Here is a 127,845-nt window from a genome sequence, read left to right on the forward strand (position 1 = left end):
GTAAGTGGTTGTGGTGAGCAGTAAAAAAGGTGAAAGATCCTGATTTTAAGGTAGGTCGGCTGTAATTGGGGTGCGCAGTACCCCATTGTACAGAAAATTAGGAAGCGAATTTTATAGCAATGTTTTAACGGCCACGATCAAGACTTTTCTAATTAAGTGCTTACCATCCGTGTCGTTAATAGCTTATTTTGTCGCTAAGAGGATTATTAGGAAATTTTTAAGAGGTTTAAGGTTGTCGTTTTAAAGTGCTAAAGACTGCGTCAAAGACTTCGTTCCATTGCACGAATGAAAGCGATAACAATTTCCTTTCATTCGACGTGTATTTATATTTAAAAATATTCAATAACATTGTTTGCAATATACACGTACGAAAAATCGTTTACAAAAATTGTCAAAACACAATACGTTAAACGATACGATCGTGAATACGATAAGATAAAAATAATAATTTCACGCGACACGATGTCAATTCGAAATTTCAGATTTCGCTGCTACAAAAGTTCGACCGAGTGTATGCTGGGATCGCGTCGAGCACGAACGAAGGGATAAAACCGTGTGCGTCCGTTATTAGCTCGTCATACACGAAGCTCGGATTAATCATGCACTTTCTAGTGAAAGTTTCGCATATTATTCTGCGTTATATCATGGACTAGATAACAGAATACCAAGAAGAGAATGGCTTATCACGCTCGTGGCTTGCAACTTTCTCGTCCGATTAATCATATTTTGAACCACTTGTATTCTCAAACGTGAAATAGAAAATGGATCATCTACATTTCGTCTACAAATTCTAACTAATCTTATTGATTTTATCCATACCATGGAAATGGTTCTCTAACATAAAATTCTATCTTTGTACATATATTATATATATAATTATATATATCATTATTATGCATATATTATTATATAGATTAGAATTTGTTCGTAGAAATATTTCTCAAATGAAAATAATATAGGTATATTTTTATATACCAATGTAACATCAAGATATCTATAATTTTCTCCTTCGTTTGCACGACCATCAGACAAACACTCGTGCACGCATTCGAAACGCTTTTACCGTTTATTTACCGGAATCGAGCGTTGAGGACGATGGCGACGGCAGCCGCGAGAAAAAAAAAATATTCGAGGAAGCGAGTTTCAAGAAATTTCGCTGAAGGTGTCCTCCCTTAAGACGGTCTTAAGATGGCACGTAAGAGCAGCGCACCGAAGGCTCGGGCTGCAGATCATTTATTTAGAAATCCGTCTCGGCTCTGACGACACCGGCACCGCTTCTAGCTGTCTCACCAGCGAGCATCGACCCTCGCGACCCCTGTTAAAGAGACACTCGCGAGGAACGTCAAGTGGAACAGGCACAGGATAAACAGAACGTTTTCCAGGGCTCTGGCACTGTGTACCAGGTGCACGTTCGGACGTTGCTCTGTGTTGGCCTTTCTGAATCTATGTGCACAAACGCTCGAAGAAAAGAACGTAGAAATCTAAGCGAAATCGTGACGGCCACGGCAAATTTTCCGCACAGCGGAGTAAAAGTACGACGAGCCGGAGAAGCTTCGTAACAAGGAACTGCAATATTGTTGCTATTGTGAAAACTCGCTGACTACACATCCGAGGAAAACAACGAGACTAATCTCCCACGGTTGAAACGTGTACACGTGGGTGTGTAAGCACGGAGCAAACGTAATTATTTGATACTTGAAATCGTAGAAACGTAATAAATAACAGTTCATTAAAGGAATAGTTCTTTCAATCGCAGAAAATCTGTTATTCCCAAAGGTACTACACGCTTCGTAAATGGTCCCGTTGTATTTATTTCAAAGACCCTGAAGAAACAGAGAAAACGAAGAGCTCTATACAAATATAAATTCCAGACTGCTCTTAGCTTCTCAGATGTTTGAGGTACATTTGTACGATACTAATTCTACTTCTCGATTAACAAGTAAATCGTACAGTTGGAGGAAAGCGAAAACTTTTTCTCTATTTCCTCGAGTCATCATTCGCAGAACGACAACGAACATCTCGAACAGCTTTCAGTTCTCAAACAAATGAAACAAGATTGCCACGTTCGTTCTCTCTGATTCGTCCTTTTTAATGTCATGTTCCCGTTTCAGAATATCATTAGAATCCTTCAACGTTGCTCGACTGAAAACATCCCCATTTTGACCATTGTTGCAGATAATCACCTACGATCCGACCAGAGGCGGTGTGTCCGTGGTCACGGAAAAGGGTGACATCACCAGGAGTTTCCTGTTGGTGCAGGAAGCAAAGCCATCGGACTCTGGCCGGTATACTTGTAATCCCAGCAATGCTCAATCAAAATCGATCACCGTTCACGTACTCAATGGTGAGTGATTTCGACTTAATTGCGAGCCGTCTTTCTGCCCGACTCATTATCAAACCTAAATGACGATATTGGTCGTCGACGAACGGTTTTTCGGTAGCGGATCATTAGCGTCGATTGGATGGATCCTTAAAGAGAACGTAAATTAATAAACGCCGCCGGTTTCCGCGAAGGCGCGGAATTTCTTTTACCGGACAAATTAATAACGAGGGAGACCGAAGAGAGAACGACGGTCCCGGAATATTAATTTAAAATTGATCAACGTCAAACGAAGAAAAGGAAAGAGGGAGAGGCGGAGTTTCAGAACAGAGAACAGAAGATCTGGCTTCGACACACGCGTTTAATTAATGAATCCCCCCCCCCTCCCTACTCACCTTCGTTGCATCGGTTAACGGAATTTCCGTGTAAAGCACCAACACGTTTACGGCCGACGTTTGCACACTTCGACGTATTTGTACGCGAAGCACAATCGTAACGACTGAACGTATAGGCTAAATGTAGACGGGCGCGTATGTGGCCGTGTATACATATGCATGAGAAACGTATTCGAACGTAGGGACGTTAAACACAATGGCTTTGCCTTAGCGACAAAGCCAGTTTGCCATCGTAATTAACTCGACTAGATGAAATTAAAGTATACAGCCTGGAACTTCTTTGACCTGCGTGCAGACTTTGTGTCGCGAACAAGAGGCACGAGTCCCCGTCGAGCTCATGCACTGAGCGAACAACGTGTTATTACTTTCACAAAACGCCACGCCGGCTTCTTCAGAAAATTTAAGTGTTGTCCCCTGTTTCAGGAGAGTATCCCGCGGCAATGCAGCACGGCGGCCAAGCCAAGCAACCAAGACTCTACTCCCTCCTTCTCTGTCTGTGTTTGCTGCTTTACTAACCGTTTCATCACGGAGACGATGCTCCCTCTCCTCTTTCGCGCGAACGAACGGTGAACGAAAGACTGCCACCGCGAGAACCGGCCGATCGGGCATCGACCGGCGCACCCTCGAGGAAAGTACGCGTGTTCGTGCAATCTCGGAGATCGCACGGTGGTGCCAGTGATCCAGCGAGTACCTAACCACGACGCCGGTACGTCGTTAGCGTGGACGAACGAGACACAGTGTACGCGAAACGCGAATGTTGCCCCCCGGAAATGCAACGTGCGGACAGTGCGCGATTTCGAAAGGAACCGCAACGTCGGGAGCGACGATGCGGCAACGTTTCGACGGGACGCGACAAAGTGACTGATCGTAATCGCGAATGAACACGCAACGCGCCAACGTAATGGATTTCGACGCCAGGGAAATAACGCTGCCGTGACAGCGGCTCGAGAAACGATTAAGCACGAAACAGCTGCGGAACAGAGTAGGAAATTGAGACGGCGAGAGGCAAAGAATCAGCGGAACAGAGGACCGAGAGGAAGAACAAGTGGAACGGAACAAGCATATCGGGACAAAGGCGAGAACCGGGAGTACAAGGGATCGTCTTTCCTCCGCAATTATTCAACCACGTTGACAGGATGTGTGACGAAAGGTGGAAGAGAGACGGCGAACGAGCGAGAACGAGAAAATACGAAAGGAGAAGGTTGCGCGGGGTATCGATCGGCAATCAGATTCGTCGGAAAGGGTGAATCGTTGCCGTGCATCGATCGTATCGCGACACTGATGTACTCTGATATCGATATCTACCGGGCAACAAGTCGAAATGCTCGAGCATTCGATCTGAGCGTCAAGTTCGCGCAGCATCACTCGCACAGCTTCCGGTACTGCGGACCTCGTCACGTCGACATTTATACACGATACGCTTTCGATGGAGACAATGAACTCGCGATCTCTCGACGATGAGTAAGGTTTTAAAAAAAGAAGGAAAAAATTAGAAAAAACAAGAAAAAAGAAAAAAAGAAAAAGATCTCCCTCGATAAGAATTCTAGCCATGTAAGAGCCAATCTCACACGTGTTTTTTCTAACGGATCCATCTGCTCTGCTTACCATTCGTTTCACCAACACGCCAAACGCTCTGCTCGATCGTTTTTCTACGCGTCGTCTATTTACGCGGTCTCTTTCTCGCTCGGTCGCTTTCAACGCCGTTCGGTCACAAGAGCTTTCTAATTTACGAGACACAGGCACGATTGCGATTCACGTGTTACGTAGAACGGAAGTCAGTATACGATTAAGCGTAACGAATGAATTTCACAGGCTGACGCACGCTGGCGAAACTCGACTGCGACCGAGCAATTAATTCGCCGCTATCACGACTCGATCATAATAAGTTTATTTAGTTCGGCGACCGATACACACGCGTACACACAGGCACATACCAACCTCGTTGCACGAGCAAAGTTCCATCGTATGGCGAAACTGACGTTTCACGCAAATCGATTAATGCGAACACATCGTACACACCGCGAAATTGTACGTCTATTAAAACGCTAAACGGAACGTACGTATTGTCTGCTTATTGCGCGAAACCGAACGTGACTGCTCCCTGGTTAAAAACAAATTAACAACACCACGAACTGATGAATTATTCGATGATTAAGAAGAATTTATTTTAACAGATTGTCGATCAATCCTGTTACATTCTTCCTTTTGCCATTCTGACATTTAACTCTCCAGTACGCATATTGAGTCCGTGATACTCACGAATATGTTGCTACTAGCGAAGAGTTAAATAAGAGTTGTACTTTATCATTGCGTAATACATCTTTGAAACGTTATCTCATTCGCTAATTGCACGGTCAATGCAATTATCTTTATAGCTAATCCCGGCTGAAGGTGTTTTATTTCGTAAATTAAACTGTTCGATATCTATGTTTTAATTTATATCGCATTGATTTCAGCGGAGGGAAATTGAAGCATCGCGCAGGATATCGAGTATAATGCGGAATATTCATGCAATTTTAACGAGAGTATAAATTCTATTTTCCTCGCGTACGTGAAACATAGATCGATATCGCGTCAATATTTTTTCCCTCCCCTTCCCATAATAAAGCCGAGCGTCGGCTGGCAAACAATTTATTTCAAACTCAATTGCAACGCGCATCTCGGTAATGTTCGAAGTTGCGAATCTGCATTTTCATCGTTGCCGGTTTACGTTGCCTCGAGAAGAGGGTAGAACGCCTCTTCGATTTCTACGATGCTCGAAACGAGAGTACGAGACGAGAGAGAAAGAGAGAGAAAAAAGAAAAGAGAAGCAGCGAATCGGACCAGGAGGCGAGAGAAATAAAAAGAAACAGAATGGATTGAACACTTCGATGGAAGGTACAAGACGTGAACGTATTTGTCTAATCGATTGGCAGAACGCGAACGAATGGGATGCACGCGGTGGGATTAACTTTCGTAATTTGCTCTTTTCACCATCGCTGGCTATTCATCATCGCCGAGCAAAAGTTCAACTTGAAAATCGAATTCAGTATAATAGCATCCGTCATAATCCGCGTCATTCATCGGGTAACAAACGTTGCGCTCCTCCTCGTAGCGAATAAAAATTTATTTCAATCCATTTACCTGAAATTTGCGGGAAAGGGGAGGCTCGAGCCGAACAAACCGTTCAATTGTTTAATTATTCGCGAATTATTGCGAAACTTTTGTCAACGCGAGTAATTTTCGAAACGACGACCGTTGGCCGGGAGCCTTTCAAGCATTCGTGCAATCAACGTTTTTTAATCGTCAATTTCGAACTCCTCTTGTCTCTCGAATTTTATCAACAAATGAATTTCGCACCGAAACCGCTGCCCGGTTAACAAAATAATTCTCTTCTTTTCTGAAATCGCCCGACGATTCGATAATGTTCCCTGTTATAAACGCGAGCGCAGGTAAAACGAATGATTTTGCGCGATTTTTTTTTTTTTTTTTTTATTCGACCCGATTCGATTCGATCTTTACAGCGCCGACAGAGCACTCGCATCCAGCGGAAAAATTCAATCGTTTCGCTGCCAACAACGACATTCAAAGAGAACACAATGCGAAATAATCGCGGTATAACCATCGCCGTAATCGTACATCGTCGTCGGTATCAGCATCTCCAGAATGATTGCAATACTCTGTCCACATATCAATCGTGCGAACAATACCAATGTCGCGAACATTCGAGAAACAATATTGCGAATGTTTGAGAAATTGAATTTTTTCTCCTTTCTCTTTTTTTCCTTTCTTTCTTTTTTTTTTCTTTTTTTTNTTTTTTTTTTTTTTTTTTTTTTTTTTTTTTTTTTTTTTTTTTTTGCCACGTCGAATCGATGATTTTAATCCATCATCTCTTCGTTCTTTGAACGAAAAAACGCGCACGCAGATTGAAATCTGACTTTCGAAACAATCGTCAATTGTATCGCAAATATGTGTACAACAATCACGTATGTAATCCGAGCCGATAATAAATCTCGAACGCTTTTATACGCGATTTTATATCGACCTTTTAGTACGATTTTTCTTGCCGCAATAACAGAAGCGAAACAGATCAGCCGTCGATTCGAAAGAAATGCAAAACAAATTGGAAATATCGTTTCTTAAGTACGTCCGTAACAGTACGTTCGTTTGTAACGCAGTTCGATGCAAAATATCTCCTTAACCGAATACATTAAATTTAATGGCAGTTTAATATGAAAACGATCGTTCCATCCTGTCGTTGAATCGTTGCTAATCGGTTTTCTATCAAAGCTTGTTCCACGGAAGCTCAAATTATCAGTTCCACGACTGTAATTATCTTATTATATTATTACACCACCGTGACATAAGTCCTCGATAATTTCAATATATTCGATTTATGAACACGTACGAGGAATAACGAAGTCTGAACAAATTTTAAAATTGAAAATACATCGATCAATTCCGCTCAAGCAATATTCTCTTTCTACTTGATCGCATATCGAATCTTTAAAAAATCTTCTTACGCACAACCTTACAGATTTAAACATCCTACTGGACATTTTTAAGGAACCCGTTACATTTGCAAGTCCAACGGTGGACTCGTCGTGTTTTTTCCGATTTACTCTTCGCGTAGAATCGAATTACGAGAGTAAGTAGAAAAACGAAGGAAAAACAGCGAGAGAGAAACGAGTGAACGACAAATGAAGAGGAACTATGGTGAACGCTTTAATCTAGGGATCTCGGAAACGAAGACCGGGGTAACATCTGCCAGTGAGCAAACGCGATTAAAAAACTTTGCTCGGGCCATAATGCAGCGGGTTGATTGCACGTAAGAACATTTCCCTGCTGGCTGCGTGAATATAATCGCGTCTCTCCACAACGTCCGCGAATATCACGAATACCTCCTCGCGAGAAATAATGATTGCTGGTTCGAGCTCGACTTTTTGGCCTCTTCCGTTGCACGCCGTGTTGTCGAGTTGCGCGCGATTGCGGTAAATTTCCTTCTTTTGTTTTGTTTTGTTTTTTCTTCCCTAAAAATCTGACTGGTTTTTTGGTACAAAAGGGAGGAAGGAACGGAGAAACACGTCAGGGAAAAAGAGAACGTGGAACAAGACGAGAGAGAAAAAGTTAAAAAGTGAGAGAGAGAGAGAGAGAGAGAGAGAGAGGAAGAGGTATAAAAAAAAAGGATGAATATAGGAAACAAGGGCAAAGACGATGGCGGCGGCTGCAACAACGTCGGCATTCGCCGCTGCCTCGCCGCCATTTATCAAGCTAAACGCGAGGTGCACCGCATAATGTTCACGCCGAGGTTCTCCACCCTCGGCCCTTGAGTGGAGGCGTCTGCATTGCATACTGCGCCCGTGTATCGCCACAGAAATTCGCGTACACCTGCACACACGCAGCCATGCCATCGCAGAAACGCTCGGATTACGGACGATTAAACGCCCGACCGCCGATCGGAATCGCCCAGCCTGACCGTTGCTCTCTTCCTCCGTGATCGCTCATCCGTTGTAACAGTTAAAAGGTTGTTGTTAATGATTCCACGCGTTCAACGTGAACATATAGTTTGGAATTATTCTTTTCCTTTCCTTTCTCGTTTCTCTCTCCTCTTAGGGACGAGATTGAAAGTGGATGATTTTTTAAATCTTTCTCTTTCGAATTGAAGTTGAATTATGTCAGTGGCGCGATGTATTGTGGACAATAAAATAGTATCTTGATTTTGAGTTTGAGTTAGTTTCTGCAAGTGAAGACGAGTTATTTGTGTAGTAATGTACGATTCTTGGTAAATCGTTTGGTTCATTTGATATTTAACCTCTTGCGCTGGAATGAGAATTTTTTGTTCCAAAATTGTAATATTTTCTCAGTTTTAAGTATATTTAAGTAAAACAAATTATAGACAAAACAAATAATAAATTTATTACTTCGCAATAATTTCTATCCAGTGATATATCACACCGACGAGTTCAAAAAGAAAGCGACGAATTATCGTATACGGTTTGGTCGCTCGTTATGGTCCGCAATCAGTTGCCAGCGCAAGTGGTTAAAGAGGCACACGTATTGAAGGAATTACGTTTCCATATATCTTTCTTTTGAAACGAAAAAAAAAAAATATAAATGCATTGAAATCAACTTAATTGGCAAAAGAATAAAAAAAAATAAAAACTTGAAAATACAGACATTGATGCGCGTCGAATACACATGTACATGTATGATGACTCTCTACGTTAGTATCGTGTGCTCTACGCACACGAATTTATTCCGGAATTAATTAACAACTAGCCGTGGACTAAGATTTATGAAATTACGAAATATTAAATGCTCGTAAATCATTAATACCACTATACCATTTCACTCGGTGCAATCGTACCTCACTTTCGGATAAACTCGTTAACTCTTGGCGCTTGTTAACCGCGTTCAGGGATAATTTATGACTATGGAAATTTATGTCCCACGAAATTATATCTTTGTTGCGATGGCTAAAAGGATGACGCGATAAAGTACACCGCGGTGCAATACAAAAGCTCGCGGTGTTATAAAATATTACGTTACGATAAGGCGCTATTATTCTGCTTTCATCGCGTCAGACGTAATTTCACATCAGCCGGCATCGTAAATTAACGAAAATCCATTACTCCTCATTCGGCAATATCTTATTCCGAATAATATCTTATTCTTGTAAAAATTCTCGAAAATAACTGATCAACGTCACTACTGTTTTACCATCGATATCAAACGATTAGTACGTTGAAGCGAAAGTTCGGTAAATTTCCCATAGAATTTTCATTACGCCGGAAAATTTTTCGTTCGCTCGTAGTTCCTCCGATATCGTTCAATGGCAAAGTTTTAATTGCAGCCTGTAATCGAATCCTGTTCATTATTGCGTTCCATGCTAATTCAATAGCGGGGATAGCTCATTTTTTTCCCCCCTGTCAGTGATGCAAGTGGAGCGCATCAAAAGAAAAGAAGCGAAATAGCGATGGTGAAGTAAAACGATTGCAACGGAAATTTATCGATATTTCCGTCCGCGTTGCCCTTTTTACGAATATCGCGAATAGTTCCCATGAATACTAAGCGAAACAATATCTGCCGTGGACGTCCAGCCCCCTCGTCCTTCCTCCAGCCGCTCCCTTTCATTGTCCGGAAAATCCGCTTTAATTGAGAACTAGATCTATTTTACTCCAAGTTTACAATGAAAATATTTGCTCTTTGATGTTGAACTCCCTAACGAACGTCGTTATTTCACCTGCTCGGAAAATATAAACACATATGCATGTGTGTACACGTCGTCGTAAAGCAAGGACACACACACACACACACACACATACATATATATATATGTATGTATATATATGTATACATATATGTAATTCATGTGCACGGAAAGAAAGAGAAACGTTGCAAAAAAGGAGAATCAGAACAACCGGACGACCATGAAAAGACGTGTCTGTCCAAAGGGGAGAATATATGTGTGTGTGTGTGTGTGTGTGTGTGTGTGTCTCGAGCTTCTTCATTTAACGACGCAGCAACGGTGACGGTCAGTTCTCGGCAGTATTCGCCTCGATTCACCAGCGTCGCAATAAAAATTCATAGGATTTCAGCCCCGGTTGTGAATTATGAATGCGAAACGTTTTAATCATTGCCGCGCCACTGGCGGAGAAATGGCCAGGCCGCAATTGTATAAACCACCGTGTATCATACAAATGCGTCTAAAGTTTGTTGCGCCCGTGTACATTTGCAGGTTGTACAGGGCAGGAAGCCGGGCGAACCGGGCGTAGATTATATTGAAAGGGCGTTCGCGGCTCGGTATTGTTATTTCCGTGGTCGGTGACACTAAAAATAACGTTTGCTTCTGTCGGCGATAAATATACCGGAGGAAAAGCTCGAGGATGAAAGAAAAAGGCGGGTAATGCGAAAGGACAGTTGCCTGGACAAACATAGATAATACCGAAGCCCGGAGTTATCGATCGTTTCTCGTTAACGCGACACTAACCGGTTACCGTTTGTTTTCGTAAACCGCCGTGAGAGCTTTCACCATCGTTCTGCGTGCATGGATTGACGAACGGATGGACGGACATTTCGAGAAGGGAAAATGGAAAATCGAAAATACGGATCTGAATGGGAGAGAGAAATTTTTGACACACGTGATTCACGCCCGTGTGTGACCTATTTCGCGTGACCCCGAGATTCGATAGATTGAAATATTCTGTCTTCCTTTCGGATACTTTTTTTTTCTTTTTTGTTTTTTTCTGTTTTTATTTCTCCTTTTCTCGTCTTTCCTATCTTTTTCTTCCCTCGTCCTCTCTTTAAGAAATTTGAAACGAAGGGTAAGCGACCCAGATTAAAAGTGAGATGAAGACGAAAAAGACTCGAAAAATGTGTTTTACAACGTACAAAGAGGGCGTAGATAAAGATGGTGAAAAGAAATGGTAGGGAAATGAGGAAACCTGTCTGTCCGTCTGTCTTGCTTTAACGACCGTTCCCGCTCGTCACGCTCAACGCGTCGTTTATTCTTCGAGAAACGAAGATATCGCTAAGGAAATGTGTGTACATATTTTGCCTTTTGTTACACTGGCTGGAAAATAATCACAAATAGTGTTGGCAAACCAACGGAAACCACGATCGCGGGAACAGATTTAATGATCGTTTGTCTGCGCTGAGAGAGTCCGTTTCTACAGATTTGCAACAGAAAATTAAGGATGATTTGTGATTAATTAAAGTTCCTCAAACGCAAACTCCAATTACTAATCCGATAATTAACGAATAATTAAGTAGAGCGCCAGACGTTTTATAGTTTTATATTTCATTACCCTAAAATTAAGGAATACTTAAACAGCTTAAATATTTGATTATTTAACGCTCTGTATATTCTTAAGGATATTCTTGTTTTCTAACTTGTAACTTTAAATGTCGCGTTTAATTCGCTGCCTAAGGAAAGCGGTGTATTATACATTCCAAATGCTAAATAATAAATAACAACGTAACACGCATACATCACGGTTGCAAAATATTTTAAATTTTCCATTTTGGCAAGCGAAAGCTTGTAGTAATTACGAGGTTTAATCTCTTATCACGTGTATCTGACACAAAGAACGGTATATCAGATGACGCGACGCATGAGATCGATAATGCATTAACTATACCCGGAGGACGTGTGCAATTTCATTCCGCGTTAATTGACGATTAATTTCAAATTTGCAATTTCGAACGTATATAACTAGAACTTCTGTTCCGTTATGGTGGAACAGAATCGATGAACTATTTTTCCCCGGCGAAAAATTCTTGCAATTTTCAACCATGAATTTTGGGAAATATCACTTTGAAACGACTGCCAAACAACGTTTATTTCTGTCGTAACATAAGCTAAATGAAATATTTCTCGTATAGTGTAATTCTTTCGTTTTGTTTCCCTCACGATCGGAAATGCGAAAAATTCGATCCGCAAGAGACGAATAGGTTTGAGAAACTGGTTCTCTTTGTATCAGTGTGTATTCGCGTTTTCATTGAAAGGAACATTACGGTGAAAAGTAATTAAAACCGTAAACAAACCGAGAACTAGAAATCGACGTATTCGACGTGAAAATTTCACGTAATGAAAGCGAACAGCAATTTAATCTTCATACTCTGTATTCGCTGTACGTACACGTTTCGCCCGGAATGCGTAGCTATTTATAAACGAACAAGATTTCAATTTACAACTTCGATAATCGTAACAAAAAGAGCTGAGCGCGGAGTAGAAGCGTAATTTACATCAACATACACCGTGTAATACGCGATAAATGTTCTCATCGACGTACGGGAAATGTGAATTACGGATTTCAGGTGAAAAGGCACTCATGAGTTGTGATTTTATCTTGTGCCACAAAAAAAAAAATTTACAAAATGCCTTCATTTACTTTTCAACAGTTAAGAGATTAAATTATCACTTAATTTCTAAGTATCTTCAGACGCTTTTCTTACAGAGAACCTGTTTCAATAATCAATACTCGTATTTGATATCTCGCGTTGTCACGATTTTTTAATAAATCGAAATATATTAGATCAATCGTTACATTAAACAAAGTACCGCAATTATCAATAAATACCCACGATCGCGTCATATATAAATAAATTCGACTCGTTCTGTAAGATAATCCTCGTAAGATAATCCTCCCAGGAAGCTTCGAACGTCTGACCACAAACGTCCGTAACCACTTATCGCGTACATACATCTACTGCAACTACTTATCCTAACCCAAAGCCTCAATTTCGAAAACTCTTCCATCCACGACGCGCATAATATCACGCGGCCGTTATTTATAAACATGAATAAAAGGGGGGAGGGGAAAAAAAAGAGAAAGAAAGATAAAGAGAGAGCGCAGCAGTGGTAAGAGAATCAGTCACGGCTGAGGAGAAACAAATTACACCGGGCTCAGAAACACATTTATCATCCCCGCCGATCTAGACCGAGAGGCGTGGATGTATTTTTCGTGGTACACTAGTTCGGCTTGCAATTCCGATAGGTAAATCAGCGGGAAGCGGCGTGCCAAACGTGTCGTTGCACGGCTGGATTAGTATTCACGGCGACACGCGACCGACCATGGGAAATCTACATGCCGTTTTATAAGGTTGGCGTATCGTGCATCGAATGAGAAACAACCGGAAGATTCGTCAAACATCAGTGTACACCTGGTATCCAGAGTAATTAGCCTATTTTATCGCGAATTTACAATTGCGCTCGGCGGGACTAATTTCGAATGTGTCGCCCATTGGAAATCCCCCATCGTATTCGCATTCTCCACGCGATTTCAAACGTCCAATCAGACCACTGTGTCGCACGCTGTGACCGTGTCCTGTGCGTTGTCACGGGATCGTTGCCAACAACATTTTCTACGAGACGTCCGTTCGATGGCGTGCGTGTAATCGATCGAGCAACGGGGATAACGTGATTAATTGCGTAAAGTGTCTGTAACGTCTCTGAGAAATAACGAGGATGAAAACGCGTTATCCGATCGCGCCGTGATCAGGTGCGTACCGAACCCGAGAGAATTGATGGTCGGTTGTGCCGCGGAATGACACCGAACGTGATACGAACAGTATTACGGTGTTCGCGTGCGTGTGAAACGCAAAGGATCAACGGCGGGCCGTGTAACCCTCTTCCTAATTTCGCAAATCGTCGTAGAAATTGTCGATGTGTTCTCGACCCTTTCGCGCAAGAGAAAGAGAATTTTGATAAATTCACCTGAACCGTTGCACTTTCAAAGGAAATATCGTAGCCGTTATCTGTAAGAGAAATTTATTAAACATAAGAGAAATTTTGTATATGTTCGATTAATTAAAAAAAAAAGGAACGAGAGAGAGGTGAAGATAAAGTAAAGAGTTTTATCCGTGAAAGGGTTGAAAAGACAACGGGATTGCCTTTTCATCACATCAGCCGATTCGTATCCGACGAGTTTTCAAACTCTCAGTCTGATTGATCGACGAATTTCTAAACTAGTCTGATTGATCGACGATGATCAACGATCAGTGTACCTTCCTCGGATGTAAATATGTATGAAAATACCGTTTAGTTGTTTAGTTGGCTTGGACAATATCTAACGACGACGACATGCTGCATGGCTGTTACACTACGATTCGTTTTTGTATGATACGCTGTATATGTATATTTTGACCAACCGACGACAGTTGTTATTGTAATTGTTGAACGAAAGAGAAGAAAAGAAAAACAAAGGTGAGAAAAGAAGAAGAAGAAGAAGAAGAAGAAGAAGAAAATGGAAAAGAAATTATACGAGGTATATATATAATCTCGCGTGAATGCGGAGAAACGAAAGCGACCGGCACAGCGCCTATCAACGTCGAATGGGTGATGAATGGCGCGTCGTCTCACATTATAATCACGATACCATGTAACATAAGAGCTCTGGTAGTTTGATAAATCGAGTGTAAAAGAATTACGTCTACACACATAATATATCGATATGCGTAAAAAATATACACCCGTAAACTAATTGTAACGGAACATTACTGTCGTTGTAAACGTTATCGCCTAGTCAGTGTAAAAAAAGATACAAAGGGCTGGAGAAAAGTAAGAAAAAAAAAGAAAAAAAAGAAAGAAGAAAGAGAAAGGACAAGAGAAAAATATACGAAGGACAAAGCGAGTGAATGAGTGCGTGGCGCTTAATTGGAACCGTACCCGAGAGAACTGTGAATATATATATTTACCTGGTGTATACCGATTTCGTTTCTTCTCGTATGCACGCGCGTGTGTGTATGTGTGCGTGTGTGTGAGCGCGTATACGTCACCGTGAAAGCATTTCCCCCAGGGGGAGGGGGGAGGGGGGAGGGGGGAAGGAAAGAAAAGTGAAACAGAAGAAAATAAGGAAAGAAGCAGAGAGGGAAAAAGAAAAGGAAAGAGACGCGTGTCTCTGTGATCGTGGCTTTCGTAAATCCTTCGCGAAAGCTGTATCAAACGACAGGTGGAGGCGGCCAAACAGTTTCTAGATGTGCGGTAAAGTCAAAAAATATTTGAATGTCGCGCTCGTAACGGGGGTACATCGTATGAATAAAAACATAACACTCTCGCGGTGATTCATTCGTTACGTAGCTGGGGCTACGAAAGGAAAATGTTGTACCACTTTCATACCAACTACTTTGCCTTGCTTTCGTTCCTCGACCACGTTTCTTTACCTGCGTACAATATTTCCTCGCGTATCGGTGCTGCTGAATTCGCATAAGTACGGGCACGAGAAACGAACTCTTTCGGCAATCGCTTACGACAACATCTTATACTCGAAAATCCAAACTACTCGTTACAATTTGCAATAAAACGAATTTCGGTTCAAGATTCTATCTCTTTCCCACGCGTGTTTGACGAAAATAGAAAGCGTGGAAATCGTGTTTCAAATGAGAGTGACAAGTGTCGTAACACCGAATGTAAATCTTAACTGTCGACGTCGTCAACGATTTTCACTCGATTTAAATGTAAATGATTACTGAAAAGAGAATTTCCGGATTCCTCCAATCTTTCTCTGAGTCAATTTGAAAGGAAACGAAGATTCACATTCCCGGTTGTTAGTTCTACGACGACGGAAAATTAAATTCTCCGTTCCCCATTAAATTTCATACCGGCATTACGATTTATGGCACAGCGATAGCTGTCGAGCTGCAGGCGACGAACAAACGACCGCCATCGTGCGAGAGAAAGAAGGCGAAACGACGACGTACGTATGTTCCGAGCGTGTGCGCTTCGAGCGGAGAACTAGCGCGTGTAAATAGTCGTTAGAGCTGACGTTTTGCGCGTCGAAACGAGCGGAAAGAAAGGGAGAGAGAGGAGGGAAGAAAAGATAGAAGTGGCGTATTGAATCCTTAGCCGGTGATCCAGGGAAAAACTTTCGCGAGTTTCGAGGGAATAATGGGTCATCGCGCGATGAAAAGGGATTTAAGTCGTGAAATTTCCAAGCCCAGAATCTCCCCTATCCGCGGCGCGAATAGACTTCTAATTGTGAATACGTAAGTAAGCGGGGGAGAGAGAGAGAGAGAGAGAGAGAGAGAGAGAGAGAGAGAGAGAGAGTGGGGCAGGTAAGAGAGAAGTTTATTCGAGAAATTAAGAAGCTTGATTGGAAAGATTATGAAAGGTAAGAAGGCGAGAGACGGGCTTAATTCGTTCAATGATGCCGTTCGTTTCGTCGCTGGGAAGGGAGGAGGAAGCTGAGAAGGAGAATGAAAGTGGATGAAGGGCGAATGAAACGCGGAGAAAATATGAATAAAAAGGCGAGTGAGCGGAGGGAAAAGCAAAGAAGGAGAAAGATATTGCGCTGGTGCTCATTGACGCGGCTTCTCGAACGCGACCCCGAGCGGGATTCTAAAAATCGAAAAAATTCTCCTCGTGTTCAATTCCTGTTCCCTTGAAGTTGACGAGGTTCCTCCGAGCGGAGGAAACGAAAATTTTTCGTCAAAATTCGCTCGATTGTCCTGTCGTTGCCGCTCGGTGCTGCAAATGCGTGTAAGTGAGACTAATAAGCCTCATCGATCCGTTCGAGTGTGACTGACTACGGAACGACTCCGTATTATTCAGTACCCGATTGATCAGCTGCGATATCGATAACAATCTGGCCGTATTTCACTCGTATTTCATTCGTAATTATTCATCCCGCGTCGACGTTGAAACGTTTCCAACCGTACATCAGTAAAACATTGTTCATCCTGAAATATCGGTCCGTTCGCGTTCTCTGGTCGCCCGTTGCTTTACATTTGCCCCACTTTTGTGCCGTTTATTACACCGAATTCGCTTCGCGTTATGTCCCGTGCATATCATTACACCGAATCCGCGTACGCTCTGTACTCACGTTTGTACACGCGTCTGCACCCTCTGGGCTCGTGCCCGTGTTTGTCCCCATTGAACCTTCGAATGATTTCGATTAGCAAAGCCGGGATTTACGGAGCGACACACTCGTTGCCCGTAGGACAACGAAACACGTGCTACCTCTGGAACGTGTATTCCAGTTTCCTGTCAGTGCTGTGACGACACTGACAGCTCGGCCCTGTCTCGTATACGTATCCTTGAATAGCCAATAAATCGAATGAAGAGCATTGTATGAATTTCGTCCGACTGCCAGTTCATTCCACGTGAGCCGCATTCGAGCGGGAGAATCGAACAGTGTAAAGAGAGAAGAAGGGAACCGATCGAGCGTGCGTGTGCGTGTGCGTGTCCGTATGCGTGTGCGTGTGCGTGCGAACGTGTAAATACTGTCGAATTACTTCAATTAATCGAGTACTCGATCGACACGAGCTCGTTCACAAGTTAAACGTAACGAAGGGAGACGAACGAACGTAAAAGAGGAAGCGTGGCGCGTATCGATGACAGAGTTTACGAAGACGGAGACTCGATTCACTTGTACATCTGTACTTTAGATTCTTAAGTTTAACACCAATCGACTGCCAAGCTAGGGCACGGCGATCAACACGGGACAAAGTGAAGAGAAAAGACAAACAAAAAAAGAAAAAAAAAAAAAAAGGAAAAAAAAAAACGAACAACTTTCACATCTGTTTTACATCTAACGAAAAAAAAAAAAAAGCTCCTTTTTGCGTTCTCAGAACACGCCGTACCACTCATAGATAGGCTAAAAATATACTTACTAAGTGTTTCGTCTAGCCTACGATGTATATTGTATCTATAATCAGAAATAAATTATCGACCGTAAAAAGTTAAACTGGCGTTCTCCGATGCATCTTTCCCGAGGATTAATATTTACTCGCGACAGCGCGTGCCATGCGATATTGAAATTTTCAGCGATCCAAGCGTGCTAGGAGAGGAAGTGTCATTATTCACGAAGCAACGTGAAATAAAGGTAAGACGAGATACCGTACCACGGTGAAGACTTGACACCGTTGACTTTAACGAAAATAGTGGTAAGTATGTTATACGTGGGATACAATGGTAGAAAGGAAGAAATCTTCCAGCTGGTCTGTAGGAAATATTTCAGAGAAATAAATTATTTCACATTCGTGAAAAGTACTCTGCTCAACAACGTTTTGACTTTCTTCTGTCTCCAATTTATTTTTACGTAGCGAAACAACTTGAAATAATTTAATGCACTTTGAAAATAATATTCTTCTATAATTGAATTTAATATCAAACACGTTTGAACACCCGTCGAAATGAAAAATTTTCCCATCGACTGAAACTTACACGCGAAAGTATACATGAAACTGTTTTAAAAAAAAATTGTCGCGTAGAAGATGTTGACAATTGAAAGTTAACGTGCCCTTAACGTTGATGTATGCTGCGCGCGTATCTTGAACATTTGTTATGTTCCTAGTCCCAATGTGTCACTAGAAACGTCTTAAATCGAGTCACGAGGCAATTAATTTTTCGTACGCACGATACACATAAATTACAGAAGAATCGTACCACCGAAGGCCTTGGTCCAATTAAAGTTGACAGAGTTACAAAGGTTGATAGGTGGACAAACGGTCAGAGCCCTTCTGGATCGAGCCGACTGAAGGATAAACGTTAAACACGCGACATACGAATTTGCATGGACGATGCATTATCTACACGTGTAATGTGACATTCCCACCCCTCGATTACCAAAGCCAAGCGTGCTTGCAATTAGACCACCTGCAGTTTAACCGCAACTGATCTTCGCGATCTATCTCTTCCTCCTTATCGAGTCTTTTAATTTCTCTTCGATATTCATTCTTAAGATAATCATTATCCAAGCAATTTTTCAAAATATCTAAAACTTTTAACGAGTCGATCGTGCGCAGCGGTGAAAAACTTTTTTCAACGTTTAATTACTACTGAATTTATCAGGAAGTTATTAAATTTACTGTCCATGTTTGAAAATATCTCAATTAACAATTTTTCACCGATTATTCACTCTTTGTTTCCACTTCAAAAACTACCATGCTCACGATAAAACTGTGCAAGACATCGCGAGTCCAATAAATATCTCAAATTACATTTCTCCGTACGTTCTACCGTTTAAAAAAAATTCTATGATATCGCGAGTGTTCCCACAAGCTACTAAAGTTCTAAGGGGGCAAGAAAAAACATTTGTCCAGTTTGCTACGTTCATGGAACAAAGGAGTACAAAGAAGAGTAGAAAAGTCTCGGAAGAACAATGAGAGAGAGAGAGCGGCCAGTCGTCTTTGAGCCTCGAGCGAAAGAACGGCAACCTCCTACAAGACGGAAACCTCCCTAGAAGAAGAATTTCTGTGGAAAATTCGTTATCGCCCTGTCCATCTTGTCCTCGAATTTCCTACGGTTAGAAATAAGACTAAAAATAACATCCTAACTATGGTCAACCGTGCCAGAGCATTGTTTTCGGTGCTTTATCAGACTGGTAACAAGCAGCACAAACAACATATCGAAATTTCCACTCGTTGAAAGAACAATCGGACGAGAGAAACAGGAAAACTAGGATGACGCGGCGAGAGACGATGCGACTCGGAAAAGTATTTGGAACGTCCAACGTTGGAAGAAAGTTTCTACGATTTCACGCATTTCGTGAGAAACTTCAAATTTCACTAACACTGTAGCGCAACTCATAATTGTGATGGCGCTGACGCCGGCGATTAGAAATCTAGGAATTCGTACAATATGAACGACCATTTTTAGACACGTGAAAGCTGTTAGAGATAATTGAGATTTATTTAAATGAATAACAAATAAATTCGTCTTTCGTGTCGCAAAGTTGATAAAAACATTTCAAAACGTTCCCCGCAAGACAGGCCGCAATATATTCGCAAAAGCTTGCTACAAGTGTTCCAATGCATTCCTGAACGACTGTGTGTATAAATATCCCGGGGATAGCGACGGGGACCAACGCCCCGAACGGACCATTACCGTCGAAGATCTCCACCGACGTGCAGACAAATCCCGGCAAATCTTTCTTCGCTGTACGAGCGAAAGAAAGGAGATCTCCTTCTTCCGCGCGTACGAAGATGAGGCTGCACGCGCGCGTTCAAAGTCGCCACGGAGGATGTATCGACACGGAGGATATAACGAGGCCCGCGAGAATGCAGGAATTTTTCATAAGAATTTGTCAAGGGTGCAGCCGAGAGCAAGCAGCGCGCGTCTCTCGGTTGAAAACCGCGAGGCCACGGTTCGCTGGTGGCATCGTTTGAAAAGGCGTGACGAGAAAATGGAGAAAAAACGAAAAAAAGAGGGGGGAAAAAAAAGAAAAAGGTTTCGAGATGCGGCCGCTACGAACCTGCACACGGCTGTTATTCAGGTATCGGTAGGCGGACGGATAAGGGGTGAGAGCCTGGTGCAGCGCGCGCTTTCTGTGGTATTGATTACAGCCTCCTATCCAGGTGCACAAGCAGGGTCAAATCTGCCCCTCTCGCCGTCTCCACATCTACTCCTTCCCACCCTGACCTAACCAGCCCCTCCTCCCTCGCTCCGCTTCTACCCTCTATCTCATTTCTACGCTCCTTTTTTTTTTCTCACTTGCACCCTTTGCTCCGTTTCTCCATCGTCGCCTTTTCGTCGCACTCCGCGCTGGCACATTTCTTTCTCTGTGGCACGCCGGCTTCACCTGTGAGCAAAGCTGCTGAATACCGGAGGACAATCGTATCAACCCTTCGGTCACACAGGAATCCGTATTTGTCCGTCGAACTTTAAGGTGTCTGATTTTATCTTGTATTTTATCTTGTACGCGATGAGAGAATGAAGTTCTGTTTGAAAATTAAGTGACTGAACGCTGATGAGACGTTCTAACTACACACGTGTGAACTGTAGTGATTGAAAGGATAATCACGAGGGACGCAGCATGCCACAAAATGAGACTTTTAGCTTGGTATTTTTGGCGTTTAATTGCTATCCCTTAATTTATAAATGGCAAGAATGAAAAGAAATCGTAGTTTTAATCGCGAAATTTCTATTGTGACGCTAATTTTACTATCATTACGATGCAACTCCTTCTTACCAGACGATTCAATCGTTGGTTCTTGTTCGAAAAGAATTTTGTCTGAGTTGTTCTACTTCTTCGATGAGTATCTTTGAAGGAAAGAAGCGACGTGCTTTAATAAGCGGACCATTGGATCCACTTTAAGAGCACGATACGTCTCTGCGAATGCTCGAAAAAACGAGTCGAGAAAGTGAAAAACGAACGAAACTATCGTTCCACATCGTCAAAATTAATGTGGCTCGATTTCTCGAATATCTCGGATGTCTCGAATATATTTTGATTTTTTTCTTTCTTTCTTTTTTTTTTTTTTTTCTAAATGCATCCTTGTAGCTGGAGAAACTGCTTGCTCGAACGAAGATATATGTGCATCTAGTCCATTGGCTGATTCGTTTTCGAGGCTGTTAGTCAGACGAACAGACAAGGTCGAGTCAATCGATTCGTCCTCGTTCCATTTGCGAATTCACTTGAATCCCCATGGAATCGATCAGCACCTGCAACTTGACACGTCGAACTACCTCGGTATAATTGAAACAACCGGAATTGCCACGAAATCGTACCTTCTCCTCCCTTTATTAAATTAACGTTGACGAACGGTTATTATACGCTAGTCAGGCCATATGTTAAGAAACGTCTCCAGTGAATTTTACGAAGCGAAGGCACCCAATCATTTTGTAACGTGTAAAAAATTTTCCCCATTATTTAGAATTGTGCTCGTAAATAAATTCAATGTTTCACCACAATCGTGAATGACGTGTTATTTATTATTATTAATCGTAACTCAGTCTTTTGAAAATACAGCAAAAACTATTTGAGAAAGAGAAACAAAATAGAGAGAAAAATTTTAATAGTATAATCATTCATACTATTGTTGTTTATTTTTAACAACTTATTGTTGTGTGCTTGTAACAATCGCGTTGCGTGCGTGCATCGAGTATTCATTAGCGGCGAGTGAAAGGCTTATCTCGCAGCGAACAATTCGCTTAATGCAACTACGTGTACGTAAACGCAATAACGAGACGTAATATTACAAACCGTACAAACAGAGAGATAATCGATAATAACATTGTACTGCCAAGCACGCCCGATATCGATGGCCGGGTTACAATTTCCGCATAGTTGCAAATTCTGCAATTTAACATGGCTCGCGCCTTTGTACCGTGAAATTCGTGCCGTTCTTTCACACGTCGTCGACGTTGCCACAGTTCTTTAACCTCTCGCGCTGGAATGAGAATTTTTTGTTCCAAAATTGTAATATTTTCTCAGTTTCTAAGTATGTCTAAGTAAAATAAAACAGACAAGACAAATAATAAATTTATTACTTCTCAATAATTTCTATCCAGTGACCACATATCACACCGACGAGTTCAAAGCAAAAGCGACGAATTGTCGTATACGGTTCGGTCACTCGTTATGGTCCGCAGTCAGTTGCCAACGCAAGTGGTTAACTTCTCTTTAGTTCTCTTTTAATCGTTAAACGACATCAATTATTGCCTCAAGTGATGCAAATCAATTTATGCTGCGACAGACGCGATTTAGAACACGACCGACGGATAGTTTACGGCCCAGTAGGCGATTCGGCGCGGCTAAGGGAACCTTTCAAAAGCGTAAAAAAAAAAAAAAAAGAAAAAAGATAAACGAGCCGAACGAGCCGCAAAACAATCGATACGATCAGAGGGAAACGGTTACAGGTCTCCTGGGTTCTGTTATTCGTACTAGGGAAATCCCAGTTGGATACGAGACACGGTTAAGACGCGTCGATGGCACGAAACGCGGGCCATTTTTGAGCGCAGAACGTAGAATATTTCGGCAGACAGGTTTGGAATTTTTATTACGCGATTTTATTCTACAATGGTAAAACGTGTATTGTGATTAATGTCAGGAACGGGAACAAACGAACGTGGCAGGTGTTGAATAACGTACGCGGCGATTCGCGAAAGTATTTAAACACTTGTCTTCTGTGAATATATTGTGCGCTTTGTGCAAAACGCTTTGAAATTTCATTAGCATCGTAACGAGGCGCGATTACGTTATTGATTGCATCCGTGCGGTTTGAAAAACAAATCTGAAAACGTGCGTGAAATGCGCGAGATGTTTGTTTACATCGGAAATGATCGAGATATTTAAACTGTTTTGTATAAATAAACTTTTGTAACGAAATTTGAGCTATCTATATCAATTGTATTAATAAATTAAAGATCTACTCGTAGCATTAAGGTATTACATCACATATTGCAGTCAGTGTTTCATACCTGTTATAGATACATGTGCATTCTCGGATTGGCTTTAAATTTGTTAGTTCAATCATCATAATTTTATTAACCTCGTTACGATATGAGATTAAAAAGAAAAAGAAGATATTGTGAGATAAAAATTTTCATATAGATATAAGCGAGATATGTACACTCCGCTCCGAGATATGCAGCAACAAACACACGGATTCGTACAAAGTTATGCGTACCAATATCCCCTGGACAATGGTTGGTATAACGTCCAAGCTCAATTAGAAGATAGAATCACCGATGCCCCAGAATTCTAGAGGCGTCAGAATTTCCTAGACACCAAAGACACCAAGACCCTAAAGACATTCATATCTACTCTGCAATTCCAGAAATAACACCAGTCCACGAGACACAGAAACACTCAGTCTGATAACTATACAGATATCAAGGTTATTAACACTAGAACGACCAGCGATTTCAGTGGAAAATTTGTAGGAAAGAATTAAAGAAATCGAGTCGAGTGAATGCCAAGAGAACTCAAGAAAATTAAAATGAAACGACATTTAAAAAACACACACACACACTATGCGAGAGAAAGAACGAGTCTTTATCTGTACCTTATTTACAAAGAGAAAAAATAATTCGGCTTGGAAAAATATTTCTGCAGAAAATTATGAATCAGTTATTTAGTGGATCTGGAGAACAGAAGGGATTATAGTATCACTAGCATCAAATTATCCTTAGGACCGTGTAGATCCTGATAGCCAAACGTCCACGTGAGGATTTAATACTTAGATAATCCCAAACACAAAAGGTTGCCATCCAATTCAATTGTTGCGATGGTTGTAACATTCGTTGAAAATTAAATACACACTTACATAATTTTATCGCTTACTATTTTGTAGCTTATTAAATCATTATTCAGTTATTCTTATTCCATTTGAATAAAATTCATTTTCATTGAAATACAGTTCATTAAAAATTTTAATTGTCGCTGGTTCTGTGATACTTAGAAAAAATCCAACGAATCGAAAGTATTCAATATCGCATCGTCGTGTCACAGCTCCGAAAGATTATAGACGGAATTAAAATGATCGATAAGCCATTAATTACACGAAATTTGTCGTCGAAACAATGCACCTGCAATCACTCGAAATTCTTTCATCCTTTAATGCATGACTGATGTTTCGTGTTCCTGTCCTTCTCCTACATCCCTTTCATTTCAATTCGAGCGACCTATTTTCAAAAAAAAAAAAAAAAAAAAAAAAGAAAAGGAAACACGAGGAGAAAAATGAACTTCCACTTTCGAGACACGAGATCGACACGTAATTTTCAAAGGTATATTTGATCGCCGCGAAAACGTCCACTCGCTGAAAATATTATCACGACGCTTCTCTCGACGTTTCCATGCCGATGCTGAAAATCGTGCATAGATACGCTTAACAACCTATCGACTAGGGATGCATATAAATTCAATGGACCGCGCGTATCTTCCTTCAGAGACCACTCAACGCGAAACGTACGATTTATGATGCTAGTATTTGAACAGGAAGAAATATCGGTGTAGTTGTCGTTAATTCTGTCAGTGGAACGCGATATTAGCGTTAGCCACGCCATTCCGCTGCAATTTAAATTTCTTTTTCTTTTTTTTTTTTTTTTTTTTTTGCCGAGTGAGAGATTTGATATTTATAATTCCGATGCAAGTGTTTTTTGTTTTGTTTTTTTTTTTACGTTTGAAAAGAAATCAATAGCAAACGAGCGACTGCACGTTACGTTCATGCCTGCGTGTGAACCACCCTCGCGATTCCCATTGTACACTTGTTCATTTTCGATTGAACGACGGGAGAAATGAAGGGAAAAACAAAAAACAGAAAAGAAGAAACGAAAGTACAAATAACACCAAGAGACAAACCGAACGTTTCACTTTAATAAAGTGTAAGTTAACAGTTCGGTAGGAATTCTTCGAGTTAAACGCGACTGTACAAGTTTATCAGTATCGCGCATCGTGCACGGATCTTTCATAAATATTTTCAGTTCAAATGTTGAAAAATGTTAGAGCAACTGATCTTCCAGGAAGCGTACCTGGTGGCGGAAGAGCAATGCGTATTATTCTTCTCAGAACTCGATGCATCCGCTGTTACCGACGTACATATTAAAACCGTCTTACTCAGATTCTAGACAATTATCGTGTCTTCGAGCTTGCGACTTTCGGCAAGAGTGAGTACAAAGAGAAACGAAAGAGCAAGCAGCGTGTTCGAAATAAAAATGATTTCGCTTAAAGTAACAATCTCTTTGAAACAAGTTCAACAGCAGCGAAATGCTTTCAGATTGAAGATGAAGAAAAATCAAAAACCGTCTCTTTCTATAAAAATGTAGTATATTGAGACGCGAAAAAAATCAAGCGAGACAGTATATGCAAGAACACAAGGGCCGGGACTGTTTTATCAAAAAGAAGGGAAGAAGAACAGATATGAAACAACTGTGAGAGATGAAACGAAACTTTGAGACGCGTACCTTTTCAACGAAGTTTCAGACGGTAGAGGCACAAGAGAGTTTAATTACGCACGGTGTTACGTGTAAACGAATCCTTTGCTTTCTCTTCCAACAAATTGTAGAAGAGCAATCGCAAAGGAAGAAGGGGTGTAGAGAAGGAACAATGGCCATGGTTACTTAGCAAAGCAGAATATTCATTAAGGTTGTGCTTAAGGGACTGATGAGGATTCAACGCTGCGTTTTATATCTGAACAATAATATTTATTTTATATTTACTAACTCGCCGAGTTGTTTCTCTTTGCATGAATATTCAATTTAGCAAATCAAATACGAATTCACGATCCACCGTGAAAATCTGCCGAGCAATTATTTTATTTTTCACTTTATTGAACGCGAACGTAGGTAGCAGTATCGGTAAATGTAAATGAAGTAATTTACATATTGTTTACCCAAGGTACAAAAATATTTTGCAGCAATCAAACGGGCCGCGTGAACGCTTGTAAAAATTCACGGAACAAAGAGACAAAATAGATCCATGATTTAAAGGAGCAACCAATTATCAAGATCACTATTCCTTCGAACATCGTGAAATATAGATCAAAAACGAATCGTCAATGGAAAATCTGTCAAGTCCGTAAAATTTTTGCAATTGCAAAATTTAAAAAATTCGGTGGATTAATTGAGAACGAAATTTCCAAATGAAACGCATGAATTGGCTCCCCCTTGGAGAGTATTGATTAAAACATCTTCCCTGGAACTCCAAGTGAAAATATTCTATAAACAAACGCCATTAAAATTCGATTAAAAAGTGAACCAACATTCTCTTCTCTTACTATACAAACTATAAACCATTAAAGTATCCACCGTTATATTTCCCCGATGAGGCTAATTATTCAGTTTCCCATCGTCTAAGATTACACGACGGGTGGAAACTCTTGTCCGACGGCATCGACCGAAGAAATCAACGACAACGAACATCGTTGGCTTGCGCTGAGAGTGTATATATAACGGTGGATATATCGTTGTGTATGCATTACCACTTTTGTGCTTCCACTCTTCGAGAGGCGGCGACGGCCCCTCAGGTAATAGCATCGCATCACGTTGAGTGATTTTACACTCCTCCGACTCCCACGTCAATGCCCTCGATAAATTAAGAGCTCGAGATAAAAACAGGACGGGATAAAAAATAACGGCGCAGCCGACGTCACAATAGGAACCCGTCGATCTCGGCTCAGACTGCTCGTCGTTGGACTACGACGACAAAAAAAAAAAAAGAAAAAGAGAAAAAAAGGGGGAAAAAGTAAAAGAACAGAAAGGAAAAGAGGGTCGTTGGATGTCACGTCTGAAAAAAAGCAAAGATGTAGGCACACGCGAATGTGTTCCAACATTTGTCACGAGTCACGGGGAATTTTTATGAATGTGTCTATATAGCGTTGTGCTATATAGAGTCTTCTTCTTGATATTTCTTTTTTATGATAACATTGCAGTGAGAAAGGATTATATTGCGGTAAAGTTTGCCACCAATTCGGAAACATATGTGGAAATTATATAAGATGTTGGTAAATTATAAAGAAAAATATATATGTGTATCAAATATATATCAAATGTGAAACGGTATTAGACTCAAAGATGTGGCGTGACATAATAAAATTTATTGTGTTTGATAAAAAATGATTTTTGGACTGGTGAAGGAATAGTTTCTTATGCCAAAATAAATCAAGGATGTAAAACGAAATGATTAATTTTTGATATTCAACGAATTAAAAGACGGTTTCCTGCGGTCAATATTGAAACTTTCAATAACCAGTGCAAAAAGTGAAACATTGCTCGCATTTCGTGTTTGTTTCCTAAAAAAATTCTCTACACTCCGTGATCGTGTTACGTAGTCATTTATCCAGTTTTAATCAAATCCATTGTTAAAAGTTTTCAGAAATACCTCAACAGATGCAACGGTTCGTTTAATTCCTTTAATGGCCTCTAACTTCAATACATTCGAGCAAAGTCGATTTCTTTTAATAGAGTGGTCATCAAAGTTCTTTGGTGTCAAATTTGTTTTCCAGACTTTGAAAAAAAAAGTCCTCAACTTCTACTTGCCTGTACTTTCCTTATTACAGCTAAATTATAAATTAAAACTGAAAACTACTGTCCAAACGTAAGAAGAATTATAGTAGAAAAAAAAAAAAGAAAGAGACAACAAGATGAAAGAAATTCGTGGAGTTATAACTCTCAAAGTTTCTAGTTCATTCATTCATATTTAGCATGAAAACTTCAGGAAAGCAATCAACGATGATAAAAACAGAAAACAAGTATAATCCCTCTTACGCTTTAATTATAAATATAAATGGTCAAAGATGTAAAACATATTTCGCACAACCTCCTCCCTTTTCACTTTCCCACGTCTTTTTTGCAATTATTCCAACTGCGTCAAGAGTTTTATTATTCAGAGGTAATTTAGTTCAGTCGCAAGAATCTGATGCCACGCGAAATTTAATTTAAAAATAACATCTAATTAAGAGACAAGAATATTTGAAAAAGTTACGCCATGATATTCAAGAAAGTCTGGTTGAACTTTATCAATTACCTGCGACTACTTATTTCCATTTTTAATAGTAACAGATAAATTTCGTACGAGACTTGAAACAAAGTCATTCTGTTTACGATCATGACAAAGCCTTAGTGTTATTTAAGCTACAATCACCTCGGTATTTAACGAACGAGCCAACAATTCGATCGCGCCCGCAATCTCGCCCCTTCAAAAGTAAAAATGTCACGAAAGCCCGTGAAAGTGGAACTACGTGGTTGTAATTTATATCAGAGTAATGCACTCCGAACCGAGTCACGCAGATACTGAACGCCTCCTCTCGAAAAAAAAAAACGACATCTAGGATCGCGTGATAAACTTGCAGCTTGCTTGTTGATAGCAAACGAATGAAAAAGCGCAAAAACGAAAGTTCTCTTTAACGAACTCTCTATGACACGTGCCGAAAAAAGGAGAATGGACATTTTTGCAATTTTTAAGGAATTTTTCAGGCGAATTTGATATTTAAAAATCTTGGCATTTGAAGAAGAGAATTCCTTCGTAACCTCCATCTTCTTATGTTATCAATCATCGTTGTTTAACGTGTTAGAATTATTATTTCTACATTGTTGCGTGACTCTATTATTCTGAGGAAATAATTTTGTTTCAATAAGACCATATCGAAAAAATCTGGCGAATAAATCAGAAGAAAATTTAACACGAAAGAACGACGCTCTAAATCCTCTACAATTAAAATTATGTAATTAAAATCATTTTAGAAAAACTTGTTAACTCACTGTTAGATTTAACTGTTAGTTTCACTGTGTTTCATGTATGAATTTATGAATTGAAAACGAAGCAACAGAAGCGGAAGTACCTTTTCAACAAGATATTTTACAAACTAAACTAACTACATTTTTCTAGCATAAAACACCTTAGTACATTTAAAAAAAAAAACCCTAAATTCTGCTTGCATGTTCAACAGCATTTAGCTTGACGGAGCAAACACATAATACACTTTAACCATCAAAATGAATTTTTCCTCGGAAAATCTTTTTCACTTTATGTACTCTGTTATCTTTATTATGCTATTAAAAAGATCAAACTAAATCACAGTTTGAAACGAAGCACGTATCCGTAAAAGAGCTATAAATCGTAACAAGAATTTGCTGATTCGTGGTTAATATTTCAAATTGAAATATTACAAATCACATCTTTAATATTTTAAATTTAATCTATCTATTTAAAAAGTTAATTAATAAAGTTAAATTCAAACTCTCTCTCTCTCTCTCTCTCTCTCTCTCTCTCTTTCTTTCTCTGAATGTACGTGTAAACTTCAGTAAGATTAAAATTTTCAAATATTCTTTTACTCGCGGAGCTTTACCTTTTATATAAATTACATGCATAATGTTACTGTTACTGGTCATTCTTGTGACTCATTATACCTTTACTACGAATGATCTCTCAGTTGCATACAAATTACATTTTTTGCCAACTTCGTTATTAACTCGAAGTTCATAAATAACAATTTCTTGTACTTCAATACACATTTAATATAAAAATATTCTCAGAAGCAAAAGTATTCAAAGTTTCTAATCTATGGAACGCATAGCGATATCAAACTTTTATTAATGTTAAGCTTATTTAATAAAATCGTTATCGTGAATCATTGTTATTAGCATTAAAATTTAAAACGATCCAGCATAACTGTTAGCAGCCAGTAAGTATATTAGTTCACTTACTGACCAATGATCGCTTATAAATATTACTGTCGTTGATTTCAAAATCTAAAATAATTCAATTTCATAATCATCTGGCGGCAAGCAAGTTATTTGGAAACTTCTATTCGACAGGACCTCAGACATGTGGTTCATAAAGCGAACAACGTGAAATGCCGGGGGTGAGAGGAGGAAACTGAACTTCCTGGTATTGTATATTTTACGCGGTTAGTTTTAGCAGGTACCGACTAAGCTGAACCCTGACCTATACTACTTAAGTTACGAGTTCGTTTCGTCGAGTATGCCGCTAGCTGAAATATTTATCATTTACCCATTCTACCCCACTATCCCTGCAGCTTTTCCACTCGTCTCTCGCTCTCGCTTCAAACCGTGCTCTTCCTTTCCATTTCGTGCAAACTGACCTCACACACAAACGGCCATGGTACACATGACGATGCAGCGAACGTAACATTTCCTCGATGCACCGACGTCACCAATTCTTCAAACGATAAAGGAACGTGAATAGAGAGAGAATGAAAAATATCGGATTTCGACGTTACGATTGATATTTCTCGACGTTTCGCTGATCTTTTTTTTTTCTTTTTTTTTTTTGTTCCTTTTTTTAGTAAAAGTTGTACAAATATATTCGTGCGATAGTTTTTGATATAAATTAGCTAGCATTAAATTAGACCGCGTATTACGACGAAAGCTAGACTTCGAAATCTCATACAAAATTGTTTCTTTTGTAAAAATAAAATACGTTCTCTTGCAATACCTAAGGTGAAGAGAGATATTCACCTTCTATTCACCTTCTCTGCGAAGAAATATTCACTCTATACTTCACTCTATAGACGTAACGTCCGCATGGAACTGCAAATGATGATTTACAAAGTCATACAGTCGGTACAAGAGCTATCAGAATTCTTTCAAAAAAAATAACGAAATACCGAATATTAAAAATTACTTGAAAATTCTCGACGATTTTACTCAAGATAAACTTTATTCTTACTAGCATGACGAGCTTTATATGTCAGCATCGTACGTCTATTGTAACTGAAATATTTGACAGACGAGTACACCCAATTATTACGCATTTACGTTGATAGTAACTAACTCCAGTAACAGTAATGACAAACATAAAACGAGATATCGAAAAGCGTAATAAAAAGAGAAACGGAACTAACCAGTGAATCGAAGAGGAGAAAACCAGAAAGGGAAAACAGCAGCGAAAAAGCAAGAATGTGAAGACATGATAGAGATCATATTACAGTAAGCGTACATTTTTTAACGCTGGCGTGCTCGCATGCGTGTATTTGCAAAAGCACGTCACTGTTTCAAGAAGACGTTCTCTAGACGAGAATTAGGAACGGCGCACAATGTAAAATGCAAACGTTAAAAGCTTTTATATCTTGCGCGTGCAGAGGTCAAAATAAAAAGCAGCCGAGGAATAATAAAGAGAATGTTAAAAATCTTTTATGAAAATATTTCTATAGACTCTTTATCCTCTATGTTCTACATTAACTTGCCAACGGAGCCACTATTCTTTGTTTGCTTCGTTACTGTCTTTCCTTCTTTCTATTTCGTTTTCCCTTGCGTTTTCTTGACAAACACAAACGTGGTCATAGAAAGTTACAGTGTTTTAATATATATATATAATATTGTCAACTACGATTCATTCTGTGAACTGCGAATCTCAATATTTTCCTCTTTAAGAAAAATTTCTGACCATCGAGATTGCTACGAAACTGACCCAAAGGAATTAACATAAACTTACCAATTTATACTCGATATTTCTAGAAAAATAATTTCGAAAACAAAATGCTCTCTCAAACAGCGATCAATCTTATTCTTGGAACATCGTCATACTTATTTACCATGTTTATTTAATATTTATCTAGTACCAGTTTTTTTTAATTTAGTTACTCACAGACTTTCGCAAGATTAATCAAATGAAAAATATAATATCCAGTATTTAGATTTAATTTGATTGTTAAAAAAATTTAATGCTTCATTTATTTAACATTTAGTATCTAAATTTGATATTCAAAGTTAACCGGTTATCACGACAGTGGTGGTAGTAACTTATCATGGCAGCCTTCGCACGACGCGTCGTGACGCGGCTCTCGTTTAAACGCAGACGAAAAGACAAACACGATACCGGAAACGTAAAACGAGATATAGCGCGCTCGATTCAGCCACGTCGAGAGCGTAATTTACACGGTAAAACGGATTACTTGAGGGAGCCAAGAGGTTTCGCGAGGAACACCCATCAGCTTTGCGTTTGGCGATCGCAGAGTTGATGTTGCGGTCGTCTGTCAATCGCAACGGCGCACGATACGCGACGACATATCGAGCACGACCGCAAAGACAAAACCACTCGTTGACGTTCCGGCTAGACATGTCTGTACCGTTCGCTTCGGTATAATCGAAAATTCACTCGGTACGGTTCGATTGAGCATACCTAGTGGCGTTCAAGCTAGTATTTCGAGAAACAAAACGAGCACAGTCTCGTGTCTAATTTATCAAATGTTGTATTTTGTCGTGGGAATGGCGAATAAATTAATTAATTAACTAGTAATTTACGTAATTTACGAAATTTCAAGAGATGCTCAGAAGTATATATTTATAGATGTTTTTCAAAAGAAGATTGAGCTTGAATTTAAAGTGGTATTTATCTTGCAGTTGAGGTAAAGTTATTATCTTGTCTTTTTTATATTGGAATGACAAAATTTAGTTTTCAAACGAGAAAATAATAAGATACAATCATTTATCTTATGAATTCGAAATGTGCAGAATGTTTTGTAAATCAAAATTTGTTTTACTAACAAGTTCGAGCTGCCACTCAGAAGAAAATGGACTGAAAAATTCTACATAAACTTACGATTATACGCATCGCGAAGTTCTTTAAAGTTAGGATCCCTTTGCATTTTGATAGCTGCAATTCTTCAAACTCGACGTACCATTGAATATATGTTTATATAGATTCTAAAAGAAAGCTAAAAAAAAGAGCGTAATAAAATGAATTATGGCCAAAGTCGAAGTCAAAGTGCCGTTCATAAAAAAAAGAGGTTCTTATGAAAAAGAAACAAATTGGTTGTTGATATTCGTAGCGTTATTTCAAGAGCCGGTACTTGGAGCAGTCGTAACTTTCGACGGGTACCTCACTTTGAAAAATTGTTTAAACGAACGATCCTTTCGTGAGAGAATATCTTAATGAATATCAAACACAATCTAATAATGCCGTTCTTTTCTTTTTTATTCTATTTCCATCGTAGCATCTTCTTTCCAAATAAGATCAATAGAACCACGTGTATGTCAGATTTAATTACCAAAGTCATACGCTCTTCCGTTGTTACTCGAGTCGAGAAATTGTTCGTGAGATGCTATGAACGAAATAATTAGTCCGTAACAGCGAAGAGATTAAGATTGCCGATTCCTTTTGCATTAATAAACGAATTTTATCCAATGTGAAATGTACCAAGTTTTCGTAAAAAGAAATCATGCGAATTATTTCATTCGTAGTCATGAACGATATTTTTTTTTTTACAGAGATATCTCGTCTGTAACAACGAAAGGATTAAACGTAATGCACTTATCCCATCGTCCTCTGAAACCGGCAGCTAATATGTTATTTAACATAGCATAGTTGAAATATAACTTATTATGGCGGAGACGTGGCTCGCAGAATTTCAAATATCCTGAGGATAACCAGACGAAACGTCTTACCCGGTCGAAAGAGCTGTCGGCGTAGTCGACGATGACTGTCGCGAAAGTTCTTCGAGGACGGAAGGAAACGAGCGGTCGAGAGATGAATCCAAAGTCAAGCCTGAAGAGAAACAGGGCTCGAGGGGCGTTTCTAGAATATTTGACAACATGTGTCCCCGGACGATCGTCTGCGAGAAAAAGCCAACTAAAATATACGTGCACGTACGTGTCTGTACACACACGTGCACATCGGGACCAGGAGTGGTTCTTGGGATTTGCAAAGACAGCCGGCGATGCTCGGCATCACTCGGCCGTTATAAATATCAAAGCGGGGACAAGCTTTCGCCATTATCAACGTCATTTATCGTCGTCGCGGTACAAGCACGGTACAATAGATACGCCGTATGGATAATCCGTGTTAAGGCTGCTGATGCTACTAAATCTAGGATTTTCGTCCTTCCAGCGAGATTTAACTCGAAACGTTTTACAGAATCCTTTAAACGGAACCGTATCTAATAACGGAATGTTTCATATTTCAACGATGCCTCGAACTTTCAGTTGTAACTGAATTTTGGGATCACTGTACGTAAACGACAGTGGTAGAAAGTTATCCGGTTTGAATCATCATTCGAGTTAAATTTTCGAAAATTATACGGATATTAAGAATTCCTGAAAGTACAGTCGCGTGCGATAGAGATCAGCGTGTGTAGATCAAAATAAGTGTACAAATGTGGTGTTATTTTCTTTGAAATTATTATTAATTGCATTTTGATGCATCGTTTTACGGGTTATATCAATGTGTAATTGGTATCCTGTGACACGAAACTCCACGATTCACGGCAGTGGGCTCCAAGTGCGTGTGGAATCTGCCACGAATATGCATGGCGCTTTCAAGGCCATGGAACCTCCAACTCCACAATCTCGTGGAACCTAACTCAAACCCTCGAGCGAACTGTGGAACTTCAATACCAGTGACTCTAAATGGTAGACATTGGAAACCTAATTCTGAGCCACGGACCTCTGACTTCGAATTTCAAGCTCATGGCTTCTAAACCCGAGACTCTAAGTCCAAGACGTTATATACAAATTCTAAATATATAATGGACAGATCTTGATCTGAGGATCCGAACTTCGAAATTCAGTCGTAGTGAGCAGTAAAAAATTTATAAATACAATAAGTAAGGTGCTGTTCATAAAAAATTTATAAATGCTAAAAAAGAATGCGAAGCTCTGTCTTGTTGGTTGGTAAATACATTTATTACAGACGAGCTTGTTATATCAGTTAGATCACATCCGATCGATTGACCGGAATAAAAATTATTGATTTATTGTACGTGAGTAGTACGTGTTCTCAATGAATGAAAACTGACAGAATCAATGGAAAGTAGAATTTAACTTCGCCCTTAAAATAAATCTAATATTATCTCACGAGGAATTCACACTGCCACTATCAGTAATGAAGTCGACGAGATAAGGAAGTTCTAAGTACTAAGGTCGAAATAACTTGTTCAGCAGTGGTACGTGCTCGCTATCTGGAGTACGGATTAAATTAAAATGTTCTGCTAGCCGTAGAGCGTTTCGCAGTGAGCGTGTAAGAGTGAAATTTATTGAAACGAATGAATAGCCGAAAAATCTAAAATGCACTCGGCATTTTCCATTTTAATTCTTTTTTACTTGTATATTAACATTTGCATTTAACACATGATACTTGAAACAACAAGTCAATTCTTTAAAGACAAGGGAATATTTATCAATCTATAATCAACGCGACAACGTTGGCACTTAAAGAGCTAAGAAACATTTAGTCTGACCAAGCAGATACAAACGTGGAACACGAAAGCGAAATTAGCCAACTTCTGGAGTGGATAACGCAACATAGTCGAGAGCCAGATATCAGAACTAAGTCTACGTTTTGTCCTACGTTGCACCACTGCAGCTGCCATACCCCACATATACCCACTATACCAACTTTCAGAGTGACTTACCTAAATTTGCATTTACCTCGTCGAGAAGCTAGTAAAAGATCGTATTGTCCTTATCTGTCCTAATTTGTCAGTAAATGCAACGTGATGTTTCAAATAATTCTCGTCAATTGAAAGAAGCAAACCTATATAAATGTGCAACGTTCTATAATAACTTTTACAAGAAGACTGGTTTTTCCAATATTATTCACAATTAGATTACTCATAATGTAGGATGTAGCATAGCATTGTAGATGAAGATCGCAGGAACAAAGGGTGATATATGTAGATATAAGATATCATTGAATTTCTATAAACCTCCAGAGTATTAAATATAGATGATAACATACTGGATTTTGAAACTATTCTCCTGTTAATACTAAAACACGTGACTTATCACGTTTGTAGTCTTCAAACTTTAGTGTATTATTTATAGCATTAATATTATCGTATATCACTATTGAAAGACTAAATACTGATTTATATTTCAATTCCAATGTCAAGTTTCCGATATGTCATGCAATTCCTCGAACGCGGGAAGGGAAAGAAACAATAAAAGACGCGTGAATTATTTTTTCCAAATTTAAATATAGAATAGCTGGAATGTGAGAAGAAACCGGCAACCGGTTTAATGAAATGAAAATTTCATCCGGCGTGCAAAAAATTGTTCCCCCTCGAAAATGGAATTAAATATATCTCTCAGTTGAATCTCCTGGATTCGTTACGCCCGTAAGAGAAGTTTCTAATTCACGAACGCGTAATGAATTACTCATGAGAAGATGCGGAGGATTTAAATTTGTCATGAATCGGATTTCATCGCGCGCCAAGTGCTTAAAACTGAGACTCTCTCCTTCGTATCGTTCGGCTCAATTATATCTTCCTTCCGGCAGGTATCATTGCCGCGCCGTCACGAATTAGAAAATTCATAACACTGTCGTCGGTCGTTCACCGATTCCTCCAGTCGTCCGCCTTACCTCGAGCAATTTTGGAGTTTGCCGACTATTGGAATTGGAAATGAAATTCGGTGAACGTGCAAATGGAGACTAACAGGCGCTAACACGTTACACCCGGTAGAAATGTATTGTACGCTGGCACGGCAATCGATTCTTAGGTAGGAGTTAGCACCGATTTATATTTACGAATGCCTACAGACACTGAAGACTTGCTATAAAATGCATAGGAAGAAACATGATTCCATCGATTCTTTTGACCTTTTGGAGACCATTTTGTGAATAAGTATAAAGTATGTAATTAACTCCGAATTGATATCATTGGACGTTGGAAACTAAGAGCTATAAAAATGTAGCTTTTACATTGCCCAATCTTGCCCAATCTTTAATTTGATTCAATTTCGTTTTCAAGATATAAAATTTGTTATGAAGATATAAAATACAAAACATCAAGTTCTTCCAACTCAAAATAAAAATCGGATATTGTATATATTGATTAAATAATTATACTTTTCGAGACATCTGAGAACGTTCAATAATACAGAAAATTAACAAACTTCGAGAGAAGAATGATCGTAAGGAAATTTAATCAGACTGAAGCGTCAAGTTTCAGCATTTCATCGTGATTTATCTTTAGGGCAATAAAAAAATTTCGCTATATTTCCGTCTAGCACGGGTATGCTATGATGCATAGTGTTAATAACGTCCGTATTCTACTTCATACTTGCGTGTGCAACATCCTACCCATCCACCCTGTCACAGTTTTTCACTCTTCCTGTTCCTGTTTTCCATCTTTCTCTCCTCCTGCATATTCTTTTCGTTTGTTTCTCTCTGTTTCTCGAATCCTTTGTAACAACGATTCTCAAGAGTGACGATCAAGTAATCATTTGTTTGTAATTTTTTTTGTGAAAGACTGTATATTGTAAAGATTTGCGGGTTGCTTTTGTAATTGAATTTTTAAGAAATATTAAATAATACCAAAAATGACATGTTAATACGAATGAACTCAAAGTCCAGAGAATTAGAATATCAAAATATTTGAGGACCACTGCTTCGTATATGATACATTTCATCTTTGTTCTCTACTTCTGTTTTCATTGCACTCTCTTTACTGTTGTCTTTTTTTCGCTCAGGGAAAGTATTGTATTCAACAAAAATGCACAAAAATTGCTGTTTAACTTTTAATATGCTTCGTTTCAAGTATTATACGACATCAAGTTCATACGACAGTTCTGCAATACGTTTGTCAGTATATTGATCTTTCAGTCATGGACTGATATATCTATACATATAACATGATTAAAGATATAATAACACATTAATTATTGTGAAATCATTGCAATAATATTATTGCTTATCTCATTTAATAAAATATCTATTATGAATTACATTTCATGAAATTCAAATATTCTGCAATAAATATTCTATATTATGTAATTACAAATAATTAACCACGTGCATGTGTAGTATCATGTGAGTTTCAACAGTTGTAAAATCTTAACTAAGAGTAACCGATCGTTGTGCTTATATATGTTCAATCATTATATGAAAAGAAGAAGTTTGGAACAAAGTTGGATAGTAGAGAGTAAATACAGAACTAATTGCGTTTGTATAATAGATCGTATTGTTCCATATAAGCACGTGCACATATGTTACACAAGAAACTATATATACATATATATCTACATGAAACGGATACAATTCTGTTGAAACGAAGCATCAGCGATGTCTCCCTTCGACCCAAACACGTATTCACTGCTGTAGGTGTTTATAATTCTAAACAACTATTATCAATTTCGCTATTATAGTATTTGTTACAACATATGTTCCATTAATAATAGAATAATGGATTCATATACTGCAATATTAATCCTCACACTATATTATACTCGACATACATAAAATTTATATTATTTAAATTTTATTTAAAATGATAGAATGAATAGTCTGACTCAGATCTGACGAATCTACTGTGTAAATAGATATCTTTTTCTATTATGGATATTTTAAATTGTTGTCTATTTTGGATGTAAATTACAAAAAAAAAGGATATTTTACTTTATATATGTATAATAAATATCCAGTATATCACATAATATATAATTATAAGAATAACAAAGAATAGCAGTTATATATACATGTGAGTTTCACTTCTAAGCAATAATATACACTTTCATAATAAAGGAAATAAATTGTCCAAGAGAACAAAATCTCAATGATAATGTGGTGAAGTCTTTGTATCAGTAATGGATCTGGGAGATAAATCATACCTCAAAGTACTGGCTGTAACATTGCATTGTTTCGAATATACAGAACATGTATTTCAATGAATCATTTCGTTTGGGAAGATTACCACGAACGATAGTTATTCATTTCGGCATATTTCTCGAGTATTGTCATGTAAAAATATTATAACATTTACTGAAAAAACCTGATATGCATTTTCAAATCGAATTTTGAATATAATTTACGAGAAATTAAATATCACGAACAAGAAATATTTCGATCTATTGAATAGAATATGTAAAATTTATTACATAAATTTGTAAATCAAATGGAATATAAGAAGAAAACTTAGGGTCTAATTTGAAAGACGCAATCGTAAAACTGCATAAATGAATTTTCTTAATTAATTTTTTTTGCTAATGAAAATTTGACCGATCGAACATTGAAATGCTAGCGCCACGCAGCGGTGAAATCCTAGAACTAATTGCTATTGCAGTCCTTATCGAGCAATATCGCTCTTCTTGTCTATACAAGACTTACCTATTGTGTGTCAGGCAAGCAGTACATAAAAATGTGACAAGAAATTAGGAAAGGAGATATATAAATAGACCAAACATCTTATGGGATTTTATATTCTATGCTCTGAAATACCGACATAGTACAAAATCACTGGCACAGACAAAGTATATATGAATAGACTTAAGGGGTTTCGTGGCCCGTGACCTGAAATACCGACAGAGTAAAAAAAATCACTGGTTTTTTAACGCACTCTACATTTAGTACAAAATCACTGGCACAGGCGAGGTATATGAATAGACTTCGCAGACAATGTATTTTTTCGGGACCCCCATGACTGGGAGATCACAGGACCCCCTTACCATTTTCGTGTCACACCCTGTCGTATCGATTCAGGCACGTTTTCAAGTCTTCATTGCAGCGATAAATTTTCAGTGATGAAAATTATAATTAAAAAATATGGACAATATTACAGGCCACATCTGCTTCGAGTATTAAAAAGTTATTTATTGAATTGAACGTGATGGTGCTTCATCAATGAAGGAATATAATGATTAATAATGATTTAAAGAGATGGATGAAAATTCAGATGAAAAATTTAGAATACATTCGACTATTCGACTACAACATGCGTTTCAAAGTATTAGAAAAAATTGTTCAAATTATAATATTTTTATGAATAATATAATTTTAAATGAATAATATAATTAACATTAAATATAATGTTGTTTTATTTACAAATATGTAAATTCACAGGTAGTGCTGCGGTGCAAAACCTTTTTAAATCGGTACTATAGCATGTGACACGAAAATGATCTAAGACCTCGAAATCATAGAACAAAAAAAAATACATTGTATCATTGACTACTGTTATTCTTAGAATGGTTCTATGTAGATCTATTCATGTATCCTGTCTGTTGTTGTAATAATAACGATTAATTCGACTTCTTCACTACTACGCGGCGCAGTATTTCAATTTTAATTTTAAAAATATTAATTAAGGGAATTAATGTATAAATTATCTTACGATTAGACCCTGAACTTTTTTGCTGCATTTTATAAAATCCTATCATACATAAAAATTTACAAATTCTATTTAATATGTAGATCGCTTTCATGTTGAAACATTTTTGAAATGAAATACTTGTTAAATAATATTTTCACATTATTTACATATCAATCATTACTCCTACATTTTAATATTTATATATTCTTTTTATAAATTTTTTTTTCACTAAGAAAAATATGTACATATATACGAGTAAACGAAAGAAACTTTCTAGTTTTATGGCTATATATGGTTGGCCATCATGATGATAACAACAAACTTTAATTAGCTTGATCTTTCTTGATAAATCGTGCGTAAGAAAACGTGGTAATATTCGTCAAAATGCAAGTACCTCCTATTTTTATGGAATTACCCTTAGAAGACCAGGTAATTGACAATGAAGATATATAAATATCTAAGATTCAGAAAGAATTTTATACAAAATTTAAATGACATTCATATATGTAACTCTTAAATGAAAAATATAGGTTATATTCAATTTTTTATAGTTCTCTATTATTATTTAATTTTAAGCTTTATTTTAATAAAATTGATGTTAAAACAAATTTTAATTAAATTTCTGTATTTTAAATTAATGATTTATTTTCAGGCGCAAGAACTAAGGATATATTTTAAAAATTTAGGAGCTGAGATAAGTGAAGAAAAGTCTCCTAAAGGAATAGAAGATGATTTACATAAAATTATCGGTGTTTGCGAAGCTTGTTTCAAAGAAGGGAATGAAAGTGAAATAGAAACAGTTCTAAATGATATTGTATCTATTATGATTGTGGTAAATGTTATATATTTTTGAATTGTAATATGTCAACATATGTGCAAATATCTTAGTATTTTTAATTAATTTTATACATTATTTTATACATTATTTTTTTAGATTCCTACCGAACGGGCAGAAAATCTAATATTAGCATTTTGCGAAAAACTAACGAAAGCTCCTGGTTATAAACTGGGTTTAGTATGTCTAAAAGCGTAAGTTATATGTTAATATTACTAATTCTTCCATACAAAAATTAACCAAAATGTTTTCTTAGATTATGGTTATTATTTCAATCTCTTCCCGATGATTCTCCTATGAGGTATCATGTCTATTATCATTTAGTTCAAATTGCTCGTAATGTGGATCAAGTAAAAGCTGTATATGGTGGAATAGATCAATTAAAACAACAGTTTGCATCACTTCCACCATCAAATGAACAAATGCAAAAATTACTTCGATTGCTTCATGAAGTACTTTTAAGTTGTAAACAGGGGTAAAGTTTTATTATTGTAATATATTATACTTAACAATACAATATATATATATATATATTATTGTAACAGGGAACAAGCTGCTGCTGTTATGGTAGAACTTTTAGGCACATATACAGCAGAAAATGCTTCTGCAGCTAGAGAAGATGCACAACGTTGCATTTTAGCTGCATTGGCAGATCCAAATACATTTTTGCTAGATCCGTTATTGGCATTAAAACCTGTAAGATTTTTAGAAGGGGAACTCATTCATGATTTACTTCTTGTCTTCGTACAAGATAAATTACCTGCATACTTAGATTTTTATCAACATCATAAAGAATTTGTAGAACATCAGCTTGGTATGTAAACAACTAATGAGATTCAAAATATGAATTTATTGAAAATATAAATCATGTATTTTTTTGTTAGGATTAAATCACGAGCAGAATATGAAAAAAATGAGGTTATTAACGTTTATGCAACTGGCAGAAACAAATCCTGAAATGTCGTTTGATACAATTCAGGAAGAACTACAAATTAATGAAAATGAAGTAGAAAGTTTTATTATTGATGGTAAATTATTAAATTAATTGTATTATTATAGCTTGTAACGTGCAATTAGAATATATATTCAACTATAAAAGAATATTTCTTCATACAAGAAAATCACCCTGTATAATTAACGTGAATCTCTAAATTTTTTTATAAAATAGAGACAATGTATCCAGGGTATATTAACGAATTATTTCTGGCTTAGTAATATTAAATCTTTACTAAGTTGCTGAATATTCGACATTTATGTGAGATATTAAATCTACGTGCTTTTATACATATATTTATGAAGCACATAAGCATATAACAGATAACAAACTTTTATGTTTCAGTTTTAAAAACAAAACTCGTTAGAGCTCGTATGGATCAAGCTGGGCGCAAAGTTCTCATTTCAAGTACTATGCATAGAACATTTGGCAAACCACAATGGATGCAATTGCGCGATTTACTTGCAGCCTGGAAAGCAAATTTAACTGCTGTACAAGAGGGTATGAAATCTGTAGCTGCTGCCCAAATGGAACTTGCTGGAAAAAATAAAGCTTCGATCACCCATTGATGATTTAATTTATGTGTATGTAATTAAAAATTTACGTATACATTAATTGAAAATCAAATTTAATTTTTTTAACTAATTTACAATTTTATTTGAATAAATATATGCGCCGTATACTACAGTATTATGTTTACGATTAAATTATTTACATAATTAAAAATCTGATGATAAAAAATTATAAGATTGCAATTCTGGTGGTTTATTTAAAATTGTTTATATTAAATACAATATACGTGTGCCTTCCTCGTTTTTAATTAGAAAGCGACAAAAACATTAACAATTCTCACAAATTCTTGAAAAATCAAGTATATATATTATACTATTTATAATGAAATAATTGATTTAACACACCTTTTAGCGCCCTTCTTTTATACATGTATATAAAGTATTAAAAAATTGAGATATACGAGAATTTGTGGTGTGAATAATCATAAAATATTGGTAATAATTCAATTGTACACTTTCTATTTTTCATACAGCAACATTTTATTTTCATTAGTCAATTTTTTATAAGTGATATAGAACATTTCTGACATTTTTGGAGCATTTCTCACATTTTACAAATTGATTAGTAGAACATTCACTTATAACCGTACATTACATGATTAAAAAAGCCACATAGGTTTTTGTACTAATTTACTTAATTGTTTTTAATCTATAATTTGTTGCTTATCACATGGTACTATTAACTGGTACAAAAATTACAAACCTTAAAAAACTAATGATATAAATCTATAAAAAAGTAACACAGCAAGTGTTTTGAAGAAAATTCAAAATATAAAAGTAAAATAAAAATATCTATTGAAATCTTTATCATTATATCTTTATACAAAAACATACGTAAATGATTTCATAAACATTTTTTTATCTGTATGTCTTACGTACATTTCTGCATATTAACGTAGATATATGTTCTAAGAGTGTTTCATACGTGTTTACAAAAACAATATATATGTATTATAGCAAAAATTTCTGAAACGCAATACATATTTTTATGATATACATTTTTTTTTTATTTATAATTGAATGAAATTGTCAATTAATCAAAAAACAAACATGTTAACATACAGTATAATATAATAAACACAGAAAGAAATTTTAAACGATTATTTTCAATTTCTGCACTTAAATTTAATTGAACTAAACGCAGCAAGTTACTAGTTATTATAGAAAAATATTATCCGATTGACAAAAAATTTTCTTATATGTAGGAAAAAGATTTGCATCAAGAGTCAAATGAATCTAGTAAAACATTATATAGTATCACATCAAAGTAATTTGACAGTAATTTGAAATTAATATTCGCAACCTATAATGAATTATTCTACATTTAATGATAATAGTATGTTGTAAAAATAATTTTTATTGTAAAATTATTATTTTAATAGTTTAGTCACTAATTAATGCGTAAGAAACTTTCTTTGACTCTTCTTTTTTTTCTAGTGCGATTTTATTTTAGATATGGCATCGTAAATCTCACGTTGTATTGATTCTTGAAATCTAAATGTTTTTTTCTTTTTTACCTTTATATGATCAGTAACAAATATATAGCACATTTATATAACATAGCCTCAAATATATGCAGGTATGAAAATCTTTATCTTTTATAAACTCAACATATTATCTTTTATAAACTCTAAGCTGAGAGAGAGAGAGAGAGAGAGAGAGAGAGAGAGAGATTTGAAATAATATTTTAAAATATATTGAAAATATGCGCGAAATATCAATATTCCCGTACATTTTTATGTTTATTCTGCCTTTATGTACTTACATCAATCTCTTGTAGCAATTATTGAAAGACAATTATGAATAATAGGTACTTTATATGTATATTAAAGTTTTAAGATGAATTCATTCTCCTTCTTTGAAATTATTGCAAAGTCAGATTTGAGTAGAGAAACGAGGACGTGGCAAGTCTCCAAATACTGTATCACCATGAACGCTTTTCGCTAGAGCTTTAATTGAAGCTCGAATATTATGTGGATCATGCGGATCTCTTGAAAGCTGTAATAATATTTTATTCTTTTAAAAAAAAATTATCTTTAAAAAATGCTCAATAAATATTATAAAGTTATCAATATAAGAATAATTGTAAATAATAGATATATATTACACATATTTATACCTGATCATCATCTTCATCTTGAACTGTTCTACGGACAAATGACGGGAAAGGTGGAACACTAACTGGTAATGACTTGGCCAATGTAGGATGGCCGCCTCTTTGTCCTCTTGGCATGTGAATACCTTCATCTTGACCTGAATCTAAGTATAATATAAATGACTTATATAAATTAATATTTATATAAATTGAAAATCGAACTTACCATCTGTATCAGATCCTTCTTCTGAAGATTGAACTTGATCAGTATTAACAGTGTCTTCCATTCCTTCCAAAGGAAATAAAGCTTCTGTGTCAAAACTAGTTGGTTCTTTAGTGTATATATATATTCGATCTTTCTTATCTATACTACCATTCTAAAAAATATACACACGATTATTAAATTGCATAATTAGAATTATTCATGAATATAAATTAAAATAAGTTATAAGAAAAAACGTACAACAAGGAGATTAGGAGAATTTTTAGCACCAGTTTCATATTTAACATTAGAATTTGCAATAATTTTCGTCTCATTTGATACTATTTGTGATGTGTTTACTGTATTTGTTGTAGAGGTAGTTAAATTGGTTGTAAAACTATCTGGTGTTGTAGGAGGTGTTTCTATATTATCAGTTAATCTTTCTTCTCCTTTACAGATTAACCTGAAATAAGTATTTTAAGTATAAACCTAAATATAAAATCTAAAAATATTCTACAGAAAAACTATAATTATATTATTAGATAAAACCTTCTTAATAATCTATGTTCATTATGAGCTCTTTCACGAAACTGCTCTAACAATTGATATTGTTCTGCTGTAAAAGCACGAATTTTATTTTCTATGTCTGCAGACTGCCTTTGAACAGCTTCTTCAAGCTGCTGTTGGAGACCACCCAAAGCCACTTGCACATTATTAGGTAACTGCGACACTGGACAGATGAATTAAAATGTATGACAAATATTTACATATGCAATAAAGAATGAAATATATTATTATTCATTTCTTATTTCAGGTTTTATACTTGAATCACTAATTTGATTAATTAATATACCAATTTACCAGAAAATTTGGTAGGCTGTTGATGAAAATAATCAAGTTCATCCAAAGTGTTATGAGCAATTATTATTCTAAACACTGAACTATAATCTGGATCAGATCTTAATTTATTTATTTCTTCAGGTGAAATCTGCAATACAAAATATATATTTTATGTATTTATTCATATTCTCTTATAGTTATAAATAATTTTATACTCACAACAATTTCGGTATTAATAAGAACTAATGCAGCACCATAATCTCTATGTACAGCATGAGTATACATTGAACAATTATAACAACGGTGAATGACCCATGATCCTACATTTCTTATTTCCATTAAACCCGGTTGTTCCTTAGTAATGCCTTCAAGTTCTGGTACTGATGCAAGATTCTATCAGAAATAAATAAATATTTTTAGTGAAAAACCTGTATATTTCAAAACATAATCTATATTCTATAATATAATAATTTAACAATGTGATTATATTTTAAAATATAATCACATTGTTAAATTATTATATTATAGAATAATATCATCAGCTACTTATTGGCATCAACTATTACGAATTTATCATTTCGTTTACATAAAAAAGTTTTAAAGTTCAAAATATTTAGAAATAACTGGTATTGAAATATGAATTCTTTGAAATCGAGTACTTTATAAAAATGTGTAATAATTGTTACAAAACGTTTTTACCTGCTGAAAAAAACCATCATTCTGTTCCTCGGGTGTCAATTCAATATCATCGATGTTGATTTTTTGCAGTTCAGTGCCCCTGGATTTTATGGACACGTTTAAACATTTGCATGTGATATGCATCTTACACAATCAGTATATAACGTTTTTCTAAAAGAAACTTTAAAAATCAGTACACTGTTTCACTATGCCGGAATTCATATAAACCTATACAGTTCACTCTATGCTTTTCGTAATGTTTGAAGTAAACTTTCAGGACTTTGTTCTCGATCACTTCGATCTTTACAATTAGAATGGATAAAGACTTTCGTAAGTAATTGGAAAAAATATTTAAAAAAAACAGAAAATATAAAACAATAGTTTAATTCGAAGAATAAATTGTTATAACACAGCAAGTTTCGCGCTATTAAATTTCAAATATGTTGTTTTTGTTTAATTAAAGACCTTGTTGAAAAATTATTTACTATTTGAGAAAAGCAAGCACATTATCTATATATTTGAGTACGATGGATTCGTGTATTATCTGTTCGGAGAGTTGATTTATATGCTGTGGCAGAGTCACACACTCAAAGCCAAGTAAACGAATTACCGAAGTTCGTGGCTGTGTCGAATACATATATGTATTTACGTCTGAGAGTTCGTTTTCACCATATAAAGAGAGTTTTGAATATTAATATTCAAAATTTTTGGATTGTTATCGGAAAACCTTTTTATATTAAAAAATATTAAAGAATCCTACTTAATTTTTACATTTCTTGGGTATAACACACGTATTTACAAGTATTATTGAAAATGTTCGGAGCCTCTACTAAAAATAAACACTGATTTATAGGTACGTGCAGATGCGTACGTGATCACCCCAGACAAAAACATACTTGCTAGTCAATTGACCGACTTTACCATATGACATAGGGTTTTAACAGTAATGAGTATAATTCCTATACATATATATACACGAACACGAATACAAAGTTAATTGAGATTATTTATGTAATGTATAAATCCTATTTTTTTCGTCAAATAATTTCTGTTTCACTTTATAATAACAAATGTTACCAGTGAAACAAACATTTATTTACTAAATAACATTATGAAGTATTAACAAGATATCTTTTGATTGCAACTAATTTTCATAGATATATTCGGAATCTAAAGCAGTTTCGAGCTTCATTTTCAAAACATTCTATTTCCAATTTCACTTTTAAATGAAAGAAAATAGTAAAACAAAACACAGTGTAGACTAACGACTTGTAACAATGAGAATATTAATTATTATAAATATTCATATATGCCCCATTTATAAATGAATCATAAATTATGTTTTAAATATTTTATTTTAAATAATTGTTATATTTTCAAAATAATATTTTAATATTATAATATATTATTTTACAAAGATGTATATACCAATTTTGTTCTATATGATATTATCTACTGACAAATTCACAGTAGAATTATATACATTATGATCATAAAATTTTCAATTATTATGTAACAGATTAGAAGGAAATATCACAATATATCTACAGGAATGTTATTTACAATAAACAATAAAATAATAAAAATATTGGAATGCTAATTTCATAGCAGTACAATAATAATATGTAACAAGTATATTTGATTTTATAATTTCATGTTAAGATATTCTTCTTTCCATTTGAAATACTCATTAAATCTTATTGCAGCATACCTATAAAATATCATAGGTAAAAATAATTTATTTTCTGAAGCAGCGTAAAATTATATTAGCAGCAAAATATTATATTAGAATTGAATACTTATTACACTAGTAGATTTCAATAAAGATTAGAGAGTTTAATTTATACATATTTCATATATACTTACTCTAAAAAGTCAAAATCAATTGTCGAATGTTCACTTTGTATGAGTCCCCAACAACCCCAAAAAAAATGTGATAAAAGAACAAATTTATTTACTTGTAAATACAGTAAATTAATTTCATTTTCAGGTACACATTTTACATTATTATATTCCTGAAGATATATATTTAACCATGCTTTCTGCAATTGTTCTTCAGGATACAATGAATAATCAGGACTATCAATACCTAAAATTAAATTATATATAATTATAACTTAGTAAATTCTATTCTTATCATATATCTAGCTAATATATTATATGTTTAGCTAATTCTATTCTATTACATATGTATTTCTCAAATAAAGATATATATTTTGATAATTTTGATTAATACAAATTATGCTGTATAATTTACAGTATCATATTTTAATATATATTTAAATTACCAGCAAATTCAGCAAAATGATTTGCTATATCAAAAGCTTGATAATTATATCCCGTATATTCAAAATCAATAAATGTTACTGAGTTTTCTTTTTCATTATGAAGTACGTTTGCCAAAAGTAAATCATTATGAGCAAACACTATTTCGTTTTTCAAATTTATCAGTTCTTTTTTTAGTGCTTCATAATCTTGTTTTAAAACAACAAATGGTTTTATGAGTTTTTCAAACCTAAAATAATTAATTAATAATAATAATTAACGTATGTTACACATTATATATATATTAATAATAATTAACGTATATATTACAAATAAATACAATATTTTATTATTCAATATATTACCTTGCTTGTTTGGTAATATTTGAAAATTCTTTTGGCATAATTTCCATAAATTTTTCTAACTTTTTCCAAATACAAGCTTCTTTGGACTCAATATCAGGTTTAAGTCTATGCATTTGAGCCATTCTTTTAGCAATTAATACATATACATCAGGGTTTCTGACTGTTTCCGTTGTAAGTATATTACCTTCAATAAACTGATAGGCTAAACCATTATTGAATGTAGCATAAATGGAATGTGTAAAACCTGCTTTGTTTAATATCTGTTTAAAAAAATAGATCAGTTCAGATACAGAGACAGATACATATATTTTTACTTTTATTTTTTCTAATAATTGTACTCACTCGAATATTTCTTGTTTCATCTTTTCTATTAATGAGCAAATCTGTCTTATGTCCATAAACTCTAACTAATACCATCTCATTGTAATACTCAGAGTACCATACTCCTATAAGTTTATTCGTGATTCCATCTGTAAATATCTGAAAATAAAATTCATTGTAATAATATTTGAACATATATTTTGATTTATTTTTCTTTAATAAAATATATCAGTTAATTAATAATTATAAAATTCACATTCATTAAAATTGACATAATTCTGAATAACTAGAATAAAACAATGTTATAAAATATTATTTTAATGTTAAAAAAGGATCATAAATAATGAGTAGATTTAATTATCAAGATGTACATATCAATGCATAGGAATATAAACACTAAATAACACAATGATATATAACTTATAAATGTGAATAACAAATTTGAATAGATTTCTTGTCAATACGTAAAATCTGTAGGAATAAAATGATATTAATTTTTTAAAATGATGCTGATTCCTTAGTATATTTAGTTATGCAGCATTATCTATTACTATAGCACTCATTTTAATAATTCTAAATTTTTATTGCATTAAAAAATTAAAAATATAATTATATTAGTACTTACTGCAAATATTTAAGTACAACTTGTATTTCAGTTAAAAATTTACAGCAAACAAGGTTTCGATGCTATAATAAATTGAAAAAGTGAGTACAAAATACCAAATTCTTATAAAATATGTACATATACATATATATGGAAAAAGGAATATTATCTAACTTATAACATATTTTACAAAATGTTTTACCTTAAAATGTAATTTGTCCAAAGGCCATGTTGGTCTGATTTTTTTAATTATTTCTTTAGCACCATCAACAATTTCATTCTCATCAATTGTTATGTCAAGATGTTGTTCTTTGCATGGTTCTCCCATAATTATATATTATCTATAATAAATAAACTTTTCTCACTATGTATATAAATGACATTTCATATGTGTATTATTTTTTAAAGATTAAAAATTAATGTCATCAATAATTTACTTGAAATTAAAATTTTTTTATAACTATAGATTAAAAATAAATAATACATTAACACTAATAGTATTATATTAAATAATAATTAACACTATCTATCAAAGTTGTATCAGATACATATACAGGCAAGTTACTTTGTAGAATTGTCCTCCTGTATTGAGACTGAAATGTTCATGTCAACTTCTATTACTCACTATATATATATACTGATAATAATGACACAGTTAACAAGAATAGTGTAGGGTAGGCTCGAATTCATGATTCCATTAATATTACGGAAGTTATTCATTATTCATTCAACATGTTAAATGTTTTATATACATATATATGTATATATAAAATGTACCATTACGTAGGAATAAAAGTTATAAAATATTATCTTACAAATATTAACGTAAAATTATAAAATATTATCTTACAAATATTAAGTTATTTTTGTATTTTAATAATAATAAAATTATCATGAGATTATAAACATTTATTCAAATACGTATAATTTTATATAAAATATATATATATATATATATATATATATATATATATACACATGCTTTAGCAAATACCATTTAATTTTATAATTTGTACGAAAGTGATAACATTTTGTTTATTAAAAATTATTAACAAAAGAACTGATAATATTTTAATCTTGTCATATTTACAAATATAAAGAATTATCAACATGTAAATATACAGATCCTATAACCAATTTTCGTATCCAAAAATCAAGCCATCTTAAATTATAGTCCAATTGTTAGCTTAAATTAATCCCCAAACTAGGGATTATTGCTATAAAAAGTTTATTAGACTACAAAATATAAATAGCGCTTAATTTAATTTATTATGAAAAATATTCAGAAAAATAAAAGTTTATATTGGTACGGAAAATATAAAGTTTTAAATATTTTTATATTCAGTTTATTAAGCTATGTAAAAGTATAATATGTGTTACGAAGCATTACAAATCATTTTTTTTTAAATATAGGAAATTTCTTCTTTCTGCTAACTTCAAATCAAGTAACATTTATGGTTAGCGTTTATGATATGGCGCTCAGAATACAGGAAACACAAAAGAAAGAACATAATCTTACGATAAAGAATACATAAGATTATAATTATCAAATGTTTCATATGATATATATGTTGTACATAAACAACTCTTTAACAGCAAACTTTTTTAACAAATATTTATAAATATTTAATTAACTATTTAATTTAGTATTTTGTATTTATGCATAATCTATGTTTTTTCATGAAATTAATCATAATTGTGTGTGATATAAAGACATAAAGTTAAGAAAAATTATATTTTTAGAAATACATATTTCGTTTTGTGTTTGTTATGTTTTATGTTCTTATTCAACATTCTATTTTATGTATATATGTATCATAGTAAATAAACACAATACAACTTTTGTCTACTGTGATATTTTAAATAGTTCTAAAATTTTATAGTCTTTTAATATTCATTAAAATTTCAAGATGTCGAAAAAGATTCCACTTACTCAGAATGACATACAACCTACATTTAAAGGATTTATCGAACGTATAAAAAAGAAAAGTATTACACAATCTAGGTATGGAAATTACTTATTGAAAGAAATCTAATAATATTTAATGTAGTTTTTAAGATATAATTTTCTTAAAGTTAAAATAATTTTTTTAATTTATAGCACTCCTAAGTCATCAAATATAAATATAAAACCAGATGATGTGGATAGACCTAAGGATTTTGAACCTTCCAATACAGAAAAATTAGAAACAAATGATAAAACATCATTTATATCTTCTGTAAGAATATCTTTATTAAATGTAAAATATATTATTTTTATAATATAATTATATATTTTTTAATCTAATTATTCATTTTAGGATAATTTGAATGATTCAGCACATAGTGCTATTGAAAGTCCTATAAAAGTAAATGATAATTTAAATAATAGTGAATATTCTAAAAAGGAGATACCACTTATAAATGAAAAAATTGGGCTAAAATTAGCAAAATTCAAAAATGTACAAAAATCAAAAATTAAACCTAATTACTTATCAGATAGTGAAGATGATATAGTGATGAAACCAATTTTAAGTTTAAATAGAAAAAAAACGATTTTTGATAGTAGTGGCGAAGAACAAATATTAAATCAAAATTTATCACCTTTAAAAGGAGATAAACTTGATAGTGTATCTATGCAAACATCTATTGGGAGCAATAATGTGCAAACAGAAGTACAAAAAAGAAATTTAATTGAAAATAATAGTCCAAGAACTCCAAAGAAATATTCTAAATTCAAAAAAGAAGAAAATATTATAATATCAGATTCAGATAGCAGCCCAAATTTTAAACAAAATTCAAAAAGAATTACAAAAGGATGGGTAGGACCCGATTTCAAATTAGATTTAAAACCGTTAGGCTTAGGAAATCAATTGGATTCATGGATACAATCTGCAAAAGAGAAACCAATAATGTCTTCAGTACCAGTAAATATCAAAATGATTATTATTAATAATATTATTATTAATGAGTACCTAAAATGACATGATTATTTCTAGATTACAAAAGATAAATTGGAAGATAGATGTAAATATTTAAAAGATTTTCAAATAGAAATTCTTGGTAAATTTTACAGTGCATTAGATCAAATACCATTGCCAGTGTTAGAAAAATTTCCACAGTTTAATGTAAATACATATAAAAATTTAAAAATTTTATATCAACATGTTAAAGCAAAAATACGTTTGGTTGAGACAAAATTAGCACATGTTAAAACTGACGAAAAGCAAAAACTTGCTGATGAAGAATTATCTGAAGTTAGAAATAAATTCACAAATAATTCACCATTAACTAAAACTTTAAATCAACAGTCAATTATAAGTATTTCAGATAGTGACGATTTCAGTACATCTAATAATAGTAATTTATTAGATGCAGAATTAAGTGATACTATGAGAACACAAACCACAACTTTGTCTACAGTAAAAGAATTTCCCCAATTATTACAAACAAAAATCGAGTCGCAAGTGAAGGATCAAAAGAAAAATATAGATTTACATGGTTCTGAACAAACTAAATTAAATGATTCTCTAGTTCAAGGCAAAAAGAGTACATTTCAATTGAAAAGACCTGTCAAAGCAACAATTGGATCTGAGGTTTCTAAACAAATAGGAGAAATATGGAAAAAGGAAGAAAAATCTGAAGTTACTAACACTAAAAGTGCAGTTTCTAACTTCAACACAGATACTAGTTTTGATAATATATATGATTTAGATAAAGTAGAAATTAATAAAAGTCCATATCTTGAATCGAAAAAAAAAGAAAATTTTGAAATTCCTGAGAAATTAAAACATGAAAATAAACAAGATGATTGGAATATAATAGATGAATCATATATAGAAGGTAAATTTTATAGTTTATATATATATATTAGTTAAGTACATGATTATTTATTTATTATAGACAATATCTCATTTTCTGAAGACATGGTTGATAGTTTAACTCAAGAACTTCAACAATTTCCTGCATTGAGTAAAGATTGTAATATAAACTTAAGTTTATTAGGTAAATCTACATTACAAATTTATTTTGTATTGTGTACATTTTTATTTTTGTTTTAATTTGTGTTGTTGGAAATAGATGTTACGCAAAATGCTGATAATAATAAAAATGCAAAACAACAGAAAAAAGATGAAATAGGTTTACAAATAGGTATTTTTACTGGAAGTTATAAAAATGATGGTGTTAGCGGTGAATTTGATGGATTAACATATCCGCATTCGCGAGAAATGTTAAAGGTAGAAAAATTTGTTTTTGAATATTTTTTAATTTAATACTTTTAAAATTTTTTTATGTGTCAAGTATAATATTTCTTAAGGTCTTCCGACAAAAATTTGGATTATATTCATTTAGACCAAATCAATTGCAAGCAATTAATGCTGCAATGTTGGGGTTTGATTGTTTTGTTTTAATGCCAACTGGAGGAGGAAAGTCACTGTGTTATCAACTCCCAGCACTCTTATTGAGTGGAGTAACTATAGTAATTTCACCATTAAAAAGTCTTATTCTTGATCAAGTTCATAAACTCACTTCTCTTGATGTAAGTTTTCCAAATAGTATTTTATATGTATTTATGTATCATTTATTAAGAAATTTTGTATAGATTCCAGCTGCACATATGTCCGGTGGAATAACAGATAGTCAAACAGATGGAATATATAGAGAACTTTCAAAAAAAGAACCAGCTCTTAAATTATTATATGTAACACCAGAAAAGATCTCTGCATCTCAAAAATTTTGCAGTCTTTTAACTACATTATATGAAAGGGAATTATTGACAAGATTTGTTATTGATGAAGCACATTGTGTTAGTCAGTGGGGTCACGATTTTCGACCTGATTATAAAAAATTAAAGTGTCTTAGAGAAAATTATCCTAAAGTGCCAATCATTGCATTAACTGCAACAGCTACACCAAGAGTTAGAACTGATATATTACATCAGTTAGGTCTTACTGTACCTAAATGGTACGTAATTTAATCTTGAGTATATTTTATATATGTAATTCAATCCTTTATGGTACAATTTCGTAATAAAATTTACTCTATTCAGGTTTATGTCAAGTTTTAATAGGCCCAATTTAAGATACAGCATAATTGCCAAAAAAGGCAAAAATTGTTCAGATGAAGTAATAGCTATGATAAAAACAAAGTATAAGAATGAATGCGGTATTGTTTATTGTTTATCTCGTAAAGATTGTGATGATTATGCAGTGCAAATGAAAAGAAATGGCATTAGAGCACTTAGTTATCATGCTGGTCTTACAGATAATAATAGGAGTGATATTCAAGGACGATGGATTTCAGAAGAAGTATGAAAGTACAATTAAATAATTGCACAATTTTTAAATAGTTATATTTCTTAATTACAAATAAATTCTAGATCAAAGTTGTCTGTGCAACAATAGCATTTGGAATGGGTATTGATAAACCAAATGTGCGATTTGTAATTCATGCAGCTCTTCCGAAATCTATTGAAGGTTACTATCAAGAAAGTGGACGTGCTGGACGTGATGGAGATAATGCAGATTGTATATTATTTTACAATTATACTGATATGCATAGAATTAGAAAAATGATTGAACTAGATAGGCCAAATCCCAATGTATTAAAAACTCACATGGATAACTTATACAAAATGGTATCATTTTGTGAAAATAAAACAGATTGTCGTCGCACGCAACAACTTAATTATTTTGGAGAAATATTTGATCGACAACAGTGCATTGCTAATAAAGCTACAGCATGTGACAATTGTAGATGTAAAGTAAGTATATTTAAAACAATAAAATTTATGTTAAGTAAAATATCTTATAACTTACATATAAATTTCTAGGATGATTTCATTATGTTAGATGCAACAGATGATGCAAAACAGATTATTAAAGCTGTACGTGATATTAATCAATTAAAAAATTCTAAGCTTACGCTAGTACTCCTTACAGATATATTTAAGGGAAGTGACCTCAAAAAATTAAGAGAATTAGGTAAACGAAATTTTCTATTATATATTATATCTATTAAAATATTAATGTAATTTTAATTAATGTAACTATCAAATATTTATGTAGGTCTTACTAAGCATCCTTTATATGGTCGTGGAAAATCATGGAATAGAGGCAATATAGAACGTTTACTCCATCATATGGTGCTCAAAGAATATTTACAAGAACAGATGTATATAAATAATGAAATTGCTTGTGCTTATGTAAAAATTGGACCAAATGCGAATGAACTCATGACAACAAAAAATGTAAAGGTAGGCTAATAAATGCTTAGATTTACTTTATTTTACAATTCACTTTAAGAATAAACTGTAAGAATAGATTATTAAAATGTTTCTTAATATAGGTGATAATTCCTACGAGATCATCTAGTAGTACTACTGCTGTAGCAACAGTGTCTACAGTTACAAAAAAGATTGATAATGTACTTCTAGATCTACAAGAACGATGTTACAAAGAATTAATGGAAATAATAAAAGGAATTGCTGGAGCGCTTGATATTTCAGCATCTTCAGTTATGAATATGATCGCAATTAGAGCAATGAGTCAAAAGTTTCCAGATACTGAAGAAGCTATGCTGCAAATCCCACATGTAACTAAAGCAAATTTTGAAAAATATGGGAAAGCATTATTAGATATTACACAAAAATATGCTGCAGAGAAATGTGGTAAAAAGCTGTTATGTTTAAATAATTTTAATATATAAGTACAGTACAGTTTTAAATGTGTGTGCAAAATTAATAATTTTGATTTGTAACAGCATTAATAAATGAAGAAAAAGAAGATAGTAATAACGATGATGATGATTGGTATAACGATACCTCTACTTCTGTTTCTAAATCCAATATAGTCCGTGGTAAAAAGCGTAAAGGCAAAAGTATTTACCGAAACGTAAATAAAAAAGTCAAATCGGCAGCATCAAGGTAAAATATATATATGCATTTAATTTAATAAAACGATTATTAAAATAATTTAATAATTTAATAAAACGATTATTAAAATAATTTAATGTAATTTATATTAATTTTTAATAATTCTTATTTTATTCTTAGTTCACAAAAAAGACAAACAACGACGAAAGCAAAAAATACAACCAGTAACTTAAATAAAGGTCCAGGACTCATGAGCCTTAATCAAAACAGGAATCCATATAAATATATGCAAATCAATTAATATACTTGTTTTTTTACTGTATTTATATTTAAAAGAGCGCAATACTCTATATAATACTTAAGATACAATGTTTGTAATACAAAGTGGCAATTTTGCCATTTTAACTTAAAATAATGCAGCAGTATTATGTAATTAAAAAAATCTCTGAAAAGTATGTATAAACAGAATTTTGTAATTAAATGATTTATTTTTAATAATAACAAGTAAGTTAGCTTATTGAAAGATACTTTTCTAATTTTTTATTTGTATAACAATTTGATAAATATACATTATCTATCATTTATCTATAATTTCATATTTTATTTACAACAAATACTACATATTTATGCACAAACAAAAGATATATTAGATGTTTAAATAAATAACTTTTTATTATTGTAACATAACTTTATTCTTTCATAAAGTTAAAATAAAAATTTGAGCTATTAAGTACTTCATAACTAGTACACTATTTATAACTCGGGTTGCATTATTCTTGCTTGACGCTCTTCATTTTTTATATGTTTTTTTAGCAAATCCATAATTTCATTGTCGAATTCAGGCGGAGTGGGTTTTGCACCAGTAGCCCAATAAAATATGTCCCAATCATTGGTTGGCAAATTGATAAGACAATCGTACAAATGTAGTTGTTTATCATTAAAACTAGATAGGTATTTCTTAGCAAATGTACTTAAAAGAAGACCATTTTCTAACATACCACGTTTACGAGATTGATACAATAGTCTGAAATATAAAAAAATAAAATTACATGAAAGATATATTTTAATACTGATAATGTTTAATTTGTTTTTATATTACCGAGCTTTTTTAATATCTTTATTTTCTTCGTTACGTTGGGTATATAGTGGTATGTCGGGTTCTCTGCTTTCTGGATGAGTTATATCTTGAAAGTCATCTTTATAATTCATATGAGTTGTTGAAATACACCTTATTAAAGGTACCGGTTTAACCTTAAATTATAAATTAGAAATACTTTAATTATCTGATTTGATAACGATATTATTGTTATTGACACATTACTATTTACACTTACTGCAGGTACAAGAGATTTTATAAAAACGTTCATTTCTATTCCTTTATTTTTCTTACGTTCAAGATACAAAATTTATTACGTCTTTTTACGATTAGGTTAAGGTCAGATGAAATGTTTTTATAGTTTCTTAATTATATATATTCTTAATGTTCATATATGGCTTATTTATCTTCGCTTATTTATTTATGACTAACATTTGTTATTAAATAGAGAGAGTAAATTTAATTTATTCTGGTGATAAACAGTTTATGTCGTCAAAACACTTTTGTTGAATCAATTGTAACTATAGCTATTTTACATTTATATACTTATATTAAATATAATTTCTTTAAATAATTATAAACAAAATATACATATTGTTGTATTTTATTTATGTTCTATAAATATATAATTGACAATGTATAAATATTTCTTGTTTCGTACAAAATTGTATTTTTTAGCAATAGTCTGCCACTGCTTTATTTGAAATGGATTTTTTATAATAATAATTTATGCAATAATTGTTGACAAATTTTTCTTGACTGTTGATTTAATTATTATGCTAAATATAAATTTGTCATTAAATTATAATTACATAAATGTAAATAAGAATCCAAGGAAATGAAACAAAATGCTTTCTAACTCAAAAAACAATGAATCTATTTCTTCAATGAGTGACACAATATTAAAAGATATTAGAGATCACGATGAAAATGAGATATATACATCTAGTCCTAATATACATGAGAGAACTTTAAATAGTCTTACATATGATTGGAGTATGTGTGATATATTTGAAATAAATGAAAGTGAAGGAGAAACACAATGTGTTAATAATAAAGAAAATGAAACAGATTTGCAAACAAAAGTTACCAAACAAAATATTGTAACTCATTCTCAGAATGTGCTTAATGAAACAAATAGTCATTGGCAAGATAATAAAGCATTTACACAATTGGATCCTTGTAAATTAAAAGATAATATTTTGGATTGCTTTCAGGTTATTAATAATTTTAACATCTATAAAATTATAAAATTTTTAACTTTAGATTTATATGATCATTATGTTTTCCAAAATAGGTCACACAAAAATATGAGAACTGTTTTGAAAAAACAATTTCCACAGAAATCGTAGAGTCAATGCATATGCTAACGAATGAACAGCAGAATATCAAATCAGACAAATTAATAAAAAGAAATTCTGATAGTTGTAGCAGTACTATTCAACACAAAGTATGTTGTTTAGATAATCAAATAATTAAACAAGGTACAAGTATTCATTGTAAAAATTTAATAAACAATGATACATTTTATGGTTTACCAAATAAAGTAAAGGAACTTTTTTTACAAATTAGGGGTATTAATTCATTATACCGTAAGTACTTCAGTTACAAAAATAATTTTAATTATTAATAAGTTTATAAATTTATAAATTTTATTTTTATTCCTATTATGTTTATATTATTTTGTTACTTATTTCTTTTAGAATGGCAAGATGAATGTTTAAATTTAGATGCAGTAAAAAACAGGAAAAATTTAATTTATGCACTTCCTACTAGTGGAGGTAAAACATTGGTTGCAGAAATATTAATGTTGCAAGAACTTATATGTAATAAACGAAATGCAATATTTATATTGCCATTTGTAGCTATAGTGCAAGAAAAGGTAAACATAATATTATGTTTACTATACAATTTTTATAATAATTAATTATAAGAAGTAAATATTTATTTATAAATTTTAGGTTCAAGCAATGACACCATTCGCACTTGAATTAAATTTTTTAGTTGAAGAATATGCAGCATCAAAAGGAACTTATCCTCCAAAAAAGCGTCGTAAAAAAAATAGCATATATATGTGTACTATAGAGAAAGCATTAAGTTTAATAAATAGTTTAATAGAAGAAAATCGTTTGAATGAAGTGGGTAAAAACACTGAAAGATTTGACAATAGAAATTTTAATTGAAATGAATGTTATATTATTACTACACTATTACACGATCCAATTATGTTCAAATATTTTAGATTGGTATTATAGTTATTGATGAATTACATCTTCTTGGTGAAAGTGGAGGTAGAGGAGCTACATTGGAAGTTCTTTTAACAAAAATATTATATGTTAATGGTAATGCAATATAACATTAGATTTGTTGATACATAATTTATATATAAATTGTTATTGTTTGCTTGTTTTAGATAATATTCATATTGTTGCAATGAGTGCAACAATAGGTAACTTAGACGAAATAGCAACATTTTTAAATGCGGAGCTGTATACTGGAAATTTTCGTCCTGTAGAAATTAAGGAATATGTGAAATGCGAAGAAAATATTTGGTTACTTGATTTTACAACAGAAGAATTATTGACAGATGTAAAAAAAATTAATTATCAGGTAAGTTAATGCTTTATTGTTTTATGTAATTATCAAGTAATTAATAATTATTATTTACTTGTTTTAAAAGTATTCAAATGATGCGGCAAAGATAGATCCTGATCGAATCGGAGGTTTGGTAATGGATGTAATTCCAGAAAATTCATGTCTCATATTTTGCTCAAGTCGGAAAAATTGTGAAAATGTTGCTCTGTTATTATCTAGAATTTTATTCAAGTCAGAACTTCATTTTATATTTTAAATACATACGTATTATTATGGATTTTATTACTTATGCATGTAATAATTTATAGATCATTAGAAGATTACAAAAAAGTTGAAAAAGAAAATTTATTAAATGCACTTAAAAGTGAAGAAGGCCTTTGTTCTATCTTACACAAAACCATAAAAGTAGGTGTAGCTTATCATCACTCTGGCCTTACATCTGAAGAAAGACGATTATTGGAAGATGCTTTTAAAGCAGGTATTCTGTGTGTAATATGTTGTACATCGACACTAGCAACTGGAGTAAATTTACCAGCTAGAAGGGTATTTGTTTTCATTCATTACTTGTTTTTTAAGCAGTAGTTAATTATAGTTTGTTTTTATAAAAAAAATAATAATAACAGGTGATATTGAGGAGTCCATATGTTGGCAACCAATTTCTAAATTTAAGTAGATACAAACAAATGGTAGGAAGAGCTGGTCGGGCTGGTATGGGAAATATAGGAGAAAGTATACTTATATGCAAAAATAATGAATTAGAAAAGGTAATATTCATGTATCTTCATTACATATGTACGTCTACTAAATAAATATAAAAATATTATTGTTCATATCACTATCATATATTTATCATGTAATCAGGTAACAGAACTTTTAAGATCTAAAATGGATGATTCTTTAAGCACAATACACGTAGAAAAAGATAGAGGTATAAATAACTTAATTTTAAGTGCTATATTATTACGAATAGCGACGACTAGACTTGAATTACACAAAATAGCCAAAAAAACATTACTCAATATTCAGCAAAAACGTTTAAATGTGAATATTAAACAAATCGTGGATGAAACATTAAGTGAATTTATAAAAGCTAGTGTTATGAAAATAAAGAAAGAAGAAAAAAATTTTGACAAATTCAAACCAAATATAAGTGTTGCTTTTCCGTCACAAGATGTATCTTCTAATGATACAATTAAAGAAATAAAAGGAAAAAGAACATTGAAGCTTACTAATGAAACTGAATTAGAGTTATGTAGTCTTGGACGTGCAGCTATGAAAGGTAGAAATAATTTTATTGCTAATAGTTATTATTTAGTAGTTTATTCTTTTTTATATATGTTTTTATGTTAAAGCTTGCATTAATATGCAATGTGCATATACATTGTATAAAGATCTAAAAAAGGCTCAAGAACATTTAATTCTTATTGACTATTTGCATCTTTTATATCTTGTTACTCCTTATGATTTAATATCTCAGATAAAACTAACGGGATCAATTTATTACGATGTGGTAACTTCTAATTTATAATTTTTATTATAATTTATTATTATTGACAATAATTTTTTCATATTTTCATATATTTGTAGGTAACTAGTTTATCAGAAACACAAATGAAAACAGCTAGACTTATAGGAATTAATGAAGCAAATATAGGTAAAATACGTAATGGATTATTGCCCAAGGTTTGTATGTGGTCGTTTATATTAGATTTTTATCAGTTCATTTGTATTAGATTTATTTTTATATTATAAGCTATTTTATATGTAATAGGATGTGGAACCAAGAGTGATTCACAGATTTTATGTAACACTAATACTGTATGATTTGTGGTCTCAACATGCAGTATATGCTATAGCAGAAAAATATGAAATAAGTAGAGGTATTGTACAAAATCTTTTGACTGCTGTATCATCGTTTGCATCTTCTGTGATTCGATTTTGCCAGGTTAGTAAGTGCAGTATATATAATATTTCATAAAATTTCAACGAATGAATATTCCAGGAATTGGATGAATTTTGGGCATTTAAAGATTTATTAAATATGTTTAGTAAAAGATTATCATATTGTTGTCCTCTGGAATTAGAGGCATTGATGGATTTACCTTTAGTCAAAATTGTAAGAATATTTTTTTACCTAGAAACTAAAATAATAATTTAGTTGAATTATAATATTTATTCCGTTTTATAGGGTAGAGCACGTCAATTGTATAACGCGGGGTTTAGAACAGTACAGATTATAGCTAAAGCTCAACCAACGGATTTGCAAAATAAAATTCCATATCTGAGTAAAAAAACTGCGACACAGATTATTGCAGCTGCCAAAGTAAATTATGTTTTATATTATGTTTATATTAATGATATATTATAGTTATTTTTATTATTATTTTACAGTTACAAATAGTAGAAAAATTAGAAGATTTAAAGGAAGAAACACAAAATATTTTAGATGGTATATGAATAATTTGACGGGTCTTTAGTTGTAAAATAGTACATTATATAATCTTATATATCTAAAATCGTGTATTATAAAACTTTATTAATTATGAATGAAATACTTTGTTTATTATCTTCAAGTTCTTGTAAATTGTATTAAGCATACCAATATGTTTGAATAATAATTTTCTAAAATTATTTATGAATAAAATAGGCACAATATTTATTATTTTAAAGTTTTTTTATTATTTTAAAATGTGCTAAACAGACCAATGTATTCAAAGAATAATACATTGCTTAAGCTGGCACATATATTAAATGTCCAAAATGTGATTGATTTCATTTGGAAAGGATGGAATCAAAACATTATGGAACATCTTTTACATATCTTTATAATTATTTTTATTAGACGAAGTAAATACAGTAAATACAACAAAATAAATTTCATTAAAATTTTTAATGAAATGTATAATAAATCATTGTTTATAGCCTAACGTTTTTTATACAAACATGGCTTTAATGTAATAGAAGGTAATTTATTTCTTTTACCACTAATGTCTCCTTCTTTTTTGAAGTCTAAAAAGTAGAACAAATTGTGAGATAAATCTTTCCAAATATTTTTGAAACCATAACCATTTATTGTGTTTATAAAATCGTCTACTCGTTCAAATCGACTTTCAACTTCAGCTATCTTTAATATACCACTGGAAGAAATGTTTTTTACAAGAATTTCCTTTAAAATTCTTCTATTAAAGTTTAGTATCCATTATTATTTATTTATGTTTATTTTGTACTTACCCTTTTTTAAGAACTCTATTTGCTTCTATAATGTAGTCTTTAAGATTAGTTCCCATAAGTGATAGGCAAAATACAACAACATTAACACTATTTGTTAATAAAGGTGTATGTGCTATATCACAAGCAGTTACATTTTTATTTAGAGAAACAAAATCAAAAGAATGTACTTTATGAGGAACTGTAGTAGCAAGTCTTGCTTCTCCGCATCCAAAATCAGCAATTATGTATTGCTTTGGCCTATGACATGATTAATATTCGTTCGTTCATACGTTTGATATAACAATTAAAATAATAATTTATAATTGTAAAAAATATAACAATTAAAACAATTTATAATTGTAAAAAATATAACAATTAAAATAATAATTTATAATTGTAAAAAATATACTAACATTTTTTTAATTGAAGCTATCACATTATCAAGGGGATTTACAGGCCATTGTTCAACTTGTTGTTTATATCCTTCATGATATGCCTTAAATGCATCAGGATCATCTTTAAAATATTTTTTAGATTCAGAACTTTCATTGTTATAAAGAGTTTCATTCAAATATCTGAATCTAGAAGCTTTTAATTTAGTCATCATTCTTTGTCTTAAAGATTGTGGTTTCACGTTTACTTTCTGCTTTTCTTCTTTTTGTTTATTAGAAAGTAATTTCTGCAAATGTTTGATATCTAAGTTATGGCTTCTAGTTACTTGAGGATCATCATTTTTCTTTTTGGAAGTTGTTGAAAATTTACTCTTTCTTTGTTTCAATTTCTTTTCTAATACTTTATTCAAATTTTTCTTCTTATTTAATTTTTGTTTATCTTTTGTTTCAGGTTCTATACATTTGGATTTTGTTTTTTTTGCAATCTTATTATCATTAATTGTACTCTTAGATTGATCAGAAATTTTATTCTTTTTATTTTGTTTCTGATGTTTTAGTTTTTTGTTATTAAATTGCTGATTTTTTTTGCTTTGAACTTCTTTTACTTTATTTTTATCTTTGTTCTTTACATTTACTACTTTTATAGTGTCAGAATTTAAGAAGTCAGTACAAACACGTTTTTTGTCATTCTTGTATATTTGCTTCACAGTTTTAGTTAACTTATTTTTCTTAGATTTACTTTTGGATTTCAAATTTTGATCTTTAAGAATGGCGGGTTTAAGTTTATTTTCATCGTCTTCTGTTGATTTTTTTTTCTAAAGATATAACAAATGTTCTATAATTTCATATAATTGCAAATGTTTTGTAATTTTTATTATATAAATACAACTGTTGTACACGTATGTTGTATAACCTATTATAACTTACCTGACGATTATTCTTTTGTTTGACTGTCATATTTTTGCCAGCTTTTTTTGCATCTGTGGCATTCTTTTTCAACTTTTTAGCCATATTAGTCTTTTATTATACTTCTTTATACGAAACTACGAATATTAATAAAAATATATTCTTACTTTTCACTTTCTGTTTTTATACGACGCAATTGTTATTTCTCAAACAAATGAATAAATTATATTAGTCCTAGTAAAGAAGGAATCTTTTACTCATTGTCAGATTTATTCACTTCACGCATTACTGCTGCGAAGAAAGATCAACACACCTGATATGATTTCCCTCTCTTTTTAACTACTTAAAAAGACTAACTATAGGTGAGAAATTTAGCTGCATATGTATATTGTGTAGCACGGTATCTGACAAAGCATTCAAGTTTCGAAGTTATGGTTTATAATATAAAAATGTTTAATACATTCGCAATAGATGGCGTTTATTATAGTAATTGATAAGTGCTGCCATGTAAGACAAATGAAGGGCACTCACTAACTAGGACAGACCGGACAACCAATGTATTTTTCGTTTTGGAGGTCATTTTCGTATCACATTCTACCATTCTATCGATTTAGACAGGTTCTGCACCGCAGCGCTACTACATTTTAACTAAATAAATAATTTATAACAATCAACTTGAACAATGTATTTAAGACAAATGACGTGAATTATTGAATGAAATTATTAATTTAATTGTTTAATATATAGAAAGGTTGTAAAAATTATATTAAATAATGTTTAGAAATGTTATAGAAATAAAATAATTTAATTAATATTGTTTTAAATGTAGAATTATTCAAACTATAAAATAACGTGTTTCTATGATATTTTTGTATATTATTTAATAATTTTAACTATTTACTTATAAAAATTGAATCAATCATTGAATTTCCTCATACTACACATTATTTCATAGTTTGAATAATTTACAGCAATTAAATTATTTTATTTACAATAATGGAAAAGATAATTACATAATATATATATATATTTCTTGCTCTCTGAAACAACAATCTGAATAAACAAGCGAAAATTTTTATATGTTGCGCGATTATTCAAAAGCGACGATCACTGCTTTACTTGACTACATAATTTTTCTCTACATAAATTTTGTGCCCAAAACTGGGCAGTGCAAAATACTTTAGTGTGTCTCCGATTTAGCCAGTGGTTTTCTCCAAATAGGTATGGAAAAGATGGACGCATATAGGCATTATAAGTACAAACGTATGCCTTTCGGTCTGAAAAATGCAACGTTCCACAGACTAATGGATTCAATTCTAATCGGCTTGCAGGGAAGAACAGAGCTGTCTACCTAGACGACATTGTAATATACGCCAGCTCTCTTGACCAACATCGGGCTAAATTCGATAAATTTAGCGTCTGCGAGACGTCGATTTAAAACTGCAACCATGAGGGTTTTTGCACCGCGAGGTAGCCTATTTAGGCTACACGTAATAAGCGAGGAGGGTGTGAAACCATGGCCGAGAAAAATCACTGCTGTCCGCGAATTTCCAGTTTCAAAGGCGAGAAACGTACGTGAATTTTTGGGCCTAGCGGGATATCATCGGCAAATTCTCACAAATCTCGCCCTTTGTTCCGAACTACTCCGACAATATCGCGATTTCACGAAGCCTTTCAATATCACAACCGATGCATCAGGCTACGCCATCGGTGCGGGGCTCAGCCAAGGAGAGATCGTCAAAAACTGTCCCGTGACGTACAAGTTGCGACTCTTATACGAAGTGGAATTGAATTATTCAATCACACGGAAGGAATGCCTCGCGGTAAGAGAGTTTTTGGCCTACGTGTACGGACACAAATTCAGTCTCATCACGGATCATTGTCTGCTAGTGTAGATGAACTCTGTAAAGGATCCAACGTTTATTTAACTTGAAACGAAATTAAGACTCTCCCCTTTCTCTCTACGTTGTTACTATTGTTACTGCTGTTCTTATTATTACTAGTCAATGTGCTAGAGTAGAGTCTGCAATTTTCGCTGTCAGTGTGCCAATTCGGGGAATTGCAGCCTCGTCCAATCGGACGAGGTGACGTTCTTGTAATCTAACGTCCTTTGTAATACGACTCAGCGGTTCTTCGAAACTCCACTGTATCGTTAGGGATAGCGTTGCATTACTTGCCTCTAAGTGTTGGAACCTCGATTTGGCATACTGACAGCGAAACTTGCAGACGAACCGCGGCTTTCATCCTCATTATCCCTTTTGCAAAGCACGATATTGAGAATAAAGCGTCTCAGTAGTTTCGTTTCTCTTCTTTCATTCCGTATTAGATAAACGTGTCTCTGATACAGAAGGGGTGCTGCGACTTGTTGTATAATTTGCAATTGTATTATGTGTTGTATTTATGTACGATTGTACGTATTGTATGTATTGTATGATTTCCAATTGTATTGTATGACTGTGTGCGAGATGTATCTATTGTTAGTGCGACCGCTGTTTGGTAGTTCACATAGTTCAAGCTCAGTCTAGCGTTTTGGTGTTAAGCTTTAGATTTCAAGTTTGAACTTGAACTATGAAACGTCTGTCTCGATTTTATGTAGAATAAGGCCCTGGGCCAAGTAGAATAGGAACTCGATATTTTTTAAGTTGAATACCGAGACTTGCATGTAATGGAGATCATATATGCGAGATTCGAACGTAGTCACCTCCTCGTGGTGAGACCTATTGTGGTAATTGATTTCCAAACTTTAATCTTTGCAAAACGATATCAAGTTAAGCAACCCACAGTCCAGTTTAAGTTGTACAAAATTATTTCATAGTTGAGTAAACTGGACTGTAGGAATAATTAGTTGATAAGTAAATTATTGATAAAAAATTATGAATATTCAGCAACGAATTCTTGAGATATTCCCACTTTTTATTCACAATATCTAATACATTATCTTTTGCAAATGTAAGTGTAAAGTTTATTAATTAATTTTTTCATTCGTTTACTTTCACTTTTTACAGAATATATTAAATTGTGAAACATCGTACGCTCTTTTGAAACAATTTGAAACGTGACTTGATCATCTTGTAGTAAGGTTGAAAAAAAATTTGGTATTTTTTACTTCATTTCATATTTCGTATTTAAATATTTTTTCGTACTCAAATATTTTTATATTTCTAGGTAATTTTTTCGTTAAATTCACCATATATATAGCCATTTACAAAACACTCGTGAGAAACTGCTTGAACTGAGTCATGTAACCAATAAGTATTTACATTTGCTCATTCGCGACTTATATCGCGATATAATATAATTATCCGTAAGCTTTTTATGTAACTTTTCCCGTGCTTTTTAAATAGATCGAAACTGTTTCCAAAATGTCAGTATATTCCATGGATTCGCTCGAGAACTTTGGCGAAATCTCACCGAGGAATCAGAATTTTTTATACAGAAACACCGATGGATTCAACCTAGAACCAAGTAAAACTTTGAATATTAATTTATTTGATGATCATTAACTCGGGAAATAACATACACAGTATTTCAACATTTAGCATTTACATTCCAGTATCTACTCCTGTGATCAGTAAAATTACAATTTTTCATTACAACGCATCGTTTAATCACTAATAATATCGACGACTGATAATTCAAGAGTTATACTATCATTAAGCGATTCAAATACTAATAATTAAGTATTAAGTCTTGATGTTGTAAATAGACTAATTTTTAAGTTACTGTTTAAGCTTCTAGATAATAAGAGTCTCGGATATTTGATATCTTTGCTAAGAAACGGTCTGAAGAAAACGAGATCGGTTCACCAGAGAGTATTGATTTTTGTTCCGTTTCATTTTTACCGAAAATGTTTCAGATACCGGATCTAATGAAACTACGTCGAGTATCAACAAAGACACGGGGACAGCCGGCAGCAAGAATGCGATAATTGCGAACAGGGGACTCGTAGACACTTCCAAGCAACGATGTCCGACGTCTTCGGGCAGTGGAAAACGAAACGTCGCAGATCCTCTTAAGAGAAACGTAAGATCCGTGGCGTGATGAGAAACCGTTCTGATTCCACTTGGCTGCAACATACTATTTCACAAGGAACATTCTGATCATTTCACAAATTATAAACTTCAATTTTTATTGTTCTATTATTTTTGTATTACGACTGTGCTGTTTAAAACATCAATTGAAGGAAAAGGAAGAAAGAGAAGCTTATTGCTTATGAGTATTAGGTGATTATAAATTTACAATTTTGCTTTCATTTACCGAAGAGTGAAGTTCCTTCAATTTGTTCAATCAAGCCAAGGAAATAAATATTTTAAATCAAGCCTACTTTCTTCCTTATTTTTTAGAACACAAACGGTTCAAAACGGGAAGAGGATGATGGCAGCAAGAGACAAGTGGTCGACACAAGTTGTACCAAGCGTTTCTCGAAGACGTCGGCGACGAAATGTTGTTCGAAGGACGTACCGATGTCTATGAAGCCGAACAAAAAACTCGGAAACGTGCTCGCCCCGAAGGTTCAGCAGGCGAGAAAGCCACGCTCCTATTTGGAGCTTTATCGTCGGAGATTCAGTTAGTCTGAAACGAGATGATGTTCCTCCTCCTCGTTCTTGGTTTGTGGCTGACACGAAGGGCGGGAAGTGTGCGTTTACGCGGGGACACTTGAAACGCCACCGGAACGATGTAATTTTCCTCGGAGAAGGTTTACCTTGGTCGTGATTAGATGTCTTTTCGACGTTGGTGGTATATGTCCAGGGAGAATTAGAACGTACGGTGGTCATCTCAGGACCGTCCCTTCTTGTTTGTTTGTCCAGGGACCGGCCATACTGCTGCTTTATTGTTATTTGGTCGCGTTGGATCTTCCTTGTAATTCGAAGCGCGACGTGTCCACTAGGTCCGATTTACCGCGGGAAGAAATATTGTTTTTGGCAGGATTGCTATTTTTTAACGGTCACGAGCGCCAGGGCACGCACGACGCCCTGGAGATTACGCGTGGACTGTTGTAGTTTGATATCGAAGGGATTTAGATCTGGAAGCTTTGAGATTTGGATGCATGAAGAATTTATCCGCTTTAAATGCTGTTGTGTTAAGTTTAATTGCAAATTACTGTTATCTACCGATTTATCCTCGTACGATAATGATTTGCAAATTAATTTACAATCTTTTTTACAAACGCATAGTTTCGAGATTTACTTGCGTTGTACACTCAGTCTCAGTATTTTTTGATCTTTATCATAGTTCTCGAAATATTGCTGTTGAAATATCGGAGATGTTAAATATCAAAAGATTTGAGAGTATCCTTGCTTCGAGTCGTGTACAAACTAGCGATTCTTACTTCAATTTCAAAGCGATAGAACGAAGAACGTCCTGAGGAAGATGTATCTTTAGTATCTCGTTGTTCGCAGGTGGACCACAATACAAGGCTCGATCCCCGGAGGGTTCCACCTTGTCGGTTTGCGGAGACAGCGAACGAGAGGAGCTCACTGACGACGATACACGTTCGTTGGCGACCCCGAGGGACGATCAAAGCGAGCTGAGTTTTTATCGACGTATAATCGAGGGATCTACCGATCCTCTGGCCTCTGCCAATCGATCCGCTAAAACTGTACGTCGACCAACGTTCCAAGACACAAACACTATCTTCTCCAGCTCGAACACAGCTAAGTACAGTGCGCCTGACGATAAATCGAAGAAGAGTCTCGGATACAAGCCGTATACCATCGAGGAGTACAAGACCTTGCCGATACCGAAGCTTGATCGATCTCTTGGGCCCGATAAAATTGAGATGCAAGCGAAGGTAAGTGTGTTTCGTTTGTTCCCTTCTGATATATCCTTTGACCGTACTTAATTGAGCTGGGATTTATTCGTCGTGAGATCGAGACCAGAGAATTAGGGTTGGCAAAAATCTTGCCGTTGATAATTATAACTCAGGACTTAGTCGATGTGATTTTTATTAGGTATAAATACATTTATTATTTCTTACTATGTACATTCATATACGTCACGACTTGAAGAACTAGAACCTAAGAGATTTATTTTATTCATTTAATAATTTAAAATATTCTATTTATTATTATTATTGTTATTTTTTTTGCATCCTAAAATTCAATTCCTACGTAGTCTTTTTTTTATAAGAAAACGTTTCTAAACATATATTTTCGTATTCATAAAACGTGAATCGCATTTTTGATGATTCGCGGATGAGCAGGGCTATTCGGTCTAAAGTCGAGTTAACAGAAGTTCGAACAGAGACATCTCGCAATCTCGTTTCCTTGTCCCACCGGAAGTTAACCTGCCGGCATTGCGCCGAGAAAGCGCAAGTAGAAGAAACTTCGCTTCCGCCGACCCATCACAGTTTACAATTTCACGGAAGACCTAAAGCGAGTTAGCTTGTCGCCCGTCTTCGTAACTTCAATCTAATAAACATGCGGCCGTTTCCTCGGAGCTACCTTATCATTTCCTACCTTCTATTTTCTTCGTACAAGTCCTATCAAATTCATGCGTCGAACGATACGCGGAACATTTCGTGGATTTCCAAAAAGGTCAGGCACCTTTACGAGCAAACTTCTAGTAGAACATGCATAAATCCTCAGTTTATCGACGAATTTAAACTTTCATCTTCAAACATTTGGTCACATTATAGAAATATTATTTGTTGTAAGCTGATCGAGGATATGGAAAGAGAACAGTTAATTTTAAGTGATAAGCAATTTTATGAGGAACAAGGGATGATGTTAAGCAGAATCGTTTCAGAGATCTACTACAAAAAAAAAAAAAAAAGTGTACAATTCGATCCTGCATCAAAAAAAAAAAAAAAAAAAAAAAAAAAAAAGGATTAAGAAATACAGTTTTGAGGAAAGTACGGTTTATCTGAGACAAGAGAAAAGTCACTACAACTTCGCTAATTATTCGAATTTCAAATAAATACTTCTGGCATAATGTACATATATAAAACTTCACACATCGTCGATTAGATAGATCTTAAACGATCTTTTAAAGTGAATACGAGCAACGTTTACTACAGGAATTAACAGGATGGCGTCGCGAGAGCGGCGAATGCTTTGAAAAAAATCGGCAGCAATGTCGTTCCTCCAGGACAGCATTCTGGTTGGCGTGCCGGTACAGCTTCGACAGCCGCCCGTCGCCAAGCGCACGACGAGGAAATAGTTGTCGCCGACGTACTCGGAGACACAGTAAATTCCAGAAGCCTTTGAGCTAAATACTCGAGAGGCAGAGGGTCGGCCTGTAAATTTTTCAGAGTTCCCAGCACCGCGAGTTGGAAGAACAGGGATAGAGGAGGAAGGAGGTCAGCTCCCATGGAGTCACGCGCATTCTCTCGCGTGGACACGTATCCGCATTCTTGCTCGCTTTTGAGACGGAGGAATTTGATCGGCAACGATTTCACTGGATTGGAAATCAAAATTTCACGCGATTGTTCGGCGACGATTCATCAATTTCTATCCGTCTGGATATGATGCTGCAACTAGGTGTCAGTCACGATTACTTGAGAAAAACGCTTGGATCGTCGTTGAGAATTTTATTTAAGGAATTTCAATCGTTTTTTTCTGATGGAAACTGTTTGGAAGATGATGGAACGAAGATTTCTCGCAATATCTGAATATTCGCGAAATATTTAAATATTTCAATCATGGAATATGGAAATTGTGTCATATCAAACTTATCACGTTAGATTTCCTTCTTTGTTACGTGAATTGAACGTACACGAACGTGAATTATTGTCAACGCGATGTTAGCATACGAACAAGAGTTCCGAAGATTGTAACTGTTTGCAGCGATAAATAATATTTCAGTAACTCACTCTGTAACGTAAAGTTACATCAAATCGACGGAATTGTAATACGAGCGAAGCGTTACGGAGCAGCTCTGTTTAAACTGGAGTATAGTTTTGGAAGATATATCTTGGGATATTTAGTGGGTCGAGGATGATTTTAGTCTTTAGTTGCGAACTGAATCAAGCTTGGTACAATTTCAAGCGGGGAATGTCGATGAATAATACTTGAGGAGGGGGAGAACTGTTGAGAGAAACTAAGTGAATTGATTTAGACGATCGATCATTCACCGACAGATGGACGTAAACTGGGTCGATCTCAATCTTTAATACGTCGAGTTCGCGTTTGTTGCTCCCGTGTCTTGTAATTTTTTAAAACGGGACAAGCAGAACAATTTGGATCACGATCCAAACATAATTGCATTGAACATTTCGTGCTAAAAAGCAAGGCTCAGCCAGGATCAACGAGCAGTTACACGGTAGGAGGTGTGCACGTACGGTGGCGGTACAAAAAGAAGTTTCAGGCTGCAACTTGCCCCCGGTGAAAATACCGACTTTATCCGAGTATCTTTCTTACAGCCGCACATTTGTCGTACATTCTTTCGCTATTATCCGGGATTACCGGAGTAACTTGGTACCGGGGTAGATAAGTACACACGGGAATAAATTTGTTCCTGGTGGACGCGCCGTCGAGAACAGTTTAAATGAAACGCCGGGAGGAGGTCAACGGACTGGAACAAGGGGACAACAGAGGTACACCATAATGTCCATAATTACACAGACACCCGAAAGGTTGCATTAATATTGCCCGGTTTAACTTGCCGTGATATTAACTGTACCGACGTGTATTAACGTTGCGGTTTCACGAGAGCATGACGCGCGACGTGTAAACAAGAGAAACGAAAAAACAGAGTGACTATAAAGAGAGAGAGAGAGAAAGAGAGAGCAGTGTGATAGAATTGGAGGCTCCAAACGACAAGGGGAATGAAGAGAAAGGGGATGAAATAGACGGCATCGTCCATTGTAACGTCGTTTGTGGCTATTTAACTTTTAAGGATAACATCGTGCGATGCATCGGACCTGACCCTTTCGCCAGATACAATTTCCTCCTTTCCCCTTCCGGTTCTTTTGTTCTTCACTTCTGTCTGGCCTGGTTACCACCTGCCTCTCACCCATCCTCCCTATCCGTTCCTTTTGCATCGTCCTCCTCTTTCGACGAGCATTTGCATAATCTACTTTACTCGTTGGATTCGGCCGGGGGAGAGTCGGCACTCGACGATTTTCGGCGTAGCTCGATCGATCGATCTTACTGCACTTTTAACGGGCAAACCCGCGCCGGATGCTCCGATGCTTGCGAGTGTGCATGTATGTGTGTGTGTGTGTGTGTGTGTGTACGTGCCTGCGCGCGTGTGGCAGGGAGAAGGAGCAAGAAGAAGAGAGAAAGGGGGGCAGGGAAAGAAGACAGAATGGAGGAGAAGCAAGAGTGAGAAAAAGAGCGAAAGAGGGAACGAGGGAGAGAAATAAGAGGCACTATACGTACGTACGTATATATAGGGTAGAAGTGTGCCGTTGTCAGACGCTTCGTCGGATGTAGGGGTTGCGCGTGTACGTGCTCGCGTTACCGGAAACTTGCAGAGGGATGGCGGAGGCCGTCGCGGAGCTTTCGTAAAAAGTAAATAAAGCCCCCGGCGCCCATCCGAGCAGCCCCTCCTCCCCTCTGCCCCACGCTCTCACCGCCGGTCTGTTTAGTTTGAAAGTTTCATCGAAGCGATGGCAGCTTCAGGGATTGTTTGTTGTTGCAGAGAGAGTGGCTGATGCGGCGAAGGTCATACGGGAACTCAGTTAGCGCGCGTAATCGCCAGCGGATACTGCTGCAAGCATACAGGACCAAGGTACGTGTCATGCGCACAATTCTGACGTACAGCGTCGGACGAGGGTCTGCGAGCTTATGGTCAAGGGGAAACGAGAAACAACAATGCGACGATTTTTAATGAACGATGCGTCTGAGAACAATTTTTGCTACTCTCTTGTAGGCAATCCAGCTAAAATATACGTATAGAAGCTAGAATAGAAGCTAGAAATTTGCAGGGGTATGTAATTTATTAAGGAACACTGTGAATGCCTTATTACTTTGTGATTTTGAGTATTGTCTTTACTACTTACGTTTCAATAATTTTGTTTTTTCATATTCTGCTTTCATAAAATATAATCAAACGTTTAAATTCGCGTTTGGTGTTTAAGTCTCGGGTTGGTCCTACGAGCAACACGTGCAGGCGATATTTCTTTACAAACTTTACGTTTGTATCGCTTGCTTATTAGAATTAACAGTAGGGATAAGCGACGTTTTGTCGCGGTGAAAATAAAAATTCTACAAAATTCTAAAAAAAAGAGAATAAAAAGATATAAGAGTGTTATTTTGTTTTGTTTTAACGATGTTTTATACTTCGCTCAAAATTAATTTGCAGCGAACATTGTGGCCATTAAAGCGCGAAGTGTTTTCGTACTCGAGGATGCTTGTAAATAATTGTAAACATTTAATTAATTTTATCGTCGAACAGTTTCCCGTTATTTTGTACAAAAAAAAAAAAAAAATAAAAAAAAAAAACGCGGCACGCAAAAGCTTGCAGCAAAAGTTTGAAAATTTCCGATACACACACGCGCGTGATAATTTCAATTTGCGACAACGTTGCAAAACGTACCAATACTAATCTCTATCGACTCACGCACGGAAAATTGTTCTCATTTCGACGCTTTCGAATTCGTTAAAAAAAAAAAAAAAAAGAAAGAGAAAATCGAAAATCGAATCGAAACGTGCGAACGCAAATCAAAGCCAACTATCCTGTGTTTGGAACCATAATGACGTAGAAAAAGGATAGCCGAGGCGTGGCAGGATGACGAATTAACATCGTCTGCTGTTTGCTCGCGTTACGCTCGATACTTAATTGCCAATTAGAGGATGCAAAGAGGCATCGCGACGAAAACTGATTCGTTTTACTTGTTCAGCGCGCGAGAGTCAAGCCTCGTAATGGTCGCCACGGAAGATTTATAAGAGAAATTAATTACGTACGTATCACTTTCGCGTTAACAATGGCGAGCGTCTCCTTGTTTTTTTCTCCCCCCCCTTCCACCCGTTTATTCGTCGTTCGTTCCATCTTCCCTTGGTTCACACGTTTTGCTCCTACGTTCGTTACAAGATCGTTAACGTCGCGCAACCTCTCCCGCCATTGGCCTTTCAGATTTGCAACGTCGTCTCTGTCGACACAGCAATTATTACGCGATTGAATCGCGATTGTTTGATTCATCGAAATTAACTTGATTTCGTAATTACAATCGAGAACGCGTGCGTACGCGCACGGTGTTACAAACGCATCTATCATCAGAGTATATTAACCGTTCACTTTCATCACAAGGGGATTAAGTTTCCTTAATGGTAATCCGCTCGTGTTTAGGAAACCGAGAGAAACGCAGGCAGAGCGGGTGCAAACACGTTTCGCAGTTTGTTAATTACACGCTCCTTATCGCGCAGTCGTTCCATCGGTGATACAGCATGCAAAATTAGTCTTTAGCCGTTAGATGGAGTTAGATCATAAGACGTCGAGGTCGAAGCGGGAGGGGGCGAAGGGGGGAGGGATGGAAAGGGCAGGAAAAGGACGGGAAGGAATGGGTGGATGCGCGTGGATGCTGGTGGGCAAAGTAGAGAGACTGGTATCCGAAGCTAAATCCAATTATATGCACAAAGCGAGGGCTGCAGGCCGCAACTACCACAAGGACAGGGCAGGAATTGAGGATACGAGGGCGAGAGAAGGTACAGAAATTCTCTACACGTGGATAAACCCGTGTTACATCTCTCTGGAAAGGGGGACCGGGTCCCGTGACTCGCCTACCGCCGTTGGAATTAGATTTTGCTTACTTTCGTCGTTGCGAGAGTGGCCCCGTCTCGCTTCTAGCATCCTCATCTGTCCTGTCTGTCTCCCTCTATCGATAATCGCGGTCTGAATTTCAACGAGTTACGCTCTTTATGCATGTTTGCCCGGGGCTTTCTTTGTCCTGCCGTTGCGTCGACGTACTGGCCACCGCAAAACAATTTACAAAGGAATTTCGGAATGGGTTCGCGACGTTTCGCAATACCAATCCCAGAGGCAGGGGCAAGCAACTTCCCGGGAAACTATTTAAAAATAATTTCCGGCGTTACGCCCCGGCGTGCGACGTGGAATTTTTAACGAAACGATCGAGTTTGTTGACGTGGGAATAGTTTCGAAAATTAACGTCGTCATTAACGAAAGTCCGTTGTAATCTAGGATTCTAGGAGAAATTGCTTTAGTCGAAAAGTCACATGAAAATGTTATTTAGTTCGTAGCGTAGATGCTTATGTTCATGTCGATACTCGATAGCAGACCTCGTGATTTTTTTCTTATTTTCCCCGTTGTTTCCTTACACTCGACGGAGTGTCTTATTGTCTTTCAGTTTTATTTCGGCCCAGCATGCGAAAAGACTTTTGAACTGGTTTTAACTACTGACTTGTCCTTTATGTCCACAGACGAGGGATGCTGTCGCTGAAAAATGCTTCCTGCCTCCTTTGAAGGATCAGGAGGTCGATGCAAAGGTAAATCAAGAGTCCTTACTTTCTTGCGATCGCTCAACAATGATCCTTTTTCTGATATCCCTTTGTACGATTGACCGAAAAAGGGGACTCTCCCTGAGATGCTTCCATCTATCTTACCATTTTTATTGATTTGATCTGCTGGATCGATAGTGGCCGGTTGCATCTCGGCGCAAAAGTTCTAGCGTGCATTTAAGGGGAAAACAAAAATCCCGTCAGTCTCGTTCTCATACCTTCAAATAAAATTTTACCTCTTGTTTTTCTCTTCAATGTGAAATATATTTTCCAAATCTTATCTCAATCGATCAATATTGTCAATGATACAAGCATAATTTTTATCGTAACAGATGCAAGATGACTCGATGTGTTCGACAATAATCGAGGATCGAGGTTCAACTATACAAACACATAGCGATACGAATGGCGGCAGATATTCAAAGAAAAACATTTGCAAGGTATCATCGTCAAGAAGGTCTAAGAAATTCGAACGAACATCGAGTTTCTGTTCGTCGTTAAATTCGTACGGCATCATTGAAGATTCATATTTGGAGTCCTTGAGGCAACGTCATCTTTACGAGAAGGAGATGATAGACCGTATTATAAACCAAACGCTACGCCCGTAACTATAGGGTGGCATAACATCATGAATAATTTACTGCCTGTTCAAAAAGCTGTGAGGATAAAGTGTGTTTTTAATTGGATCTTAAATAAAACGGAGGACGGCTACGGCGTCGTGAAATTGGAAAATTTCACATAAATGTGAAAACGTTTCCTTTGATACAGGTAATAGGATGAATCGTGGACTATTGCAGGCAGTTTAACGAGGTAAAGGTAACGTTGTTGTCAATTTGAATTTAAAAATATTAACAAACGACGAACGATGTACATTTTATAAGCTTAATTTCAATGTAGAAAAATATGCGAAACAAAGTTTAATTGTCAAACGTTCTACGCTCGACGACTAAACTCGCATTCTTTATCGCAATTTGCAAAAGCTATGACATTCTCCTCGTGGTAGCTAAGAACTCGCGTCATTGATTATAATTTGATTTGACAACGAAGAGTACATGTACAATTTCATCGGGAAAACGAGTCCTCGCTAAATAAAAAATATGTTTAAAGCGGTTGTGAAAGCATTTACATAAATCAGTCCATTGATGCGTACGTCCGTTGATCGTCCATCGTTTCTTCCAATCGCTTCTCCCAGTCTCAATCGTTTTCTGCTATCATCGCGCGACTTTTCACGGACAAGACGTTCTCAAATAAATAAATCATATACTCCAATGCCGCACACTCTAGAGATTAGACGATTGATAAAATATTCAAACGTAATTCCATCTGTGTGACTTATTCATTAAATGTTACCTCAGGATTCATAGTTGATGGAACGGGCTGGCGGCCGTGGCGCGGCACTTACGCAGCTGGTCAGGCATAACTATGCGCACTTTTCTATTTATACTGACAACTAGACCGTACGATACACCGGGGAATGAACTGGGGCCGGCGCAAGCTGTCTCGGCGAATTCAGAAATTATTCAACGCTTTTTGACGTCTCGAGTACCCGGCGGTTTGGCTCGCCAGGAATTCTAAGCTGTGTCAAGGTTCCACCGGGCGAACATTACCGACCATTTTTATCCGTGGAAAAAGAATTTAGCGATCTTCGGGATCAAGAACTCGGAGCTGTCCATCTCTTTCTTGCGAGCTCTCCCCCCTTAGCCCTTAGTTTTATATCGCGAGCGATTTTACGAACAGGTAATCGGGCTTGTGAAAAGATTTTAATTCAGACGTGCGTTCTATCGTTTCGCGTTGGGCCGTTCTTTTTTTAACAGTCCCGAGACCGAACGTCCGTTGATTACTTCGACGAGGGAACGGGTGAACATTTTTGGCGAAGCTGAACGCTGCAACGGGCAGCAACAGTCTGGAAAGTTGGATTCTGACGCGGCTATTTAATTTCCGCACGGCGGACTGTTGTTATCAAGTTCAAGTTTTAACGTGTTATCTTAGGGACAGGAGAAAGGTAATCATGCAAATACGATAACACCTGTCCACGGCTTTCCTAAGGCTTTAAATGTTGGACAGAAGTTAAATTGAATACGTCCCCGACATTTATTCAAAGGATACCGCCGGTGTGGTGGGACATTTTGAAATGTCTCTCTGTCGAAATTCTCGCGTGAAAGTATCGTGACGGTGAAATTGAACTTTAACTCGCTTTAATTGAATCGAAATCGAATGCGCCAGATCGCGCCACTCGGCCTGATATTATAGTGATTATGATAATTTATATTTATATCACAATACTATAAATAAATAACTCCGTAATTAATTTTAGTTGTTTATATAAAAATATTATCAATATCACAAAANCATACAATTACTAATAATTTAATGAAGATTACATAATGAAAGTTAAATGACGAAATGACGAAATAACGAAATAACGAAATAACGAATGAAGAATTTCTATTATGGCTACAATATATATAAGTGTCAGTAAACATTTCTATGGTGATAATAAAATTAATAGCTATTTTTAAATATTCTATTGTTTATATTAAATACACATCTCGACGGAACATAGATGTCGTTGATCTAAATTCTTCGAAGTAGAGGTCGCTACAATGTTTGACAACGAACGAATCATAAATTGAACATTTTATTAGCAGATTTTTAAACATTACGAATTCCTCTCTCATTAATTCCCAACATTCGTATAAATTGAAAATTCTATTCAAATTACAAATATAAACCTCCGGGTCTCGATTTGCCCAACTACAATATTAAGTCAACAAGGTGCCAAGTTTCGTAAAACGGGAACCAAACATATACTCGGATGTTAGTTGCTTCTCGTGCAACCATTACAATCGATAATTTTTCAATTTTCATTTTTAACCTTATTGCCAATGTAGCGACCTCCCCTCATCTTCAAATGACGATATCCCCGTTTCCGCGGGGCGATCCGTATATCGCGGTATAAATCGTCACGTTGAGAAAATTGTTATCGGCAACTCGAGATATTCAGTAAACAGGGATATTCATCACGGAAGCGCGAATCGATAGTGGGAATCCTCGGGTCCGTAACGACTGTCTGCGAGGAAGTCTCTCTCTCTCTCTCTCTCTCTCTCTCCCTCTGTCTTTCTCTCTCGGCTGGCAGTCGCGGCGCCGCGAGCTGCCTGCACAGAAGCCGATGCGCGTGAATTAGCGATGCATCTCGAATAGATTTATCGCGGCCAGATTAAGATTGACCCCTAGGAGAGAGCGTGGAAATAATCGATTTCCCCTGGTTGCGCCCGCGCGGCCGTCGAGTCGCGGCCAGCACCCCTAGTGGTGGTTGACATCACTATCGTGAACTGTCTACGTGGACAAGGGAAAGTCGCGGTGGCGCGTGGGCGTGGTCGTGGTGAACCGTGACGTGAACAGTGCATCACGTGCGTGCGTGCGTGCGTGCGTGCGTGCGTGTCGCGGCGTTTTGTGCGCGGCCTGATGCTGAATGCACGGGGCGCGAGGCCAACGGCAGGGGTTGGCACGGACTGATTTCACCATCAGACTGCCGCCAAGCGGGGAGGTCTGTCTCGCGTGCCAACACACATCAATGGTTCAGGTGAGTGGCGTGTGTGATTCCTTATTCTTTTCTTTCTTTTCAACGATAAGTCGTTGGTTGACGATTGATCGTGGAACGCTGCTCGGGGAGCATCTTCTGCGCGGCGTCACCTTCAACGGAGGAACGTCGTCGTCGTCGTGTGTTGTTTCGCGAATAAACGACCATCGCGTCCGAGATGTCGCCACTGTGGTGGACGATACCACTGTGTCACGTGGCTTGGTATCATTGCACCCTCGGCTTTGCTTTCTGCATATACATATGGATGTGGATGACTTGCTTCGTCAATTGCTACATTCACGGTAGAATTTATTAAGGGCGGTACGTGATTTTCGTTTTCAAATTAAACGTGACATACAACTTCTGATATCGAGGTTTTTTTTTTTTGCATATGGTATGGGATTTTGCAAGTATAGTATTACATGTACTACAAAAGAGATTGTGTTTAGGAATAAGATTTAATACTTTGTAGTATATATGTACATTGTAGTATATATAGTAAGACTTAATACTTGATTCTAGATTGATAGAGCCAAGATTTTGTCACGATATTCGTTACGGCACGTGCGTTTGTGTTCTTATATCGCGAGATTGTTTACTATACTGACGTGAGAAATCGTGATAGAGGTTTGTTCACGATACTTGCTAAATTTAGTTGAAATGCCATAAAAAAATCGATTATATCGCGTTCGATCGGTACATGTACTTTTTTTTTTTATTACGTATTATTCGTTAGAATAAGAAGGTTCTTTGAACGAAGAAAGTTTCATAGTACGCGCCTTGTCACGTTGATAAGATTATGCAGTTTTAAACATCATTTCGAAACCATCTGCACTTGCAATACTCGATGCAAAATTCAATGCGATAATAAAAAACGTACTGTTACTTTTTTACAAAAATCAAATTTCATTTTATCTAATTGTAAGACATACCGCAACATAGCAGCTGACAACGAATAATTCGTCTTCGCAGGAAACTCAATTGTCGTAAAAGCTATTAAAATAGAGCATGTCCTGTTTCGTCTCTAATCAGTCAAATTATTCACTCCTGTTATCCGCGATATCGTTATCACGTAAATATCTAATCTCCATCGAATGGCAATTCTCCAAAGGAATATTTTAGTCGAAACTATCGCTGTATAGCTACATCACGTCGTTCGTTTTCTACCGCGATTGTTATAGTTGTCGACCGATAACCATCGCGATTTTATGGCCATCCGTTTGCACGGGCCGATATCGTACATTATTTAAAACGAAAAATCGTTATCGCACTATTCTGATAGACGATTTCCATCGACCATGTCGAGTTGATCACACGTATAGCCGATCGTGACACGTATCTCGTAGGCGGGATAGTTCGAAAAAATTAGCAGTGTTGTGGAGTCTGACGCGAGGCTACGTATTAATCTGGCAGGAGTCGCCGGAAATTCTTGGTTGGGGCAGGGGAGGCTAAGGGAGCAGTGTAAACCCTTAGCTGGCTCGTTGCGGCCCTTTATGTAAATGGATAATGGGTCTCGCCGGCACTTGGCTCGGTTCCTAGACGACCAGTACCACCAGCAAGCTGCATTGCAACGCCGAAGGGCAGTTCATTAACTGCCGGACTCTGGTTCGATGAGAGCTACGGAGAGCCGAATGGCTTTGAAGTGGCGGACGCCTCGAGGGCGTCCACTGCTGAACAATGAGAATTATCTTGCCTTTCTCTTTCCCTTCCATTCTGACCATTTCCTTCTTTATCTGTTCGCGGTCTTCGCATCTCCATATTCATTCTCTTTTCGTAGCCGTGTGTTACACACACGCACACGCGCCTATTACACGTATGTATGTATGTGCATGCGGTTGTGTATCCTATCTGCACAAGCGTTTGCGCAAGCACTCGCCGGGCGTCTATAATTGAGCCTCTTCGGGCGAGGAAACAATCATCGCGGGAATCGGCGTGTATGAAAGCGATCTTAATGAATTGACGGATGAGAAGTATCGAAGTGTGTCCTTTCGCGACCGCTGCCAATTATTGTGGTCAGCGAGCCAAACGGGATGGTCGCCTATCGTCGATGTAGCTGTATAATTACGGGTAGAAACGAAGCGCAAATACCATTTTGAGCCGGGCATATTCAGCCCGAATTGCTCATTTAGCCCGGAGAATTGAAATTCGCGGGATTGAATAATATGAGGAGCTGCTTTTGATCAGGATCCTCTTGCATAGTAATCATTGATTAATAATATTGGCAGCGGGCAAGTGAAAAATCCGTGTAATTTTGATTTTCCGTCCAACAGAACGAGGTTTGCATACGCTTGCCTGATATAATAGTTCATTGACTAAAAATTACAGTCTCAATTGTGCAAGTGAATTCTAGATTTATAAACAGAGACACGAGAATTGCCTTTGAATGCCGTAAACTGCTAGAAAACTTTTGTCTTGAATTTTATGAAATTTCCTTTGAAATTATATTTAAAACTTTGTACAGACACACGGTTTACTAATTCCTCGGTAAAGAGTATTTCAGTAAAAGTATAAAAATCTTGACAAAACATCCGGAACAGAGAATGCTCACGGAAAAGGGGCTCTTGTAAAAAGAAATAGGACACAAAACGGAGATGGAGATTCTGTTAGTAAACGAGCTGTATAAATCATACTTTCAGAGACTATTTTTTTTCTTCTTTTCTTTTATACAAAATAAAAACTTTCTGTTGTTTGCTGTGAGATGCGCTCTCTGCACGAGCAAAGCGAATCTCAGTCGTCATTGTTCAATTAAAATTCCTTTCCCTGATAGTTATTCATTCAGTTATATTTGTCAATCTTACAAGTTCTCAATTCCCTAAAGAAGTGATCGAGTTTATAAATATTTTGATATACCCTTCTACTTGATACAATCTTTATTTAAAAAATAATTTAAAATTTATTTCAAATGTAATTAAAATATAAAGTGTAAATCAAATTATAATCTAGAAAAGATCGTACAATGTTAAACATTGAATTTCAAAGTGAACGCACGTTGTGGCTCGAATCTTTTGGAAATTTATAATTTATGATCTTGGTATGATCCGATTCACATTGAAGTTTCTATGATGGCACAAGCAGTAGCTTGCATTACGTTTTCTCATTTTTATATACATACGTATATGATATTTCGATGGTGTTAATTGTTACGCGCTAAGTAAAGCCAAATGTAAGAGAAGGATAGCAATTTATAACTCAATGATGACTTCTACTACTAACAGCAGTCTTGTATTAGGTTATAATTATTGCAGCTTAGTTAATGACTCTTTATCAAAATAATTGGTTGCAACGTGATAATCGTTCGCCCAGCATAAATAAACCCTGCTGTACGTAGATCTGATTATGCTTTTTGATTCTCTATATTTGGTAGTTAACTAATGAGTATCTTCATACGTACGTACCACTGCCTTTCTATTACTAGTGATGATTTGGTAAATTATTTCATTGATTGTACTTTGATTGTTTCTAAATGTTCTTTAACATTAGAATCACTATAATGTCCAACTAAACATTTCATTTATAATTACAAATTGTAATTAAAAATTTGCGTTTGTTATCTCAAAATACATGAAAATAATAATGCGGATAAACAGTCATTCACATGAATATCAAACGTTTAATAATTTATTTTACTGCGCACAGTCTGTACTAAGAATTGATCGAGTTCATTTGGTTTTGTAGTCCGAATAAACTCTATCCAGCAGTTCACTATTACCGCGTAACTCGTTCTTCACGTCTCTTGATCCCGTTCCAACGGTATGCTCCCAACTCGCAAACTGTCGTAATTCATCCGTCGCAAAATCTCTATTAAACTGAATATTCAAGTCTACCATTTCCATAGCTCAATATATAAGACGTACGTTCTTTCTTTTTTTTTTTTTCTCCGAGGGAGAAGGAAGGAACTTTCAGCTTGTCCGAGACTCAGAATTCACAAGCTGAACTCGCCGATTTATCGGCAGGTATGCACGACCGATCGATCATTTCGCAGTTACAATACTTCGTTGGAACGTGTCCGCAGTCAGAGTGTACGATCTATTCGTCTCGCAGATGGTGTCTCGTCAGGCAGGAGTATCCGAAATGATTCATTCGATCGGAGATGGTGCGGGCGCGCAGATAGATTTCTCTTGTCCGCCCGGTAACTTGTTTGATTTCAATCATTTTCGAGTGTTTTCAATACATTTTCGAAGTGTTTTCAACTGGGAGGCCGCCAGCGCGCGACCGGAGTATATTGTTTTATCGTTTCCGAGCGTTTTCAATGGGGTCGACGTGCCGGATGTACAAATCGAAAACATCGAATTACATTCAAGCCCCGTTTGGTCCCCCGACGCGGCGGCGGGTCTGATGTGTCTCACGCACTCTCACTGAATCATTTTCTCGATACTCGCGCTTCCGTCACACGCTGAATTCATTTTACTTTTACAGCGAGACGCTCGCCGCCCGTCCAAATTGATACTATGTTTCTAATCGAATGAGGAATGTCTATGAATTTCACATGAAACGCGAGTATATATGTATATATATATATTTTTTTTTCCCGTCTCCCGATTTAAATCGTTCTTATTAAGAACGAGTTTCTCAGAGTTTAATGTTAAACACTTTTTAAATTTCACGCAACATGATTTTGTGAAAAGTCTGTGTTTGAAAGCACATAGTCGTTAATTTTGCTCGGTATGTTCGAAAACTCATTTAGCACCTTTTGCGCTGGAATGACGTGCCGCGCGCGTTGGGAACATTTTGTCCCAAAATTGCAATATTTTCTCAGTTTTAAGTATTAAGTTTTACAGTTTTAAGTATTAAGTTTTACAGTTTTAAGTAATTTATTTAATTATAACCCAGGCAAAACGAACAATAAATTTATTACTTTTCAATAATTTTTATCCACCGACGAGTTCAAAAAGAAAGAGACGAATTTTTGTATACGGTTTGGTCACTCGTTATGGTCCGCAATCAGTTGCCAGCGCACGTGGTGAAATGTGAATCGTTTGGAAAATTATATCTGTATGTGCGTGAGAGGGAGACTGTGTTTGATATGCGCGATCATTATACGAATGAACATAAGGATTTTTGTGTGCAAATCCTCGAACGGAACGGAAAGTCGTTACTGTTCTTAACTGTTCTTAAACTCGTAGAGCGTACTTCCGTACGCATTAGACAGCGGTTTAATAATGTTTGCTTTTCATTAGCCGAGTCGTACGGCTATTTGTTTTCGCATGACTGACGGAGAACGTATTTTTTCAACTATTTAGCCGTCAAATTATGATTGGCGTTTGCAAACAAGTCGCATACACTTTGCCAGTAGGTCAGCTCTTATTTTTACGTTACGTCATTTCGCGTTGTCAAGGAAGTTGTCTGTTTCACGCGATTGATTAGAGAATGAATTGATGATCTTTTAACGACAGAATATCAACGATCAGGAGATTAAACATTTTCCACGCGTTACTTTAAATTTATTATATAAAACTGTTATATAAAAAGAGGAGAGGAAGTGAAAGTAAAGAGAGGTTAAGAGTTTTTAGCTAATCAAGATTGCTCCAATTGCGCATCACGTCAAATACAACTTTCACTATCATTGTCACTGTAACGATATTTTTCATTTCCACCATTGACTCCCGAGTCAATTTTAACCTACGCGAATACATATCTCACAGTCGACTTTGCTTGCTTTATATATTGAAAGTTTGCGAGTATCGAACCAAGGCGCAGCTGAACATCTGTTTCTTCTCCTGAAGGAACGCCTCCCCTTCCTCCTCCACCCCATCTACCCGCCTACTTAGTTTCCGTCCACGACAAAGCTCGCTAATTACTCGGCGAGCGAAGCACGCGCCGCGTCTCTTGACACGATTTACACTTTCAGATAGCAAAAAGATCGTCCGTGGGACACAGAGAGACACGCCAGTTCTCGCGTAAGCGCCCGTGTCCCCGCACGATGACAGTTAGGGCTGTCTCACAGCTTCCTGCTTCTTTTTCCTTCGGTTCTTCCCGTTCTGGTGTTGGTCTGCTCGTGGCAGATCTGAGGATCGCAGCTTGTTTAATTATCTCGGTAGTTATGCAAAGCAAACACGTGCACCAGGGGGGAAATTGAAAACCGGCTAATTATCGCGTAAAGATGTAAGAAAGGAAGCAGGAAGTGCAGGTAGAAGATGAAGAAGGCGGCGAGGAGGACGAGGGCCGGCGGTGAAGAAGCGAGAAGAAGAACTAGGCTAAAAGGAACATGAACGGACGGGTGAGGGTGGGTGGAGGGGAAGGAAGGGCAGTCGTTTAATTGCAGCGGTTCACCACTCGACAAAAGTGGCTTTCGTGCTTTCCGGACTACGACAGTTATGCCTGACCTCCAGCTATGAAAAGAAATTCCTTTTTGAAATTCCATCGTGGTCGGCTAACTATTCTTTTTCTTTTTCCTCCCTCCCTCCTTTCTCTCTCTCTCACGATTCTTTCTGTACATCCGGAATTGAACATTTGCAATTAGCTCGGCAAAAGGGAAGCTTTCGTTACGATCGTGCTAATTTCCAACGATACTTAATGGTTACGCGTGAACCAGAATTATTTAATATTTTCTGGTCTCGTAAAATCACGCGAAACCATTATTGCTGTACTTTATCGCGAGCGTTCCACGAAACTTTACAAAAACGAAAAAAAAAAACAAAAAAAAAAAGAAAGAAACGAACGTCCCTACGCCAGCCATCGTGAAATCTCCGCCAGACTATCTCCGCAGCCCGAGGTATTTTTCGCAAGAGTTCGATAATACGCACGTTTGCTTATTCCACACGGTGAAAAGTGCCGCGGAGGGAAACCCGGTGCAATTCGTTTATTATCGCAAACCGCATCTCTTTCCAATATCTACCCCTTTCACCGGCTCTATAGCGAATAGAGGAGAGGCCGAAGCCATAGAAGTGGCTACGTCGTTCCAGCCGTGCCGAAAGAAAGGACGAGAAGGGAGGAGCGAGAAGAGAGAAAGCAGCAGGAGGGAGAAGTTTCAAAGAATTTCCAATTCTCAGCTTTTCAGCGCCGCCGCCGCCTTCGACGCTTCGTTTGTGCGCGAGAGCTAGAAGGATGAAGCGTGGTGAAACAGGAAAGGACGAAGGGAATGAAACGAGACAGACAGAGAGAGAAAGAGAGAAAGAGAGAGAGAGAGAGAAAGAGAGAGAAAGAGAGGGACAGGAACAGGGATGAGGTTGATGGTGGTCGAAGGGAGTGCTACCGTAATGAATGGTATTCAGTTTATTCTGGGTTAAGTTACGTTGCCGCCGACGCTGCATCGCGCCCGGTACCGGCATCCAGGCACTGAACTAGAAGTAAAATGGGACTGTAGCAAAATTGAAAGGCGGAATTTACCCTTTATCCCCGGGGCTCCGATCTTCGCAGCCGTTTCCCCCCCTCTCCCCCTTTTTCCAGCCTACGACGCTTCTTTAACTCATCCTCCTCTCGTACCTTTCCTCACTCTTTTCCCACTTTCCACTGCGTCTTCTTTCCCTTTCGTTGTCGCTCTTCTCTCTCTCTCTCTCTCTTATCTTAACGTAACGAGTAAATGGAAAACGAGCAGCAAAAACTCGAACGTGTTTTCCATTCAGCACCTTTGAGCTCGATTTCCACGGGGTAACCGAACTTTCCGTGAATGTGCTCCCCATTAACGGAATCATCCTCCTTTGTGCCGTCGTCTATCATCGCGATACACGTCAGACTCGCCGGTTCGGGGCAAATTTAACTTCTACCATGCTTGCGAGACAACATACACAAGGGGAATGAAACGCGTACAGAGGTGCCCCGCGTGTTCTCCGATTGGCTCGGCGCTATGATGGAAAATTATAGGGGAAATTCTCTGCGGTCAATGGACGTTTCGCCTTTTAATCCTAATGATTCGTCATTATTGGATAATTAATTCAGCTATCAATTTCACAGAATTAACATTTGCTTTATATATGGCTATTATTATCAATTATCAGCCGATTACCTTTCGTTCAAATTCACAGTTTAAAAAAAGAAAGAAATCGTATAACATTTTTTGACTTACATGAAAAGCTAAAAGTATTTTAACATTAGTCTTCTTAGGTGAAATTCTAAAAATCTAACTTAATCTGACCTTTTTGTAACGTATAGAACGTTACGGACGATTTAAACATTTATAACTTTGATCGAAAATTCCGCGATACTAATTGACAGCGAGGAGGATCGTTACAATCTTGTTTGTCGTCATTGTAAATCGATTTATTGGCGCTTTGACGACGATAGAGTGGCATCTATCTGTGCAGTAAAAATTTTAAGCTCGATAATGCGTGACATTGCGCTTTGGCTGCGTTCGATGCGTTTCCTGTATCGTTGGTTACACGGTGAAATTGCGATTACAGGAAGGATAGAGTTCCGCACGAAAACATACGGGAGGAACTGGTATAGTGAATCGTGCTTTCAAGCTTTCGTCCTGCATCGTACATTCAACGCCGGTAAAGCCTGCACTGTGGTTCGTGTGTGACCTAACGAAAGCCCAAGTACACAATTTGATAATGGGTTAGCTGTGTAACGTGCACACATTTGCCAGTCGTGTTACACGCGGTGCCCAGAACACACTGAATCAGTAATAACAACGTGCTTGCATAATCAATCATGCCCTTTCTCCCGTTTCTTCCTCCCTTCGTCATGTTTTCAAATGTGCATGATCGAAGATGGATCGCATTATACTTCCGGCAGTTTATTTACTTTGTTTCCCCGATTTTGTTCGATCGTGGATCACGCGAATTGGAAAATGTGTCGCGACATTTCTTCCTCCAATTTGTAAATATGTAGAAATACTAAGCTTTCAATTTCAGAATATTTCTCTCTTCTCCTTTCGTCTTCTTTTTTTTTTTTTTTTTTTAACGCGAAGACCGCAGACAAATTCTCCACCGTTTTATGTAGGAGTGTTTGTAAAAATTTCTAAAATCATCTTGCGTGACTTTGAACACGTGTCTCTCCTCTAACTCTGCGAAAGTATCGCTTGTCGTAACTTTGGAAATATCGCTTGTCATAATTTCAAAAGTTTGAAAGATATTAAAATATCGGAGATATTAAAACGCTATTTGTCTCGAAAGTTATAACTTTGGCTCCTGTAACTTTCCAACGCTTCATCTTCGAACCTAACAAATTTTTTCCACATTTAACATTTTTTCCATATCTTTCACAATGTGACGTTAAAATAGAAAAAAAGTCAATAAAAAATGTACTTGTTGTACCACGTAATAAATGAAAATCCAATGCCAATGAAAAGGATTCGTACGACGAATAAATTTCAACAAATTTTAATCGATGGTGTTTTCACATGGAATTTATCGACAAGAACAACGAAATTTTCATGTGTAATATTTTTCATGTGCATCTCCATAAATATTAATTACTCGATAGCGTGGTATCCCTTTTTTTTTTTTTTTTTTTTTAAACCACGATAGTCCATTCAGCGTACGCGCTCGCGTATGTACTCTGTGTACGTAAATAGCGAGCAAAGGCTGGACGAGCCGTTCGTCAGGGATAATAGTATGCAAACGAATTTCCCGCAAACAGTATGCAAATAAATACCCTAGACTAAATATGGAGACGTCTGTCTTTCCTCATTCTTCTTCGTTTTCCACCGGCATCCCTTCTTCTTCTTTCTTTTCCTTTTTTTTTTTTTTTTTCTCTCCGCGTCGCGNCGACACGTGAGTCGTAAATTCTCCTAACTGCATGTCTGAGAAAACGACTTTCTCCGACATCTGCTAGCCGCTAATATAAATGAAATAAAATAAAAAACTAATAAAAAAGCTAATAAAAATAAATAAAGTGTACGTGTATAAGCGTCGTCAAATTTACTATACAGCTTTATGAAAACATTTAATCATTGTCTCCTTTTCCTTTTCTAATATATTACTATTTTATTTACCGGTATTATATCGGATTCATACCGGTATTGTACCGAAACACATCTACCGACTTAACATCGTTATTTACCGGTATTCGCAATATTTCGGTTTCATCGAACCGGTATCGAATAGTAACCTAAAAATACCGGTATTTTTCCGGTATCCGTAATACCGATTCGGTCTCTGTTATAAACATTATCAGAACAATATGATTTGGTGGCAAGACTTGCGAGGATCAACTTTGATTTAAATGGAATCAATATTTCTGTAAAGACAGATGATACATTGACAAAATCTGTTTTCATAAATAGTTTACTACGTACGAAATTAATTTCTGACAATGAATTTTTTTTCTTTTAGACAATAATAATTTTGCTTTCACAAAGATGTCGCTGGGTGCTCCAATACTTTTTTCAACCCACTGTACGCGTGGTGAAAAATTATCAATTCACGTTTTCAACTTCAGTTTTATAGAATCTGTCCGTGACAACAGTACGAACACACGGGGAAGCTGCAACCTGGTCTTTCCCAGTCTTTCATACGACAGCTTTGCTTCGGATAATTGACGACACCGCCGTGTTAATAATACTTTTTACTCTTTATTTTTCGTACACCGCTATTTCATCCAGCGCTGAATACTCTCCACAGTGTGCCGGATATTTCGCGGTGAAATGGAAACTGTTTCCCCGAAAACGAGGGAACAAAGTTGCACGAGGCGATTTAAAACCGTTTTGTAATTGATAAGAACTTGATTTTCGCAACGCTGCCCTCGTTCCTTTGTCCCACCGCCGAACGGTAATGGGACCTCTTTTCGAAGCTCGAATCGATCGACGGAAAGGTAAATTGGCTTTACGGGTGATACGTAATAAAGGAAATCGAGACCGCGAAATGTTGGAAATATCCGCGCGAACGACGATCGTGATTGGATCGTTCATCTTCGAAAGTCTCCATACGCGTGAGGGAATGAGAGAGAAAAGTATCGCAGCTGCTGATTACGATAACTCGTCGTTTGTGTTTCACACGACGTTCCAGTTTCATTTTATGAACGACTGACGATTCTTCCTTTACACTTTTATTATATTTACGCGATTGCGACGAGAATCATCACGTACATACGTATTTGAATATATACGCGAAGAGCATAATTGAACCAGCAAACATTTATACAGACTTTGTATAAATTCTTTGGCTAAAGCTGATACAAACAACTTTCTTACACTGCGAATATATTTTTGCTGCTTGTAACAAGAAATTAAGCTAATTAATTAATCTAGTTTCGCATAATATTTTCTGCAATAATAGTTGGCAATTTTGACCTTCGAATTGCGGATGCTTGTAAATTTTAAAAATTTCAACATGAATTTTATTGTTGCTAGATATCGTATATTGTTATATAAAACAAACATTTTTATATATAATATTTTTATTTTATTCATATTAATTTATATTTTTATATGTAATATTTGAGAAATAGATAATAACGGAAGGTAAGAAATGCGTAATTAACAAACGTATATAAATATAGCATTGTATTTTAAAAAGATTCAAGGCCACTTTCATTTCCAACTACAGAAAAATTTGCATCATTCTGTTGCTCGTGAAAAACAGTATTACTTTTTCTTGGCTAGTAAATCCACGAACACCCTGTACATACAGTACATATCATTTATCATAATGATAAATTTAACAAACTCCCATAGAGCTCCTCGTGATTTTAATATTCTTTGGCAGTTTCGCTTCCAGGAAGAATAAAAGATTAATTTTTCAAAAGTTCATTCCCTTTACGGACATTGCGATTCACAATCTTGTGAATGTTTCACCGTGACGTGTTCTATCCATGATACAATTAAGTCGACGCGTTAAGTCATTTTCTATCTTCATTCGATTGGAATGCCCGCTACACTTAAGGTGTGTACTCACCAACGAATAATTTCGCGAAGATTTTTATTTATGATGCATCTAAATCAAACGAACGGGATGCTGGCTTGTAATTTGACAGAGCTCGTGTTTGTATTCATATCGTTTATTGTATCGGACGTGTGTTAGTATAATAAGCGAGCGTGAATTCAAAGTGAGAGGCGATGGAAACATTGGCTCGTTTGATCTAAACGCACAAATACGCACTACGTGCAAACAAATGACGACGAACTGATGTTGATGAACTATTCGCGAATACCACAGGCGAGGGCACACCCTTTAGGCAAACGCGACAGTAATTGGGTCAAAAATATCCCGTACGCGTTTTACACCGTGGGTTAACAACTTACCAACATTTACTTTACCATCCTGTAGCCTTTAGGTTCGCTTAGACGCGCGTACTTTACGTACAGTACTTGAACAACAATCAGAATATTTAATACATTTTATTCCGTGCTTGTTTCCTCGATTCTCGGTAAAAATTCAAAAATGAATCTCTGTGGTATTTCTTTTAAAAATTCTCATAGACTCTGAATGATAATGACGACAGATGTTCTTCTATTTGTTAGTTTGAATGTAACAACTTCTTCTGTCACGCTGGTGCAACAAATCCTTATGTAATATAATATGAAAAAATATAAATAATATGATAATTTCTTATAAATAGTATATATTGTATTGTAATTATATAATATATATAATTTGTTATAAATAATATGATAATTTCTTCTGTCTATACCGGTACTACAAATTCTTATATATATTACGCATACATTCGAATATCTTCGAAGGACGACTTACTTTCAACCACAAGCAATTAATTGTGTTTTCTAAAACATCTCGTTCATTGTTCCATTCGTTTGATGCAATGAGTCGACATCGATAAAACGATCTTCGAGGAACAATTGAATATTTCTCTGATGATGAGAAGCATTGGCGACTTTGAGCAATTGTTTAGGTTAGCGTTCAATTATGCAAAACAGTTTCTGTCGTCATTTTTGTGTAGAGTTGTGTTACTGACAATGAGAAATGATTTACCAGGAATCTGTAATTAATGTCTTCAAACATCTGTTTCTTAGAGCTTCAAACATCTGTTTCGAGATATTTGTTTCACGCGTGTAACATTAATTGAAATAAACAGCTTATTACACTTTACGTACGATAAAAGCTCGTGAGACACGGAGGGAATGGAACGTCAAATACGCAATTTAGTCAAATACATTTAAACTCGAACCCATAAAGGCACACTTACAGGGTATCGCTTCAGACTTCAATTCTCCCGGTTACGTGGCTTTTTTAAGGTGTTACGTGTACTTTCACAAAAGAAAAACACAACGTTTCAAGAGAAGAAAAAGGAGAAAGCAAGAGGAAGAAACTTTCGAAGTCGCGAAACGATATCCACAGGAAATTCGACTTCTGAAAGAAGCTTTGGCGCACAAAAGCTCCCCCGCACAAGTGGAACTTAAACCGCGGTGAAAGCTTTGCTCTTACGACCTGTTTAATATGAACATCGCGTTACACTTTCCTTGGAAACGAAGTAAAGTCCCAATAAATTGCTCTTCTCGTTGAAATTTAAATTTACGAAACTTTTTCTACGTCAACGAATCGACGATATCGACACGAGTTTCTTTTTTTTCTTTTTTTTTTTTTTTCTAGTCTACTAGTTTTACAACGCGATCGAGGTTGCCCTTCCCATTTTGAAACGAGGGAGTGCGACATTGGAATAGCGATTGAAATCGTAGACAATGACTGAATCCTGAAAATAAACGTGAATATGCCACGCGCTATGTACACTCGCTCGAAAGTCTTTTCTTCTTTAGGATACTTTTTTTTTTTTTACTATACATCATTAGTTCTAATGAGAAACGGAAGACTGAAAATCTCAGTTTCGCAAAATGTAAAAGTGAGTAAACTTTTCTACAAACAGGAACGGATAATTTGTTCGCCGTTATTGAAAAAGTTCTTCACTTTAATGAATGTTGGTTCACTATTCAGTAAACGTATTAAAACGAATATATTTGTGAACGTCACGAACAGTATTAAATAGTTGTTGCGATGAAATTTATTTATATTCTGAATATAATGTGTATTTTTAGGTAATTCACAATTCAAAGCTGACTTGTGTTTCTCTTTGTGGCGTAATATCTGCATTTCGATCATTATTAATTAGCTAATTGTTAATCTATTACGGTGCAGTTCGATTTGAACTTTCAATAATGGTGATATTATATTGTTAAATGAAGCACCTATTAGTGTGGTCTTGCGAACTTTTATCAGATACAGATTTCAAAATACCTGTGGAAACATTTTATAAAGGAGCCAACGTTTCTTTTCACAAAATCACACATTTTCTCAAATGATACTTTTCATTAGACATTTTCTTAAATGATACTTTTGTTTCGTTCTTGTCAATTTTATAATACTATAATTGAGATGAAATGCTCTGCTGAAATTTAATCTGTAAATTAAAACAAAGAATTGTATTCAAGTTTCGTGTCCATTTCTAATAAGTTTATATTATTAGAATTACATACATAATTATGTATAACTACAATTATTATTAATTTGTTTTATAAAAAATAAAAATTCCAATAAATAACTAAATACATAGGGATTTCAATCCTTCCAATGTCTCGATATTGAACAGACATTTAACTAAAAGTGAAAATTAATCTTCAGCCACCTGCAGTTATTGCTTTTTTACCTACGCTAATTAATATCAGTTATTTTATTAATTATATATATATATATATATATAAGTTAATTTCGCAAGATTTGTTTGAATTTTGTATTTTATTTTTATATTTTATACAATGAACATTTTATACATTTACAATGTTTATGTATATTTCGCGTATTGAATCGCACTCTGCGTACTTCATACGTTTTGCAATAATCTCGAGCCGTCCAAATACTACGCACGATCACTTGCGATCACTATCGAGCAACTCGGTTCGTAAAAGCGCGCGCTGCATATCGTTCTTCGATGATCTACCTTCGTTCGTTGACCGTGACGACTATTTATATACGTTTTGTTGCAAACAGCTTTAACCCTTTCACTGTCACCGATTCTCTAACGCTTCTCACGTACTATTATCGCTACTCTCTTTCTCCCTCTTTTTCTCTCCCTCTTTCTCTCTGCCTATGTATACCGTGATACCGCACTGTTTAACAACTTTCTGACTACGTTCACGCGCACGTTATACCACGAGGAGTCCAAGTGCCATTCTCAATGTTACGAGATCATTTTGCCCTCCTCTTGAATAATCGATCCGTGTGTCTAAATAAAAAAAAAAAAGAGTCTTCGTCTCTCCACGTGACTAACAAATACATTTCAATCAATAACGTAACGATGCTTCACGCCCGTGTAAAAGGACACTTGTCTCTCTCTTTCTCTCTCTCTTCGTTGTGTGATTATCCAATTATAGAACAATTTTGTTAATTTTTAAAACAAGCACCGTTAATGGTGTCTTACAAACGACACACACACACACACACACACACATACACTGGCGTGAACGCGTTAATAACAGTGGTCGCGGCAATTCGTAAAATAATTAATCAATTAGCGCACTCAACGCATTATCTGCCCGCACGATCTCCAAAAGTCTTCAAGAGTCATTCAGACGAAATAAGGAAATGAAAGAGGAAATCATCAAATAAACTAATGGCAGCTAACGGTCTCGAGTTTCGCAGAATTCGATGCAAACCAATCTCTGTCCCATCATTCGTCGTTGAATCATGATCACAGACTCGAGTTTGCATCGTCCCTCTGTTAATTGGTATTTTTCAGTCGCATGCGACTGGCAATCGGCCTTGGGTCGACCATTGGAAAATAGACCAACTACTTACGTGTCATTACTCAGGATATCATTTCTTTCTTCCCTTCTTCTTCTTCTTCTTCTTCTTCTTCTTCTTCTTCGTCTGTTTTTTTCTTTTCTTTCCTTTTCTTTTGTGTACCTCAAACTCCACCTGCCATCTGTGCCCCCGTCATCAAATCAGTGAAATGTTGCTTCAGAGATGGCGAAGCCCGTGCAACCAGCAGTTCTGCCCGAAAACGGGCGAGGCGAGCAGCCCGATGAACGGGACAATGAAATCGTCATCGAGCTGGACCGAGAAAATCAGTACGGTCGTACGCAGCCACGAGCTAACGAGCCTCAAGGTAATCATTTGCGCAATATCCAGATGGTCCACCCACCATTCGCGTCACGACACCATTTTTTTTTCTTTTTTTTTTTTTTTTTCTCTCCGCGTCGCGTCAGAATAAGTTAATACGTCTGCGTAAACGCGATGGAAACGCCTCTCGAGGTTCAGACAGTAGTAGCGCCAGGAATTTTCTCGCGTTTTACAGTACAGTGAACAGTTGTACGGGAGGTTAGTTTCGGCTTGTAAAAATCTCGGCTGCAGCGGACGCAACCGAGTTCACCATTTTCCTCTCGCCTTGGAGCCGCGTATAAGTAGACGGAAGTGTGACTGCCTTGCAGTGTTAAGTGTAATGCCTCCATTTCTGTGTACATTTTACATACACGCATAGACGCGCGTACGCATTTACGATAACGATCATCATTATCATCCGTGACAATAATTTTAATTATTTTTAGGTAATATTTCTATTACGATTTGATCAACGCACGTGAAATTTGAAGATTTGTAACAAACTTTGTCTTCGTTAATGTGATTGATAGGGTGAAATTTAATATTTATTAATATTTATTAATAAATTTCGAACATTATAAGATACATGTACATGTATCACATATAAACAATTTAGGACGAGGAAAAGTCGGAAATTTAAATAAATTGTATGAAATACCAAGGAACAGCAGATGGTATTATTTGACAAGAAAGAATTCTTGTTGCAGAAAGGGGAGAAGGTCTTGATTTTTAATTTTCATTTCGTAGATGGACTATGCTGTACTATTTCTGCGTGGTGTTGTACGTACTTTTGAATTTCTTTCTCTTCTGGTTTTAAGTATACATTTATTTAGCGTTTTACCCGGTTATCTTTCACATTTACCTTTATTTATCTTGAGTGCAAGTGAAAATTTTTACTTTTAATTTGATTTTCGAATTGAATTGACAAAACAAATAGTCGGGAAAGTTGTTTGTTTTTACAGGTTTACTTTAGCATAAAATTCGTTATTTAGTTTCCCAACGTGAAACAAAAGAGAGGACCTATTGACTAACTAAACAATCCAGTTAATTAAAACTGTGTTTATTTAGGACGGAAGGATGTTGTTCAAACGGAAATTCTTTCCTACAATTACAAAAGATTGTTGTTTCTAAAATTTTCATATCGTCAACCTCTGTATGTAGAATTAAATAAAATATTATTTCGTCCATTTACAAATATCAAAACGCGTAACATATACATATATATATATAATTCCTTAAGAAGAATCATTAAAAATTCAAAACGTGGAGGAAAGAACTTGAATTTTCGTCGATTCTTAAAAAGAAGCAAAAGAAATCAAACATTTGCAAGATTAAAATGATTAGAGGTAAATTTCACTTGTTTTTGCATTGTATGGATCGCGTCAATTATTTTTCCCAGTGCTTGTAAGTATTCTGGAAAAGTATGCTAAACTTACAAATATATATATATATATATATATATATATATATAATCTTTTCACCTAAATTTTACAATAAACAGCAAAAGCGAATCTTTTTCTACATGACGAGTGTATTCAACGTTAAAAAAAAAAGCTCCATCTTTTCACGACGAGCATACCCGACATAAACGGCTTAAAGGGTTAAATGTGTCGGCAAATGGAATCGTGTAGCGCGCGCACGATCGGTAGTACACAACGCCATATGTACCTCGCGCTAAAACGAATCAAGATGGGATCGTTGAACAGAGCGATTATCTTGCCAAAGGTGCGAACTATTTTGTTCGTTAAATACTCGACCTGTCCGGGCGTCATGGCTTATATATGAGCGAGGTTTTAACGGGCCTTGGGAAGTCGTACGATCCATTATCGTTCTGGTTGCTGTTTCTAAGCGAAATTTCACTGGATTTCGCCGGGAGTTCTGCGCGGTGCATTTTGGTGGCTGCTCCCCACAATACCTACAATCTGTTTCTTCCGTTTAGCACCGTAATTGCGCTATTATTACGAGTGCCGCCGCCCATCTCTACGACTTCTATTTCTCAGGCATTTACGCGGTTGCGAAAATCTTTCCACCGGGGGGGAATTACTCGAGACGCGTGTACGGTCTGTGCCCGAATGCTCCTCCGGCAGTGGAGGTAATTATTAGCGAATCGATTTAACGTCGGTGCAGATGCGTTCGACGATGTTGCAAATGTGCGCGATTGAGAGCGTAGAGTTTCATTTATAATTAAAAGCGTAGAGTTTCATTTGTTAATTAATAGAAAAATGGTACGTGTGGGGTTTCAGTTTCTCGTATGAGGGGGGAACCGAGGTAAAGGTTTGTAAAATAAAATGGAGGTAGAATGGTAGAAGAAATAGTAATATATACGATATTTGTCGGTAGTAAATATTTATCAATGGAAAAATACGTATTTACGTTGTTGGGAGTGTTAACAAAATTCTACTTCGATGTTACTTTATAGTTTTATGTATATTTACAAACATATTTATGACATACTGCACGGGACAGTTTTATATACACGTATTTTTAAAAGGACACAAATCTTGTTAAACATTGACTTTCGACGTTCAACGGTGTATTTTTCTCCTTGGTGTTTATAAAATTCGCGCAGAGTAATTATTGAATTGTTTTTTTTTTTTTATTTCGCCCACCGTGGCAGAAATAGAATCCTCCGAGACAGGGAATATTTAACGAAGTCTTATCATGGAAGAGGACGGTACTATTTGTGTAGTAAAACTTCATTAAACCTTACAGTCCCAGTGGGTTACGTACGTTCTATTTTATTGTTCCTTCTCTCTGAAACGCCATTTTATAAAAGTCATTCCACGTCTCATTATACATTCCTTTATTTTTACTCTTACGAAAGCTTAAATTAAGAATTAATTTGTTCTTTTGCGTTTGTGTATTTTTTTCGAGACTTTCGACCACGTGCAAATTGTTATTAATTTAGAAAAAAGGAAATTGTAGTTTCGTAGATGTACAATTGTTAAAAATATACAACTAGGGGAACAGAAGTTTAATTATTGGGATTTGGTGAATTAAATTTTGTTCTCTAGTGGTCCGCGTTTCGACGTTTTACTTTTGCATTTCTGCTGGTGGTAACAAGAACCCGACGACGCGGTAATTAGAACGATAAAACAGGCAAGCCGACTCTGTTTTGGACAGACCCGATACGCTGTTGCCAAAGACTTTGCTTCTTGTCGTAAAACTTGCTTACGCTGTACGTTGTTTTGCAGTGAAATAGCCGCGGCATGATTTTTGCCGAGGCTCTGTCGAACAAACTTCGAAAGTTACGATCGCAGCCATATTTCGCTCGGCCTTTTAGTTTCGCGTGATGTAAACGATACACTTTCTTCCTTTCTTTCTTATGCTCTGCTACTTCCAAGTATCCGTTCTCTCATTACACGTCAATGCACTTTCAACATTTCAAAGGGAAGTCTGATTTAATCAAGAAAAAAGTAATACCCGTGTAGAGTTTCAATGTTCACGGTTCGCCCGTGTCGACAGTAACCGCGAAAGATATAAAACTAATTAGATCCAAATATGTTAAATTTCGTATTCTTTCTTCTTTTCTCTCCTTGTGAAAAATGAAACGTGATAATTTCGTTAGAAAGTGCAAGCAACGTTGCATCTCGTTTGATACAGACACATCTCGATGGAAGATCTCTTTAGCCAACGGGGATTTTCAGTTCACTGATTGCACTTCACTTTCGCACACACGCACGCACACACTCCTTCGATCGTCGTTCAAAGAAATCGACCGGTCTCTATCGGACTAACAAACTCTCTTTCATATGCAGTTGGGATGTCGACCATGGAACCTCAGTCTGACCAGCGTGGTCGTCCTGGCTCTCTCCAACATGCTGTTGACTTTCCTGTTGCTGCAGTCGGAGACCTGCATCCCGGACGAAGTGCCCAGGGATTTGGAGTCAAACGCCGTGACCGAGTGGAACCTCGGCACACTGATCAAACAGCAACAGCGCGAGCAACAGCAACAGTCGGACTGCGTTACACAAGATTACCAACCGCAGCCAGCTGACGCGAACGTTTTAAGATTGAACGTGAAGCTGGGCCGATGGGACGCTCGTCGAATGTACCGTACGTTCGACCACGTCCTCGTCGGTTCGAGTTTCGTCGAGCTGTCGCAGGCGTATCGCGTTTGTTTGGCCACGCAGAGCTCGATCGAGAAGCTTCACTCGGTGGTGCAGGCGGCCCATCACTGGACCGGGCCGATGTCGGTCGCTCTGTACGCGGCCGGCGACGAGGAGTTCGAGGTTCTTCAGAAGTACCTGATCTACCTTAGGAAGTGTTACGAGCCCGTACGGGAGAGGGTGAGTTTCTCGTTGGCGGTGCCAAGGGTCAGGCCGCCGAAGAGGCAGCCGCGAGAATTCGAGCTGCCGGAGGTGGTGGATTGTGCCAAACCGGAGGGGACGTTGAACGAGTTGATGAACGGTATCTCGAACGAGCAGACCAACTGGCGGATACGGAACGTCTACCCTCAGAATCACATGAGGAACTTGGCGAGGAAGAACTGCCAGTCGGATTACGTGTTCCTCACGGACGTGGACATCGTGCCGAGCTTCAATTTGACCGGCGCCCTCGACGAGTTCCTGAGGACCGATACCTGTTATAAATGCGCCTACGTGATACCGACGTACGAGCTGGACTCGCGCGTCCGATTTCCCCAGAACAAGACGGAGTTGGTCAGGCTGGCGAGGAAGGGACTGGCCAGACCTTTCCATCAAAAGGTCTTCATCCACAATCAGTTCGCCACCAATTTCACCAGGTGAGGCATCTCTCTCGAGTCTTTCAATCGAATTTGCGATTTTATTTCTTTAGTTTCTTGGCGATTCTTCTTTTCTTTTTTTTTTTTTGTTCATAAAGCCGAGGGAACTGTCAAGTTTTCATTGCGTTTCTTTGCGTCAAGATTTTCTTCAAACGTCGGTTCAAGTTTCCGTGTTAGTCGAAGTAAAAGCGAGATTGGAATATAGAAAATCCGAGGACCTTCGGAAGATTCAATCCTGCGAGCAATTTTCTTTTTTTTCTTTCTCTCTTATTCCCCTCGTAAAAATCGAATAGCTTCGTACGTGCGTTTGTATAATGTATATATATTCTTTTTCGTTCAGATGGATACTAGATACTTCACCGAATCATAAAAACTTCGGGAACGTAAAAACTGGCAAGGTGTACATCAGCCACGATGTGACGAACTTCGAATTCCTTTACGAACCATTCTACGTGGCGAAGGATATTGTCCCGGCGCACGACGAGAGATTTATGGGCTACGGATATACCAGAAACACTCAGGTATGTATCTCCACCTTGCTGTCACTTTATTCCACTCTTTTTCGGCCAGACTGGTATGATGAATTATTAACATTTGCAATGTACTTTAATCACGCACCTTCGATTCGGTCCGAATATTAGAACTTCGTAACTTTTTCTCTCGGCGAATTTCAGGAAAATTCAGAATTTCTCCACCTTGCTGTCACTTTATTCCACTCTTTTTCGGCCAGACTGGTATGATGAATTATTAACATTTGCAATGTACTTTAATCACGCACCTTCGATTCGGTCCGAATATTAGAACTTCGTAACTTTTTCTCTCGGCGAATTTCAGGAAAATTCAGAATTTCTTTTTTCTTATATTTCTTCGGTGTCTTACGTCTTAAATCAAAAGATAGATACATCGATTAATTAATAATTTACCAAAGTGTTGTGTTACACAGCGCGAAAGGATTAAAATATAAAGTTTGTTTTATTTAACGTGTATAAATATCAAAAAACGTTCGAGAAAATGTATAAATTGGAGTATCAGTCGTGCGATATAAAATCACGATGAGATAAAAAGGGAAAAAAGGATATCGATAGTACGGTGCACGAGGATTATAGAGGGAACGAAGATTAGCGAGAAGCGAAGGAATACCGGAAGGAAACCGAGTGAGTACACGAGATGCAGTGGTAGTTTCGGGAGTACGAAACTCTCGAACGAGCAAATTCCACGCGCCAACGACATTAATTAAATTACATATTATCGTTGCAGGCGTTATCGCACAATGGAGGCTCATTTTGCAGAACAGGCATTATTCAATTTAAACTTGATACGTCTATCGTTGTCTGATCGAACGATTGTATATCGAGGACATTGGTTACGTTGTAATGTTCGGTTCTATAATTTGCGTTTCAAATTGCGCTTTCATTGCTCGTTAAATGTTTTAGATTTTAAAGCGAGTATCAGGTCCATTCGTTCAATCTTAGATTCAGGAAATTCTGGGGACTGTATATATTAATTAATTAAATTACACTTTTATTAAAGCTCGATATTCATCGATCCGTGATAAGTTCTTTTTATTGGGAAATTTTATATATTTGAATGTTTAATGTTCTTTTTGATACACGCGTATCGTTGCTGTTTGTTCATTCTTCCAATGAGACTTTGCAACGTTGAATATATAACGTTGCAACGTTATATATATTAAAATGTTTGCGCAATGTTTGCTCGCATCTTTCCAGGAAACGTTTGTACATTATATCGAAATTTACTTTATAAAACATCGTGCCATAAAGTTGCCACCGTAAATATTTATTTATTTATAGCGTACTATAAACATAAAAATCTGTAACACGTCTAGCTGTTGTACATAATGATTGTACATATCGATTTGTCGTAAAAATAAAAAAAAAAATAAAGAAAAGAAAAATCAAAGCCCAGACGAAACTTACTATATTTCTCGTTCCCTCGCGTCGCAGTGGAATAAGGTCGCCTAGGTTAGGCGCCCGAGAAGTAGTATATCTCAAGCGATAAATCCTCCACTCTCCGGTACCATTACTCCACACTGATTTCCACGCGATTTCCTTTCTCCAACAATTTTATATTTTCAGTTCTTCATAAAAAAAAGCTCTCCTACGCTCCAAGCCTCCCCTCCCCCCTCACGATCCCCAGCTACATCCTTGCTCTTGCCTTTAAGTCACGTATCCTCGGCAACGCAATTTCATCAGCCGATCAGCCATGAAACCCGATACAGGCGCACTAAGCGCACGCGCGTGCCTTTGAACACGCGGACGGACACGCGTGACGCGTCGCGTCGCGTTGGCTGCAACGACGTTCGGTGGTTTGCTTCTGGCTGGAAATAACGAGATTCCATCGCGCGGCGAAAAATCCGTGACGGCAACGGGAGTTCGCCCCGTATTCGTAAAAGCAGGTACGATAATAAAACGGGTATAAATCTACATGGCCACGTAGCGTGGTAACGCCGCGGCGCGAAACAGGCGTACACAGGCGCGAAATGTAAGCTGGTGGTGTAGCAGGCTGCAGGCGTACCATTGGTATTCGCGTCTTCTCTGCGGTTCGTTCGCGCAACATCGCACTCCCCACGGGAGGAATGAGAATGGATATCGTTCGCTTTTCCTATCCTCTTGTATTTCGTTGTACCGTTGGAGGCACCAGTCGTCGACGCCGCCGCTGCTCCCGTTCATCCCTCGCCTACGCGATCCAATACAATCCTGTCGCGCCATTCTTTCGTCGAGCAAACCCAGTTTCCCCTCGACCTTCGTGCTCCGCGATTTGCCTCGTTTTGTCCCATCCTCCAGCTATCCCATCCGTCGTAGAACGCATCGCACCGCCGATTCTTTTCCCCGTACGGCCGCCACCTCCGGCCAAACACTCCTCCGACACTCTTCCAACGGCCGTGACAAATTCGAAACGGGTTTCCACGGGCTTCCTCGCGATCCGATACCAGACCACATGCGTTCCGACAATTAGGCATTTTCCGAACTCCCGATCGATGCGAGTTTTTTAACCTCTTGCGCTGGATTGACACGCACGTCGAGAATTTTGCAACATTTTCTCGGTTTTAAGTATATTTGAATGTAACCCAGGCAAAACAAATGATAAGTTTATTAGTTTTTAATAATTTCTATCCAGTGATATTCTCTTTTTCTCTTTTTCTTCTCGGTGTTTGGAGTGCCTGGAACCTCCTCCTCTTCACTGTCTTTTGTTTCCTTGTTTTCTAAGTCAATCATTTCTTTTCTCATGTGATATGCTTCTACTTTCAAGCTACCCTTTCTCACCTAATTTTCTTAATTTCTTACTTATTTATATTAATTACCTTAAATTTAGTGACTATTTCTGTTTCTTTATTGTACTGTCTTTTTCTATTTTCGCTTTTAATAAGATTGGGTATTCCACGCTTTCTAAACTAGCCGCCCTTTTTCTATTTCCTCTGTTATTCGCTTACCTTCTACTTCCAACTCTATTTATCTATTTATCTCTCCACTACTCTATTTATCTCTCTTTTGGCTTCGTTTTTGGAATTTATTCTCTTTTATTTACCTCTATTTTTTCGCATCTCTCATACAGCACTCTTTACCAGACACGCCCTCTAACCAAGTGATATCATACCGACGAGTTCAAAAGAAAAAGAAAACGACGAATTATTGTATATGGTTCGGTCACTCGTTATGGTCCGCAAAACCAGTTGCCAGCGCAAGGGGTTAATGGAACTAACAAAGCGCATCGATGATTTTTGTTCCATCGAGGAGTAACCAGCGTTGTTCTTTTGCGCACGAGGGCATTATCAGTGGAGTGATTTCTCTGTTTGTGCGCGAGATATTAATTCGAAGGTATCTTTTGTTTTCCACGTTAGAATTTATTTTTATCAAATTTGATCACGGCATTGTCATCAACTTCCTTACAAAGTTTAACGAGACAATAAAAGGCATAAAAGGCACCAACGAATAGATTGTTATCTCATTTTATTTATTTCCAACTTTCTTCGACCGAGAATTTATAACTATTGTATTCTGTGTCTTTTAATACTATGATTACAAAAAGGAGATTTCAAAGATCAGCTTAATATATTCTTTTCTTTCTCACTATTCCTCAAACTGAAATACTTTGCATTTTCTATGTTTTATTTTTTTTTAAATCGATCATCGCATCACAGACTGTGACTTGTGTTTCTAACGTACAACATTCACCTTCTCTCTCTTTCTCTCTCTCTCTCTCTCTCTCTCTCTCTCTCTCTCTCTTTCTTTTTTTATTCAATTTCGACATCGTACCACACGTTCAAAGTGATTGATTCACGTCGTCGATTCAGTCGTGATTCACCTCTATAGATAAAACTCTACCTTCGAGGGATTCATTATTGTCGTATTTATCGAGCATGGCGATCAACGTCACGAACGAACCGGTTGGATATCTAATCGTAACGGCATGGATCGATCGCGGCTTCTCTTCGTCTTGGAATATTACACTCCCGACGAATCGTTATAATCTATAATTCCCCGTTAAGGCCTCTGACTTTTTATTGTCTGTTTTTCGTAATACGTTAGGGCTTAATTTTATTAATCTATCGATAAATTTGTTGCACAACGGGTAGCTAGAAGAGAGGCACAACTAGAAAGGGTAAATTCTCCACGATATCGATATTTGTAATTATTAACATTTCATCAATTTAGCGATGAACATATAATTCCTCTTCAATTCGAATAATAATCCTTGGAATCGAAGGACCTCTAATAAAATATTCATCGCATACACCGCTTGCTATTGAAAGAATTAATTATAGATGTGAATCAATTAATTGCAAACGTAATACAAATATAATGTGATCCACATAATCGTATGATACAGTCGTATAATCATATAGATGTAATACAATTTATACAATACAAAGCAAAATTTATACAATACAATACAAAAAAATAATACGATCTTATTAAACAAAGCTGTGACCAACAGCAAATGTTCAGATTCTTACGTCACCTCCGGCAGGGGTGATATAAATTTGTGAACTCCATCTCTCAAATTTACACGACAAATGAAAATCGCGTTCCCAACAATGGATCGAGCTTTCAACCGGCGCTTCCTACCCGAAAGCCACCCGTTATCCATTCACCTTTGCGAAAAATGAAAATCCAACGACGGAGCATTTTGCCCGTCGAACACTCCTGTTCCCGACAAAGGAACATCCTCGCGAGCTACGCTTCTTCCCTTTCTTCTTCTCTCTTCTCTTATTTTTCTTTTTTTCTTTTTTTTTTTTTTTCAAAATATTGCGCTCGCAACGACGAGACGTCTCGCCGTCTCAATGAATTTCCAAGCGACTCGCGACGTTTCAATATTTGACCTTTCGACGTTCATTTCGAAGATTGACTTTCGATCGGCGACGAAAATTGATTCGACGAGCGAAGGGACACGCGAGCGTGTCCGTGGAACAGAGAGAACGCGTGCAGGTAGCGACGATTCAAAGGGAAAGATGATAGCCCCACCTGGCTCGCTCGTGTTCGTCGATTGAGCGATTACCGCGGCGCGGGTCGTCAATCAGGGAACAGGCCGGCTTGAATGGCGCGATTCGAGATCATTGAAAACGAACGAGGCACGAAGTTATTTCCACGCTGATCGAACACTGTTTCCTCTATACACGGTCCTTTCTTCTTCTTCTTCCATTTTTGTTTCTTGCTCTATCTCCACCTGTCTGGCGGGTGAAATTTTGTCGAAAAGATTGACGAGCTTTTGCTCGATTGTATTTAGCTTTTGTACAGATATCACGCTGGCCGGAGTTGATCTTCATCGAGCGTGTGACTAATAACACGACGCAAGATTATGAGTGATAAAGAAAGATTTATTGCTTCCTCCCGCGTTTGATTTTATAAAGAAAAACTTCGTACAGTGCCTTTTAAAATATTTTCCAACTGTGAAGCTTTGGTCTTTGATTTACTGAATTTTTGTTGTAAGAGTAGTCTTCGGTTGGAATATAAATGCAAATTATTCTTCGCAGTAGTCGAACGTTAATTAATCCCATTAAGCCCCCCCTCCCCTCTTCATTATTTTTCTGCTTTTGAAAATTCTCGACAAATTGTTCGCGATTTCCTATCTTTCTACAATGGACGATTAGAATGACTTTTTTTTGTTCTGGTGATTAGTCGTGTGATCGCAAAAGGTTAAGAGTTTAGTGGGTTGATTCGTTCGCTTTCAGATACGAGACAAAGCATTTTTTTTTTTCATTCTCTCTCTAGTGTCTTTCTTCTTTCTCTTTTGCCCCCGCTTATTAACTCGATAGAATTGAATGGTGGCTGATATCGATATGTTGCAATTAACTCGATAAACCGTACCAGGAGAGCATCTTCAGACGAAGGAAAGACGCGGATGACAAAGGTGGTGCTCGTAAAAATTGAAGTCTAATGAAAGTTTCCTCGACGCCGTTGTTCTTCGACGCAATTATCAGAGGCCCGGCGTATTTGTAACAAAAGGTTCATTGTGCTCGATAATTATTGATTCTTCCCGAAACAATTGTAACGGGATTCGTGCAATCGTTTCTCGTCACGGGCAAATTTATTAACAACTTTATTAAAAAGTTAATTTCAATATTGCCATTTTTGTCTTGCGAAGCAACGCTGCATTATGCGTCACAAATTAATAGACTTGATGGACATTCTGTTATATTTGTTTAGCGAACGTACCTCAATTATCGCGTTCAATAGATCCGAACAGTTCCCGTCTAGCAATTAGTTTCGTCACGAAAGACAACCAACTTGTTATGATCGTGATGATGTTTATTAATTTCGATATAAATTATTGCTTGCAAACACATTGAATTCCTAACCACGTTATTCTCGTCTGTTACAGAGCGCGATCTGTTCTAATTATACACGCACGCGACAATGACAGCAATGAATTCACGTTTATCGTGCAACGATCAATTAATACACGTCACCGGTGTCGTTAATAATATCTCGTTTTTCGAAAAGTGATAATAAAAATTTGATTTTCAATGAGAGAAAAATGCAAGGAGCAAGAGCGTGGAAGATGACGGTTGTCGAACAACGGAAAATATCGAGTTTATTGGCTGTTGTTGGCAATCGTTGACAAGAGATGGGAATTTCACAGCACTGGCGTCCGTCGCAGATGAAATATAAAGGAAATAGAACCGAGCGTGGATTGCTTTGCATCGCGTGCACCCCTCGGGGAAATGTGTTTGGGTTAATTTCACGCTTCGGCATCGACGGAAGCCACCATCGCCGCAGCGGGCCATTACGATCATGGTGCGTCATGCAACCACCTAACACACTTTATTCGTTCCTAGAATTTGAGTGATTAAATTTAACGAGGTGATGAAGACATTATCATCGGCTGGATTGCTGTCGGTCTCGCAAGCTCGTTCAAATGAAAACAACAATGGCGACGTGATTAAATTCGATCCTTCGGAATTTCTGTGCGATAAGAGAGAGAGAGAGAGAGAGAGAGAGAGAGAAAAATACTTGTAGATAAATATCCACGACGTTAATATTTAACGAAGGAAATACGTGGAAATACGATTTAAAATACATTTGACTTCGTTCAGGAGGAATTAACGCTCGGTCGTAGCATTCAACGCCTTATTCTCTGAGACTTGATAATCACATTGTACGCACAACATGTCACGTTTTGAACAATAATCGAAAATCCAATATTTCTGTTACGATATAATTACACAAAAATATCTCGGTAGCATCCAAAAAAAAAAAAAATCGAAAATCTAATATTTCTGTTACGAGAGTAATTACACAAAAATAGCTCGGTAGCATCCAACGCCTTATTCTCTGGGACTTGATAATCACATTGTACGCACAACATGCCACGTTTTGAACAATAATCGAAAATCTAATATTTCTGTTACGAGAGTAACTACACAAAAATATCTCGGTAGCATCCAAAAAAAAATCGAAAATCTAATATTTCTGTTACGAGAGTAATTACACAAAAATATCTCGGTAGCATCCAACGCCTCATTCTCTTGATAATCACATTGTACGCACAACATGTCACATTTTGAACAATAATCGAAAATATAATATTTCTGTTACGAGAGTAATTACACAAAAATATCACCATCTAAACTTAACGAGGAATACACATGTACGCACGAATGTACGAAACTGCCGCTAAACGATGCGACATTTAACTTTCGATCAAACGGAAGAGCATGAAGTTCGATATTCCATTGGGTGAAATAGTTTCAGAAACACTCCCGGGAGAAACCATCGCCACCGGAAGATAAGCCACGTGTAAACCCACCGAAGTCCAACGTACGAAATTTGTAAAAGTTCCATTCGGTTGATCCGGCGAGCACGTACTCAAGCTCGAGCGCTAAACGTTGGCCGCCTTTTTCAAAACCTTCGCTCTCCCGTCGAACTGTTCACTCTGTCGGAACACACCCTAACCGTGGTAGAGGGCCACGCATTAGGGTCATACGTGACGACGCATTCACGGGATCGGGAAAGTTTGGTAAACAGCGGTGGATAATTTTTCAGCAGGATAGCGAGCTAAAACCGAAGAGGAGGTGGGACCGGCGAGGTAAATCTGGTAATTGAGTTTTATGCGATCGCACGTCGCGTCGGTATAAATCCAGGCGAATAAGGCGGCACCCGGTAACGTGTCTACACTTATCTTACATTTCCCGCTGACATTAGCGAGCCTGCGGGGGCGGGAGGTGTGCCGATGGATAGAACCAGCACCACCATCACCACGGTGGATTGCAAAACCCTTCCACTTCGTCCGGTTCGACGCAAGATCTCCCCGTGAGATTTTAATGCGGGGATTTCTGTCGGCAAACTCTCTTAAGGAGATATAAACCGTTGATGGAGCCGGGTTAATTGAAAAACTGGATATATCGAACCGTTATGGACCCCGCGCGAATGTATAATTAATTTGGGCGAACGTGATGGAAAATCTTGATGAGGTGACGTGACATTTAAGAAGATGTGCGTACCTACCGGTTGTTAAAACGAATGGCAAATATTTTCGGGGGTTGAATTTAAAGAGGACTGATTTAACGTAATTGTAAAAAATGAATATGAATTCGAAGTTATATCTTGGTTTGGGTCTCGGTAACTTTAGCCACGCAGTGCACGCGGTAAGTAAATTGAAAAATGTCCAAGTACAAAAAAGTTACGGAGAAATATGAACGTAACAGGGAAAATATAAGTTCCACTTTCATCGATGTAAATTCGCTTGCGTTTCCAGCAGTAATTTTGGAAAATTAGAGGCATCGACTGTAATTCTAATATTCAGAACGCAAGAAATCAAATTCCTAATACTCGGAAGCGGAAGCGCAACGGTAAGGAATTTCCTTCGTTTCATCATCCACATTCTTTTTCCTCAAACTGGAAATAATTTTACGGTCTTCCGCTTTATAATGTTGAGGGTAACTCACGCGCTCGGTCGGTAAATATCAGTTGTGCAAATATCTATTAATAATCAAGATATTCCAAGATATATCAAGAAAATGTGGTATGAGAAGATAAACCACGTTTTCTTCTCTTCGTAAAAAAAGTAGAACTGTCGATGCCCTTAGTAATCTAAAATAAGTGAAAGAATAATTGTCGGCTATGTGCGTTTCACAGAAATCGCGTAAATTTACATTAATACGGCGGTCGAATATCATTCGAATTAGATTGCCACGTGGAGTACGCACGGGCGGAGATGTACTAAATTCCTCGAATAATTCCGTTTGCTTTTCAAAAGTTTCAGTGGGTTGTTTTAGCCGCAATTTCGAATATTCAAAGCTTTGTTGGTTGCGTTGCGCGAGAGGCTGGGAATGAATTATTTGCTTCATATATATACAAAGGAAATCGTATTTTTAGCACACAGAATATAACGCATAGGATCGAAAGAGTACATTCTTCATTGGGAACAGAAATAAGTATTTACCTTTGAAGTACAAATTAAAGCACGATAGTTGATGATAAATAATATATTTTTAATATTCATTAAAATTACATTAGGAATGAAACTAAGTCGCTAGAAACTAAGTATCTGTCTTTGAAGTACAGATCGAAGCATGACAGTTGATGAAATAATACATTTTTAACATTCTACGAGGTGAAATTTGAAACTTTACTGAATATGTATATACGAGTGAAAAATAATATTATACGAATGAAAAATTAGCTCTGCAGTCTGCATCTCATATTCTTTGTTCCTTAGTTTAGCCTCATGATATTGTAGAAAGACCAATATAAAAATACAATAATTGACTTTGCGTTGGGTATAACTCTTATAGATTGATACCTCGTAAATGTTACTTTTTACCCTTTTTTTTCTCCCAAACATTTTGCGCGAAAAACAAGAATCGAGCTGTTCACTTCCGGTTAATAGAGATTAACTGGGAACTTTCCTCGGCGCGTCGTGTCCGCGGCGTGATTATTTCAAACTCTCGTGACGCGGTAATGCGATTCTTCGACCAAAGCGCAGCGTCCAGAGCCGGTAATTAGGGAGATACGTCAACTCGTTATGTTGTTTAATGCAATCTGTGTTCCCTCGGAACTCCGGACAAACAGGTGTCCCATGAGTAGCTTGTGTTGCAAGAGCCAGAAATGTTTTACACTGCGGCCGCAAGAATGCGTCCCGCGGGGAATGCTACAAAGGGAATTAATTCTCGTCCACTGATTAATTAAGACGAATAATTGTGTCCAATGCGCATTACGCGAGCAATTCAGTTTACTAATCAAGTGTCTGCGTCAAATGTGACGTTTCGTGCGTGATCAATTTACCTTGACCATTGTCTGCCATTGAAAGTGCCATATTTCTGTCTCTCTGCGTTCGTCAGATTTTTCAGATTCACGTTTCAAAATTCTCGTAATTTTCGTCAAGTTCACACCTCGTTTGAATCAGGAGGAAACAAATGTACAGATTCCTGTTTCAAACTGGACTGTTTCATTCTTCAATTCCCCACTGTTGAAATTTTACTTTTATTCGTTGAAGACATTTTCAAAATTTGGCCCAGGTACAAACGTGTATATAATACTCCATGATTCTCTTAAAATTTATTCCGAACCTCTCTACGTTTTTTGAAAAATTAAATTGAAGAATACGAAATATTCCTCTCGTTCGAGTTAACGAACATTCGTTTCAGTTTGTACATTTCTTCGATTTCCACATCTCGCTTACGTTTCACGCGTAAATTCATTGTCAATCATTCGGTGATAAAATTCAATCGCGTGTGCAGACGCATCGATGAAATTACGTTCGGTTGATTGGACGGTGGTGACGTTTCCTCGATGTCTCTCGGTTCTTAAGATCGAAGTCGGTGTGGTTAATACAACACTCATCCCGGAAACCGTAGCACTATGTCATCCTTACTTCTGCGTACATATAATTATTCACTGTCTCCGAAACAGTGAACTGAAGATTACACGCAGTCTATCAATTACTTTGGACGTCGTCAGTGGCGTTATTGGCGCGTTTTCGCTTCACAAATTCTGCCTCAATACCTCAATACCTCTACATTAATTACGACCGTTTCCATATCTATGGTTTAACGAATCTCATTACATCGTCCTTCCGGAGGTTTGCTCTTTTGAACTTTATCCCCTTTCATTCGGATTCGTTGAGATCAAACGATGGTAGAAAACGTTTTGTTATTAACTTGGCTGTCTATTTAGGAAAACCATACGTTGTATACAATTATATAATTTTGAATATTACCACGATCTGGATTTTTCCATCTTATCTTTAATATTTCCCAAACAAGAACAGTGACACCTTGAGTCAAAAATAATTATATTAAAATATATTAGTATAAAATATTTATATTTAATATATTAAAAAACAATAATTAAATTATATTAAATTCGTTTTGTACAATTAATATTAAATTATACAATTTCGTTTCCATGTTACAAATACTAATATTAAACAGAGGCAATCATTTTTTTTTTAACAAACGTTACACAACAATTTCTTTCAATTGCTGTGTTGTTACCTTGCAATTATTTCACCAACTCCAAATTCTCTTTCCTGTCGATAATCAACCAGTCAATAAATTCAAGTCTCCTGTTTACGATCGTCATCATTTTCGAAGAACATAGCTCGTGACAGATCTTCCAGACAAAGAAACAAAGAAACAGATATTACGCACACTTCGTGAAGTATAACAGTCGATCGATTCGCAGAAATTACGTTCCATCATTGAAAACCACTTTGCATACACACGGCAGTATAGTATGGTAACGGTAGCGCAATTTCGCCGGCTCGCGACGCTCGTACAGCTATAACTTTCTCACAATTACGAATCAAACGTCGAAACAGCCATACTGTCATTTCCGTCTTGGTAATCACAACGTGTCTACCAGCTTCACGTGCGGCTGTCATGTACGACTCGCTATTGTTACGTATGATTATTCACGAAGACGCATCCATACTGGAGAACAGAAATGCCGGATCCCGTCTGTTAGGTCTGTCTGACCTGTCTCAGTTGGCGGACCGGGGAGCGAGATTGCCAGCCGCGTGGCAATCCTCTTCCTCCTTACTGCTCACGTTGCTCTAACGTCGGAAACATTGTGTTTCCTGTGGCAATGTCACTGTTCGAGCGATACCTGGCGCCACTTCTTCTTCTTCTTTTTCTTTTTCACCCCCTCCTTTCCTCGAACCCCTCCAACTGTGCGTTTGTGAAATGCAACACGATTTTACGTATATAGTTTCGGGCGCGCGCAGGCGTGAAAACGCTCTTCAGTTGTCGAGAGAGTTCACGAACAACGTGGAAATGAAAATACAATGTTTTGGTATATTTGTTTCACGCTCTGCCTCGACAGCAGTGAATAGTTTGAGCATTCTATTGATTTTGGCCATTTTGTACGTGCAAGGAAGTATTTATAAAAGGACAAGTGATGCCGATGAAAGTTTTGATAAAAATATATGTACTGTTTACTGTTTTCTCTGTTTGTTAATGTGAGTTCGTAGAATAAACTTTCGAAACTCGCACGACTGATTTTTTGTCACTGTACTTTATGCTTAAAAAGCTAAATCAACTTTGTTAGTTTTTGTTACTGTTCTCGTGCCAAATGTATGTTTCCTTTTGAATATATGGATTTTTTGTTAATTGTAGAAAATCGATTGTTTGCGGTTTATTACGGTGACGAGGAAGTCAAAGTTTGCTAATTTTTTATTATTGTCCTTTATGCTTTGTTCCGAGTAATAAAAATTTCAATTAATTAAGCGATATATTTTTATCTTTATCGATGGTTTTGATGATCCAATTGCCACGTTTAGTAAATGGGGAATGTAAATTCGAATCTTGCGGCCTCTTGTCCTATCGTTTCAATATTTTTTTACGTGGAATACGTGTTTTCCATTTTATCTTGAAATACTAAAACCATACTAAAATTGAATTTCAAATGCGTGTAACAAAGATATTCCATGTGACTATTCTAAATCAGCCCTGCGGCTTTCGCGTGTCACTTGCGAATTTCGATGCCGTATATTCACTATTTTTGAAATTCCGACCGAGTTGGTGTGCTTGCGAAATATTGGAATATCTCTCTCGAAAGAATGCAGCTTGCAAAAGCGTATCATTTCGGTATTTTGGCTCACAAAAATTTGAACACATCCGACGAGTAATGCTAATGTCAAATTCGTTGGCATTGTGATGGAGCACGATTATCATGATCAGCAAAATATGAACTATGAGAGAAACTATGAGACATTTATTGCAAAAATTCATTGAACGATCAATTGTCCATGACATTTTATGTATTCTCAATATTTCTGGAGAATCTTTTCTGACTTATTAACTTACTTATTTAACGCAAGCTAATAATTCATATCACATACTACTTTTTTGCAGTCTTTTATACAATACACATCATCATATGTCTTTTATACAATACACATCATCTGTTTATATTTTCAGATTAGTCCCAAATTTCGCCAATTATTAATGACTTAGTTGCTAACGAAATTAACGTGTGACGCGCACATCACGTTCATAAAACGTTTCTCACATGCTGTGTGATACTGCATACCCAAAAACCTCGAGTTTGATACGTACACGTGTACGTACAGGCCAACTTGCAAAGTCCGAAATCTGTGATAAAAGTTTCTGAATCTTCCGAGAATTCTTGGAAAAACTTCGTATCCTCGAAGGCTTTCTCAGTGACAACAACGACAAAACGCTGCACGGCTCACGTTTTAAAGAACGATCATCCTTCTCTGCGCAGGTGTACGAGATGTACGTGGCCGGCTACCAATTCAAGGTTCTCTCTCCGGTGTTCACGGGCCACTGGGGCCTGCAGACGAGGAAGACGAGGCCAGCTTGGCGCGAACGGCAAAACAGTGCCAACAGGAAGCACTTCGAGACATTTAAGAAGGAAGTTTTCGCCCGTTACATGCGCGATCCGTTGAAGATGATGAAGAACCCACACTGACGAAAAGTTCGCCGAAGATTTCGCTAATTTCCATTTGGCGAGATCTTGATCGCCGTCCTTTCTATTTGTCGTGCGAGGCACTCATCTCGGAGTCGGAATCACTTTTACACGTCCTCGTCTCAAGGACGATCCTGGGCTATAATCGTTCTACCTTATGTGACACGGTGTGCCATAAGGTTTAAGTAACGGGCGAAGCCGTTTCGTCGACGATCCAATTTGGAACGACCGACTGCTCTATTTTTCACTGAAACCGAGACCAGATCGTTTTCTATATATTTTGTATTTCGTATCGTATCGTATCGTGAATTTACTTCGAACGATCAATGAACGATGTATGTACCGAGGTTTTAGTGTTAAACGTTAGGAGACGAAGGTTTTCAAGCATGAACTGTCCCGTTCGTGTAGTTTAATTCCATCATGATCCCTCTTGCACGATTATTTGATGATTGATGATATTGGCAAATATCGACGAACCACGAGCCATACTATAAACTTCTCTTCTTGTAAAATTTTGCAACTTTACATCGAAACGGAATAATCGAATGAGATTGGCAAATCTGTTCGATTTATTGCACTTCTTGGATTTCCCTCCTGAAGTTGAGTTTCTTGTATCATCAGATTTAGTTCTGGTAATTTTGTGGATTAGATTTCTTTTTCACAATTTTGAAATTTTGCATCACGTTGAATGATCGAATGACTGATAATTTATCGTTACCAAATCTATCTCTGCTGTGGAAGAAATTTATTTGTTCTGCTGATTTGTAGATTAGATTTCTTTTCCACAATTTTGAAATTTTGCATCAGGAATGATCGAATGGCTGGTAAATCTGTTCGATTTATTCCACTTTTTGGATTTTCTTTCTAAAGTGGAATTTCCTGTATTATCAAATTTTTGGAATTTTGCATTACGTTGAATAATCGAATAATCGATAATTTATCGTTACCAAATCTATCTCTGCTATGAAAGAAATTTATTTGTTCTGCTGATTTGTAGATCAGATTTCTTTTCCACAATTTTGAAATTTTGCATCAGGAATGATCGAATGGCTGGTAAATCTGTTCGATTTATTCCACTTTTTGGATTTTCTTTCTAAAGTGGAATTTCTTGTATTATCAAATTTTTGGAATTTTACATTACGTTGAATAATCGAATAATCGATAATTTATCGTTACCAAATCTATCTCTGTTATGGAAGAAATTTATTTGTTCTGCTGATTTGTAGATCAGATTTCTTTTCCACAATTTTGAAATTTTGCATCAGGAATGATCGAATGGCTGGTAAATCTGTTCGATTTATTCCACTTTTCGGATTTTCTTTCTAAAGTGGAATTTCCTGTATTATCAAATTTTTGGAATTTTGCATTACGTTGAATAATCGAATAATCGATAATTTATCGTTACCAAATCTATCTCTGCTATGGAAGAAATTTATTTGTTCTGCTGATTTGTAGATCAGATTTCTTTTCCACAATTTTGAAATTTTGCATCAGGAATGATCGAATGGCTGGTAAATCTGTTCGATTTATTCCACTTTTCGGATTTTCTTTCTAAAGTGGAATTTCCTGTATTATCAAATTTTTGGAATTTTGCATTACGTTGAATAATCGAATAATCGATAATTTATCGTTACCAAATCTATCTCTGCTATGGAAGAAATTTATTTGTTCTGCTGATTTGTAGATCAGATTTCTTTTCCACAATTTTGAAATTTTGCATCAGGAATGATCGAATGGCTGGTAAATCCGTTCGATTTATTCCACTTTTTGGATTTTCTTTCTGAAGTGGAATTTCTTGTATTATCAAATTTACTAGTTCTGGTAATCTTGTCAAAGATCAGATCCCCTTTTCACAATTTTGGAATTTTACATTACGTTGAATAATCGAATAATCGATAATTTATCATTAGCAAATCAATTCCAATCTATTCCAATTTTGAAATTTGACATCAGAACGACCGAAGAATAATCGAATGACCGATAACTCGAATTTCCTTTATCATCAAATTTGATTCACTGAATTTTATAATACCAACGATATATTCGATCGTGCGCGAGAGGCTCCAGAAATTGATCCATCCATTGTGCGACGAGTGTGATGGCCTTTTTAACTTTTCGCAGGGAAAATTGTGGAGTCTCACTCGCTTAAGGTTCGTCGTCTTGGAAGTGATGGTTTTACCTAATGTGCCGGCTAATGGCCGTTATTCAAAAGCGACATTATCGAATATCTCGATCCTTCTGCTATCCCGGGGAATTTCGCGTGTTGTTTGTACGTTAGAGAATCGACTTAATAGCTCAAGGCGAGGGTAACATTCAGTCATTATCGACAAAATGATCAATTACTCGATCAATTACCACCTTCTGTCCAACGTTCTCTGTTTGCAAAGAGCTCGATGCTCATGTATGATTCTAGTCCATTAAACCTCGCGTTTATTAATCACCAAAATGGTACACTGGGTGTCGTAATCTCGAGAATGACAGGTAACCTACTTTCAGCCGTGAATTTATTAGTAATAGTGAATTCATTCGTTTTTAACTCTGCTGCGTTCTTTGAGTTACTTTTTGGAAGGTTTCTTACTTTAAGAGAATAGTTACTGAATGGACGCGGTGAATATTTGTGGAAAATTCATATTTTTAGAAAGTTAGTTTATCTATCGAGTAACGAATATCATATTTTGTCGATTTTATACATCTTTGCGTATTATTCTCCGCAATTTCGTACCTTTAAATTTAAATTAAGTGCATAAAAATACAATGTAGCGTATTAATACGTAAGATTTCTCGAACATCTACTCAAAACACTGAACAGCTTTCTTCTCGATCGAAACTGAAGCGAGATTGAAACGTAAAAAAAAATTCCAGGAAGGGCAGTTAACATTGAACTCTCTACGTTTTTGATACATCCAGTACTTAGAATTAGTAATTACTTTAATATTTCAGTTCTTACTCAGGCAACATTTCAAGTTACCAACATCATCGATCTATCCAACAAAAAGTTAGATCTGCGTGGTGTCTCACACATTTGAGGGAAACTACAGGCTCCGTGTCATGCATATGGTTAAACTTTCGTATTCAGATGGAATTTTCCTCGTTACCGCTCGATATCTTCACCGGCCATTCCGCTAATATCCGTCCCGGTAAATCGGTGACATATCACGTGTACGTGTATCGTCTAAAACTCGAGAGAAATCGAGATCCGTGTTGTCTTTCACTGAAAGGAGAAACTTCGATACAGCCTGTACAAGTCAAACATCAAGTTCGTGGCTCGATCATGTCGTTAACCTCTGATCGTTGTACAAATGAAATAATCTCGGATCGCGTGCAGATTGTTCGATTGATCCTGCGTTACGTTACGAACCAGACTGAAATATGTTTGACACAGTGAGTCCGTTGAATCAGGGCCTAAGATGTTTGTCCTAAATATACAATAGACTACGAATCTGTCACTAGACTGTGGACGTTTACTCAAGTTTACATATTTGTGAACATATAGGCTAAATAGAAATTTGTTTCACCGACTAGACGTCACGATGCATGACTCGCCTCGAATGTTTTATATAATTTTCAACGTTGCTCAGAAGTACGGAGCACTCTTTGTTTCTTAGACGAAACAAACGTTTCAGTACGTTTCAAAGATTTCATGCAAATAAGAATATTGTGATTGCAAGTTCCAAGTTTGAATATAATCAATTACAGCTTCGACATTTTAAAATAGGATCGCAAGTAAGATGTTTATTCGTTTAAGGATTGCTGTAAGTACTGTTTCAGAGTTATCATTCCTTCAGGGACGACGTCTGTGCAACCCTTGACAGAAGTTGTTTCAACAATACTAAATTTTCTAATTATGTATAAGCGAAATCAACGTGTGGTTAGTAGCACTTGTTGCCGACAAGAGTAATTATCAAATTCATCTAATTACTAGGAAACTTATCAAAAGAATCTAAATCATCTTTTGACCTTCGTCAGACCTCGTCCTCGAAGGGTTGTCGTTATTTAGATTACACTATTATATTATTTAAGGATCTGTTATTACATGTATTCATTTGTATTTATTTCTTTCGAAACTCTAACACGCTCCATAGTTCTCCAAATCGCCGAACACCTTTCAATCTCACATTTTAATAATACATAAAAAATGTCTGGCAGTCTGTCGCTATCTCACTGCAAATATTCCCTATCTGTGTGTGTGTGTGTCGAGCAAAAAGAAAAAAAAAAAGAGAAAAAAAGAAAATTCTCAAAGAAGAGAAAGGAAAAAGGAACGAAGAAGGGAAAACAGGAAGAAAAGAGCTCGCGTGTGGAGATGCAGGATTGGCCAATCAAGGAGCCGTGGTGATCAGCGAGGGGGTAGCTTACTTCTCCGGTGCTTCCGGTTCATCGATTCGCCCTAAACGAAACTAAGCTCGCTTGCTGCTTCCACTCACGGATTCGCCGGCAGTCATCAGAGACTGCCATACGGGATCACGGAATAAATATCTGCCGGTGAGTTTCGCGGCACGTACTGCACGCTGCACGAACAGGGAAACGAGACCGTGGAACTTAAGCGAACGTACCTCGTTAGTTGTCTGTGATTTAAGAGCTTTAAGTCGGAGGGATCGATCTCGGTTGAAAACGGAGAAAGGGAGAGAGAGAGAGAGAGAGAGAGAGAGAGAGAGAGAGAGAAACAATGGCTTTTCGAGTGCGCGTTCGAAAAATCATGGAGCACTATGTCTCGTTATACTTGTATTTATAGGGCGTGATATTGCTGGGGAAAGGAAACCGGACTGGGTTGGCAACGAGTGCAATTAACCCAACAGGAAACCGATAGACTCGATATTTTGTGTGCAGGGTGTATACGGCGTGTGTACGATGAAACTGGATTGATATATCGGTGTATGACGTCATGGTTGCACGGCGTTACATGGATCATTAAAGTCTGTTTTCTTGGAAACGATGCCTTAAAGTGAAAAGAAAAGATCTTATTTTTCGATACTTTTCATTTATCTTTTACACGTAGAATATCTTTGCGTCAATTACTCGCTTCCGCCCAGTGCGGAATTAGCGAAATTCAAACGTGCTTGACGAAATTCTCTAACTCGAGTTTTCTCGAAAGCAAAGACTTTAATGAGGAAATGTTGTTCTTTGTATTTCGCTTATTTTCCTTTACGTACCATAGAAACTGTGACACCCTGTATGTCGAATTTGGACGCGTTCAAGTGTCAGTCAAGTTTGTGGCATCTTAAGATAAAATCGTAAGATGTTTGTTGAAAAAAAATGTGTTTCTTTCTTCTTCCTTTTTTTCTTAAGACTTCATATCAGTTCGTATTTTCTTTTTCTACGCCGATTTTTTTATCAACTGTCTAATCTCAGTTTATTTTCCAGTTGCGATATATTTTTCGCACATAAAAGGAATCTTTATTTTTATTCGATGAAAATTGTGTTTCGTAGAAACATTATCGATGACTCATACGAAGTATTGTTCAGAGTATTGTGGACGTAGTTTTTATATATTTTGTAATATTATTGTGTCGAAACGTCTCCATTGATCGTCCGTAAAAATCTATAAATAAAGATTGTAATATAGAAATAGCACTCGCTTGTTCCCGAAACTTTGACGATTTCAATGTGCAACTCCTCTGTAATACCACTGAAGTTTAAATCTTCTTTTTACCTCTTGTCGTTCAAATGTCCCGTGCCGGCAGTTTGAGTCTCGAAAATGATCGATTTCTAATGTCACCCAAGATACGTAGATCATAAAAAAAAAAAAAAGTGAAATTGTTATACATGTCTCTCGATGTAATCACGAAGAGATCGTCGTCGATGAATTTCTTCTCTAATCAATCCTTTGATAGTGTGATAAAATAACGATGAATTCAGTGTGAACAATTTAGAAAATAATTGTCCGTTTATTCTCGAGGCATCCTGCGTTTTTCTGGTGTCAGACATACACATTCAACTTTTTATACAAAGTACAATGGTAAACATTAGAATATTAATAATTGTGAGAGTTGCCGCAATAAAGAGACAGTTCCGCTCTCGGATAATTTGATTACGTCCGATATAATCAACAAGAACCAACTCGTAATCGATGAAAGTAATGCCAAGTTTTTGAAACGTGTTACAAAAACAATAAATTTTTGACACTTTTAAACGCGGGGCTCCCATATTTATTGAAATAAATACCATTCGAGAATGAAAATGTAGGAGCTGCCTCCTCGTTGTTGCAAGGATAACTTCAACGATACGAAAACGTAAAAATTATTTCCACTGTAATTCACACGCAGCTCGTTTGATTCTGTAGTCTCGGACTACGCTGTTAAAGGGCCCTTGACGATCGAAGGGAATGAAGTTGCTCGGCGGACTCGTACTCGAGCGAGCAACGCCGATGGAAGTCGCGGGCTTCGGCCACATTTTTGAATTACTAACGACAGCTGCGACCATTCGAATTACCAACGCAGCTGCGACCGTTTGAACCGCCCACGCAATCTCTGATCAAAAAGAATACGCGTAAATTCGCATACGTGGAGCGTACAAACGAGCTCGACGAGCTTCCATTCGGCCGCGATAACGCGGCGAACGAGAAAGCGCAGCGAGAAATCTTTTTGTCCCAATGACTATACATTACTGCCACCACTTAGTACGCAACACTCTAGACGTCATCGAATTATCGTTACTATCCCAAGTTCCCCGACGCAACAGAATTATAGAGAGAAAGGGAGAGGGAGAGAGAAAGATGAAACAGAGAAAGTGAGAGATTCTCCTATTCCTCGAGTCCCTTTTCGCCCAGCTGTCTCGTTCCAACAGCAATAACGATTGTTCAAACGATTTTTTTAACTGGTGTAAATCATTCTGTGTAATCTTATGCAACATTTTACGGCACAGAGATATTGTACATTATAATGTTTTTACGGATACGTGTAAACCGCCAAAATGATTGTAACACGAGACGATTACTGTTAAACGGCGAGGCACAATAAAAATCAGTACGAAGCATGGATGTAAGATGTTCCTTTCAACTGACCATTCAAATAAGAACGATCACTTTTTTCCTTCACCGAGCACAGTTGTAGAAAGTAGCAGAGTAATTGGTTTTCGAAAATTTCGGATAGGATTTTAGGATATTTTATTGGTGAACGATCATTTTGTTTGCCCAAAAATGCGAAGCATTGTCGTTCGTATATTGTGTTAACTTAATTGTTAATTTTCGATTAAACTTTGAATAATTCATTGCGAATAAAACTCGTGTATAAATATACTACAGTTTTAAAAGGGTGCAAGGTACGATTTGAAATTTGTAAAAGTTTCCAGAGATAAGAATCATTCGCGTAAGTATAACACGTATTGCATCTTACGAATTACAAGAATATTATGAAACGATATAATCATGGCGCAAAAATTTAATTAATGCGCGAATTCCAAACGAAACAATACGAACAATTCAAAGCAACTAAAAATATTACTCTTGGACATGTCGTAGTAAATAATTGCATGAAATATATCGCATTCTGCTAATACTATTTTATATTAATCTGCAAAAATCTTAATATCAAAGTTGAAACACCAAGGAGGGACAGAGAGAGAAAAGAAGAATCATAAAAATATTATAAAACGATATAATCATGGCGCAAAAATTTAATTAATGCGTGAATTTCAAACGAAACAATACGAACAATTCAAAGCAACTAAAAATATTACTCTTGGACATGTCGTAGTAAATAATTGCATGAAATATATCGCATTCTGCTAATACTATTTTATATTAATCTGCAAAAATCTTAATATCAAAGTTGAAACACCAAGGAGGGACAGAGAGAGAAAAGAAGAATCATAAAAATATTATAAAACGATATAATCATGGCGCAAAAATTTAATTAATGCGTGAATTTCAAACGAAACAATACGAACAATTCAAAGCAACTAAAAATATTACTCTTGGACATGTCGTAGTAAATAACTGCATGCAGTATATCGCATTCTGCTAATACTATGCCATATTAATCTACAAAAATCTTAATATCAAACGCCAAGCAGAGAGAGAGAGAGAGAGAGAGAGAGAGAGAGAAAAGAAACAAGTAACACGTTGCGAGTTAACATCCGCTAATTTTTACAGAATTTAATCCGTGCTCGGCAAACGCGCTCGCGAACAATTCTTCCCGCCTAGTTGAGAAATTAGAATAGCGGCAGGAAAAAGGACAAGCAATTAAACACACGGTGTCGAGCGGTGCTGATGGTACGCGGGTTATTTTCCTGATAGTAACTAGCAAACTTCAACACCCACCAACGCGAGCGCGTAACTTGGTGAGCGGAAACTTCGTAATCGGCCGGTTATATTGGTTTCAGGGCAATTGTTTTCAGTCAACGTGGTATGTAAACTTTCCGAAGAATGTGCTTTATTACACTTTTTTCTCCGCTTCTTTCTCCGGGTACGTCGTCGTGAGGCTGCGCTTATCGAAACGCGAGGAATGTCTACGGATATCGATAGGGTATCGCGTCTCTTGCGTCTACGGTGGTTCCGAGGTGATGAACAGCCAACGTAACGTCACTTTATTGTTTTCGAAGCGGTGAAAATAGTATATATTGCGGGGTGATTCGGTTGAATTTTTGTCCCACGGACAAAATTGACAGTTAATTATTGGTTAATGCTTGGAGTACTCATTTATTGGCTGCTTTTGTTGAACTGAGCTTGCAAAGGAGTTGGTTCTATGCTACAATTAGACTATTTTTAGAGCATACAGTGATCTAAAAATTTATACAACGATCCAATACAAAATTGATAGCATGATGTAAAAATTTGTTGTCGGTTACAAAAGTTGTAGAAAATTAAATTAATTATACGGATTTATATATATATATATATATATATATATATATATATATATAAATATAATAATTGGATAGATATTACAGATAATATATAGATCTTTCAAAGTTCAAGTTTTCAAGCCAGTAATCCTAAAAATTCAATAATTTTTAACACTTGCAATGCAATCGACACTTATCGTATTAGATAGAAAATAGATTATATAATACTCATCTTTCATTTAACTTTCCTTATCAGCTGTGACATTTACGATTACTTTGTCATTTATTCCTTAATCCAGAGCATTTCCTCTAAGCGCACGATTTATATGTACAACTATTAACTATACGATCGCTTTTCTTTCTTTTTTTTAATCCTCCCTTATCTTCGTCGAACTAATCCGATCGTTAATCCGTTTCTTCTACCATTTTTACTATCGTATTTAGACTTACCTATCGAAGCATTCGTTTTCGAAGTGAACTAGGTAACTACATAGGTATTACACAGTAACGAGGAGCTATACAGTAAATACATACGTACAATCATGCCGGAGAGAGAGACGCAAGACATTTCAGTTTCAATTCTTGCAACGTGAACAAATAGGAACACGTTGCGGTATCAGGCTATTCTCGAGGAAATTGTCATAATGCTGGGTAATCCGATTTTGTTCCGTGCCAATATTGAACGACACGAACGCGGGATGACGGTAGTTTGCTGTAACTAAACTCCGCATTAAACGTATCTCGCAGAGGTACTGCGGTCGAATTGATATAATCGATTCCGTGATTATTAAGTACCGTTACGTGCATCTAGCATTCTCGCGTGATAGGTGGAATTTCATTTAAAGCGACACGCGACACCTTTCTATCTTATGCGAGAAAGATATTTTGCTTATATATATATATATATAATTTGTATTTATTTGTACACGAATTTAAGTGCTGTGAACGTGTATAATAATGTTAGCAAGTTGATGTTCACTAGGTTCTTGGTTCTTACAGTTTCATATAATTTTTTGTTAAATTGAAATGAAAAATTTCAAATTTGTCACTACGTGGTCCAATAGATCAAACATTACGAACCTAACGCGTGTTGTTGTCAAGAATGACTCTCCACGACGCGTCTTTAACAATTGAGAAAATAGCAGGCGATGGAGCAAACTTGAACAGACACGACAATTAAGACGAACATAAACCGTTAACCTTCGGAATTATCGATCAACCGCTTCAATTTTAATGTCAAGAGTTCTCGAATTACAAAAATAAAGAAGAAAAAGAAATTTATTAACTTTATTTGCTTAACGAATTCTCGCACAATCTGAAGTATAAATTACAAAAAAAAAAAAAAAAAAAAAAAAAAAAGAAAAGAAAAGAAAGGAGAAAGAAAAGAAATCAATTTATACATCGATACAATAGACTCCCAGTCGACAATGAACCAGTTCCATTCATTTACAATTTTTAAGCGCTCGTGTTGCCCGTCGATTGCGCGCGAATCAAGCCGATCGATTTAGCTAACCAATAATCGCGTGTACGTTCGCAGAACAATCGACGATATTCATCGTCGTTGAATCGGCGCGACGTTCGATCCGGCGACTTCAATAACGCAAAATCGACGCGTATCCCCGTGCTTCTGTCGCGTTGTTCCCACGGTTTTCGCCGCTTTGTGCAATTTCGGCTTACACTGCCGCCTCGCAACCGGCCCGCCGATGCTCGCCGGGTGAAACGAGCTTGGCATGCACGCGCTTCCGTTTCGTCGCGTGTCGCTTCTGTCCCGTGGGATCGATGCCTGTTTCGCGAAATAGAAGGAACACGAGAACACGAAGACGTCGCGAGAGTTGCAGACGCGGAATACGACGTCTCAGCAGCAGACTAATTTCGTCTAATCTTGAATAATCTTCGCTAATCTCGTGCAATCTAGCGACAGGTACGTAGCGAGACGACGCCGGGATAGGTTCGTTTTCAATTAGCTCGGGGAACATTTCGCTGATAGCGTGTACGTACGTACGTGCGTTCGTTTCGATCGAAATTCGGAGAGGACCGGCGCGAAACTTGGCGAATTCGGTGCGAACATCCGCCGACTGAACAAATTGCACGGATAATCCGCGGGGCATCTACGGCCACCGCGATAAATCGAGGCCCATTAGAACTTCCCCAGAGGCGTGTCCACGCGGGGTCAGGCTTGCACGGCTTCCGGCTAACGATAACGTAATGTGCCACGGCAATTTCGAGCCGCGGATAACGTTGGACCCGTGGTCTTTGACTTGTTTGCACGGTAAGTTTCACGCTGTCCGGTTGGCAAGTTTCGACGAGGTGCGAATGGAATCTGTACTATCGTGTCTCTTTGCTTATTGTGAACTGAGGTTTCACAATTCTTTCACGATTATGGTTCATAGTCATTGTGATATATTATTATAATATATAATATAACAGTCATATCACGACGATTACGGTTGTGGAATTATATACGTCGATATAGGAGAATTGATGTGCCTTGTCAGATACAGAAGAGTTAATTTAATCTTGGTAGATACAGGAGAGTTAATTTAATCTTTGAGTAGCTTCGAATAATTATACTATAACCAACGCTATATTCACTGAAGAGAAACGAAATGTTAATGGTAGTTTTACCAATTAAAATTACGCTACAAAATTATATTTATATACGAGATAGTGATGCAAGAGAATTGATCTAATTTTTGAGTAGCTTCGAATAATTATACTATAACCAACGCTATATTCTCTGAAGAGGAACGAAATGTTAATGGTAGTTTTACCAATTAAAATTACGCTACAAAATTATATTTATAT

General features: G+C 36.4%; 10 protein-coding genes across 20 annotated transcripts in view; 6 read left to right on the top strand and 4 right to left on the bottom strand.

Moving 5' to 3' along the window:
* The window catches only part of LOC122534321, a gene marked incomplete at its 5' end in the record, with an annotated part of 13,237 nt that extends 7,796 nt beyond the window's left edge, over positions 1–5,441 (top strand). Inside the window, 2 exons of the mRNA XM_043664837.1 lie at positions 2,176–2,344; positions 3,139–5,441. Coding sequence (XP_043520772.1) covers positions 2,176–2,344; positions 3,139–3,230 — 261 coding nt within the window. The remainder of the gene's footprint in view (positions 1–2,175; positions 2,345–3,138) is intronic.
* A 35,242-nt stretch (positions 5,442–40,683) lies between these two features.
* LOC122534310 (eukaryotic translation initiation factor 3 subunit M) lies at positions 40,684–42,866 on the top strand. Its single transcript, XM_043664820.1, has 7 exons — positions 40,684–40,827; positions 41,051–41,230; positions 41,333–41,427; positions 41,490–41,708; positions 41,779–42,047; positions 42,118–42,261; positions 42,573–42,866. Exons 1-7 carry the CDS (start codon positions 40,783–40,785, stop codon positions 42,794–42,796), a joined length of 1,176 nt encoding a protein of 391 aa, XP_043520755.1. The 5' UTR covers positions 40,684–40,782; the 3' UTR covers positions 42,797–42,866.
* A 1,618-nt stretch (positions 42,867–44,484) lies between these two features.
* LOC122534308 lies at positions 44,485–47,522 on the bottom strand. Of its 4 annotated transcripts, none has more exons than XM_043664818.1 (9): positions 47,511–47,522; positions 46,636–46,785; positions 46,156–46,329; positions 45,958–46,084; positions 45,646–45,826; positions 45,358–45,559; positions 45,121–45,271; positions 44,919–45,058; positions 44,485–44,797 (listed from the first exon to the last, which is right to left on the bottom strand). In XM_043664818.1, the coding sequence occupies exons 2-9, from the start codon at positions 46,756–46,758 to the stop codon at positions 44,675–44,677; spliced, it is 1,221 nt and encodes a 406-aa protein (XP_043520753.1). In that variant the 5' UTR covers positions 46,759–46,785; positions 47,511–47,522; the 3' UTR covers positions 44,485–44,674. The 4 variants fall into 4 exon arrangements, with proteins under 4 accessions (XP_043520753.1, XP_043520752.1, XP_043520751.1 ...); XM_043664817.1 differs by lacking the exon at positions 47,511–47,522 and adding an exon at positions 47,375–47,504; XM_043664816.1 differs by lacking the exon at positions 47,511–47,522 and adding an exon at positions 47,225–47,504.
* A 424-nt stretch (positions 47,523–47,946) lies between these two features.
* On the bottom strand, positions 47,947–50,904 carry LOC122534311 (ethanolamine kinase). 5 transcript variants are annotated; one of them, XM_043664822.1, is made up of 7 exons: positions 50,735–50,904; positions 50,372–50,512; positions 49,587–49,724; positions 49,245–49,504; positions 48,903–49,129; positions 48,481–48,703; positions 47,947–48,325 (listed from the first exon to the last, which is right to left on the bottom strand). In XM_043664822.1, exons 2-7 carry the CDS (start codon positions 50,495–50,497, stop codon positions 48,259–48,261), a joined length of 1,041 nt encoding a protein of 346 aa, XP_043520757.1. In that variant the 5' UTR covers positions 50,498–50,512; positions 50,735–50,904; the 3' UTR covers positions 47,947–48,258. The 5 variants fall into 5 exon arrangements, with proteins under 5 accessions (XP_043520757.1, XP_043520758.1, XP_043520760.1 ...); XM_043664823.1 differs by having other exon boundaries at positions 50,372–50,510; positions 50,718–50,904; XM_043664825.1 differs by having other exon boundaries at positions 50,372–50,510; positions 50,795–50,890.
* A 952-nt stretch (positions 50,905–51,856) lies between these two features.
* On the top strand, positions 51,857–57,486 carry LOC122534295 (Bloom syndrome protein homolog). Of its 3 annotated transcripts, XM_043664801.1 has the most exons (16): positions 51,858–52,174; positions 52,271–52,388; positions 52,470–53,075; positions 53,148–53,991; positions 54,052–54,153; positions 54,229–54,386; positions 54,467–54,688; positions 54,752–55,113; positions 55,199–55,457; positions 55,529–55,676; positions 55,812–55,912; positions 55,982–56,132; positions 56,217–56,404; positions 56,497–56,818; positions 56,911–57,073; positions 57,203–57,486. In XM_043664801.1, the coding sequence occupies exons 1-16, from the start codon at positions 52,080–52,082 to the stop codon at positions 57,321–57,323; spliced, it is 3,960 nt and encodes a 1,319-aa protein (XP_043520736.1). In that variant the 5' UTR covers positions 51,858–52,079; the 3' UTR covers positions 57,324–57,486. The 3 variants fall into 3 exon arrangements, with proteins under 3 accessions (XP_043520735.1, XP_043520736.1, XP_043520734.1); XM_043664800.1 differs by having other exon boundaries at positions 51,857–52,174; positions 55,529–55,912; positions 56,911–57,067; positions 57,212–57,486; XM_043664799.1 differs by having other exon boundaries at positions 55,529–55,912.
* A 186-nt stretch (positions 57,487–57,672) lies between these two features.
* On the bottom strand, positions 57,673–58,639 carry LOC122534298 (succinate dehydrogenase assembly factor 2, mitochondrial-like). Its single transcript, XM_043664805.1, has 3 exons — positions 58,357–58,639; positions 58,122–58,273; positions 57,673–58,046 (listed from the first exon to the last, which is right to left on the bottom strand). The coding sequence occupies exons 1-3, from the start codon at positions 58,387–58,389 to the stop codon at positions 57,776–57,778; spliced, it is 456 nt and encodes a 151-aa protein (XP_043520740.1). The 5' UTR covers positions 58,390–58,639; the 3' UTR covers positions 57,673–57,775.
* A 312-nt stretch (positions 58,640–58,951) lies between these two features.
* On the top strand, positions 58,952–63,281 carry LOC122534296 (helicase POLQ-like). Its single transcript, XM_043664803.1, has 16 exons — positions 58,952–59,335; positions 59,416–59,710; positions 59,822–60,000; positions 60,080–60,256; positions 60,361–60,460; positions 60,532–60,728; positions 60,799–60,944; positions 61,022–61,256; positions 61,337–61,477; positions 61,575–61,992; positions 62,066–62,223; positions 62,301–62,396; positions 62,485–62,658; positions 62,716–62,829; positions 62,902–63,036; positions 63,105–63,281. Exons 1-16 carry the CDS (start codon positions 58,967–58,969, stop codon positions 63,168–63,170), a joined length of 3,000 nt encoding a protein of 999 aa, XP_043520738.1. The 5' UTR covers positions 58,952–58,966; the 3' UTR covers positions 63,171–63,281.
* LOC122534297 (ribosomal RNA-processing protein 8) lies at positions 63,057–65,781 on the bottom strand. Its single transcript, XM_043664804.1, has 5 exons — positions 65,535–65,781; positions 65,243–65,426; positions 64,337–65,130; positions 63,945–64,181; positions 63,057–63,850 (listed from the first exon to the last, which is right to left on the bottom strand). The coding sequence occupies exons 2-5, from the start codon at positions 65,324–65,326 to the stop codon at positions 63,637–63,639; spliced, it is 1,329 nt and encodes a 442-aa protein (XP_043520739.1). The 5' UTR covers positions 65,327–65,426; positions 65,535–65,781; the 3' UTR covers positions 63,057–63,636.
* A 3,277-nt stretch (positions 65,782–69,058) lies between these two features.
* Positions 69,059–79,043, top strand: LOC122534300 (the record flags this gene model as incomplete). The annotated part of the gene is made up of 6 exons (XM_043664808.1): positions 69,059–69,244; positions 69,565–69,787; positions 70,621–71,012; positions 74,807–74,896; positions 77,542–77,607; positions 77,952–79,043. Coding segments are annotated over 6 exons (1,233 nt in total), but the record flags the coding sequence as incomplete, so codon positions are not given.
* A 1,885-nt stretch (positions 79,044–80,928) lies between these two features.
* Positions 80,929–117,997, top strand: LOC122534299 (beta-1,4-glucuronyltransferase 1). 2 transcript variants are annotated; one of them, XM_043664806.1, is made up of 4 exons: positions 80,929–81,202; positions 100,884–101,869; positions 102,210–102,390; positions 116,059–117,997. In XM_043664806.1, the coding sequence occupies exons 1-4, from the start codon at positions 81,092–81,094 to the stop codon at positions 116,263–116,265; spliced, it is 1,485 nt and encodes a 494-aa protein (XP_043520741.1). In that variant the 5' UTR covers positions 80,929–81,091; the 3' UTR covers positions 116,266–117,997. The 2 variants fall into 2 exon arrangements, with proteins under 2 accessions (XP_043520741.1, XP_043520742.1); XM_043664807.1 differs by lacking the exon at positions 116,059–117,997 and adding an exon at positions 108,710–108,763.
* Positions 117,998–127,845: the final 9,848 nt, after the last annotated feature.

Source organism: Frieseomelitta varia, unplaced genomic scaffold (genome assembly GCF_011392965.1).
Source record: "Frieseomelitta varia isolate USP_RPSP 00005682 unplaced genomic scaffold, Fvar_1.2 scaffold_586, whole genome shotgun sequence".
Taxonomy (NCBI): Eukaryota; Metazoa; Arthropoda; class Insecta; order Hymenoptera; family Apidae; genus Frieseomelitta; species Frieseomelitta varia.

Excerpts from the sequence above, each read along its gene's own strand:
- LOC122534310 (XM_043664820.1), top strand. The coding sequence starts at position 40,783 with ATGCAAGTACCTCCTATTTTTATGGAATTACCCTTAGAAGACCAG. Across the intron at positions 41,231-41,332 it reads TTGTATCTATTATGATTGTG|ATTCCTACCGAACGGGCAGA; the intron begins GTAAATGTTATA and ends TTATTTTTTTAG. Across the intron at positions 42,262-42,572 it reads AGAAAGTTTTATTATTGATG|TTTTAAAAACAAAACTCGTT; the intron begins GTAAATTATTAA and ends TTTATGTTTCAG.
- LOC122534308 (XM_043664818.1), bottom strand. The coding sequence starts at position 46,758 with ATGCATATCACATGCAAATGTTTAAACGTGTCCATAAAATCCAGGGGC. Across the intron at positions 45,827-45,957 it reads ACAGCCTACCAAATTTTCTG|TGTCGCAGTTACCTAATAAT; the intron begins GTAAATTGGTAT and ends TCATCTGTCCAG. Across the intron at positions 44,798-44,918 it reads AAGATGAAGATGATGATCAG|CTTTCAAGAGATCCGCATGA; the intron begins GTATAAATATGT and ends ATATTATTACAG.
- LOC122534311 (XM_043664822.1), bottom strand. The coding sequence starts at position 50,497 with ATGGGAGAACCATGCAAAGAACAACATCTTGACATAACAATTGATGAG. Across the intron at positions 49,725-50,371 it reads TGGACAAATTACATTTTAAG|ATATTTACAGATGGAATCAC; the intron begins GTAAAACATTTT and ends TTTTATTTTCAG. Across the intron at positions 48,326-48,480 it reads ATTGATTTTGACTTTTTAGA|GTATGCTGCAATAAGATTTA; the intron begins GTAAGTATATAT and ends GATATTTTATAG.
- LOC122534295 (XM_043664799.1), top strand. The coding sequence starts at position 52,080 with ATGTCGAAAAAGATTCCACTTACTCAGAATGACATACAACCTACATTT. Across the intron at positions 55,913-55,981 it reads GTGACAATTGTAGATGTAAA|GATGATTTCATTATGTTAGA; the intron begins GTAAGTATATTT and ends ATAAATTTCTAG. Across the intron at positions 57,074-57,202 it reads GTCAAATCGGCAGCATCAAG|TTCACAAAAAAGACAAACAA; the intron begins GTAAAATATATA and ends TTTTATTCTTAG.
- LOC122534298 (XM_043664805.1), bottom strand. The coding sequence starts at position 58,389 with ATGAACGTTTTTATAAAATCTCTTGTACCTGCA. Across the intron at positions 58,274-58,356 it reads TAAAATCTCTTGTACCTGCA|GTTAAACCGGTACCTTTAAT; the intron begins GTAAGTGTAAAT and ends TTATAATTTAAG. Across the intron at positions 58,047-58,121 it reads AAAGATATTAAAAAAGCTCG|ACTATTGTATCAATCTCGTA; the intron begins GTAATATAAAAA and ends TTTATATTTCAG.
- LOC122534296 (XM_043664803.1), top strand. The coding sequence starts at position 58,967 with ATGCTTTCTAACTCAAAAAACAATGAATCTATTTCTTCAATGAGTGAC. Across the intron at positions 59,336-59,415 it reads ATATTTTGGATTGCTTTCAG|GTCACACAAAAATATGAGAA; the intron begins GTTATTAATAAT and ends TTTCCAAAATAG. Across the intron at positions 60,257-60,360 it reads AAGAAAATCGTTTGAATGAA|ATTGGTATTATAGTTATTGA; the intron begins GTGGGTAAAAAC and ends CAAATATTTTAG.
- LOC122534297 (XM_043664804.1), bottom strand. The coding sequence starts at position 65,326 with ATGGCTAAAAAGTTGAAAAAGAATGCCACAGATGCAAAAAAAGCTGGC. Across the intron at positions 64,182-64,336 it reads ATAGCTTCAATTAAAAAAAT|GCCAAAGCAATACATAATTG; the intron begins GTTAGTATATTT and ends ATCATGTCATAG. Across the intron at positions 63,851-63,944 it reads AATAGAGTTCTTAAAAAAGG|TGGTATATTAAAGATAGCTG; the intron begins GTAAGTACAAAA and ends CATTTCTTCCAG.
- LOC122534299 (XM_043664806.1), top strand. The coding sequence starts at position 81,092 with ATGCACGGGGCGCGAGGCCAACGGCAGGGGTTGGCACGGACTGATTTC. Across the intron at positions 81,203-100,883 it reads AACACACATCAATGGTTCAG|TTGGGATGTCGACCATGGAA; the intron begins GTGAGTGGCGTG and ends TTTCATATGCAG. Across the intron at positions 102,391-116,058 it reads GATATACCAGAAACACTCAG|GTGTACGAGATGTACGTGGC; the intron begins GTATGTATCTCC and ends TTCTCTGCGCAG.